At 50.3% G+C, this 140,127-nt stretch overlaps 5 protein-coding genes, 1 long non-coding RNA gene and 5 other non-coding genes across 17 annotated transcripts; 7 read left to right on the top strand and 4 right to left on the bottom strand.

Moving 5' to 3' along the window:
- The first annotated feature begins 22,344 nt into the window (after positions 1–22,344).
- FBXO47 (F-box protein 47) lies at positions 22,345–47,159 on the top strand. 3 transcript variants are annotated; one of them, XM_029075026.2, is made up of 12 exons: positions 22,345–22,484; positions 23,755–23,833; positions 25,366–25,572; positions 25,989–26,159; positions 33,285–33,361; positions 34,150–34,227; positions 35,825–35,933; positions 37,057–37,233; positions 39,715–39,861; positions 40,339–40,481; positions 43,538–43,697; positions 45,132–47,159. In XM_029075026.2, the coding sequence occupies exons 3-12, from the start codon at positions 25,392–25,394 to the stop codon at positions 45,134–45,136; spliced, it is 1,248 nt and encodes a 415-aa protein (XP_028930859.1). In that variant the 5' UTR covers positions 22,345–22,484; positions 23,755–23,833; positions 25,366–25,391; the 3' UTR covers positions 45,137–47,159. The 3 variants fall into 3 exon arrangements, with proteins under 3 accessions (XP_028930859.1, XP_028930857.1, XP_028930858.1); XM_029075024.2 differs by having other exon boundaries at positions 45,073–47,159; XM_029075025.2 differs by lacking the exon at positions 34,150–34,227 and having other exon boundaries at positions 45,073–47,159.
- On the bottom strand, positions 43,905–52,565 carry LOC120638676. Of its 4 annotated transcripts, none has more exons than XR_005660527.1 (4): positions 52,260–52,565; positions 50,905–51,236; positions 46,444–46,508; positions 43,905–43,919 (listed from the first exon to the last, which is right to left on the bottom strand). It is a non-coding gene; the product is annotated as an uncharacterized LOC120638676 (long non-coding RNA). The 4 variants fall into 4 exon arrangements; XR_005660526.1 differs by lacking the exon at positions 43,905–43,919 and adding an exon at positions 44,921–46,021; XR_005660525.1 differs by lacking the exon at positions 43,905–43,919 and having other exon boundaries at positions 46,122–46,508.
- Positions 52,488–52,542, bottom strand: MIR7408 (microRNA mir-7408). The gene has a single exon (NR_127389.1). It is a non-coding gene; the product is annotated as a microRNA mir-7408 (primary transcript).
- Positions 52,566–54,676: 2,111 nt separating the features above from the next.
- Positions 54,677–94,351, bottom strand: LASP1 (LIM and SH3 protein 1). The gene is made up of 7 exons (XM_029074807.2): positions 94,169–94,351; positions 87,402–87,496; positions 80,082–80,166; positions 67,894–68,001; positions 59,673–59,829; positions 58,250–58,350; positions 54,677–56,898 (listed from the first exon to the last, which is right to left on the bottom strand). Exons 1-7 carry the CDS (start codon positions 94,235–94,237, stop codon positions 56,725–56,727), a joined length of 789 nt encoding a protein of 262 aa, XP_028930640.1. The 5' UTR covers positions 94,238–94,351; the 3' UTR covers positions 54,677–56,724.
- Positions 94,352–102,038: 7,687 nt separating this feature from the next.
- Positions 102,039–102,110, bottom strand: TRNAC-GCA. The gene has a single exon. It is a non-coding gene; the product is annotated as a tRNA-Cys (tRNA).
- A 2,458-nt stretch (positions 102,111–104,568) lies between these two features.
- TRNAC-GCA lies at positions 104,569–104,640 on the top strand. Its single transcript has one exon. It is a non-coding gene; the product is annotated as a tRNA-Cys (tRNA).
- Positions 104,641–108,169: 3,529 nt separating this feature from the next.
- Positions 108,170–112,059, top strand: RPL23 (ribosomal protein L23). The gene is made up of 5 exons (XM_001509739.4): positions 108,170–108,265; positions 109,789–109,872; positions 110,161–110,289; positions 111,720–111,833; positions 111,924–112,059. Exons 1-5 carry the CDS (start codon positions 108,253–108,255, stop codon positions 112,004–112,006), a joined length of 423 nt encoding a protein of 140 aa, XP_001509789.2. The 5' UTR covers positions 108,170–108,252; the 3' UTR covers positions 112,007–112,059.
- On the top strand, positions 109,942–110,078 carry LOC114815365. Its single transcript, XR_003763128.1, has one exon. It is a non-coding gene; the product is annotated as a small nucleolar RNA SNORA21 (small nucleolar RNA).
- Positions 112,060–114,008: 1,949 nt separating the features above from the next.
- On the top strand, positions 114,009–119,306 carry C11H17orf98 (chromosome 11 C17orf98 homolog). The gene is made up of 3 exons (XM_029074808.2): positions 114,009–114,256; positions 117,847–117,946; positions 119,078–119,306. Exons 1-3 carry the CDS (start codon positions 114,053–114,055, stop codon positions 119,233–119,235), a joined length of 462 nt encoding a protein of 153 aa, XP_028930641.1. The 5' UTR covers positions 114,009–114,052; the 3' UTR covers positions 119,236–119,306.
- A 1,550-nt stretch (positions 119,307–120,856) lies between these two features.
- TRNAC-GCA lies at positions 120,857–120,928 on the top strand. Its single transcript has one exon. It is a non-coding gene; the product is annotated as a tRNA-Cys (tRNA).
- A 3,966-nt stretch (positions 120,929–124,894) lies between these two features.
- Positions 124,895–136,883, top strand: CWC25 (CWC25 spliceosome associated protein homolog). 2 transcript variants are annotated; one of them, XM_029074805.2, is made up of 10 exons: positions 124,895–125,009; positions 126,781–126,953; positions 128,624–128,860; positions 131,287–131,356; positions 131,569–131,696; positions 131,853–131,916; positions 132,910–133,085; positions 133,242–133,340; positions 134,256–134,417; positions 136,641–136,883. In XM_029074805.2, the coding sequence occupies exons 1-10, from the start codon at positions 124,992–124,994 to the stop codon at positions 136,753–136,755; spliced, it is 1,242 nt and encodes a 413-aa protein (XP_028930638.1). In that variant the 5' UTR covers positions 124,895–124,991; the 3' UTR covers positions 136,756–136,883. The 2 variants fall into 2 exon arrangements, with proteins under 2 accessions (XP_028930638.1, XP_028930639.1); XM_029074806.1 differs by lacking the exon at positions 124,895–125,009 and adding an exon at positions 125,389–125,410.
- Positions 136,884–140,127: the final 3,244 nt, after the last annotated feature.

The following is a 140,127-nucleotide window of genomic DNA, read 5'->3' as shown; positions in this document are numbered from 1 at the left end:
GAGTCTCCGCCCTCCACTCCCTCCCTTGCCGCTGTTGCCCAGCACAGGTGAGTTTTGACCTGTAGCAGGTTGCCTTTCACTCGCTAGTCACCGCCCAAACTAAGGATGAAATGGACAGGCCTCTGCTTGACTCTCCCTCCCATAGCCGAGACTGGTAGAGGACCGGAAACTTTCCATATGCAATCCTGAAAGGGGGCTCATAATCTAGTGATTCCCTAAATGATTCTGCCAACAATTTTAGGCAGAAAATATGTAACATATACAATTAGAACCCTCAAGGTAGTTTCAAGGAGGAAGAATGTCATAGTTGACCTTGGAATTCAATCAATCAAACACTTACTGAGCACTTACTGTGTACAGACCAACGTACAAAGCGCTTGGGAAAGTACAGTAGAGGGGAGTTGGTAGACATGTTCTGTGACCACAAGGAACTTTCAATTTGGGGGTGATATGGACATTAAAATACATTACAGATATGCACATATGTGCTGTGGGGCCGAGGGAGGGGGGAATAAGGGGAGCAAATCTAATTCCAAGGGTGACACAGAAAAGAGAGGAAGTAGGGGAAATGAGAGCCTAGCAAGGAAGGTCTTTTGGAGGAGATGTGATTTTAATAAGACTTTGAAGGTGGTCTGTGGTGGTGGTGGTCTGTCAGATATGAAAAGGGAAGGAGTTCCAGGCCAGGGGCAGGTTAAGAACAAGAAGTCAGAGATGTGATAGTTGAGATTGAAGTAAAGTTGGCATTAGAGGAGGGAAACGTGCAGGCTGGGTTGTAATAGGAGAGCAGCGAGGTTTAGGTAGGAAGGAGAAAGGTGATTGAGGGCTTGAAAGGAGATGGCAAGGAGTTTCTGTCTGATGAAACTTGCCTTAAGTCACACAGCAGACAAGTGGCAGAGCCAGGATTAGAACCCATGTCCTTTGGACTCCCAGGCCCCTGCTCTATCCACTAGGCCACACACTGCTTATCTTGAAGCTGCTTCCAGGGTTTCCTTTGCTGTCTCTTGCCCCGGGATTGAACCTCACAGGGTCAGGTGTGATTTGCTAATTGGGAAGCAGGATGGCGTAATGGATGGAGCACGGGCCTGGGAGTTGGAAGGTCACGGGTTCTAATCTCGACTCCTCCACTTGTCTGCTGTATAACCTTGGGCAAGTCACCTCATGTCTCCATGCCTCATCTGTAAAATGGGGATTGAGACTGTAAGCCCCACATGAGACAGGGACTGAGTCCAAGCCGATTTGCTTGTATCCACCCCAGCACTTAGAACAATGCCTGGCACGTAGTAAGTGCTTAACAAATACCATAATTATTCATTATTATTAATTATCATTTGACAAAATCACAAACCCAAGGGAATACAGCTGCACTAAGTGACCTGAATTCCCATCTGTTGTGAAATCTTCCACTGTTGGAAAGGGTAATTATCTCTGCGCTGGGCTGAACACTGTGTCTTAAAAAGCACCAGAAAAAGAGAGCTCATCAGTTAGGCTCTGACACTCAGTTAGGTACTTCCAAAAAAAAAAAAAAAGGAGAAGAATTTGAGATTCTAATGAATTCCTTGTGATCTGGTTCTTTCTTATCCCAGCCTATATTTCTCTATGGAGTTGGTGGGAGCTGCTTGCCAGATGAAGAATGAAATCCACCCAGTTATCACGAGTTCTAGACCAGATTGAGAAATGCCTAGATTTCCTCTGAAGGGTGGGAGGAAATACTGAGAAAAAAGAGAAAAAGAACGGGATCAAAACCGATGAATCAATCAATGACATTTTTTGAGCACTTACTGTGCGCAGAGCACTGTACTAAATGCTTGGGAGAGTACAGTGCAAAAAAAGGCCTCCTTTCTCTGACTAAGCCCTCATTTCTTCTTCTCCCAGCCCATTTTGCGTCACCTTGATTTGACTTGAGGGAATGTGTCTGTCATATTGTTTTATTGTACTCTCCCAAGTTTTTAGTACAGTGCTCTGCGCACAGTAAGTGCTCAATAAATACGATTGACTGACAGATTGGATAGATGGTCCCTGCCCACAAGGAACTTATAGTCTAAAGACAGTACTCCTAGTTCCGTTGAGATTTATCCACTCTCCTGCCCATGTCCATCACTTACAATCAATTAATCAACCGTATTTATCGAACACTTATGGTGTGCAGAGCACTGTGCTAAGAGCTTGGGAGAGTACAGTAAGCACTGGAGAAGATACAAGCTAATCAGGTATGATACAGTCCCTGTCCCAGTGGGGGCTCACAGTCTTAATCCCTATTTAACAGAGAAGGGAAGTGACTTGCCCAAGGTCATACAGCAGACAAGTGGTAGGGCCAGAATTAGAATGCACATCCTTCTGACTCCCAGGACCTTGCTCTATCCACTAGGCCACACTGCTTCTCTGTGTGCAGAGCATTCAGTCATTCGTTCAATCGTATTTATTGAGCGCTTACTGTGTGCAGAGCACTGTAATAAGCGCTTGGAAAGTACAATCCGGCAACAAACAAAGACAATCTCTACCCAACAGAGCTCTGTACTAAGCACTTGGGAGAATTCAAAATAACAGAGTTGGTAGACACATTCCCTGCTCATAAGAACCGACATCAGTATAAATAAAGGAATCACGGAGAAAATCAGCGAGAAGAGTTCATTTTTAGGAATTTATCTCCTTTGGTAGTTGCGACTTTAGCTATCAATCTCCCAATGGGAATAATTATATATGTAGAAAATTGAACATTGGTGAGATCCCATATGTTTGCTCTTTCATGTGTTCCCAAACCAGATGCCATGGGAAATCAAGCCAGTAGTTATTAGCGCAACATGATTGTAGTTGAAAATGTTCACGTCCTAAAAAATCTCACACTTCTCTTTTTATCATAGACGCTAATGAAAATGTACAGCATGAGTGTTTAGAAACATTTGGAAATTTTTATTCAAACTTCGGGAGAAAACCAGACCAGAAATTGTTCGACATCACGACTCCTGAAGTTGTCCTTGAAGCTTCCCTCCAAATGGAAGATTATTTAAATCTACATAATCTAGACATCTTCCTGACATTTGTATTAAGATAGTGCTTCTGGAGACATTCAGTTTGATTGTAAACTCCTTTTGGACATGGATTTGTTTGCTTTTCTTATTTCAAGCTACCAAGTGCTTAACACTGTGATCTACACATAGAAAGGACTCAATAGATACTAATGATTTATTAATTAATTGATTGATTAATCAGCTACTCAAGCCGGATGGGAGAGTAGCATGGCCTAGTGGAAAGAACACAGGCCTGGGTGTCAGAAGATCCAAGTTCTACTTCCAGCTCTGCCACTAACCTGTTGTCTGACCTTGGGCAAGTCCTTAGCTTCTTTGGGTCTAGGGTTCTTCTGCAAAATGAGGATTAAATCCCCCTCCCTCTGACTTAGATGTGAGACCCATGAGGGACAGTGACTATTTTTCCCCTGATTATCTTGTATCTATCTCCCCGCTTTGTAGAGTGTTGGGCATATAGTGCTTAATGAGTACCATAATTATTATCATTTTGTATTATTGTTATTACTGCTATTATTATCATCAGCAAACAGTTCAGAAGGTCACAACCACAGACAGATCAGAATCAGACTGGAAAGTTGTGACGGGCTTTGTAAGTGGCAAATTTATCAGCAGCACAAGGACATTGATTCCATGTGCCCGGTGTGGAATGGATTGTCATTCTGCTTAGGTCTTCTCAGCCAAATCCTGTTATGCATGAAAGGATTTTGCTCTCAGCAACATCATCTCTGAGTATAAATGACAGGTATAGTAACAGAGAGACGAAGAGAGAGAGAGAAAGAGAGGGAGAAAAAGTAAGAGAGTCTTAATGAAATTTATTTTAATGTCTGTCTATAAACTCTTGGTGTGCAGGGAACACGACTACCAACTCTGTTGTACTCTCCCAAGTGCTTAGTACCGTGCTCGGCACACAGTGGACGTTCATTCATTCAATGGTATTTACTGAGCGCTTATTGTGTGCAAAGAACTGTACTAAGCACTTGGGAGAGTACCGAACGACAACAGACACATTCCCTGCCCACAGTGAGCTCATGGTCTATAATGGTATTCGATACTACTGATTGATTGAATAAAGCTAATCTTAATAAATAAATGTTGGTATTTGTTAAGCGCTTACTATGTGCAGAGCACTGTTCTAAACTCTGGGATAGATACAGGTTGTCCCACATGAAGTTCACAGTCTTCATCCCCATTTTACAGATGAGGTAATTGAGGCACAGAGAAGTTAAGTGACTTGCCCAGTCACACAGCTGACAAGTGGGAGAGCCAGGATTCGAACCCATGACATCTGACTCCCAAGCCTGTGCTCTTTCTACTGAGCCACGCTGCTTCTCTTAATCTTAATCTACAGAGGAGGGTAGGGAGTGAGGAGGAAGAGAGGAAAACCAGAAGTAATCTGGTATCTCTAAAAACACGACCATTTGTAAAAATTATTCATGCCCCTGCAGCTTAGACGATGCATTGATTTAAGTTATCACAGACTCATTGGGGTGACAAGAGAACTCTAGTGGCTCATCTAATTTTTTCTCCAGGCTCATTTCAATTATATCTTAAACATCATTCATCAATCGAGTAACTGATCCTCTCCAAGAATAACTCCAGTAATGAAGGTTGCATCAACTTCCTTTGGCAACGTGTGCTCTTTTTTGAGTTGTTCTCAAAGTACATTAGGATTGATTCCTTTCCTAAACCAGACAGCACAGCAAGGGCAATCATTGTATATCGCTGTGGGCAGGGAACAGGTCTACCAATTCTATTTTCTTTTTTATGATATTTGTTAAGCGCTTATTTTATGCCACAAATTGTACTAAGAGCTGGTGTAGATAGAAGGTTGTCAGATTGGACACAGTCCCTGTCCCACGAGGCTCACAGTCTTAAACGTGTGAGCCTCTCATGGGAAAACCTGATTACCTTGTATCCACTCAGAGCTTAGAACAGTGCTTGGCACATAGGAAGCATCTAATAAATACCATCATTATTATTATTATTATTATTATTAATCTTCATTTTACAAATGAAGTCACTAAGGCCCAGAAAAGTGAAGTGATTTGCCCAGGGTCACGCAGCAGACAGACGTGGGGCCGTGATTAGAACCCAGATCCTTCTGACTCCCAGGCCTGTGTTCTATCCTTTAAGCCACGCTGCGTCTCAGCCAGTACGCTCCAAAGTGTTTAGTACGGTGCTCTGCACACAGTAAGTGCTCAATAAATATGATTGATTGATATGCCCAGTGTGATAATGTTGGTATTTGTTAAGCACTTACTATGTGCAGAACACTGTTCTAAGCTCTGGGGTAGATACAGGGTAATTAGGTTGTCCCACGTGAGACTCACAGTTAATCCCCATTTTACAGATGTGGTAACTGAGGCACAGAGAAGTTAAGTAACTTGCCCACAGTCACACAGCTGAAAAGTGGCAGAGCCGGGATTTGAACCCATGATCTTTGACTCCCAAGCCTGGGCTCTTTCCACTGACAGTGGGTCCCTCTTGGGTGTTTTCGGTGATACCCTCACCCCTAGATGAATTCCACCTAGACAAGTCGCGAAGCTGAGATGAGCCGACATTAGAACTCGGGTCCTTCTGACTCCCAGGCCCATGATCTATCCATTAAGCCTTGCTGAGCTCAGATTCTTGAAATACTGCTGAAGAACAATTGATTGAGAGTGAGAAGAAGGATTGCTCAATTTCAGTTTTGATTTTTGATGCACTGCATTTATAGGGGAGATGTTCAAGGGTCATTCAAGTGGAGACGATCCAGAGACAGAAGGAAATATGAGCTTGAAGAGAAGGTGACTGGCTAGCGCTAAACGAATCCGAATATTGGATATCGAAGGTAAACGTGGATAGATATCAGGGGATATTAAATATGTAAGGTTAATTTTCTGGGATAAAATACCCTCCCCTCTCAATTTCACTAAACCTTGAATAATCCTGTAAAGCAGGAGGTAGGACTGACCTTCTCCAAGTTAGCCTGACTTTCAGGAGTTTTTTTGGTCTTTTATAATAATAATAATAATAATAATAATGCTTGTGGTATTTTGCCTATTATGCCTATCTCCGTACTAAGGGCTGGGGTAGATACATAATAATCAAGCCCCACATGGGATTCACGGCCTAAGTCGGAGGTACAATTTGTACTGGATGCCCACTTTGCAGATGAGGAAACTGAGGCACACAGAATAATCACTGTGGCATTTGTTAAGATCTTACTACGTGCCAGGCATTGCATTAAGCAGTGGGGTAGATACAGTGTAATCAAGTTGGACACAGTCCCTGTCTCACATGGGGCTCACAGTCTTAATCGCCATTTTATAGATGAGGTAACTGAGGCACGGCAAAGTGAAGTGACTTGCTCAAGATCAGGCCGCAGACCAGCGGCAGAGCCAGAATTAGAACCCAGGTCCTCCTGCCTCCCAGGTCCATGCTCTATCCACTAGGCCATACAGAAGTCAAGTGACTTGCCCAAGGTCACCCAGGTGTTAGTGGCAGAGTCTGGATTAGAATCCCGGGCCTCTGACTCCCAAGCCCATGTTCTTTTAACTAGGCGATGCTGCTTCTCGGTGACTAGAATTTGATGTGCTCGAGGCAGCTGCCTCTGGACAAGGGGGAAGAAGTGAAGGTTACATCAGTGAATTGGATTTCTACTCCACCCTAACCGTTCAGTGCATGAGAAGGCCAACTTGTTCTCATGACTTCAAGGATTCCCCCAGCCCACTGCGAGCATGACTTTAACAGCATCAGGCTGCTTTCTAAAATGTCTGACTGCTTTCTAGAGACTGACTTCCTAACTCTCTTGGCGATTTCTGGAACCATCAGGATCAGCGGTAATCGTCCGAGACAGTCAGATCAAAAGGAAAGGAGTTATTTTTGAGGCCTAATTACGAAGTAGCCCTCTGGAACTCTCTCGCACACTTTCTCCTCTGGTATCTGTGGAGGTCCTGGTCATATTCTTGTGAAACTGCTGTTGGGATGCGAGCATATTTTAGCAGCCACAGAGGCAGAACAATAACCAGCTCGGACTGCTTTTGTTTGGATTCCCAGATCCACGCCAAAAGAAGTGAATAGCATGGACACGTAGCCAGAAACCCAAAATGGCAGGTGCTGCCTGCTAACCTCACATTCTAGTAAACAAACTAAAAATGTGTAACAGCTGTTTTTCAATCTTTTCGTACCATGTCACCTATAGCCAAGATAGGACCTCAGGATGTAATAATTTGAGGTTTGGGGAAATTGTTTTCTGGTCCGCGTTTTTCTGTTGTTTTGTACTCTCCTAAGCAGGTAGTAAAGTGCTCTGCACATAGTAAGTGATCAATAAATACCACTGATTGATTAAATCCTCTGCTGAGCTGGCATATGAGAGAAGAATCAACCCTTTTAAATTACTTGCAAGGGTGACGCAAGAAATGAGAAGAGACAAGAGAAGCAGCGTGGCCCAGTCGAAAGAGTGGAAATCAGTACAGTGTTCAAGTGCTTAGGACAATTCTCTGCACACAACACGTGCACAATAAATACCAGTGAGGCGGTAAATGCCAATGAAACGGTAAATTTGTATCTACCCCAGCACTTAGAACATTGCGTGGCACATAGGAAGCGCTTAACAAATACCATTTTTTAAAAAAGAAATTTTGGTCTTTTTTTCCTACGTATTTAAATATTACTATTAAATAGTTTGGGCCCTCTGGGGAGTTATGCTTTACTCTAATAATAATAATAACACTGATAATAATAACTGTGGTATTTGTCAAGAGAGTGGGAATAGACGCAAGGCAATCAGGTTAGACACAGTCCCATTCCCACATGGAGCTTACATTCCAAGTATGAGGGACAACTCTCCCAAGTGCTCAGTACTGTGCTCTGCACACGGTGTATGCTCGATAAATATGATTGAATCCATGTATGAATGAACAAGTAGAAGTGGTGTGCCATAATGGAAAGAGCACAGGCCTGGGAGTCAGAGGACGAGGGTTCTAATCCCAGCACGACCATTTATCTGCTGTGTGACCTTAGGCAACTCACAACTTCTCTGTGCCTTAGTTACCTCAAAGATGAAATGGGGAGACAGTGAGCCCTATGTGGGCCATGGACTGTGTCCTACCTGATTATCTTATATCTGCCCCAGTTCTTAGTGCCTGGCACATAGTAAGTGTTTAACAAATACCATTAGAAAAAAACCCAAAAACAAACAAGTGTAGAATCCCCATTTTACAAATGAGGGAACGGATTCCCGGAGAAAGCCCAGGATCACACACCTGCAAGTGGCAGAACTGGGATTAGTCAACTAAATATTTATTTTTTACCTACAACTTCCCATGATGTGATGGTTGAAATGGTACTCTGTCATGCTAGCCTTGGGAACCATTGATTAGATTCCAAAGAGGCCGGGCCTGGAAGTCAGAGGACCTGGGTTCTAATCTCAGCTCTGCAGCTTGTTTGCTGTGACCTTGGGAAGTCACTTAACTTCTCTGGGCCTCAGTTACCTCACCTGTAAAATGGAGATTAAGACTGCGAGCCCTGTGTAGGACAGGGACTGTGTCCAACCTGATCAGTTTGTATCTACCCCAACGCTTAGAACAATGCCCGGTGCATAAGAGCTGTTAAAAAAAATTATCAGAAAGCAGCGTGACCTAGTGAATAAAGCACCGACCTGGGAGCCAGAGGGCCTGGGTTCTAATCCCAGCTCTGACACTTGCCTGTTTTGTGACACTGGGCAAGTCACTTAACTTCTCTGTGACTCAATTTCCTCATCTGCAAAATGAGAATTCAAAGCCTGTTCTGCTTTCTTGATCACCATGTAGGATGGCGATTGCAACCAGCCCAACTGAAGTGCACCTACCCCAGTGCTTAGAACTGTTCCTGACATATAATAAGCACTTAGCAAATACCACAGAAAATGTATATAGGGAAGGCCTCCTGAAGGAGATGTGATTTCGGCAAGGCTGTGAAGATAGGAAAAGGAGTAATTCACTGGAGAGGAAGGGGGAAGGAGTACCAGGTAGGATGGAGGAGGTGAGTAAGAGATCAACTTACTTTGTTTGAGAAGGTTTGTTTGAGAATGATGCTGCAGAAAAATGATCTGGGCAAGCAGAGTGACATATGCACTGGAGAGGGGAGAGACTGGCAGCAGGGAGGTCTGCCAGGAGTCTAAAAATAATAATTGTAGTATTTGTTAAGCACTTACTATTTGCCAAGCACTGTACTAAGCACTGGGGAGGATACTCGTCAATAGGGTTGGACAGAGTCCCTTGCCCACATGGGACTCACAGTCTCAATCCCCATTTTACAGTTGACAACTGAGGCACGAAGGGCAGCGACTCACCCAAGGTCACACAGCAGACGAGTGGTGGAGCGGGATTAGAACCCATGACCTCCCAGGCTCAAGCTCTATCCACTACGCCGTGCTGGTTCACTAGTGCAGTGGTCAAGTTGGGTTATGAACTCTATCCTGACCAGGGGGATGGCAGTTTAAATGGAGAGGAAGGGGCAGGTTCCAGAGATGTTGCGGAAAAATAACTGACGGGATTTAGTGACATGTTGCATATAGGGACTGAAAGAGAAAAAGAAGCAAGGGAAATGTCGAGGTTACAGACTTGAGAGACAGGGAGGATGGTGGTGAAATCATCTGAGATGGGCAGGTTAGGTGGAGGAGAGGATTTGGGAGGAAAGTCAAGGGGTTCCATTTTGGACGTACTGAGTTAGAGGTGGCGGTGGGACAGACACATAGAAATATCCTGGAGGCAGAAGGAGATGAGAGACTGAAGAGGAGGAGAAAGGTCGGGACAAATGAGGGTGGTTTGCATCATCTGCATAGAGGTGGTTGTTGAAGTCGTGGGAGCATTTGAGCTTCCCAAGGAAGAGAGGGTAGCTCGAGAAGAAAAGGGGACACAGAACTGAGCCTTGAGGAACATCCACAGTTAGGAAATGGGAGATGGAGGAAAAGCCACCCAAAAAGATTGAGAAGAACTGGCCTGAGAAGCAGGAGGAAAACCACGAGCATGATGAGGCAGCAAAAAAAAAGTTAAATAGCGTTTCCAGGAAAATGATAATAATAATTGTGGTGTTTGTTAAGCACTTACTATGTGCCAGGCATTGTACTAAGTGCTGGAATGAATACAAGCAAATCAGGTTGGACACAGTCCCTGTCCCATGTGGGGTTCACAGTCTTAATCTTCATTTGACATTTGAGGTAGGAGAGGTACAGAAAAGTGAAGTGATTTTCCCAAGGCCCCACAGCAGACAAATGGCAGATGGGATTAGAACCCATGACCTTCTGACTCCCAGACTGGGCAGACAAAAGGTGGAGGAAGGTTAGGATGGAGTAAAGGCAAGAAGGAAGTCATTGGTGACCTTGCAGAGAGTGGTCTCAGAGGAATGAAGGGGGCAAAAATCAGGTGGTAAAGGTCAGGGGAGAGAGGTGGAGGGGAAGCAGTGGACAAGAGTAGAAAGAAGAAAGGAGGTGAGCCAATAGCTGGATGGAGCAGTGGGATCCAGATTATTTTTTTAGGATAGAGGAAATGTGGCCTGTTTGCAGGTAGATGCGAAGGAGCCATCAGAGAATGAGCTGTCAGAGGGTGAAGAAGAATGAGTTCAAATGTTTTTATAAGGTGACAAGGGTTGAGTTGGGAGATGCTGATGGAGAGGATAGATTTTCAAAGAAGGCAGGAAATTACCTCTCGGTAGATGGCTGAGAAGGATGAGACAGTGGGTGGTGGGGTATGAGGGAGTTGGAGGGGGATGAAGGGGACATTTAAGAGAATTCATACCTGACACTTTCGATTTTGTCAGTAAAGTAGTTGCCAAGGTTATCAGGGTGAAAAGTGGGAGGTGGAGACTCTGGGGGTTAGATGAAGGAGTTAAAAGTCCATAGTAGTTGTTAATAGAGTCAGCTGTGGAATAGTAGTGTTGCTGAGAGGAGGAGAGGGCAAAGGTATTTCAGGTGAGCTATAGAACAATGCTTAGAACAGTGCTTAGAGCATAGTAAGCACTTAATAAATACCATAATCATCATCAGGTGAGGAAAAATTGGAGAAACGGCATGGCCTAGTGGAAGGAGCCCATGCCTCAGAGTCAGAGGGCCTGCATTTGGATCCCAGCTCCACCATTTGTCTGCTGTGACCTTTGGTAAGTCACTTTTCTGGGCCTCAGTGACCCCATCTGTAAAAAGAGGATTGACTCCTATTCCCTCCTATTTAGACCGTGAGCCCCAGGTGGGACAGGGACTATGTCCAATCATATTAACTTGTATCTACCCACTGCTTAGAATAGTGCTTGGCACATAGTAAGAGCTTTGCAAGTACCATAATTATTATTATGTCCGAAGTTCACTCGTTGCTTGGATTTCTGCCAACAGTGTCACCTGCTATGAGCACAGAGCCGAAGAAGCATACTTGTGGAGGTGATTCAGAGCTGAGGGGGAGTGATACAGAATGGACGGAGTTGAGTTTGGCAGAAAGGGTGGAGTTGAGGAGTGGATTTGTGCAACAAGAGAAGCGAAGTTGAGTGGATAGTTCAAATGAGATATAATGACATGGGATAAGTAAGTCCTTAGTACTGAACTCCACACACAGTAAGCGCTCAATAAATACTATTGATTAAATGAAGGAAGGAAGGAAGGATCCTTTTGTCCTAAGTCAGTCCTCATCATCATTATCATCAGCAGCAGCAGCATCACCTTTAGAATTTATTGTGCATCTGCTGTGTCCAGAACTCCTTACCAAGCACTTGGAAGAGTAAAAAGAAGGCTGTCAAGCATAAATCTGAGCCTAACATTCCATTCTTCAAAATCCTAAATTTTCCCTGTTGACACTTGGATCAAATAAAATTCTTGACTTTGGACTTCAGATATTGTCCTTCCACCTCACCAACCTGGACTAATTCGAAAGCTTTCCAAATCAGTCCCCTTCTAGCTGTCCAACTCCTTTTTTTCCCACATGGTATTTGTTGGGCACTTACTATGTTCCAGGCACTGTACTAAGTGCTGGGGTTGATAGAAGACAGTTGGTTGGACACAGTCCATGTTGTTATTGTTGTTATTTTTGTTGTTACTGGTATTTATTAAGCACTTACCATGTGCCAGGCACTGTAGTAAGCACTGGAGTAGATACGAGTTAATCGGGTTGGAAACAGCCTGTGCCCTACAGTCTTAATTTCTATTTTACAGATGAAGTAACTGAAGCACAGAGAAGTTAAGTGAATTGCCCAAGGTCACAGAGCAGACAAGTGGTGGAGTCGGAATTAGAATCCACGTCCTTCTAACTCCTGGGTCTGTATTCTATCCACTAGGCCACACTGCTGCAGGGATGTTGTAAGTCATTGTAATGTCAAGTGTATTTATTGTCAGTTATGTTTTATCCCATATCTTTATGTTTGTCTACCTCCCCTTTTAGAAAGTAAGTTTCTTGTGGGCAAAGAGGACATTTTATTTTTGATTTGTAAATCCCTTCAGTGCCTAGTTGAGTACTTTGCCTACAGTAGCATTTAATAGATACTGGTAATGAAGACAGTTTGGAGGCGTTTCAGATGAAGCCAATATATTTAATGCGGTCAAATAATATAAGACTCAATCAATGGTATTTATTGAGCACTTACTGCGCACAGAGCACTATACTAAGCATTTGGGAGAATCCAATACAACAGAATTGGTAGACACATTGTCTATCCACAGCAAGCTTACAGCCTAGAGGACAAGTTTAGAGTTCATTCATTCAACTATTCAATCGTATTTATTAAGCATTTTCTGTGTGCAAATCCCTGTACTAAGTGCTTAAGAGCGCACAACAGAGCCATAAACAGACATATTCCCTGCTCACACGAGATCCCAATCTATATTTTATATTTTGTGGACCTTCAAGAAGGACAATAAAGTTTAAATGGGGGATATTTTTCCCCCCCGGAACATAGGAGAATTACAGGACCTATGGTAATTGCTCCATCACTGGAATTATTTTCCATATTTAAAGGCATCCCAGAGTACCTGATATCAGGGAATAATCCAGCAAATAAGAAGGCTAAGCAGTAAAATACACTTTTCCAACCAAAGTCTTAGCACTATTCCTGAAACTTAACAGAAATGGCATATATACCCATCGGCTCCTAGCCTAACTGTATCAGAAAGGTATTAAATGGGGCCCTGATAGAGTCAAAACAAAACAAAAAATGGTTCTCCTGGAAAATCCCAGAGGGTTATTGTCAGATCTCCTCAATATTTAATATAACAGTTCATGTATTACAAAGTACCTTACATTTATGGGCCATCAATTCATGTGAGATTTACATATTCCCAAGATTTGGGGAGTAGGAGTAGAAAATCCTAACATATCTATTAAAGGCCTCTGCTGCCACCCAATGGAAAATTCCACAACAAGCCTCGCGAGATTACATCAGAAATCTTAGTACACACACAATATTTTAACATTGTGACCATTATTTGTGAGATAGAAATGTCCGCAATCATCAATCAGTCAATCAATGGTATTTGCTGAGCCCTTATTATGTGGAGAGAACATTGAACTAAGAGCTTGGGAGTGTGAGGTTGTGCCTCTTGGAAGTTTATAAAGTTCATGACAACTTAATCGTATTTATTGAGTACCTATTGCATGCAGAGCACTGTGCTAAACGCTTGGGAGAGCACATCAACAATACAACAGACACATTCCCTGCCCTGAGTGAGCTTACAGTTTAGAGGGGGAGTGACCGGAAATTTAGAACAACTTTGACTCTTTAGATTTATCTTACACCAGCTGTTTTTCTTTTCAACAGCTTCCTTATGGATCCAAATTATTTTAATTATTGTCTTTAATTTATTATCACAGACAGCTGAAGACACCTATTTTGGGGAAAATAAAATGAATGTGGATTTTTTTAAAACTTACTGTTTTAGAAAGACTCCCATAAATATCAAAATTGTGTTTCATTGTTATAAAGAATCACCCGAAAGGGGGGAATAAAATTATAATTACCAATCCTAGTTAAGATAAAAAACAGTTAATATTTTTGACAAAAATAAGTCTAAAAGTCTTTGATTTATCCCTTTGAACAATTTATATTGGCAAAATGTACTTGTTAGCAGTTGGATACATTCTCAGAGCGTAAATCAAATGAAATCTCAAAGTACCTACTACCTTTCTTTAAATCTATTGCTGCTTCTTTCCTTTTCCTATTGTTTTAAATGCTACTCAGGTAAGAAGCATGTCCTCAGCTAACAGAGGGATCTAAGTCCATTTTTTACTTACCATTAAATAATAATAATGGCATTTGTTAAGCGCTTACCAAGTGCCAAGCATTGTAAATATCTTGGGGAACAGAATTTCCCATAGTTTTTTGCCTAGCTTTGATACTTTATGGTACTATTAGTCTGTAAACTACTTGTTCTATACCTTCTCTTTTGTATTCTGCTCTTCTAAGTACATAGGACAGTGCTCTACACATAGTAAGTGCTCAATAAAATTGATTGATTAATGGTATCTTTGAGTCCTCCCTGAGCATTATTCACTGTACTAAGCGCTCGGGGAGGAACGGAAGGAGCTTACACTTGAACAAAGAGCACACTGGCGTAGTCCCTTCACAACTCTGTCAATCAGCGGTATTTGTTGAGCACTTTCTGTGGGCAGAGCTCTGTACTAAGCCCTTGGGAGGGTACACTACAACAGAGTTAGCAGGCTCATTCACCACCCAAAAGGACCTGACATTCTGAAAAGTGCATGTGGAATTACTTTCTTGGCCCCTTCAACCCACTTCGCACTTGGTGCGGTTGTTTATCTGTTCGCAGCAGTTTAATTTAGGAAGCGAAAAAGAATACTATATTCAACTGAAACTACAGGAAGAACCTGAAGTAAGCAGAAAGCAATTACTCAAACTGGAGTAGAGCCAGGATACTGGGGCTTAATAAGCTTTTTCTTCTGCCAAAATGCCCTGGGATTTTTTAATAACTATCACTGGTCAGAATTTCATTACCATATCAAATCCCAAAGACCGGATTTCTAGCAGCAAGATCCCTGGGGTACATGTTACACTTAAGAACTTGATGACATTAGTTTTCATTATTTTGTTTGCCCTACTGAAAAACACCTAAAAGGGGCCATGTTGTTTTCAGTGGCTGGGAGGGAGAATGTGATGAGAAATCTAAAAAAATAAGGGAATGACAGTTGTGGTAATGACCCAATGAAGGGGTATGTTTCACCTGGACTAATTAAATAAAGAAGTAGTCCAAAATAAAAGGGAAAATCAGAAAGGCCACATATGGCTCTTCTTTATTTACTGTGAGATTTGGGTGAAAAGCGAGGTTTTATTATTTATTATTTGACTGGGGCGCTCCTCCAGTGTGCTGCTGTTTCAGCCCTTTCAATCAGTCAATCGATGGTATTTTTGAAGCACTTATTGTGTGCGGAGCATCTATCTCTTGGAAGAAGGTGATACAACAGAGGTGGTAGAAAATAATAATTGTGGTATTTGTTAAGCGCTTACTATGTTCCACTCACCATTCTAAGCGCTGGGACAGTTACGAGATCATCGGGTTGGTCACAGTCCCTGTCCCATGTAGGATTTACAGCCTTAATCCTCATTTTACAGATGAGGCATAGAGAAAGTGACTTGCCCAAGATCACACAGCAGACAAGTGGCGGAGCTGGAATTAGAAGCCAGGTCCTTCTGACTCCCAGGCCCGGGCTCTATCCACTGGGCCATGATGTTTCTCCCGTCTAGTGCCGGGAGGTGGACATTAAAATCAATTATAGATAAGGGAAGCACCTGCTCCTGGTTTCACTGTTGTAATCAATACCACCACTGAGTCAACCACATGGAACAAACTTCTTGCAGCCAAAACTGAAACCTGCTGGCCCTATCTATGCCACCCATGTAGGTCTTGCCAGGGAAGGATGCAGGCAACCTACTCCCAACTCTCTTGTTTCACTCTCCTCCCTCTGGAAATGCCATCTCTGAATCAGTCACTGATACACACTCACCCCTCATACCCTCAGAACACCAGTTTCCCACTCTGGATTTTTTTTTTTTTTTGGTCTGCAATCATATTATGTTTTTGGTCTGCAGCCCTTCAATTTATAAGGTTTTGCCACCTCTGTGATAAAATCGAGTGAAAGGCAATAATAATCATCATAGGGGTATTTCTTAAGGGCTTGACAAGCTCTAGACTAATCATATTGGACACAGTCTATGTCAACTTGGTGGGGCTTATACTTTAGAGGGGAGGTATTTAATCCTATTTTCAGATTAGGAAACTGAAGCACAGAGAAGTAAAACCACATCTCCTCCAAGAGGCCTTCCCCAACTAAGCCCTCATTTCCACTAATCCCCCTCCCCTCTACAATGCCCTTGCATTTAGATTTCTTCACTTATTCAACCTGCCCTCTGCCCCTCAGCAATCAATCAGCGATACTTGAGCACTTACTGCGTGCAGAGCCTGTGCTAAGCACTTAGGTATATCTCTTATTTATTTTAATGCATGTCTCCCTCCCTAGACTATAAAGTCCTTGTGGGCAGGAAAGCAGCATGGTGTTGTGGATAGAGCACGGGTCTGGGAGTCAGAAGGTTATGGGTTCTAATCCTGGCTCCTCCACTTGTCTGTTGTGTGACCTTGGGCAAATCACTTCACTTCTCTCTCAGTTACCTCATCTGTAAAATGGGGATAAAGACTGTGAGCACTAAGTGGGACAGGGACTGTGTCCAGCCCAATTTGCTTGTGTCCAGTCCAGCACTTAGTACAGCGCCTGACACATAGTGAGCGCTTAACAAATACCATAATTATTATTATCATTATTATGTCTACCACCTCTATTATAATGTACTCTCCCAAGGTCTGCACACAGTAGGTGCTTAGTAAATACCACTGACTGATTAGTTGACCAACTAGTTCAAAGTCACCCAGCAGGAAATGTCAGAGTAGAAATAAGAACCAAGGTCGCCTTACTCCCAGCGCTCTGCTCTATTGATTAGGCCACCTTACTTCTGAATGTGTTCAGAGCAATACAGATGCAGGATAGGAAGAAAATTGTTGTCCACAATTTAAACAGAATAAAGCTGGGAAGCAATGTGGCATAGTGAAAAGAGCCCGGGCCTGGTAGTCAGAGGACCTTAGTTCTAATCCCTGCTCCGCCATTTGTCTGCTGTGTGACCTGGGGCAGGCCACTTAACCTCTCTGTGTTTCATTTACCACCTCTTAAAATAGGGATCCGCTCTCCAACTTATTCATTCATTCATTCAATCGTATTTATTGAGCACTTACTGTGTGAAGAGCACTGTATTAGGAGCTTGGGAGAGGACAGTACAATAGAATTGGTAAACACATTCCCTGCCCACAACAAACTTACATCGTAGATGCGGGGAGACAGACATCAATACAAATAAATAAAATGACAGATATGGACAAAAGTGCTGTGGGGCCGAGAGTGGGGAAGAGCAAAGGGAGAAAGGCAGGGTGACGCAGAAAGGAGTGGGAGATGAGGAAAGGTGGGGCTTAGTCTGGGAAGGCCTCCTGGAGGAGATGGGCCTTCAATAAGGCTTTGAAGTGGGGGAGAAACTGTGATCACCATGTGAGAGAGAGACTGTATCCAACCTTGTATATTACTCCAGCACTTAGAACCGTGCTTGACACATAGTAAGCACCTAAAAAATACCATAATTATCATTAATTATGAATAAGATTTGAGCAGTAGCACAGTATGGAGAAGTAGCCATGTTTAGTGGAAAGAGTGCAGGCCTGGGCCCTCTTCCCAGAGTTACTTTCAAATTTTCAAGCTCTGCTGGTCCACTGAGTCTACGCCTGAGCCTCACTCCATTATCATCTTAAACTGGTCCTGAGTAGAGGACTTAATAACTTAATAGAGAAGCAGCAAGGCCTAGTGGAAAGAGTATGGGCCTGGGAGTCAGAGGTCATGGGTTCTAATCCTGACTCAGCCACTAGTCGGCTGTGTGACCTTAATAATGTTGGTATTTGTTAAGTGCTTACTATGTGCCGAGCACTGTTCTAAGCGCTGGGATAGACACAGGGGAATCAGGTTGTCCCACGTGGGCTCACAGTCTTAATCCCCATTTTACAGATGAGGTAACTGAGGCACCGAGAAGTGAAGTGACTTGCCCAAAGTCACACAGTGACTGACAAGTGGCCGAGCCGGGATTCGAACCCATGACCGCTGACTCCAAAACCCGTGCTCTTTCCACTGAGCCACGCTGCTTCTCTGAGCAAGTCACTTAACTTTTCAGTGTCTCACTTACCTAATCTGTAAAATGGGGATTAAAACTGTGAGCCCCATGTGGGACATGGGCTGAGTCCAACTTTGTATCTACTCCAGCACTTAGTATGGTACTTAGTACGCAGTAAGTGCTTAACAAATACCATTAAAAACCCCCCAAAAACAAGTTGGAATGGATGTGAAGAAATTATGAAGGATACAGAAAAAAAAAGAAAATGGGATCTAGAAATAAAGACCAAAGGAAGATTTGGGGAGACGATTTAAGGTTATTTCGTCTGCCAAATAGGAAGGAAATAGAGGGATTTAGTAATTGTCTTGTATAAGGAGGGTGTGGACCAGTTATTTTCCACTTCTGCAGAGGAAAGAACACAAGGAACTTGGCTTTAATTGCAGCTAGATTTAGGTTAGGCATATTAAAGAACTTTCTAACAGTTTACTAAGGAAGTGCCTATCTTGGAGACCTTTTGGAAGCAAATATGAAACCATCTGGCCTGAATAATTTAAGTATATACTTGTTTGGAGGCAGGGCCTTTCTTTTCTTGGTGACCTCTTGAAGCTTCTTCCAGGTCTAGTCTTCATATTTATTCAACGCTTATTGTGTGTAGGGCACTGTACTAAGCGCTGGGGAGAGTACAATACAACAATAAATGACACATTCCCTGCCCGCAATGAGTTTACAGTCTAGAGGATGAGATCTACCATTTATGGTAATAGGTTTAGCCCTAATAATAATGTTGGTATTTGTTAAGCGCTTACTATGTGCCGAGCACCGTTCTAAGCGCTGGGGTAGATACAGGGTAATCAGGTTGTCCCATGTGAGGCTCACAGTCTTAATCCCCATTTTACAGATGAGGTAACTGAGGCATAGAGAAGTTAAGTGATTTGCCCACAGTCACACAGCTGACAAGTGGCAGAGTCAGGATTTGAACCCATGACCTCTGACTCCCAAGCCCTTGCTCTTTCCACTGAGCCACGCTAGTGAAGGCACAGCCTAACAGATGAGAAGTGATGTTCAAAATGTTAATAGTATGTGACAATAATATATTTCCTTTTTCACTCATGCTAGCAAAGAGCACGGTCTTGAGCTGTTTCTCTCCTGTTCCTCCAGAAAAAAAATAAGAAGAAGATCAAATAGTAAAAAAAATCCCAAGAGAGAAGATTCTCTGTTGGTCCCTGCAGAAATTCTGATCCGTTTATCAGCAAGAATTTATTGACCGAGCAATACCACACTCTACTGAGCCCTGAAGAACTAGGAGCAAAGCAAGGAGAGGAAAGGGATTTTTTTATGCTAAAAAACTTGTATTTGCTAAAGGCTTACAATGTGCCATGCACTGTAAAAGCACTGGGATAGATACAAGCTAACCAGGTTGGATACAGCCATATGGGGCTCACAGTCCTCATTTTGTAGATGAGGTAACTGATTCTATAACTTGAATGATTTACACATCCACCTCTCCGGAGGCAGGGGACTGGACTACATGGTCTCCCGAAGTCCTTTCCAATCAATCAGTTGTATTTATTCAGTACTCGCTGTGGGCAGAGCTCTGTACTAAGTGAATGAGAGTCCACTAGAGTAAATAGACCCAATCCCTAAACTAATGGAATTTACACTATGGGGTGGGGGAAAGGGTAGATATTAAAATAAATTACAGGGAGACGCACGCGCAAGCAGGATGCGGGGTGAGTGCTTAAGTGCTTTGGGGGCTTCAAGTGTATAAGTACCACACTAGGAAGGGAAAATAGGCTATAGAGATGAGAGATTAGTCTCCAGCTCTGAGATTTCAGTGTTTTATAATTAGGCCCAAATCTCCATAAGGGAGAGCCAAGCCTGGAAAGTTATTTCGACTACGAATCTCTCTCTCTCATAAATGGTATTTATGGTTCATACCCATCCAACTCCTGAGAGTTTGAAAATGTGAAAATGGCTTGGTGTTTCAAGCATGACATTTTTCATCAGTAATTGAAACGATCATCAAATGAGCCCAGTTAGGTGGAAAAAGCCTCTATATGGATAAAACAAGGTGGTCCTGTGGCCAGTCCTACTTGATCGGCTGACTAATAACAGAAGAACCCCCAGCCATAAGGGCAAATTCAGGTCTCAAATAATCTATTATTATTATTATTATTATGGTATTTGTTAAGTTCTTATTACGTTCCACGCACTGTACTAATCACTGGGGTAGATACAAGGTAATTAAGTAGGACACAGTCCCTGTCCCACACTGGCTTATAGCCTTAATCCCCATTTTACAGATGACTGACACAAAGAGAAGTGAAGTGACTTGCCCAAGGTCACACAGCAGACAAGTGACAGAGCCAGAATTAGAACCCACATCCTCTGACTTCTGAGTCCATGCTCTTGTCACTAGGCTAAGCACTGTTCTCAACGATTGGGCCTCTTCAGGCTCCTCGACTCTCTACCCACCCCTCAGCCCCCTCAAACCCCCTCAGTCTCCTCCAACTCCCAAGTTCCCTCAACTCCTCCAAGTCCTCTCAGTCCCACTGGCCCCCTCCAGCCACTTTGCCTGTGTATATCTGTAATTTGTTTGTTTAATTAACTATTTCATTCAATTGTATTTATTGAGCTCTTAGTGTGTCCAGAGCACTGTAGTAAGCCCTTGGAACGTACAACTCGGCAACAGATAGAGACAATCCCTGCCCATTTATATTAATGTCTGTCTCTCCTTCTATACTGTGATCTTGTAGTGGACAGGAATGTCTATTTGTTGCTATATTGTACTCTCCCAAGCACTTAGTACAGTGTTTTGCATGCAGTGAATGCTCAATAAATATGACTAACTGACTGACTGAAAGAATGAATAAAGTCTCCTCAGTTCTCCCAGCCTGCCCAAGCCCCCCCGTGTCTATTGTTGCATGCTACTCTCCCTAGCACTTAGTACAGTGCTCTGCAACAATTAGTGCTCAGTAAATATGTTGAATGAATGGATGAATGAATAATGAATAGATAATGAATGAATGGATGATGAATGAGTGGATGGATGAATGAATTATGGCTAAGTGAATGAATTAATAATGAATGAATGATGACTGAACGAATGATGAATGAATGATTGATGCATGGATGATGAGTGATTTATAAATGAATGATGAATGAATGATTGATGAATAAATGAATAGTGAATGATGAATAAATGAATAGTGAATGATGAATGAATGGATGGAAGAACGAATGGATGAGTGGATGAATGAATGAATCATTAATGAATGAGTGATTGATGAATGACTAATAGATGAATAATGAATGAATGAAGGGATGATGAGTGAATGATGAATGAATGGTGGATGATGAATGAATGACTAATGAATGGCTAATGAATGAATAATAAATGGATGATGAATGAATGAACGAGTCATGAATGAATGATTGATAAATGAAAGATGGATGAATGATTGATGAATGAATAGTGAATGATGAATGAAAGGATGGATGAATGGATGGATGAATGAATGATTAATGTGTGCGTGATTGATGAATGAGTAATAGATGAACAATGAATGAATGATGAATGAATGGATGACAAATGAATGATTAATGAATGGCTAATGATTGAATAATGAATGGATGATGACTGAATGAACGATTCATGAATGAATGATAGATAAATGAAAGATTGATGAATGATTATGAATGAATAGTGAATGATGAATGAAAGGATGGATGGGTGGATGAATGAATGATTAATGTGTGCGTGATTGATGAATGAGTAATAGATGAACAATGAATGCATGATGAATGAATGGATGACGAATGAATGATTAACGAATGGCTAATGAATGAATAATGAATGGGATGAAGGAATGATGAAGGAATGATGAATAATGGATGGTGAAAGAACGAACGAACGTCCGAACGAACGAACGAACGAACGAACGAACGACCGAACGAACGAACGAACGAACGAATGAACGAATGAACGAATGAATTAACGAATGAATGAATGAACCCCTCGGCCCCGAGGGAGAAGGGCGTCTCGCGGGTTTCCAAGCCACCCCAGGGCGGGGCTGGGCGGGTCATTAATTATGCATGCAGGGAGGGCGGGGCGAAGGAAGCGGAGCTTTAATCGGGAGGGGCGCATGCGCGGGCTCGTGCTGAGGCTGGCGGGGGTGGGGGCCTCGCGCCCGCCGCCCTGGGCGCCTTCTGCGGGCTGGATGACGTCACGGGGCCCAGGGCGGGAAATCGCTGAGGAGCGTCGAGCCTCCTCCTCCTCAGGGCCCCGGGGGAGGCCGGAGGAGGCGCAGAGGGGTCGGAAAGCCTTCCCTCTTAAAACCCGGGGGGAAAATCCGGCACAATCGGGGGGGAAAAGGGACTCAAAGATGAGAGTCATGAGGGGGAGACCCCATCTCCCCTCAGGGGCGGGGGAAGGAGGGGGTGTTGGGAGCGTGGCCTCCTTCCCGCCCCCCCCCATCTTGGTCCCACACGGGCCGACGTCTCTGAGGATTTGGAGCTGGTCCCGCTCGCATTGCGGCCGTTGGTGTTAGGGTGGCGTGATAAACCGGCTTATAAGAGCTGTGCGGCTCTTCCAGGGCAGAGGCTCTTCCCTGTCCGAGGGGGTTTTCCAAAGCTGCGCCACAGCAGCAGCGGGAGGGAAACGGGGAGACGGAGGAAACCGGCCTTCGTGGTTCCAGAGGGTTTGATTCCCTTCAAATCAGTGGGGTGCCTGCAGAGATATCTGGAATTAGGGCCAAAGTTCCCCTCCCCCCCCCTTGCAACCCTTAATATTCTGAAAAGAAAGAGCGCATCGTATATTGGATTATTTACCTCCTTCATTCGATTGTATTTATTGAGCGCTTACTATGTGCAGAGCACCGCGCTCTCATGTTCCAGGGACCAGCAAGTCCCCGTTAATAATCCAAATGGCCGACCTTGGTCTGCCTTTTCATTTAGACGGCGAACCCGTCGTCGGGCCGGGACGGTCTCTGTTGCCGGATCGTCCATTCTGAGCGCTTAGCACAGTGCTCTGCACATAAGGAAGCGCTCACTAAAGACGACTGAATGCATGAGTGCGTTTCTGGTGGTTCAACGAACCAGAAATGAAAGGAAAGGCCTAAACCCTCACCCTCCTCAATTCACTTCTCTCATTGACATGGAGATCTCTTTTCCCACCTCTTGCCTTTCCCTTTTTCCCCTCTTTCCTCCTTCCCTCCAATAAACTTAACATAGTAATAATAGTGGTGGTATTTGTTAAGCGCTTACTATGTGCAAAGCACTGTTCCAAGCGCTTGGGGGGATACAAGGTGATCAGGTTGTCCCCCCATGGGGCTCGTAGTTTTAATCCCCATTTTACAGATGAGGTAAGTGAGGCCCAGGGAAGTGAAGTGACTTGCCCCAAGTCAGCTGGCAAGCGGCGGAACTGGGATTCAAACCCATGACCTCAGACTCCCAAGCCCGGGCTCTTGCCACGGAGCCACGCTGCTAATGATAGAGGATGGAAAAAGTAGCACTAACCTCTGGCTATTCTGATGCAAATGGCAAATTACTTAAAATGTAACCTTTCCACTTATTTTCCCATTAGTGTGAACTGAAAGCAGCTGAACGTGTGGACTGTTGTAGAAAACTCACTGGACCTCTCCAGTCACAGAAGAAATCCTCAGGTGCAGTTTGGGTCAAATTTTAGTTGGGTGTTAGTTCATTCATTCACTCAATAGTCTTTATTGGGTGCTTACTATGTGCAGAGCACTGTACTAAGCGCTTGGAATGGACAATTGGGCAACAGAGACTATCCCTGCCCCCTAACGGGCTCACAGAGACACGTGAGCTGCCATTTCGTCTTAGGAATAACGTGCAAAATTCATTATTTCTGTGAAGTAGCGAAGCATGGTTTATGTTTGTAAATCTAGTCAAAAATAATTTCAAAATGCACTCTGTCATTTGGGAGGGCTTAATGTTTTTTGTGAGTTGAAAGAAAGTATTGCATTAGAAAATGTCCAAATATATACATAAATCAAGCCGTAAGTTGATTTGACATCTTTCAACTGTCATATAACCAATTTAAAGATGATTAGAGTCTGATCGCCCTTATTTGTATAAATACATTAATTTAAACAGCATTCTGTAGACAAAGCATAAAGTGAGTTTTGTTCCATTATATTTGTATAATGCTTTAATAATATAGCATAGTGTTGTAATTCATTAAAAAACGCAGCATTTACATTGAGACTCATCGTAGTATTTACATGAAATAGAGCAGTGAAGTGGTACAAAAATCACTGATTTTCTGAGTTTCAGCTATACGTAACATGAATCATGCCTTCTAATTACTAACTGCAGGTTTTAAATTAATAGTCTAATTGCTTTAATAAAGCCTCATCAGCAAATGTTGGCCCTTCAAACATGGGGACTTAATCTCTCCATGAGGCCTAGCTATAATTGTTGATGATATGCACCGGAATTGAGTTATTCATTCCTTTTCGGTTCCTATTCAGTCTTTCACTATTCATTTAATAGGGCTCTAGTTTAATAGCCTGTTTGCGTGTTATACGTCATGTATTTAGAGTTACAATCTGCTTAATTTTACTAGAGTCAGCCAATTTAAATGTAAAATGGATAATGTCTCCTTGAAGTCTTTACTCTTTTAATTTGTTTCTCTTGCCTTGAACAAAGATACACGATTAGAACTCAATTCTAGAGAGGCTGAAAGAAAGCTGCAATTTTCTTGAAAGGACATTAATTGCTTTCTGTTTTCCATTGCAGCCTTAAAGTACTGAATGTAATACATTGTTTTTAGATGTACATTGGCTGTACTTCATGTTAGAGGGCTCATCCTTTTTTGAGGAACTTCTATCCCTTTTTCTGCCATTCTGCACAATCTTTGTTTTCTTAGAATTAATTCTCATCTGCGTATACACCCCACTCATCTTAATCTCTCTCTCCATGGAGTCTTCCACAAAAATATATGCGATTAGATTAGAAATGCTTCCATGTACTGTCTTTAAAGGAAAATTAATGCAATGTAAGAAACTAGGAAGAAGCTCCAATAATTTAATATCAGAGTAACAATTGAAACTGAAATTTTATCTGATAATAAAAGGTTCATAACCCATTATAGAGTCACACATTCAGTGTTTAAAATCTTTCCATTGCCTTTGATCTCCTTCCTTTTGTGTCTCCTGCATTTTCCCACCAGGAACATTTTATGGAATAAGGGAAAGGATGACGTCCGACGAACCTACCAACTTCACCTTGATTCCCAACCAGAAATTTAGACGAAGTAGCCGTCGGTTCAACCCTTTCTGTAATGCCCCTGACTCAGAGTCTCAGGCGATCTCAACACTTGGAAATTTTAGAGTTCTGCCATTAGAACTCTTCCAGATGATCTTGGAATATCTGACAGGTGAGACTGTAGGAACTGATGTTACTTCTAGTAAGTTAATGAAGTCATTGTATTTTTTCCTTTTGCCAATTTTGCTACGAAAAACTAAGTTTCAGTTCTGTAGATACTGCCGAATTTTCATTAATTTACTCTAGTTTTAAGATTTTCATTTCACTATTAAAAAGAAATTTCATCTTGGTTGCCTGAGAAGACCCATTAAGAAAGGAAATGCAGGATAATACTAATTCTCTCTGGGGTGTGCCCCTACTTATTTTGAGTTGGTAATTTTAATAAATGAACTCTTTATGTCTGTATTCCAGTAGTAAATAGATATCCCCATTACTGTTTCAGTGGCTTGCTTGTGTAATCCTGTTTGTAATGTCAGTAAGGGGATAGTGAAGTTCTTACATTTAATTTTGGATTTTTACATTTTTTAGTGAACGATATTAGCATGCTAAGCATGGTGTCGAAAACCATCAACCACCGGCTCATTAATTATATTCCAACCACCCTGGGAAGCAGAAGATTTTTACTGCAAGATTTTCATAACTTGGAGCTGCCTAACAGGACACAAGGTTCCTGTATAATGGACCACTACAGATCTCTAGGTGACTTGTGTAATGAAAACTGTGACTACAGTTTAATTAAAGGGTTTCTGTTCTACAACACTAATGAAAAATGGGGGGATTGTCTAAAAATCTGGAGGGGGGGGATTATCTACTTTTATGACGCTTGTATTATTTTCCCTGAGGAATTCCTTTTAAGGGTTTAAGCAACAAATCGTATGTTTGTTTTGTATTTGTGTAGCTTTAAGAAAAACAAGACTTTTTAAAAGGAACATGTTGGTTCATTTAATTTCTCAAAGCATATACATATTTTGGGTACTTATTTGAATTCCCAAAAGTCACATTTGCCGCCTTTGCCATGCATTAGAGTGTTCAGCTTCCCATAGTTCTAATCGGTTTTCTCTTTTCATCTCTTCTTTCAACTTAATTCTAGCCCTCTAGAAAATGAATCCAGATTTTAAAATTACATATTTAAGTGGATCACTTATTCTCTTATCAAAAATCACTCTCTCCCTTTTCACAATGTACAGATTTACTACAGTTAAATTGCCCGTAACCTTCCTTTTAATCAAAAGGAGTACGTCCTATAATCTTTCTTCCCTTGTGTTGCTTAGTGTGTACTCATTTATTTCTTTCTTTCAACAACCGGGCCATTGTATCCATTCTCTTTAAGAGAAACAAATGAAAGAAAATTCCAGGTTGGATCCTATTGCTGAGCACTAATTTAATCGTGCAGCCACCTGAATAATTAAACTGAGCAGTTCAATAATAAAACCGAACTACAGTGAAGTGATGTTCAGATGTAAGCCTCGAGAGCATAATGAAAGACTGCTTTTTAGTAGACCAAAGTAGAACTCCTTGCTGACCCCCCTGCCTCCCTCATCTCCCTACTTTGCTTCACTCTGCTACCCGGGTCATTATTCTAAAAATATATTCAGTCCATGACTCCCCACTCCTCAAGAATCTCCAGTAGTTACCCACCATCTCCGCGTCAAAGAGAATTATCATTAATTTTAGAGCACTCAATCAGCACTCCTCCTCTGATTTTACCTCACTGATTTCCTACTACAATCCAGCCTGCACACTCCGTTTCTCTAACGCCAACCTATTCACTGTACTTTGGTCTCATTTATCTCGCAGCTGACCCTGTGCCCACATCCTCCCTCTGATCCAGGACTCTCTCGCTGCTCATATACAACACACGACCACTCTCCCTCTCTTCAAAGCCTTATTATATCATATCTCCTCCAAGAGTCCTCTCCAGCTAAGCCCTCATTTCTCCTACTCCTTCTCCCCTCTGCATCGACTCTGAACTTAGATCTCTACCCTTTAAACACTTGATATTTACCCCACCTTCAGCACCACAGCACCTATGTACACATCCATGCGTAATGTATTTTAATGTCTGTCTCCCCACCTAGGCTGTAAGCTCCTTGTGAGCAGCTAATGTGTCTCCGAACTCTGTTTTGTTACCTTCCCGGGTGCTTAAGTACAGTGCTACGAACACAGTAAGCATTCGATAAATACCATTGATGGCTGGATACTGCAACTCCCTCCATCCTTGCATCCCACAGACAGTCGCTCTCTTCACTTTCAAAGCCTTATTGAAAGCACATGTTCTCCAAGAGGCCTTCCGTGACTAAGCCCTCATTTCCTCTTCTCCCTTCTGCGTCACCCTTGTGCTAGGATTTGCACCCTTTATTCTCCCCTCATCCCCACAGCACATATGCGCGTATCCATATTTTATTCTTTTATATTCATGTCCCCGTCCCCTTGTTGTGGGCCGGGTTGGTGTGTGCCACCTCTGTTATAGTGTATTCTCCCAAGCGCTCAATACAGCGCTCAATAAATTCAACTGATTGATCGATTGATGGGTCATGGTGGGATTGGAACAGGATGTGGAGAGCTAGCCAAATCTCTTCAAGGCCTCCACCACGGCTCCCATCCTGCCCATGTTTAACCTCATCTTTCCTCGTTTGGCTAAGGAAAAGAGGCAGGGCTACAGACTGGAGGAAGGGAAGGCGAAGGGCGTAGTAAGTGATGTTAAGTTTAAAAATTAACAATAATAGTAATAAGCCAGACTGGTTACAAGGGGAAGCAGTGTGTCCTGGGGAAGCAGCATAGCCTAGTGGAAAGAGTGTAGGCCTGGGAGTCAGAGGACATGGGTTCTAATCTCTGCTCTGCCCCTCGTCTGCCGTGTGACCTTAGGCAAGCGCTCAATAAATACGGTTGAATGAATGAATGGAAGTCACAACTTCTCTGTGACTCAGTTTCCTCATCTGTAAAATGGGAGTTCAATCCTATTCTCTCCTTCTTAGGCGGTGAGCCCCATGTGGGACAGGGACTGTGTCCAACTGGATTAGATTATATCTACCCCAAGGTTTAGTACAGTGCTTGGCACATAGTAAGTGCTTAATAATTATGTTAATTAATCAGCTAATTAATTAATTGATGAGCTGGCCTGACTGGGAGCCAGGTGAAACTCGTGTAGTGTAAGTAGATTGTAGTGGTTGCCATACTCCCATTAAAAAAAAAAAAAAAAAGGAAAAAACAACAGTGCCCAGAGGAAAGGAGAGAAGTGCAAGAAGGTCAGGGACAGGAAAGCTACTGGAAATTGGGGACAAAGGGATAAAGAGAGTAGGAGGAGAGATTACCTGTGCTAGCTCTACCTTTATTTTCGCAACTTGGGTGGATATATTCTTGGTTGAAAATATTGGTGAATAATGATTCTGTCAGCTGGCGCATTCCTCAAAAACTTCCAATGGTTTCCGATCCAACTCCAGATCAAACAGAAACTCTTTACCATTAGCTGTAAGGCACTTAACCAACTCTTCCCCTCCTACCCTACCACACTGATCTCTTACTACCACCCAACCCACACACTTTGTTCATCTAAAGCCAAACTATTCACTGCTCCTCGATCTAGTCTTTCTCACCAGGGACCCCTTGACCTCGTCTCCTTTGTGACCTGGAACTCCCTCCCACTTCATATCTGAAAGCTACCGCTCTTCTCATCTTTAGAGAACTACTAAATCATCGCCTTCAAGAGGCCTTCCTTGATTAAACCCTCCCTTCCCTCTCTAAGCCCTCCCTTGGGTCTGTAAGCACTTGATATTACCCCCTCTCCCCAGCCCCACAGCACTAATGTACATATTCATCTGAAATTTATTTTCATGTCTATCTTCCCTTCTAGTCTGTAAGCTCCTTGTGGCCAGGAATCATCTCTACCTTCTCTATTGTACTCTCCCAAGCACTAAGTACAGTGCTCTGCCCACAGTTAAACACTCAATGAATAACAATGATTGGCAAAAAATCCTAATTTATCCCTAAAAGCCGGGAAAAACCATTCACGATACAACCACATTTTCAAGAAATATAACCCCATAGAATCGTGGATTACCCTTATGTAACAGTATATACGTAGAAAAGTACAGAGTATGGAGGAAGCTGCTGGAAAAGACTAAGTGGAGGAAAGCTATCTGACAGTTAAACCGACTTGTTGATCTCCCAAACTGTCATGCAGGCCTGGCTGGCCCAGGACAAGGTATTGATGGGTGTATGTTGCCTTCCTTCTGAAAAACGATCTTTCGAAAAAATCATGCCCACCTGTTCAGACAAGGCCTTCAAGTAAGTAGGCACTGTTAAAACAAAGCAGAGGGTTATCCAGATAATTAGAGAAAACTCCACCAAAAGAATTGGCACAGTGTTCTAAGCCCTTGGCAGAGTCCACTGTACACAGAAGTCACTCAGAAAATGCTATTTATTGATCGATCAGATTCGGCCTGAATTTCCAGGTTTCTTAACTGAACTCAGCCTGAATGGTTATTTCCATCTTCTCTTTCACTTTGGCAACAGAGGTTGGCCATATGACTGATTCTTCCGGCAAATGTTTGAATGCAGATACTATTTTTTCTATTGCTGTTCCTGTCTGGTATGTTCTTGTTTTCAAGCAATAAAATAACATTTTTGAGACTACTGCTTGCTGAAGATTATGAATTTTAATTTGCTGCATTCACACAAGAACAGAGCAGATGGCCAGTGGGGGAGAGCAATGTATCTGAGTCTATTTTTATGGGAAAAAAATTTAACTTCTTTTTAAAAGAAATTACTCAGTACTTGTGTTAAATTCAGCCTGGATCAGTTTCTATGGCCAAGTTGCAACTTTGCAAAAATAGCATTTTAAACTGCAAAATGCAACTAATATGCATTTATACCTTCAAAGCCTATTGTTATGGTAAGTGACTGCCATAGTACAGTGTAAGATTTAAAAAACACTGAAAATGTCTATTATGTGCACTAGATAAGTAAAACAGTGTATAAACTTTCTTCTGACCATCCCACGGCTTTCCAGGAAGTGATATCTTGATAAAATATCCAGGATTAGGTCATTCGATTACATTGTTAAATAAAAAAATATAACCAGGAGAGGTTTTTTGCATTTCAGTTGTTAGATGAAGTCGTGTTTTCAGGTATATGTTTTTCCAACATTCAGCTAATATCAGGATGAGTAAATTACATCTGATCTGTAGGAATGTTAGCAATGCGTTTCCTTATTAGGAAAACAGTCCATTTAGAGATGCAGGAAACATATAATGCACTTCCTGGCACAGTAAGTTAACAGTTCAAGTTACATGTTTCTGTGGGAGTTTGGAGACTTTTAAAGTATCTGAAGACGATTCTTTGGTTCTTGAACATTTTTAACACACATTTCCCAAAAAGGAAGTTTTTGAAGGAAAAATATGTTTAACTGTTGCCAAATAGCTACTTTATACTTACTAAATGACTTCCAGCATCTGCTATTTTAAGTCCTTAAAATCTTAAGCCCCTATATACTGTATTTGGAAAAAGCAAAACAAAACTTTTTACCTCCCTCCTTAGAAGCTTTCACATTAACATCATTTCAGACACTTTTCTCCTTGGCTGACAATCATCAGTGGTGTTTATTGAACACTTAACTGTGTGCAGAGCACTGTACTGTGCACTTGGGAGAAAACAGTACAACAGAGTTGGTAGACAACTTCCCTACCCCCAAGGAGCTGACAGTCTAGGAGGGGAGACAGACATTAAAAAAAATTATGGGTAGGTACGTAACTGTTTGGGGGCTGAGGGTGGGGTGAATATCAAGTGCTTGAAGGGTACAAATCCAGGTGTAAGCAATCAATAGTATTGATTGCTTACTGTGTACAGGGCACTGTACTAAATGTTTGCGAGAGTACAGTATAGCAGAATCGATAGACATGTTCCCTGCCCACTCTGTGTGCAAGGGTGACTCAGAAGGGAGAGGGAGTGGGGGAAATGAGGACTTGGTCTGGGAAGGCCTCTTGGTGGTGATGTGATTTTAATGAAGCTTTGAAGAAAAGTGATTTGCCCAAGGCTACACAGCAGGGAAGTGACAGAGCTGGGATTAGAACTCTTAGACTCTTTCCACTAGGTCATGCTGGTTCTTGAGGAGTGGGGAAATATGGACTGAAATATTTTTTTTTAGAAAAAATGATCTGGGCAGCAGAGTGATGTGTGGACTGGAATGGGGTGAGACAGGAGTCAGGGAAGTCAGTGAGGAGGCTTATGCAGTAGTCAAGGCAGGATATGATAAGTGTTTGGATCAGTATAGAAACAGTTGGGATGGAGAGAAAAGGGCAGATTTTAGCAATATTTTGAAGGAAGAACTGACAGGATTTGTCGGTGAATCGAATATGTGGGTTGACAGAGATGAGTTAAGGATGATGCCGAGGTTATGGGTTTATCGAACAAGGGAGGATGGTGGTGGTATCTACAGTGATGGGAAAGTCAGAGGGAGGACAGGGTTTGGGTGAGAAGTTAAGTTTTGGACATGTTTGAGGTGTCGGTTGGACATCCAAGTGGAGATGTCCTGAAGGCAGGAAGAAATGCAAGACTGCAAAAAAATGCTAGTACTGGAGGCTGTAAGCTCGTTGTGGGCAGGGAATGTGACCATTTATTGTGGTATTGTACTCTCCCAAGTGCTTAGTACAGAGCTTGCATCCAGTAAGCACTCAATAAATACAATTGATTTATTGATTGAGATGTAGATTTGAAGATCATCCATGTAGAGATGGTAATTAGAGCCCTGGGAGCAAATGAGTTCTCTGAGGCAGGGGGTATAGATGGAAAATAGAAGAGGCCTCAAAACTGATCCTTGAGGGATTCCCACAATTAGAGAGTGGGAGGAGAGGGAGTGGAAATAGAGGAGGAGGCCATCAGATTGAAATTTCTGTTTCCATATTGTAAAGGCAAAACCAGGTTTTTCTTGTGCATCTTCAAATTTTCATCATTACTCCTTCCTTAATCCAAATCCTTTTTCATATTTGTAATTCTAGAGTCAGTATCACAATGTTTTGCAGGGTTTCATCCCCAAGACTGAGGCAGACTCTAAGAAAACTTAGTAAAACATATGTTGTAAATGCCTTGTATCCTTTCTGCTCAACTTTCTTTATAAAAACCACAGTGCACAGCAGTGTACCATTACTGACTTGTAGAGCCATTCTGCTTTGATTGTTAATCAGTAATATTTATGTGTGCAGGGAACTGTACTAAGCTTTTAGGAGAGGACAATACAACTTTTTCGTGTACAACAGGATCCTTGTCCACTAAGTGTTTACAGCCTAAATGAGAAGGGGAAGAGAGGGAGCAGATATTAAAACAAATTATAGTTGGGGGAAATGGGAGAGTATGAGAGACTGGGGGTGGAGTCCTCCAGACTGTAAACTTGTTGTGGACAGGGAATGTGTCTGTTACATTGTTGAATTGTACTCTCCCAAGCTCTAAGTACAATGCTCTGCATACGGTAAGCGCTCAGTAAATATGATGACTGACTTACTGACTGGCCGAAGCAAATACCAAATGCACGGGCAACACAGAAAGGAGGGCCAGTAGGGTTAGTGAGCACTTAGTCTGGGAAGGCTTTTTGGAGGAGAGGTGATGTTTAGTAGGCTTTAAAAGTGGGGTGAGGGAGGTCTTGGGCAAGGGGGCTGAGGCAAGACAGATGAGATCAAGGTTCAGTGAGTCAGTTGGCATTCGAAGAGTCAAGTATGTGGGTCAGGTGGTAGAAGGAGCTCAGTGAGGTATTTTGGAAGTGGGAGAGCTGATAGAGTGTCTTAAAGTGTTGCTGTCTTTGCTTCTTTTCTAATATGTTTAACTTTTCTTTTACAGGGCTGTTGTTTAAAAGGTGCACACTGCTGCTACCCACAAGAGAAAGGCTGAAGTATGTTCACAAGATACTCACAGAAGTAAGCACTTTCTTGTCATATTTCTGGATACTTAATTCAGTGTTTACTGCCATCTGCACTAACAAAACATATTCAGTATATTTTCAATCTATTTTCACCTTGTATATATTACTGTACATACATTACCATACTCTAATGGTCTTGAATGGCCATTCATTTTAAATTTGTCTCTGCTTGTTGAAATTCCACTATCAAGAACAGTGCCATGTGAGTAATAATGTTAATTGACAAAGTTTAAAATTATGAAAATCTTTTTCAGGAGCGCAGAGATTTCAAACCACTGCACTACAGAATGGATTTATGACTTAGTTTTTTAAACTTTTTGTACCAATCAATTTTATTTGAACCAGCGCTAATATTCTGTGATCCTATAATTTCCCATGGCATTTTTTTAACTTCTCAAAGAAATACTGAGAAAACTCTCAGACACTGTTAATTAATCAGTCAGTGGTATTTATTGATCCCTTATTCTATGCAGAGCACTTTCCTAAGTGTTTTGAGGAGTATGATAAAGTATGCATGATCTACTTTAATGTGGTTTCGATTAAACTGTAAGTTTTAATCAGTGGTATTGAGTGCAATATCTAAAAAGTCAATTTTAATCTTTATTTTACAAAAACAAATAGACATGTAAACCAAAGGATTCCTTTCACAACCAGTAGTCTGTAAACTCCGATTCCTTTTTCTTACTAAGTCTGATTTCCTGAACCTAAATCTCTGAAGGACAGATAATTACCAACTAAATTCAGTGGGTAAGAGGAGGTGACAATTATTCTCTTTCTTTCTAGGTTTCCTGTTTTAAACTCAGTGGTTGTTCTGTCCCATTGAAGTGTTTAGGATTACCATGTTATGGAATGTTTTTACAGGTACCCTATCTTTTTATGGAAAGGAGAATAGGAAGTGCTTCATTTATTAGTAGTAAAAATAAATGAGTTCCAATAATTAAACTTAAAAACATGCAACAGTGGTTACAAATATTGTACCATGAGAACTAAAGTATGAGAATGTACTAATCTTCTTTCCACTCTCTACTTGAAATGTGTCCTGGGGGTTTCTCATGATAGATTCTAAAATTGGAATGAACACTTCAAATTCAGGGTTTCTATTTAAATATTGAGTAGGTCTGTAGCCGATGAGAAGAGTAGTAGAACACTGTTATCATAGAAATGTGTTTAATTAATTGGAGGACATAGGTGGTGCATGGGAAGTCCATCTTAATTTTAGCAATTGGCCATGTGTTTTCTCTTGAAAATATGATTTCAAACCCAAAGATGGGGGTGAGAGCTGTTTCTCTTTAGCAGTAAACAGGAAAGTTCTGGGGAGCTCATAAAAAGGATGACATTTATAGACAGATTTATTCAAAAGTGGCTCCTTTTCAGCTGATTGCAATCCACAGTAGTAGAAAAGGTAATAGCCGGTTGAGTGGTGAAATTGCAGTTAAATTGGTTTTTGGAAGAATATTCTGAGTGCTGAAACACTTTTCAATGTACTGCATATTTTACCATTAAAATTTGTCTTTCATAATGTGTAGCAGCCCATTATTGTTTATCCTCGTTGATAATAAGAAAACTTGATTCAAAGCCTCCACCTTCGGTTAAATCCATCAGTAGTATTCACTGAGTACTTTTTGTGTGCAGAGCACTGTCCTAAGCACTTGGAGGAGTACGAAAGAGTTAGAAGACATGACCTCTCCCTTCAGTGACCTTACAGTCTAGTGGGGGAATCAGAAACAAAATAATTCGTAGATGGAAGAAGAGAAAGGAGAAATGGACAGGTAGAAAAATAAGTGCTTATGTTGTAGTAGATCTCAGTCGTATTTAGTGAGCGCTTACTGCGTGCAGAACACTGTACTGAGCGCTTGGAAGAGTACAGTATAACACACACGTTCCTTGTCCACATGGAGCTTACAGACTAGAGGGGAGGAGGAGAAGGAAGATGGAGATAAGAGGAACTATTGACCAGAGTATCAGGTTGAAAGCTGAACAGATAATTGCAGACGCAGCCGGCCTGATTATCTACCCTAGCTCCAAGAATAGTGCTTTTTATTTTATTGTTTTATGGTACTTACTAGAAAGTAAATACGTAAATAGTAAGCACTTACTGTTGGTCAAACACTGTTCCAAGAATCAGGCATGGTCCCGATTCTTAAGCCTCCAACCTAGGAATAAACCAGAGAGAAGGAACTGGAGAGAGGCAGATAAAGGGAAATGAAACAATAAAAATTCTGAAAACAGACCAAAAAAACCCTAAAATCAAGTAGGAGGGCTCTGTGGCTAGAGGCATGTGGAAAGGAGAGGGATAGGTTGGAGAAGGGAGAGCCTGGAGTTAGGAAATATAGTGAAGAGGATGCAGTAGTCAAGTTGGAATATGATGTGGCCTGAAACAGGGCGGTGGCCATTTGGATGGAGAGGAAAAAGCTGCATCTTTGAGTCTGCTGTGTGTCCTTTATCTTCCTGTCTCTAGACCCTAACGGCGGGTTGGGACGAGCTGGAGTGCCATCGAGTGTATAACTTCCTTTGTGAGCTGACCCATTTACCCCGAAGGATGCAGACCGTCGTCAGCAGTAAACCAGGTGAAAAGCAGAAACCAAACCAAATGACTGTGAACTGAGGGAAATTAGAGACAAGATGACAGATTGGTCTTAGCACTAACATTTGCCTGCCAACGTATAAAAAAAGTTCAAAAGTAGAACCTATCAGAGAATAGAGCACTAAAATAGAGATTTTTGATGATGCTGTAGTCATATAGCCTTGACTTTTCAGTATTTTAGTGGTGGGAAGGGAAAAAAATCCTGGATTTATTTTAAACCCTTGCAAATTGGGGGTGCATTTTCCTGCTCCTTCTAAGGGCTTATCCGCATGGAGCTAAACCAATGCTCACTGCCAAAAAACTTTTTTTTAAATCCCAAATCTACACGTTTCTCAACAGCCCAACCATGTCTGATTCTAGTTTTTTTCCCCAAACTAAAAGGGGATTGTCCAAGGGTAAGTTTTATTGTCATATAAGAGTTTAGCTTTCAGTCCAGTATTTTTGCCCATTTGATCGCATTCTCTTGTTTGCCATCCCAACAGGCCAGAAGCCCTCCTGATTGGCAACTATTGTCTGGATGTGGAGGGAGCTTAGTGCTGCTCCACTCAACTTTTGTCAGTTTACCTGGAGTGTGTTAGGCAGACATGCTCACAGCTGGGATCCCAGTTTGGACTCTGGGATGGGACAAATAATAGATGGCCCCCAAAATATTAACCTCTTTCCTTAGTGCTCATCCAGGAAAGATCGATTCAGCATCAAGAATCAGGTCTGTCCCAGTCGGGTTCGTTTATTCACCATAATTTTTATAAAAGAAAATTCCTTTCAGAAGCTATGCTTTACCCAGGGCAAGCCCAGTCAATATCTACAAATTTTAAAGTACCAGATTTGATAACCTAGTAGACCTTCCTAATATCAACCATCCTGGGTCCACAGAAAATTGCAGTATAGACGGAGAAAAATTTCAACGAGAGGGTCAGCAAAGTCAATAAATTGGGACAGCGTTAGAGAGGATTTATTTATGATTTTATTTCCAAGGTAGACTCGCAGATCCAAAAATGACTTTGCAACCTGAATAACTGAAACATTTCCTTGCGTTACCTACAAGTGAAGTATCTGAATAGCTATTGGATAACATTTCCCAAACTCTTGTCTGACTTTGGCCCTAGGAGGTGCCAGAAAACTGGAGTTAAGAGTTAGATTGTTTTGTCGGAATGTCCTACTAGACCACTGGCCTCATCGAAGTGAGACTGCTTTTTGGCTAACCCGTATCTTAAAACCATGGCCAATAGTGAATCAAGCACGATTGCTCTATATCATCTTTGGACCAGTCTCTCCGCGAGAGGGTAAGCAATTCTTATGAGCTTTCATTATCATATTAAGAGCTTTCATTATCATAGTATATTATTATTAATAAATCTAATTCAGCCATGTCTCTCTTCTGTTTAAATCCTTTATCTTAATTTGAAAAGCATTAACAGGTGCCTTTTCTTTTAGCTTATGCCACTTTTAAGCTTCCAAATGAAAATTGTTTCCTTCAGAAATTAATTCACATACCTTTGCAGTTTTCTCTCGCTTAACATAAAAGGAACGTCTACATATTGTGAAATGTATTATATCTTATGTAGATTATGCATTGTCTATCATACTTATTATAGTTCTTGTTACTGTGGTATTTGTTAAGCACAGGAGCAAGGAGACTTCGGGGCAGTAATTAATCAGTTAATATTTTTTATTAAGCACTTACTCTGTGCAAGGCACTGTACTAAGTACAAGAGAGTTAGTAGACATGATCCTTGCCCTTCAGTTGCTTACATTATAGCCAGGGAGACAGACATGAAAATCAATTTCATATACGAGGAATTAACAGAGTTTAAAGATATATATATATAAGTGCCCTGAGCTGAGAGGGGGTGAGTACCCAAGTGCTTAATCAATCAATCAATGGTATTTATTGAGCACTTACTGAGTGCAGAGCACTGTCCTAAGCCCTTGAGTACAGTACAGCAGAATTGATGTTTAGGTGATGCAGAAGTTCTGAAGTAGCAGAGCGGGAAATAGAGTGGAGAGATGAGGGATGAATTAGGGACGGTATCCTAGAGCAGATATGATTTAAGCACTTGGTACAGTGCTTTGCACACAGTAAGTGCTCAATAAATATGATCAATAATAATATGATTTCAGAAGGGCTTTGAAGATGGGGAGAGGTGTGGTCTGCCGGATGTGGAGGGAAAGAGAGTTCCAAGCAGTAGGGAGGATGTGAGCAAGTTGGTGGCAAGAGACAAAAGTAAAAGAGGCAAAGGGAGTAGGTTTGTTTGAGGGACCCAGTTTGTAGAAGATGAAGGATAAGTAGAGGAGAGAATTGACTGCCTTAAAACCAGTGGTCAGGAGTTTGTCCCTGATGCATAGCGGAATAGGCAACCATTGCAGGTTTTTGAGGAGAGGAGACATGCACAAATTGACGTGATAAAAATAATAATGATGATGATGATGATGCTATTATTATTCTATTACTACGTGCCAAGCCCTGCTCTAATTGTTTCGGTAGATTCAAGATATCAGATTGGTCCTAGTCCCTCTACCTCCTTGGGCTCACAGTTAAGTTGGTGGGAGAAGATGTTTTAGAAAAATTATCTGTGCAGCCAAATGCAGTATGAACAGGAGAGGGGAAAGACTAGAGGCAGATAGGTCTGCAGGGAGGCTGACACAATAATCGAGTTGAACTGTGATAGGTGTTTGGACCTGTATGGAGGCAGTTTGGAAGGAGAGGAAGGAAGAGATTCTGGAGTTATTGGAAAGAAAGAACCAACTGGGTTTTGTGACCGACTGACTGTGGAGAATGAAAGAGACAGAAGAGTCAAGGATAATGCCAAGGTTGCCGGTTTGAGAGATGGGAAGGTGATGGGAAAGTTGGGGAGAGGAGGGGAGGATTTGGGAAGGGAGATGAGGAGTTCAGCTTTGGACATGTCGAATCTGAGGTCCTGGCAGCACATCAACATAGAGATGTATTGGAGGCATGAGTAGATGCGAGATGGCGGAGAAGGAGAGAGACCTGGGCTAATGAGGTAGATTTGGGAGTCATCCTGAAAGAAGTGGTAGTTGAAGCCATGAGAGAGGATGAGCTCTTTAAAGGGAATGAGTGTAGATTCCCAAAGAGAAGGGGAATCAGAGCAAAGTCTCAAGGGACACCCACAGTTAGGGAGTGGAGGGCAGAAGAGGAACCGTTGAAAGAGACCGAGAAGGAATACTCAGAAAGCTAAGAGGTGAACCAGGAGAGGACTGTGTCAGAGAAGCTGTGGTGAGGGGGCAATGTTCAGTCTTGTAGACGGAGGGGCCCAGGCTGTCTCTGTGGGGCCAGGACTTCTTGAGGGGAGGTGGGAAAAGGAAGCAATAACTTTCCTTTTATGAGTCGCAAAGTTCATTTGCAGTCTAGGATGGGGAGAAACTCAAGGGCTAGACTCAAACTCTTCAGAACCTATTCCTTTCTTTCTACCCCAGACACTGGCCTTTTTTATAAAAGGTATTCAAAGATCTTAGGTCATCTAATCAGCGGTCACTGGTAAGGAGGAAGCATTATCCAAAAGGAAATATATTCTGTGTTATAACCCACTTCTTTCCGTCGCTTAAATATCGTTGCTGAACTTCCTCACCCAGAGACGTTGAAAGTCAAACTGCAGTTTAAACTGGCCTTCCATTATAAAATTTCAAGTAAAAAGGGTGCATATAAATAACATAATTCATTTTCTAATTCATTTTCCCAACTGCCCATGAGGTCTTCCCTGAAAAACAAACCTCAGTTTCAAGTTATTCTTGCTTCTGTTGTTCAGGGCAGTTGATCTGGCAGAAAATGACAGATGGACCAGCTGATGAAAACAATTTAAAGAGCTTGGCCAACGCCATTAAATTACTCTATGATGCCAACACTAAAGAGTGGACAGCAGATGATATCGTCACTCTTATAGATGAATTATCAGGTAAATTGTTCTTATATCGCCCCATTTAACTTCTAAAGCTCTTAATGCTATCATCTCCCCTCGGGTAACATATTAAAAACCTTTGGAAATAGTGTGTTTTGACAGAAGAAAAGCAGAGCCTCAAATTAGCTCTAGACCTTCTAAGCTGTCTTTGTTTCAGGGAGTTTAAAAAGTCTAGTTTAGAGTTTGAAAAGCCTGCATATAATCAATTCAACTTAATTCCCTCTATGTGCAAATCACATAGAACCTCAGTTAAGACCCTAATCACATTTTGTATTACTTTAGTAGAAGGTTCTGATTCTAGTTGAATTATGTAATTGAAAATTTAAAATATTTTCCCGACTTGTTCTCTAAGCATTCATTTAGCAATTTATTTTTCACTGTAATTAAGCAAGATTATATGTATTTAAGTGTTCCGTATTTAACATGGTTACGGAATAATCATTACTCACCAAGTCATTTTTTCTTCAATAAAAGTGATTCCTCGTGAATGGCTCCTGGAGAATAATGCCCGTCTTCTTATTCTAAGTGGAAACAATATCTGTTTCACTTTTATGGCTAGTAAAGCTTTGAATGGACGGGCCTTTGAACTGGCCCGGCTGATAATCTTTTTGGCTTTGGTAAGTACTGAGTAGAATATTTTCTAGTTTTATACCATGCCTCCTTCTACCTTCATTACTGCCTAAAAAACAGGGATTCTTCTTTCCTACTTAACAGAAAAGTGCCCAAAATATAAATTATTTTGACAGATATAGAAAAAATGGTAAACAAATATCTTCATAAACATCCCTCATTCCTCCTTCACCTTTGTTTGCTACTTCGTTCCCGGTTCCGTGGATGTCTTAATAGTGTTGTCTAATTAGCCTATTTACACGAAGGGGATTTGCTTCTAATCCTTTTTGTCAAAATTCAGTGTGGAAGGACTCAAAAACGTTAGGTCGATTTGGTGCAGACCAAAGATGTTTGCCATGAGATGTGTGTTTTCCTGCATCCCTCCTAATTTGTTTAGCATCTGCCCGATTAACAGCTACTAACTGGAGATACTGGTGTCCCTATGCTTCTGTCCATATCGTGCTGCCAGCCTTGCCTTGAGATTGAGGAAGGGTATGACTCCATGCACAGTCCATTTGGACAGAGAAATCCTCAGATTCCTTCAGAGGGGGAGAGTCTCCAAATGGAGAGAGTATCCTTCTCCCTGTATCTCGATCTCGTCTATCTCGCCACCGACCCCTCGCCCACTTCCCGCTTCTGGCCTGGAACGCCCTGTCTCCTCAAATCTTACAGACAATTACCCCTTCCCACTTCAAACCTTTATTGAAGCCCCATCTCCTCCAAGAGGCCTTCCCTGATTAAGCCCTCCTTTCCTCTTCTCTCTCCCTTCTGCGTCACCCTGACTTGCTCCCTTTATTCATTCCCTCCCTTCCAGCCCCACAGCACCTGTGTACATATCTGAAGCTCCTACATTCATTGGGTCATAATTATTGAGCACTAACTGTGTGCAGAGCATTGTACTAAGTGCTTGGGAAAGGACAACAATAAACAGTGACATTCCTTGCCCAAAATGAGCTCACAGTCTAGAGTTGGGAGACAGACATCATTACAGATAAAATTACAGATATACATAATCAAACTATGTGGGCAGGGAATGTGTCTGCTTATTGTTGTATCGTACTCTTCCAAGTGCTTAGTACAGTGCTGTGCACACGGTAAGTGCTCAATAAATACGATTGAATGAATGAATGGGTGAGTGAATGAATGAAAATGGGAAATGTGCTGGCAGCTGGATGGGGGAAGAAGAGTGGAGAGGAGAAACTGTGGAGCAACAACTGTTTCCAGGCAGGTGGAAGAAGCTGTTCAAGAAGAGCCCATCCTCTCATCCATGTGGATGGAGATCAGGCTGGCCTGACCCAGGGATTTGGGGGATAGAAAGCCTGAAATTCAGTCAATTAGGTGAGGTTTCTGGGCCAGGTTTAGAGGAAGGAGTTTCAATACAGCTTCAGAAGCCATCATCTTAAGTGTGCCTAGGTCTGTCCTCATTCATTTAGATTAAGGCCTGAAAATTTTGCTCAGAAGAATAGCCTTTCCTTCCTGCAAATGTGGCCTCTCTGTGATAAATTTGGAGAATGGTCATTAAATAATTAAAATGCTCCCCATTCACCCTAAAAGTAGATTATAATTATCAGCATGACTTAGTGGATAGAGCATGGGCCTGGGAGTCAGAAGGACCTGGGTTCTAATCCCAGTTTCTCCACTTGACCACCGTGTGACCTCGGGCAAGTCACTTCACTTCGTTGCCTCAGTTCCCTCATCTGTAAAATGGGGATTAAGACTATGAACCCCATGTGGGACAGGGACTGAGTCCAACCTTGATTTGCTTGTACCGCCCCCACACAAGTGTTTAATATAGTGTCTGGCACATAGTAATCACTTAACAAATACAACAATCATCATCATGAGGCAAACATTACATTTAAGAGCTACTTTAAATAAAAGAGCTAAAGTGTTCTAACTGGGTAAGGCAAAATGATCGGAGAGGGCCTACTTTTTTTAAGTAATTAAAAAACATTTTCTCCGAGTAATGACTTTCTCCTTTTATGACCAGGGAATGATAGTCTGTGACTACTTACTGTGATTCCAGCTCATCTCTCTTGCAGCCAACCCCTTGCTCACATCCTTCCTCTGCCCTGGAACTCCCTCGCCCTTCATATCCGACCCCCCTTCTCACCATCTTCAAAGCCCTACTAAAATCAAATCTCCAAAAAGCCTCCCCGACTAACCTCTCTTTTCTCCAACCTATTTGCCCTCCCTTCCTCGTCACCCATCCATTTGAGTCTGTACTTCATAAGTACTCTGATACCCCACCACCAGCTCCACAGCTTTAACATTCATATCCTTACACTTTGCTCTTTTTCCTAGCCGTAATTTATTTTAATGTCTGCCTCCACCACTAGATTAATTCCTTCAAGGCCGGGTTCACGTCTACCAACCCTATTGTATTGTGCTCTCTCCAGTGCTGCGTACGGTGCTCTGCACATAGTAAGCACTCAATAAATACCCCAGATGGATTGATTTCTTGGGCCACATCTGAATATTTCTCCGCTTTGCACCATTTGAAAAAGGATCATTTCTAGAGGATGGGACACTTCTGTTCTTGGCGAATGAACACCAAAGAGTTGAATGATAGTGTTTGTCGAAGTGTTTTATGTCACATTATGTATAAATCTATAATTCTATTTATTTTTATCAATGCCTGTTTACTTGTTTTGATGTGTCTATTTCTATAATTCTATTTATTTATACTGATGCCTGTTTACTGGTTTTGATGTCTATCTCCCCTCCCCCAGACTGTAAACCCAGTGTGGGCAGGGATTGTCTCTCTTTATTGCTGAATTGTACTTCCCAAGCACTTAGTACAGTGCTCTGCACACAATAAATGCTCAATAAATACGGTCGAATGAACGTAGTATTCTGCCGCTAATAGCAACAACAAGACCCCTCCCTGGGCATGCCATTTCCAGAAACCAAAGAGAAAGAGTGTGGAAAGTAATTTTGTTCAGTTGGGTGGAGTATTTCCTTTAACTAGCATCAAACTAACAGTAGACTATACCGCAAAGATACAATTCCGAGACCGTCTCCTGACTCTTATTTATGGTAATCATCTGGATATTCCAATCAGGTCTGCGAGAAGGATCTGTATTGCATGGACTGGGCAGTAAAAATAATGCAGAGAGTCTGCAAAGTCTTCAGCACCCAGTTGGAAAGAAGTAACTTTCTGCAAAGTGTGGAGAACGCATTTGCACGTATAATACTGGATATGCTGCAGTCAGTAATGTCTGGTAAGTATACATGCAGGCTGTCCACAAATGTACACTGACAATTCATTCCGTGGCCTCCTCGGGTTAAGATATTCTTAAGTCTCCTTAGGCTCCAGAAGTAGCGTGGCGTGGTCGATAGAGCGCGGGCTCCAGAAGGTCGTGAGTTCTAATCCTGGTTCCGCCTCTTGTCGCTGTCCGATCTTGGGCAAGTCTCTTCACATTGCTGTGCCTCCATTACCTCATCTGGAAAATGGGGATTGAGGCTGTGAGCCCCATGTGGGACAGTGGCTGGGTCCAACCCGATTTGCTTTGTACTCACCCCAGCGCTTAGTAAAGTGCCTGGCACATAGTAAGCGCTTAATGAATACCTTAATGATTATTATCACCATCTCTGAATTAAAGATAGAAGAAACTATAGGATTTTCATTTTCCAAGGAATGTATTTAGTTTACCCATTTTGGGTACCTCTGAGTAAAATCAGAAATTGGTTATAATGAAAGCTGGTTAGGTTGAAGAATCTATTTGGAGAAGCATGGCCTAGTGGAAAAGCAGAGAATTTAGTAGTCGGGGATCTGGATTCTAATCCTGACTCTGCCGTTTGCCTGCTGGGTGCCCTTAGGCCAGTAACTTAATGTCTCTGTACCTTGGTTTCCTTCTCTGTAAAATGAGGATTAATTAGCTGTTCCCTCTCCTAGACTGTGAGCCCCATGGGGAATGATAGTGTCGGACCGATTATGTTGTACTTAGCCCAGCACTTGATGCAGTGCTTGTCACCTCGTAAGCGTTTAACAAATTCCACAATTATTATTCCTTTGGGAAACCTTTCTATTCTTAAGATTAGGGTGCTTGAATTTGTTGAACTGCTAGTTATAAGGTTTTCTGATGGAAGTGTATTATGGGATGTTTCTGGAGCCATGATTAACTTCTGATCATCACAGTAAAGAATGCTAATAATGATGACAGTTTTGATTAAGTGCTTACACGTCCCGGGAATTGTACTAAGCACTGAGATAGATACAAGATAATCAGATCGTACACAGTCTCTGTCTCTCATAGGGCTCACTTTCCAAGAGGGAGGGGGAAGAGGCATTTTATCATGTTACAGATGAAGAAACTGAGGTAACTGACTATTAAGTGACTTGCCCAAGGTTACATGGAAGACGATCGGCATGACCAGGGCCAGGAGTCAGGTCTCTACACCTTTAGTCCCATGATCTCTCCAAGAAGCCACTAAGCCTCGCCTGTTCATTTGTAATTGGATGTTTATTCTTAATTTGTTAAAATACAGTGCTACCGGGAAAATCTAGAGACCTTGGGTTTCCAACAAATCTTTTCTTTTTGTCATTAATTACTACCTCCTTCCCACTTCCCACTCATTTTTTTTTCTGGTATTTAGGAGACCGGGACGATGACGATAACAGCTTTTTGAATTTGTTCCATCTTGTGAATGCACAGGCTAATTTTCATAAGGAAGTCCTGTTTTTGACTATGAACTCTTCTACTTAAATAACCTGAAGGCCAAGGTTTTAGAGACTGTCATCCTTCTACAGTTACCGAAGAGCTGCTTTCTCCCCATCGCGTCTTTCCAAACAATGTCCGTTTAACTCTCTGTTCTCCAGCGGTCCTGACATTTGAAAGTAAGTGCTTTTAGAGCTTTTAACAGCAATGGTGACCCAAGGATAAAACTAAACAATGTAATAGATGAGTCACAAAATGTATCTGGGAAACTCACCGCTTCGCCACTCTCCCTGTGGTGAACGCAAGGGCCAAAATAAAGCTTAAGGGTTGTGGTTAGGTAACTGTCCAGTAAATCTACCACCACACAATAGCGGATTCTTCTTGCCGGAATGATTCGGCTTGGGACAGCCCTCGCTCCACGGTATGGAGTATAACTTTCCACCTGGCTTTGTTTATGAAAACACGGCCCAGGATGTTTTGTTAGGGTTGGCTAGAGATCACTGGGACTGGAAATGAACAGGATGTGGATGTTTAGGGTGGAAGTTAATATTCTTAATTATGTCCCTGAGCCAGGGTAGGCAGAAACAACACATTCCCTGAAATGAATAGATTAGAGGCTAATATAAATGAAAAATTCTTAAGACAACTTGCAAAAGTTCCAAAATCTCCTGACGTGATAAAAGTGGCGAGATGAAAGATAAAAACTCATCTGTAGACTGGAATTGTCAGAGATTTTACTGAATGGAAATTCACCTGAATAGCATGAGTTCCATCTGCTTTTTGTCGAAACTGCCTCAGTTACTGACAGCAGGATGATCAAGGGAGGTTAGATAGATGTAAACATGGCTTTTGCTAGATTTTGGAACTTTTTTCATAGGTTTGTATTCCTATGGAAAAAAAAGTATTTCATTTTACACAGTCCTAATGAGAAGCCCGTCAGATGATCCCTCCAAAATGGGGGGGAGTGGGAAAAGACTATGCACTCTATTGAACTGTCTGATCTTTCAGACTAATTAAAAAATTTTAATGTTTAAGATTTTGAATATTTGAAATAAAATGCAGTTCTTTGAATCCTCCAAGTCTGATTTTTCACATGGTAGTATGGATTTGTCATTTAAAATAAACTTAGGCATCGAACTTTTAAAAATGCTTTTCCTTTTACAATTGATCTTGCTGATTAAAATTAAGGTAATTGGGGCACAGCTGACATGAAAGCTCATGGTTGAGGCTGCTAACCAATTTCCAACTATCCTCAACAACTGAAGATTTTGGCAAACACTTAAGCATTTAAAAAATGTAAGCATTTTACTGATATATGGTTGCAGGGGTTCTTCTAGCAGTGATTTTCCCAGTTTCTTGTAGTTTCCTGAAGGCCTGTTGACAAAATAACACACTTAGACTCAGATATATTTCTACTGTTACTACTATCACTACCATTAAAAATATTTTCTTTACAAGGAAATTTGCAATTGAATGTTATCTGTGAAACTGCAGGGGTTGAGAGAATATAAGGCAGTGTCCCTCTTCAAAGCTTTGGTTTAAATCAGCAGTAATCTTGAATTACCACTGATCGAACCTTGATATCAAACTCCCCAAATCTCTCTCCCTCAGTTTGTAATTTAACGGTTTCAAACTACTAGGGGGTTGTATCTGGACCTTTTATTATATTAAATGTTCCTTTAGTGTACTTTAGTACTGTTGCTTTGGAATGCAAAATATTTATTTAGAGATGTGCCTGCTTGACAGTGATTTTTAAATCTTCATCCTCAAGAATCAAAAAATTCTGAGCCCTTTGAATCAAAATTGTCACTGAAGAATTAAATAATGTGATATTGTTTGGTTGAAAGATAAAATGTGGCAATTATTATTAGAATGCGATATTTAGATTTTGTTGACATTTTGTAGAATTTTGTGCAGAATCCGCTTTTTGGATATGGTAGTTTGCTTGGTAGTCCACGTTTCACCTTGTTCTTGTTTGAAATTCCTGTATCCATTATGTACTACAATAAAACTCCTAATGGGACAGTTTTATGGTCAAAGTGTATGTTAAATAGAGTATCCGATGCAATTTTTCTCAGACGTTGTCTCGCAGGCCTCTCCCTGCTCCTCAAAATCCAAACGGTTGTCCATTCCTCTCGACATTCTTTTTTTTATGGTACGAAGTGCGTACTATGTGCTGGGCATTGTACGAAGAACAGGGGTAGGTAGAAGCTAATCAGGTTGGACACCATCCTTGTCCCACATAGGGCTCACAGTCCCCATTTTACAGATGAGGTAACTGAGGCCCTGAGAAATGAAGCGACTCACCTGAGGTCACACAGCAGACAAGCTGGGCAGAGCTGGGATTAGAACCCAGCTTCTTCTGACTCCCAGGCCCGTGCTCTATCCACTAGGCCACGCTGCTTCTCGAGCAGAAACTCCCAACCACAGGCTTTAATCTCTAAATTGAGTGGTCTGCTAAAGAGTAAATTCAAACAGGCTTCTCAAACCTGTTCTGTTCGCCTGCCACCTAATTAAGTCAGATGTCTTCACTGGTAGCTTCACCTGGGGCCAAGCCAAAAACTGTGCAGTATAAGAAATCAGGACACAAGTCCCCAGGTTGCCTCTTTAGCTGAAATATCCCTCAGAGAGGGAAGGTAAGATGAAAAAGAAGATATCAGGAAAGCTTCCCCTGTCAGACATGTGCAAAAAGGATTAGAAATATTAGGCATTTTTTTATCATCTAATGGCAGGATCTCCAGAATGCACTCCAGATACCAGAAGTAGCAACTGGATTTTTTTTTAAGTGAGCTACTTGGTCACTTCAAGTCTCTTGAGTTCAAGAAAAACATTCAGTATTGTCACTGCTTTCTTAAAAGTAAATAAAGTGAAATCTGTTTTAAAATATCATTACGGAAGGTTTTAAATGATTGCAAACTATCTTAAAAGGCATAAATATTTAAAATAAAGTAAAACATTGTAGTATGGTATTTCCTCATATTAACAGAGTGGATTTCAGAAATCTAAAATATTTCCAGCTTGGTCTGTTTGCCTTTAAAATGGGTATTTCTTTTGTTCACATGTGAGAGAAGGAACTTTTGCTGGGTTAAAAATTCAAATATTTTGTACATAAGATAACATGAAGTCGAGACTCCCATGTTCACAGTTGGATTTTAAAACTATGAAATAATGTGAAACATTTTTCTTTTAAAAGCAATAATAAACAGGAATTAAATATCACTGTATCCCATACTATTTTTCTCTCACCATTAATCTCCTAAGTGTGAACATTTCAGTACCTGAAAAACTAGAATTCCTAGAACCAATTCTGGGATTTTTCATCTTTTTTTAAAGCTAATAGGTTACTGAAAGTTATGAAGATTGAAGTACAGTCTCCCATACTCCATTCTGTTCCTCTAACCAGACCAGGCAGAATTTCTTCAAATGAGAAAATGTCTTTGAATATTCTAAATACATCTGCCTTAATGGTTGCTCCTTGGTCAGTAACTTTGTTACTCACACAGGTCACACAGGTCTTGGTTTTTGCTTCAATTAAAGGGGAGTAAAACTGATTTCTGAGTGATCACTCAGCAATTATTTTCCACAATATATGTTTTATTTGACTAAACATTTTTCTTCTTCCTTTTGTAATAATACTAATCTGGTATTTGTTAAGCCCTATGTGCCAGGCTCTGTACAAAGCACTGGGTAAATAGAAGATAATCGGGTTGTGCGCAATCCCTGTCCCCACACAGGGTTTACAGTCTTAATCCCCATTTTACAAATGAGGTAATTGAGGCACAGAGAAGTTAAGTGATTTGCTCATGGTCACCAGCAAAAAAGTGGCGGAGCTGGGATTAGGACCCAGGTCCTCTGATTCCCAAAACTGTGCTCTTTCAACTAGGCCATGCTGCTTCTCTAAGAAAATATTATCCTATTTCTGAGTAATTTGATTTGATATGGTAAAAATGAAACTTTTAAGACCCATTTGAAGACAAGCCACATCTTCAGGATTTTACAAATAAGTGATTTTTTTTTCCGTCATCAAGAACTGAGATTTGCCCAGTTCAAATATCAAAAGTTTGGGTTTGGTTCAAAACCTCTGGCACAAAATTCTTAGTTGGTTTAAACTTAGCAAACAAGCCCTCCTAGGACTATCCCTTTCTTAATATTTCTCCTCCCCTAAAATGTCCCTCATTCCTCTTGCAAGTCAATCTCCCCTTCCCCATACAAATCAGCTGTTATAATAAGAAGAGTGCAACACTTACTGTTTTCTGTGCATTTGCTGATTAGAAAAACTTCACTCCACACCACAATAAATTTTGACAGGAGACAGTAACTAGCTTGATCAAAAATGACATTTTATATTGTGGACTTTATGGCACTAACAGGGACACCACTTCAGATTTTCCCTTCTGCTGCTTTCCTCTCACGTGGCCCTCGGTCCCACAAAGCACTGAATTCAGTCCTTTCTTCCCAGTGGATGTGCAGTTAAACACTCACGAATCAATGTAAATGCGCCTCTTTAGTTGCTGGCCATATCTACTCAACTACAGGCCTCTGGATCATTCAGGCCAAAAGAAGCAGTGTGGCCTAATGGAAAGAGCAAGGGCCTGGGAGTCAGAGGTCAAGGGCTCTAATCCTGCTTGGCCACTTATCTGCATGACCATGGGCAAATTACTTAACTTCTCTATGCCTCAGTTGCCTCACCTGTAAAATGGGGATTAAGACCACGAGCCCAACGTAGGACATGGACTGTGTCCAACATGATTAGCTTCTCTTCCTTCTTAGCCGGTGAGCCCAACGTCGGACCTGATTATCTTGTATCTAGTGCTTGACATAGAAAGTGCTTAACAAATTCCCCAATTATTATAGGACTGAATTGCCCTGGAAACTTGGACAGTGATCTTCCTCAAGGATACGTATAAGAGTAATCAGGGGCCCACTTGGAAGCTGTGAATAGTAAACTAGATTTCCACTGGGCCTTTCTTTTCAGTAGGTAAATCGTTCTCAGTCTCACTGGCCAGATTTCATCCTTGAGCTGAGATGCCAACTCCAAAGGGGCGATGACTTTGTGAGTTGAGTTCCCATCTTTGCTAATCCCAGGTCTCTGAGAGATTCCCATCAGGACTCTCTGTAATTTATTTTGGGGTCTGGCTCTCCTGCTAGATTTTAAGATTTTGGGGCAGGGGTGAGGGGTAGGCGGAGGGTGATTCCAGGATGAGGAGATTGTGTTGTGTTAGGAGGGATTGTGGTTTTTCCTTCAGATCTGGGAGTCTGAACCCACAGCAAGACCAAGAACAGAAGCAGCGTCGCTCAGTGGAAAGAGCACAGACTTAGGAGTCAGAGGTCATGGGTTCTAATCCCAGCTCCGCCACCTGTCAGCTCTGTGACTTTGGGCAAGTCACTTCACTTCTCGGTGCCTCAGTTACCTCATCTGAAAATGGGGATTAAGACTGTTAGCCTCACGTGAGACCACCTAATTACCTTGTATCTACCCCAGCGCTTAGAACAGTGCTCGGCCCATAGTAAGCGCTTAACAAAAACCAACATTATTATTATTATTATCAGAAGGGGAGTTTGTGGTGTATTACAATAGTGAAAAGGAAGGATAAGAAGGAAACCTCAGATCCAACTTCTCTGTCCCAAAAGTCCCTTGGTTCCTGGCAGGAAGACACGGAAAGCTCTTTGGGGGCTACAGAGAAATCCCAGCCCAGGTGGAAAGACCAAAATAGGATTTTATTTCCAATGTGACTGCCTCCCTCCCTCCCATCACTCCCCCACTTCTTACCCCCCGATGTAAACAGACCCGTCCAGGGGCCACACTAAACTTCCTTTCCATCAGCATCCCCTGGTCCCTTCGAGGTGCCAGACAGCACCCGGGTCTCCATCCCTCCGCGACTTTTGCTGACCATCTTGCCGGGGCCCCGTGTTGGCCCCGCTGCCCACCCCGAGGACCGGCCGGGGTCTTCTCCGCTGCCCCGCTCTAGCTCACTTGCTTGCAGGGGGGCGGTTCAGTGGTCTCCAGAAGCCTCTGGAAATGAGAAGCAGCTGCTGCTGGACTTCTGCACCTGGAGTCGCCACTGGTGCTGAGGAGGCTGGACGTCCATGCTGACCTAGGGGCTGTGGGGGAAAAAAAGCCAGGCTCACAGATGATGGACAAATGGAAAACCCCCAGGCCCCAAAGAGGACCTCTTCCTCCCCCCTTCTCCTCCCATCCCCCCAAAATGGAAGGGAAATCAAACCGCCCATCCACTGACTGGTCCGGAGGCGGGAGAGGTGGCGACTGGGTGAGCTCTGCGCACAAAAATGCATCCTTTTCCCCTGCAGCCCCCCACCCTGCTCCTTTAACAGTAACAACGATGTTGCTATTTGTTTAGCACTTACTATGTGCCAAGCACTATTCTAAGCGCTGGGGTAGATACAGGGTCATCAGATTGTCCCACATAGGGCTCACAGTCTTCATCCCCATTTTCCAGATGAGGTCACTGAGGCCCAGAGAAGTCAAGCGACTTGTCCAAAGTCACACAGCTGACAAGTGGGGGAGTCGGGATTAGAACCCACAACGTCTGAGTCCCAAACCCGGGCTCTTTCCACTGAGCCACGCTGCTGTCCTTTCCACGACCCTCTCCCAGGGGACGGGAGGCTCTGCTTCCCTTCCCCTTCCCAATAAAGGCGGCTGACAAGCAGCGTGGCTCAGAGGTTTGGGAGTCAGAGGTCATGGGTTCGAATCCCGGCTCTGCCACTTGTCAGCTGTGTGACTGTGGGCAAGCCACATCTCTTCTCGGTGCCTCAGTGACCTCATCTGTAAAATGGGGGATGAAGACTGTGAGCCCCACGTGGAACAACCTGATGACCCTATATCTACCCCAGCGCTTAGAACAGTGCTCTGCACATAGTAAGCGCTTAACAAATACCAACATTATTATTAATCCCACCTCGGCCACTTATCCCCTGCGTGACCTGGGGCAAGTCACTTCACCGTGCCTCAGTGACCTCCTCCGCAAAATGGGGATGGAGGCCGTGAGCCCTACAACCTGATTAGCTTCTATCCACCCCCAGCGCTTAGAACAGTGCTTGGCACACAGTAAGGGCTGAACCAACACTACAAAACTAAAGAAAAGAGATGCTGCGGAGGGCTCTCACCCGCTGGCAAAACGCAGGTTTCCTCCGGCCCCAGAAAAGGCCTGGTGGATGGAGGGGGAAAGGTCAAAGGGTCCTGCCCAGCAGCCCGGCCGCATCCTTCCTCCTTCCTCCTGCGGCCGGGCCCTACAGCAGATAGATGATGTAGGAGAGGACCACCAGGCCGATGATGGCGAAGAACATAAGAATGAAGATGTCCAGCATGGTGGTCGGGCCCAGGCAGGACCGGCGAGGTGGCTGCAGCGATGGAGAGGAGGGCCACCCTCCCCTCCACCGGGGCAGCCTCCCGCTCGCCCCGCGCCTGCGCACTCCCCCACCCTCTCGCTCTCCCCGCGCCTGCGCACTCCCCCAACCTCCCGCTCTCCCCGCGCCTGCGCACTCCCCAACTGCCCGCTCTCCCCGCGCCTGCGCACTCCCCCACCCTCCCGCTCCCTCTGCGCCTGCGCACTCCCCCACTCTCCCCGCGCCTGCGCACTCCCCCAACCTCTCGCTCTCCCCGCGCGTGCACACGCCCCCGACCTCCTGCTCGTGTGCGCTCTCCGCAGTCTCCCGCCGCTTCCCCCCCCGCGCATGCGCACTCCTCCAACCTCCAGCTCTCCCCGCGCATGCGCACTCCCCGCAGCCTCCTGCTCTGCACCGGTGCGCGCGCTCCCCCAGCCTCCCTCCCTCCTTCCCCCCTTCCCCCCCCCAGGTAATAATAATAATAATGAGGGTATTTGTTATGTGCTTACTATGGGCCAAGCATTGTACTAAGCGCTGGGGGTAGATACAAGGTAATGTGAGTCCCACCTGGGACTCACAGCCTTAATCCCCATTTTCCAGAGGAGGAAACTGAGGCCCAGGGAAATGGTGGCTTGCCCAAGGTCCCACAGCAGTCAGGTGGCGGAGTCGGGATTTGAACCCACGTCTTCTGAATCCCAAGCCCTGGCTCTTTACACTAAACCAGGCAGAGGTTCCAGCTCCCCCCCCCAAAAATCAGTACTGGGGTGACTGGGGAATAATAACAATATTGCTGGTATTTGTTAAGCGCTTAGTATGTGCAAAGCACTGTTCTAAGCGCTGGGAGGGGTACAAGGTGATCAGGTTGTTCCATGTGGGCCTCACAGTCTTAATCCCCATTTTATAGATGAGGGAACTGAGGCACAGAGAAGTGAATGACTTGCCCAAAGTCACAGCTGACAAGTGGCAGTGCTGGGATTCGAACCCATGACCTCTGACTCCCCAGCCCGGGCTCTTTCCAGTGAGCCACACTGCTTCTCAAGCAGGCGGAAGAATGCCGCCCTCCAACCACAGGCTCCTGAAATCCTGGAAGTCCTCCTCCCCGGCACTCCAGCATTATCTCCTTCTTTTCTGCTTATTCCCTTGTGACTCTTCTTGATCTCCCAGTCTTAGCTCTGAAACGTGTCCATTCAAATCTACTTCCGATTAAAAATGACTCAAGGGCAGAATTCTGCACCTTCCCCGGGCCTTGGTACCCTGTGGTACACACAGGAAGGTCAATCCAGTGCCCAGCACACAGAAAGGGCGGGGGTCAGGGTTGTGGAGAGAGGTTGAGTCAGAGAGCCATCAGGAGGAGTGAGACAGCGCAGAGACAGGCCACAGGGCCTCACTTTTTGGCTGAGTTGGAGAGACAGGAAATCTATTTGCATCCCCCAAATGCTTAATCCCCCTGCAGAGACTTCATTCAGCATGGTGGGGGGAAGGTGTATTGGTAATGCATGTGACCGCCGGGGACGGGGCTACCAGGCTCTCCACAATAATAATCACGGTATCTGTTAAGCCCTTACTTTGTGCCAGGCACTGTACGAAGCGCTGGGGTGGACACAAGCAAATTGGGTTGTTCCCCGTCCCTCGTGGGGCTCACCGTCTCAACCCCCCTTTATCAGATGAGGTCACCGAGGCCCAGAAAAGTGAAGTGGCTTGCCCAAGGTCACGCCACAGGCAAGCGGCGGAGCCAGAAATAGAACCCATGACCTTCTGACTCCCAGGCTCGTGCTCTATCCACCACGCCATGCTGATCCTCAAAACGAGTAAGCCAATAAACCAATCCAATCATCCCCGCCTCAGCGAGCAGGGTTGGATTGTACTCTCCGCTGAGCACCTGGACAAGCGGCTGCCAGCTACAATGCTTGGCACATAGTAAATGCTTAATAAATACCATTATTATTATTATTATTATGACCGCCCTTAACCCCTGGCCGTGGGCCTCCACCCCCACTGTTTCCCAACCCGTCTCTAGAGCGGGAAAAGCAGACCTCACTTTACCCCGTCCCTCCCACCCCACCAGCCGCCCGACGAAAAGGCACCGGTGCCCATGGAAGCGGGGTGACGACGGGAGGGACGCAGAAGCTTGAGAAGTGAAACGTCCCACCTCCCCCTGCCCACCCGCCTCTCCGAGCAAGAGAACCGGACCGCACTCGGCAGGTAAAAATGATACTTTTATTTCCACTTGTGCCAGCAGGAGCGGGTCCTGGTGGCTTTGCCGACTCCGCTCTAGTAAAATAGGCCAGATCCCAGGATTCCGGGCGCCCGCGACTGAGGGGAGGCGGAGGGAGGGGATGGAAGGGGGTCACACACGGATGACAAAGCCAACAGGAAATAAAACGACCCCAAGCGAATTGAGCGACGGCTTGGTGGTGTTCAAGCCCCGGGCCGGGCCCCGAGCTGCCCTCCCCGCACCTCTCTCCCTCCCTCCCTCCCTCTCACACCTGCGGCTGTGCTGCCTGACCGGCACTTTTCTTTAAATACAAGGGGGAAGGCGGATGGAAAAGGCAAAATAAAAGTGCAAATGTGAGCGAAAAGGCAGAGATCAAGCCAGATTGGGGGTGGGAAGGGGTTCCGGGCAGGGCGAGAGGAGACCCAGCAGAGCCGGGGGGCCGGGGGGGAAGGGTCCTGAACCCCCAGGCCCACCCGGAGGGTCTTGGCACCTTGCCCACCAGCATTTTTGGTCCACCGAAGAGCTAAATTCACATTATGCTTTTAAGTTTCCTGGATGAGAACTGGCCGAGAACTTCCATCCTCCACCGCCACGGCCGCTCCCGCCACCTCCCCCTGCCCCCCGTCCACCCGGGCCTGGTCTGACCCGGGTCCCAAACTGGCGGTCCCTCGAGCCACACACGCGGGGCTCCCGGAGGTGGGGAGAAGCCCCTCCGTACCTGGAATGTGCAGACATGGCTCTTTCTCAGAAGGAACGAGATACCGAAAAATGGTTTGTTCCATATCGTCCAGCTTTGGTCCCCCACCCCCCACCCCAGCAGAGCACTCCATTCCCTGTTCAAAAATGCCCCATTCCCTGGAGTGGGGTCCATTGGTCCCAGATTCACTGTTGTGCTTTAAGACAGAGGTGGTAGGCACCCCTCTTCCCACCCCCCCAAGCCCCAGAGGCAAACTGGCTCCTCTTTCTGACACCCCCAGGGCCTCAGTGACCCTGAGGAACTCCGAGTTCCCCCTCTACGCCCCATTGCCCAACTAATCCCGTGCCCAAACCTTCCGCTCCACCGTTCCAGGGCAGGGGGGACAGCCAGCCTAGCCCTATTTCTGCTCCCAGCCCAGGAGGGTCCCCCAACTGTAGTCTCTCCACCTCCCCCGTTCACCCCCCTCAGCCACCCACAGATGGAACTCAAAAGGGGAGGGGTCCGGCTGAGAGCGGGTCCCGGGCTTGGACCAGCACATGACTGGGAGGGAGGTGTTGTCTGTGTGTGGGCTGGGGGGGTGGTGGTGAAGGAGAAATATCACGATTTATGGAGATGACTGAAGAATTAAACATGGAAAAACAGCCTGGTGTCCATTTCCCGTGGTCACGTGGGCCTGTGGAGAGGAGGGAAGCCCAGCACGACTGCCCTGCTCCACTTCCTTTCCCCTCTCTCACGGAGGGGCAGGTTTTCTACCTTGTTGGTCTTTTTCTATAAAATAGGAGATTAGACGGGGGAGAGGGGCAGAAGCAGGGAGAGGGAGGGGGGGAGAGCCAGAGGGGAAAGTTTCCGCTTCCATCCCTTCCCCTCTTACTCCCTCCATCCCTCCCCCTACCCCAGGGAGATTGGTCCAGGTCGGGGCGTCAAACCCGGGGAAGAGGAGGGATGGGGAGGGGGGGGTCAAAGGACACGTTCTGCAGAGACAAGCGAACAGCACCTGCGGAAGCCCAGAGTGAAGGCAGCAGACGGCCCCCCTACCGCCAGGAGGGTCCCGGCCCTGCCCTTTCTGGGGCAGCCCTCTCCCTCCCTCTTCCTATGGGGACAACACCTTGGGAGGCTCCGGGAAGGAGAAGGGAGGAGGGGATGGTTGAACTGGCAAAGAAATCAGAGAAGACCCGTCGCGGATTCTAAAAAAAGACAAGATATCAAAGGAGAAAGCCGCGGCGCGATGCGCTGAAGGTGGGGTTGGAGGGGGGGGAGGTGGAGCGGGGGCCTGGAGCCCCTGGTCCTTTGGTCGGGGGGGGGAAGGCGGAGGGGGAAGGGGCGGGGAGGGTCGCTCAGATGGCCTCCACATAGTTGGCGGGGAGCATGCCCGTGTCGCCGGTGCGCTCCACCGTGCCGTACATCCAGCCGTCGTCTATCTGCTGCACGTTGACAATGGTGTCCCCGTCCTGGAAGGACACCTCATCCTCATCGGCCGCGTTGTAGTCGTACACGGCGCGGAAACGCTTCTGATAATAATAATTGTGGAATATGTTAAACGCTTGCCGGGTGCCGGGCACCTTAGTAAGCGCTGGGGTGGCTACCGGCAAATCGGGTCGGACACAGCTCCCCGCCCGGCCCACGTGGAGCCCGAAGTCTCAATCCCCATTTTCCAGAGGAGGGAACTGAGGTCCAGGAAAGTGCCGTGCCTTGCCCGCGGTCACACAGCGGACAAGTGGCAGAGCCAGGGTTAGAACTCAGGACCTTCTGACTTCCAGGTCCATGCTCTAGCCACTGCACCATGCTGATAGAGCACAAGATGGGAAGGCAGGAAACCGGGGTTCTAAAACTAGCTAGGCCACCAACCTGCCGGGTGCCCCAGCGATAAGCCTTTCTGGGACTCCGCTTCCTCCTCTGCAAAATGGAAATGAGACACCTGCCCTCTCCACCTCTGTGAGCCCCAGGGACCGCATCCAATCTCACTAGCTCGTGTCTACTTCGGTGCTCGGCCCCTAGTCCTGGTATTCAGCAAGCATTCACTACGGTGACTATTTTTATAATAATCAGAATAATAATTATGGTATTTGTTCAGCGCTTACTATGTACCAAGCACCGTTCTAAGTGCTGGGGTTGATGCAAAGTATTCAGGTTGTCCCACATGAGGCTCACAGCCTTCGGCCCCCTTTTACAAATGAGGTCACTGAGACACAGAGAAGTGAGGTGACTTGCCCAAAGTCACACAGCCGTTAAGCGGCGGAGCCGGGACTGGAACCCATGACCTCTGACTCCTAAGCCCAGGCTCTTTCCACTGAGCCACGCTGCTTCTATTTATATTTATGTAAATATAAAATATATTGAATATTAATGAAATATTAAATATACGCTATCTATGATCAAATATATAAATTTACATTTATAGTATCGGTTAAGCACTCATTATGTACCAGGCACTGTACTAAGCGCTGTGATAGATACAAGATAATCGGGTTGGACACCATCCATGTCCCACATGGGGCTCCCAGTCTTAATCCCCCTTTTACAGATGAGGTGAGACGAGCGACTTGCCCGAGATCACGCGGCAGACGAGGGGCGGAGGCAGAATTAGAACTCACGTCCTTCTGACTCCCAGGCCCGTGTTCCGTCCATTAGGCCACGCTGCTTCTCTATCTTCCTGGCCGGTGTATTGCTCTCCTCCCACGGGGAAGAGGAGGAGGTGACTGTTTATTGTCACACTGTACTCTCCCAAGTGCTTAAGTACAGTGCTCTGCACACAGTAAGCGCTCAATAAATACCACCGGCTGACGGCGGCGGGCCTGGGAAGATGCCATGGGGTCTCCCGCCCGCTCCTCCCACGAGGGGGGTTCCAAGCAGAATACTTACCCCACCTCCCCCAGGGCCGCCCCTCTGTATAGAGACGGGAACAGCCGACTCCTTGTAGCTGTAGGACTGTGACTGGGGTTGTTGCTGGGGCTGTTGGTAGGCTGGAAGAAACAAGTGATTTAGGACCCCCCACTCCCACCCCTCCACCCTCCCCACCTGCCCCCCGACCCCTTTCTTTTGGGCCCAGCCTAATTTCTTTGGCAATCATCAACCAACTCCAATCACCCCCTCCCCAGCGCTACTCCTGTCCATCTCCTTCTGCTTGGTCGCTCCCCCACCTGTAATTTATTTCCCTTTCTGTCTCCCCCTCTAGGCCGTGAGCTCCTTGAGGGTAGGGCTCAGGTCTACCAACTCTATTATTCATAATAATAATAATTATGGTATTGGTTAAGCGCTTAACTATGTGCCAGGCACCGTACTAAGCACTGGGGTGGATGCGAACAGATCGGGGTGGATACAGTCCCTGTCCCACGTGGGGCTCACAGTCTCCATCCCCATTTTCCAGATGAGGGTACTGAGGCGCAGAGAAGTGAAGTGACTTGCCCGAGGTCACCCAGCAGACAAGTGGCAGCGCCAGGATTAGAACCCATGACCTTCTGACACCCAGACCCGTGCTCTACCCACTATGCCATGCTGACTCTATTGTGTTGTTATAGGGTATTCTCCCGTTCGCTTATTACAGTGTTCCACAGCGATAAGCGCTCGATGCGACTGATGTGCTCTGTGCACAGTAAGCGCTCGATAAGCGTCGTCTAGTGGATACAGCACGGGCTTGGAAGTCAGAAGGACCTGGGTTCTAATCCCGGCTCTGCCACTTCTCTGCTGGGTGACCTTGGGTGAGTCGCTTCGCTTCTCTGGACCTCAGTCACCTCATCTGTAAAATGGGGATAAGAGCACGAGCCCCATATGAGACAGGGACTGCGTCCAACCCGATTAACTTGTATCTGCCCCAGTGCTCGGCACAAAGTAAGCGCTTAACAAGTCTCCCAGTTATTACTGCAATACAACTGATTGATTGTAGTCAGTCAGTGGTATTTATTGAGTGCTTACAGAGTGCAGGGCACTGTACTGAGCGCTGGGGTAGATACAAGCGAAGTGGATTGGACATAGTCCCTGTCCCACACAGTCAATCCCTCTTTGACAGAAGAGGAAACTGAGGCTCAAAGAAGTGAAGTGACTTGCCCACTATATAATATACTATACACTATAACAATACAACAGACACATTCACCTCCCATCGCAAGCTTACGGTCTAGAGGGGGAGGCAGCTATTACATGAACAAAATTACAGAGTGTGGCTTTCCGGGCCCTCGGTACAGAGCCCCGCAGGGGGCCAGCACTCACGAGACACCCCTCGTGCCCGAAGGGAGGGCAGGGCTCACGTCCACCCGGCCTCCCGGAGGTTCGTCCAGCCCAGACTCACCGGGGCCTCCGGCCTGGAGGTGATGGGGCAGCTGCTGGGGCTCGGCGACCCGCCTGTAGGGACTGCCGCCGTCCTGGGAGTTGCGCTGGTCCAGGTCGCCACCCTCGCCCACGCTAGGGCCCATCCGGCTCTTCTCGAACTCTTCGTGGTACTTGATCTGAGGCCAGAGAAAGAGACGGACGGTCAGAGGGGTGGACGCGGGGAGGAGCCCGGGCCCCACCTCCGAAACGGGCAGGGGAAGCGGAGGTCCCCGCCCCGGGGTCGCGGGAACGGGAGGGGAGAGGCATTCGTCCCGGTCAGTCGTATTGACTGAGTGCTGACTCTGTGCAGGGCACTGTACTAAGAGGACGGTACAACAATGGATAGACACATTCCCCGCCCACGACGAGCTGACAGTCTAGAGGGGGAGAGACAGACGTTAATAGAATAAATCAATGTCCACTGATGTGGACGTCAGTGCTGTGGGGCTAGGAAGGGGGATGGCCAAGGGAGAGAGTCAGGGAGAATTGCTGTAGTCCATCCTGCAGTCCCCTGTGCGTGCCTTCCAAAAATCCCAGTGAGGAGTCTCCATCCGACAGAGGAAGCGTTAAGGGGCCGGCCCAAGGTCAGCCAGAAGGATGGAGAAGCAGCACGGCCTAGTGGATAGAGCACGGGCCTGGGAGTCAGAAAGACCTGGGTTCTAATTCCGGTTCTGCCACTTGTCTTGTCTGCCACTAACCTTGGGCCAGTCACTTCTCTTCCTCTGAGCCTCACTTACCTCATCTGTCAAATAGGGATTAAGACTGTGAGCCCCATGTGGGACATGGATTGGGTCTGATCTGTTAAGTTTGTATCTACCCCAGTGCTTAGTACAGTGCCTGGCACATAGCAAACGCTTAAATGCCATGCTACTATTATTATTATTGTTAACCAGGCCCAGAAGCCGGGTCACCTCAGACAGCAAATAGAGGAAAGCGGAACTTGCATTATTCCGGGAACAGGAGAGCTGAAGCAGGGTGGCCTAGTGGATAGAGCTTGGGCTCGGGAGTCAGAGAAACCGAGTTCTTACGCTGGCACCACCCTTCTCTGTTGTATCATCTTGGGCAGGTCACTTCTCCAGGCCTCAGTTCCCTCTTATGTAAAATAGGGATTAAATCCTACGCCCTCCTAGGCTGTGAGCCCCATGTGGGACAGGGACTGTTGTCCAACCAGATTAACTTGTATCTACCCTAGAATTTAGTATGGTGCTTGGCACAGTGTAAGCACTTAAGTCTTGTCTTATGCTGTCGAGTCGCCTCCGACCCATAGCGACGCCGCAGACGCCACTTAGCAGCTGTGCGACATTGGGCAAGTCACTTAACTTCTCTGTGCCTCAGTTATCGCCTTACCTTACCTAAGACTGATTAAGTCTGTGTAACTGGGATGAAGGCTGTGAGCCCCACGTGGGACAACCTGATTACCTTGTATCTACCCCAGTGCTTAAAACAATGCTTGGCACCCAGTAAGTGCTTAAGAAATAGCATTGTTATTATAATCTCTCCCACAATGCCCCTCCATCTGCAGTTGTTCTGGTAGTGTATCCATAGATTTTACCATTTAAAAAAAAAGTTATTCAAAAGTGCCAAGTTTTGTGTTGTCAGGGTTGTGCTGAGCGCAACATGAATCCCAGAGCGGGGTGGGGGGGAGGAGGGGGACTATGGGGGCTGCACCACACCCCCAGTGAGTCTCATGTGATGATGACTCTTCCCCCTCTTCAAAGCCTTATTGAAGGCATGACTCCTCCAAGAGGCCTTCCCTAAGCCCCCCTTCCCTCTTCTCTCCTTCCCTTCCACACCACCCTGACTCGCTCCCTTTATTCATTCCCCAGCCCCACAGTGCTTATATCCCTATCTGCCATTGATTTCTTTATATGAATGTCCCTCTAGACTGTAAGTTCGTTGTGGGCAGGGAATGCGTCTGTTTATTGTTAAATTGTATACTCTCCCAAGGACTTAGTACAGTGCCTTGCACACAGTAAGCACTCAATAAATGCGAGCGATTGAATGAATGGCGCCCCTGAGGAGACCTGCAGGGACAGCGCATTGGGGGAGCTGGGGGTTGTCGGCCTAGAAACCCTTCTCTCCCACCTGGGCCAGCCCCTTAGCCCACCACTCAGGCCGTTCCCAGGGCAAAGGAAGTGGTCTGCTCCATCCTGTTGGGCCAACGTTGCTGTGGTGAACCAGCATGGCTTAGTAAGAAGAGGAAGGGTGGTCCAGTGGAAAGAGCCCAGGCCTGGAAGCCAAGAGATTTGGGTTCTCACCCCCCTTTTACCCAACCTCGCTGACTTCCAACTATAACTCAGCCCTCACCTTTCACTCATCTAATGCCAACCTACTCACTGTAGACCTCAATCTTGTTAATCTCATCGCTCCGTCCTTGTCCGCGTTCTCCCTCCAGCCTGGAACTCCTCCCTTCATACCCGACAGAGGATCATTCTCCTCACCTCAAAACTCTCCTAAAAAATCCTCCCTCCTCCAAGAGGCCTTTCCCGACTAAGCCCTCATCTCTCCTCCGGGTTGCCAACGAACTTGGATCTGTATCCTTTAAGCACACGATAGATCCTTATCCTCTCCAATTTCCCCTAGCTGTAATTTATTTTAATGTCTGTCTTCCCCCTCTAAGCTGTAAGCTCCATTTGGGCAGGGTGTGTGTCTCCGACTCTGTTGCACTGTACTCTCCCAAGCACTGAGTACAACCCTCCACAAACAGTCATTGCTCAGTAAATACCACTGATTGATTCTAATCCCAGCTCTGCCAGCTGCTTCCTGTGTGATCTTGGGAAAATCACTTCACTTCTCTGGGCCTCAGTTCCCTCGTATATAAAATGGGAGTTCACTACCTGTTCTCCCTCTTATCGTGACATAGTTCATTCATTCAATCACATTTAACAACTTAATAAGCGCAAAGGACTGTATCCCGCCTCTGCCGCTTGTCAGCTGTGTGACTGTGGGCAAGTCACTTAACTTCTCAGTGCCTCAGTTCCCTCATCTGTAAAATGGGGATTAAGACTTTGAGCCTCACGTGGGACAACCTGATTACCCTGTATCTCCCCCAGCGCTTAGAACAAGTGCTCTGCACATAGTAAGCGCTTAATACCAACGTTATTATTATTATTACTAAGCACCAGGATAGGGGCATGTACCTGACTTGATTGCCTTTTCATCTAGCCCAGTGCTTTGGTACAGTGCTTGGCACACTGTCAGCACTTAAAAATCGCCATTATTATTACTGGGGTGATGAGGGAAGGGGCCAGAGGGGTTTTTCCAGGGAGAAGGCAATTGATTGTATTCAATCATACTTATTGAGCGCTTACTGTGTGTAGAGCACTGTACTGAGCTCTTGGAAAGTTCAATAAAGAGAGACAATCCCTGCCCACAACGGGCTCACAGTCTAGAAGGCTTCCAGTGGAGGAGAGATAAAAGGGGACGAGGAAAAGCAGGCCCGAGAACTGCCAGGATGCACTCTGCCCTCCCCTGCCTTGGTTTCCCCAGATAGAGACCTCGGGATCGGGTGCCCCCTTCCCCTCACCACCCCCTCCTCTGAATTGGGCGGGCTGTGAGTGTTGTCCAGGGTGTGCAGGTTTGGGCTGACCGTCCACCCCCGCCAGGGTGACGGCTGCCTCCAAATCGGGCCCCAGTGGAGCACAGGTTCCGGGCAGGGCCTGCGTTTCAGGGGACGGGAGGCTGAGGGCACAACGCTCCCCAATGGCTTTTCCCCAAGGGCCACCTCTGCCCCAGCCAACAGGTGGCACAATGCCAAGCGGGGGGGAGGGGAAAAACAGAGGAGGGAAGTGAGGGGCAGGAAGGGGAGGTCACAGGCTGGACCTCCACAGGGCTGAAGGGCCTTGAGCAATCAATCTTATTCCTCTCCGGGCCTCCCGGCAAACACCTCCCCCTCCTCTCCACCCCCAACCATTCCCCCCTCCCCACGGCCCTGGAGCTGGACCTAATCAGCAATGAGAGCTGAGCTCCCCTCCCTGCTCTGGGAGCCTGGGGGGGCCTGAACTGCCTGGAGTGAACACTGTGGCACTTTTAAAGAGATCGTCACAGCCCCCAGTTTACTGGCAAAGAAGCAGAGATGACCACCAGATCCCCATGGCTAACATGCTGGAAAGGTGGGGAGAAGAAGGAGGAAGGGGAAAAGGATTTGGGGGGGTGGTGGAGAAGGGGAGAAGAAATGGTTGGAGCACTATCCTCGTACCAGCACTTTTTCCATTCCCCTGCCTCCAGGCAGAGCAGCTGCTCCCCCATGCAGGAGACTCTCTTGGGTAAGAAAGCTTCAGAACAAGCTGAGCGTCACCACTTCTACCCTATTTCATTAATGCAATTCTATGTGCAGAGCACTGTACTAAGCGCTTGGAATGGACAATTGGGCAACAGATAAAGACCATCCCTACCCCCTAACAGAGCAGTTCACCCTGAGACCTGACCCTCTTCCCTCATGCCGCAGCACAAGCCAATATTCCGGTGCCCTTCCGAACCTCCAAGATGCCACCAGACCCTATAGAGTCCTGGCCTTGCCAGTGGGCGGGGGTGGGGAGGGACTGTGTTGGGGGGGTTCCTCATGAATTGGCACCCATCCCCCACATCCTGAGGCTCAGGAGGTGTGTCAAGGTAACACCTGCACAGAGAAGGACAAAATCCGGCCATCCACCCAGCCCACAGCAGCTCACATCGACACTCCTTTCTTTCACTCAATCGCATTTATTGAGCGCTTACCATGTGCAGAGCACTGTACTAAGCACTTGGGAGAGTGCAAAACAACAATAAACTGACACATTCCCGGCCCACAACGAGGACCAACCCTCACCCCCCACCCCAGCTGCCCAAGTGCCCTCTGTAGGGAGGAGCCACAGTCCCACCCCAGCTGGGCAGCGGGCAAACAGATAGCTTGGCCAAAGGCAAGACTCTGGTGCTGGACAACTGCTAGGCCAGCCTCCAGCCTCTGGAGAAACCGGAGAAACCCTCTAGACTGTACGCTTGTTGTGGGCGGGAAATACGTCTCTTATAGTGTCCTCTCCAGAGCGTTTAGCACAGTAAATGCTCAATAAAGACGACTGACAGAGAGGATCTCGAAACACCAGCCCCTTCCCCACCCCACCCCACGAGTCATAGAAACAGGGGCGGAGGAGGAGAAGAAAGACAGACTGACGGAACCGTCTCCAATGATTTATTGGAGCCACTCGGTGACCGCAGCCAAGGAAACCCTTACTCACAACAACAGCTGGGATATTTTTATAGTTGGAATTATTGGGGGTGGGGGCGGGGGGAGGTAGCATCTAACTCAGCTAAGGGATCTGGGGGTCTTCACATCCCCAGATGGTCACAACAGAACATCCTCATTGTACCTCGATCTCATTTATCTGGTCCACATCCTCCCTCTGACCCGCAATGTCCTCCCTCCTCAAATCCAACGGACAATTGTTTTCTCCCAATTCAAAGCCTAAATTGAAGGCTCATCTCCTCCGAGAGGCCTTCCCTGATTAAGCCCCCTTTCCTCTTCTCCCTCTCCCTTCTGCGTCGCCCTGACTTGCTCGCTTCATTCATCCCCCTCTCCCAGCCCTACAGCACTCATGGACTTATCTGAAATTGATTTATTTCTGTTACTGTCTCCCCCCCATACTGTAAACTTGTTGGGGGCAGGGAAATGTGTCTGTTGTCACTTTGTACTCTGCCAAGCGCTTAGTACAGGGCTTTGCACACAGCAAGCGCTCAGTAAACACGCCTGAATGAATAAATGAATCCTCGCTCCCTCCCCGCCAAGAGGGAGATTGAAGGGTTTGAGCTGCTGCAGGAGAGAGGAAGGAAGGGCAGAGCGTGGGTTAAAATCCACAGCTCCGAGCCCAGTTAGAGATCAGACTGACACTGGCTAATTCCACTTAGTTCTTGGCAGACACTGGCCAGGCTGGACCGTGACTGGATCAGCTAGAAGGGTGGGGGAAGATGAGGCTCCCTTCCTGTCCATCTCTGTGTTCAGCTGTCACCCTGAGCCCAGAACCCCACTCTGAGTGCCACTTTGGCTGTGTGACCCGGGGCAAACACCTTGCCCCCTCTGGGCCTTGGGGTAATGAGGAGAATCAGATTCCCAGGACCGAGTGACATGGAGAGGAAAAAAACTCTGGGGAATAAGTGGTGGACATTTAATCACTCCTCGTGGCCAAGAGTCTTCAGCCCGCTTAGTGGCTGGTTGACCACTTTTCCCCTGACCGGGACACCCCACCCCTAACCCATCTTGAGGTCACCACCTCTGGGAAGGTTTCCTGGATTTCCCATATCTCCCTCCTCTCCTTGCTGGGCCCATCCCTAAATCTGAAATTTATCTGCCTGTCCTGTCTCCCCTCTCCGCCTGGGAGCAGTCTGAGGGGGCTGGGTTCTTAACCCGGTTTTGCCACCTGTCTGCCGCGTGACCTTGGGCAAGTCTCTGGGCCTCAGTTACCTCATCTGTAAAATGGGGATTGAGACTGGGAGCCCCATGTGGGGCAGGAACTGTTTCCAATCTGATTTGTTTGTATCCACCCCAGCGCTGAGTAAGTGCTTGGCACACAGTCAGCACTTAAATACCACCATTATTATTATTAGTTTTCTCGTCTGTAAAATGGGGATTAAGACTGTGAGTTCTATGTAGCACAAAGGACTGTGTCCAACCAGATTAACTTTTATCTACCCGAGTGCTTCATTTAGTCCCTGGCTAAACAAATACCATAAAAAACAAATACAACCGCACAAAAAAGCCACAGTGGGAGGAAAGGGGAGGCAAGCAGAGGAGCAGCTTGGCTTAGTGGATAGAGCACGGGCCTGGGAGTCAGAAGGTCCTGGGTTCTAATCCCAGCTCCTCCACATAGCTGCAGTGGCTTGAAACAGCAAGCCACTTCACTCCTCTGTGCCTCGGTTACCTCATCTGTTAACTGGGGATTGAGACTTTAAGCCCCATGTGGGACAGGACCGTGTCCAACCCAATTTGCTTGTACCCACCCCAGAGCTTAGTTCAGTGCCTGGCACATTGTAAGCGCTTAACAAATACCATAATGATAAAGTAAGGAAGCCCAGCCCTACTGCTGGAGTGGGAGGCAGGGGGATGGAAGAATTGGGCCAGGCACAGCCCACCCCTCCCCAGTCTGACGGTGGGACGGGAGGGGTCTCTGAGTCGGGGAGGGGAGCGCAGTCCTCCCAGCCCGGCAGAGGATTCCGGATTCCCTGAGCTGGGCCAGGTTTTCCAGGCCACCGGGAAGCTGCCTGGCAATCCCTCCCCCCACCTTGCAGGCTCCGGGCAGGACAAAGGGACATTCACCTGCCAGTCCCCAGCCTTAACCCTTCCTGGTTCCAGCCTGTGGACTGCGGACCCCACCTCGCCCCAGTCCTGGCATCTGGACCTAGGAAAAGGAAGCCGGGGCGAAGGGCACACCCACCACTCAGGACCCCTCCCTCACAGGGGTCCCGGTCCCCCCTCCAGGCACCGCAGCCAGGACAGGGCTGGCATCCAGCTGCTTGGGAAGGCGCCTGGGGGAGGAGGATGTTGGCTGGGGCTACAGCACGGGAAGGAAATAAGGAAATGAGACCAATGAGGGAGAAGAGGAAATGGCGGCTCGGCTCCCTCTGAGGAGGACCCACGGGAATGTGTCTGTTAGAGCGTACTCTCCCAGACGCTTAGTATAGTGCTCTGCTGACAGTAAGAGCTCAATAAATACAACTGACACCTCGCCCCCAGCCCTCCAAGAGCCCCCCAACCCTCTCCAGTGGCAGGGATGGAGGGGGCCAGCTTGGGGGGGACCCAGTCGGCAGGGCCCACTAGGGGTGTGGGGGTCAAAGCCCCTTCAGTGCCCCTGCCACTGCAGCCACCTGGAGACGCACGTGGCCCACTCGTCCACCGCAGGCCGGACACCTGAGAGCCCACGCCACACCTGTCCACCACAGGCAGGAAAGCTCAGAGCCCAAGGACCACCCGTCCACCATGGGTCGACAGCGCAGAGACCATGCCCCACCTGAGGGAGGGGAGGGGAGGGGAGGCAGGCGGGCAAGGAGGACCACAGCAGGAATGGGGGAGGAGTGGCTGTTGTCACTTGGCCACCCCCATCCCTGGGGGAACCAGGAATGAGACCCCAAGGAATCGGGGGGTGGGGAGGGGATATCTCCGATCAACGCCACCCTCCAAAGACCTCCCTTCCTGCCTCCCAGGGCCCCCCCACGACTCCAGAGTGGATCCTTACGTTACTGATCTGGTCCTGGGTCTTTTTGATTCTCTGCAGTTCAGGGGTATCAGCCACCACGCTGAAACCCTTACCCTTGTTCTTCTCAAACTCCTCCTTGTAGCGGACCTGGAGGAGAGAGGGAGAGAGAGGCCGTCAGACCCAACCAAGAGCCCACCCCTCCTCCAACCCCTCCCCTCCCACCCCCAGCCCCTCACACACTTGTCCACCCAGGGCAGGACCCATGGCAAAGACACTCCCACATCCTGTGCTCTTTCCACTAGGCCACGCTGCTTCAGAGCGCTGAGTCCTGCCTTTGAGGAGTTTACACTTTAGCGGGAAGACAGATACGCTCTAGTACAGGAGGACCAGCACATAAAAGCTAAAATAAAGATTTAAATATACAGATGAATGCAGGGGTGGCTGAGGAGGGAACTAACCAGGAATGCAGGGATTATTAATCATATGTAGGGTTAATAGTGTGTGTGAGTGTATATAGACACCTATACACACACACATGTAAAACTCCCTTCTGAGTCACCCTGACTTGTTCCCTCTACTCATTCCCCCCTCCAGCCCCATAGCACTTATGTCTATATCTGTCATTTATCTATATTAATGTCTGTCTCCCCCTCTACACCGTAAGCTTCTTGTGGGCAGGGAATGTGTCTTATATTGTTATCCTGCACTCCCCCAAGGGCTCAGTACACTGCTCTGGACACGAAAAGCGCTCAATAAGTACGATTGTCTGACTACACACACACACACCATACACACACATGCATTTGTTAAGCACTTACTAGGTGATAACCAGTTTAGAGCCAGATTCAGTCCCACCCAGGACACCCAGTGCAGGGAGGGAGAACAGGTGTTGAGTCTCCGTTCTACAGATGAGAAAACTGGAGGAAGTGGCTGTTCAAAGAGGGGAGAGCTAGGTAAGGCCTGGAGGATTTGAGGGGCTGAGTGTTTCAGAGGCATTTGGGCAGGGTCCAAAAAAGAAAAAGGAGTAGAAGAAAGGAGAGTTCTGACAGAATGAGCTGGAGAAGAGGAAATGGCAGCCCTCTTCACTGCCTCAAACTCCCTTTTCCTTTTTTTTAACGGTCTTTGTTAAGCACTTACTATGTGCCAGGCAGTGTATTAAATGCTGAAATAGATCTAAGCAAATCAGATTGGACAAAGTCCACATCCCACATGGGGCTCACAGTCAATCCCCATTTTATAGACGAGGTAAGACACAAAGTGAAGAGACTTGACCATGGTCACACAGCAGGCAAGTAGCTAGAGCCGGTATTAGAACTCAGGTCCTTTGACTCCCAGGCCAGGGATCTCTCCACTAGGCCATGCTGCTTCACTTCCAGCAGACCACTGCTCTCATTCATTCAACAGTATTTATTGAGGGCTTACTATGTGCAGAGCACTGTGCTAAGCACTTGGAATGTACAATTTGGCAACAGATAGAGACAATCCCTGCCCATCGACGAGCTTACAGTCTAACTGGGGGAGACAGACGGACAAAAACAAGACAACTTAATCACAATAAATAGAATCAAGGGGATGCAAACCTCATTAACAAAATAAATAGGGTAATAAAATAAATAGGGTAATAAATATATATACAAATGAGCACAGTGCTGAGGGGAGGGGAAGGGAGAGGGGGAGGAGCAAAGGGAAATGGGGGAAAGGGTGCTTAGCTGAGGGGAGGTGAAGGGGGGCAGAGAGGGAGCAGAGGGAAAAGAGGAAGATCTTGAAAGTCACATCTCCAGGAAGCCTTCCTTGACTCTCACCTCCCCATCCTATTTCTCTCTTTACTGCATCATCTATAAACACCACCCACTCGCTTGGGGAACTCGTTCGCTCTCGGCTTCAACTGCGACTTTTCCGTGGACGATTCCCAAATCTACATTTCCAGCCCTGGTCTCTCTCTCTGCAGTCTTGCATTTCCTCCTGCCTTCAAGACATCTACTTAGCTGTCCTCCCGTCACCTCAAATTGAACATGTCTAAAACAGGACTTCTTGTCTTCCCACCCAAACCCTGTCCTTCCCTTGACTTTCCCATCACTGTAGATGGCACCCCAGCCTTCCTGTTTCACAAATCCGTAACCTTGGTGTTATCTTTGACTCCCCTCTCTCTCTCTCTCTCTCTCTCTCACACACACACACACACACACAGGCAGTCAGAGAAAAAGGCAGAGAGAGGAGCAGACAGAGAGAGATGGGCAGAGACAGAGAGAAATGGATAGACAGAGAGAAAGATGGACAGAGAGAGATGGACAGAGAAACACACACAGAGATGGGGGGGAAGGGAGAGAGAGAGAGCCTCCTCACACCGTGAACAATTTTGTCCTGGAGGCAGGGGCTGGAACCAGAATTCCTGGGGAATTCTGAGCCTCCCAGCTGAGCCTGGCCAGAGGCCACGGTCAGTCAGTGGTGGGGTGGGTCGTCCCCCCCAGGCCTCCCCAGACCGTGGGAAGGGTGTGAGCCGTTGAGTCACCAGCTGGCGGGGAGCCAGAGGGCCCTGCCTGTCACCCGGCTGGCAGCGGGAACAGAGTTAGAGCCCACTGACCTCAGCCAGTCAGTCAGTGACGGGGCTGGCAAGACCCTGGCGCCTGCTGCCGCCAGCCAGCCTGCACGCCTCAGGTCGGGGAGCCAGGACTCGGCAGGAAAGGAGTCTGCCCAAGGTGTTCCCCACATCCCCTGGGGATATTAAACGACACCACAGCAAGAGTCACTTAGGTTGGACTGGGCAACTTTCCTGGGGGTGCGGGGAGGGGCTCAGGCTTCCAAGACTCCTTCCCCAGGGTCTTTGGCAGGGGGAGGAGGGGAGCAAAGACTGCCCAGCGACAAGAGGTGGGCATGACGCCTTCTCCAGACCCTGCCCCCTACCCCCAGCCTCTCTCCGTCTTTCTCCCAAGGTGGGAGAACAGAGACATCACAGGGATGGTGCGTGGAATCAAGGCAGCCTCCTCCTCTTCCTCCTCCTCCTCCCAGCCCCGGGTCCTCGGATGGGCTATCAGCCTGTTCCGCTCACCCTCCGCACTGCCAGGCGTGAGAATCAGATCTCGCCACCGGCCCCAGACTGGACACGAGTCCACGGTGTTCCCGGGGCAGGCTCGGAATGTGCCAGGCCGGAGGGGGTGGAGGTGCCGGGAGACGTCCCAGGATGGCCACCCCCACCCCGCCCCGACACCCACCGGGAGACTCACCACCCTCAGGCCAGTTGGGATCAGCTGAACTCTCTCCTGCTCCCCCAAAAGAGGCACTTAGGACCCTCGCCAGCCCCAAGACAGTGTAGCGGGGGAGACAGTATGATTAAATAAATAAATAAATTACATCCTCCCCTAGCTCTCTCCTGCTGCGGCCTACAGCAGCCTCAGCCGTTGGCCTGCCTGAGAGATAGCCCCCGGCCCGGTCCCCCTCTTCACTCCCACCAGCCTTGCAGACTGATTACGTGGAGTTTGCGGGTGGATACAGGGGAAAGACTGGGCTGGTCAGTTAATCGTATTTAGTGAGCATTTACTGTGTGCAGAGCACTGTAATAAACGCTTGGGAGTATAACAAACTGACACACTCCCTGCCCTCAACGAGCTCACAGTCTAAAGTAGCAACCCATGGGGAGACAGACAGGCACACCCACAGACACAGGAAGTGGCAAGGAGGGCTGAGACTCTATGCCACCCACCTCATATGAAGACGTCAATTTAGCGGTGCCAGCCAACGCCCGCTCCCCCAGCCCCTCCGCGTGACGTTCCTAGTGCCAGGCTTGGGGTGGAGGGGGTGCCAGTTCCCAGGGAGGCTCCGGTTCCCGCTCCTGCCCCGGGGTGCTCCAGGGAAGCCACACAAAAGGTAGAGGTCACAAAGGCGGCCCCTGGCACCTTCTACTCCGCGCTTACTTCCTGGTCCCGAGCTAGGCCCCGAGGAGGCCACCTTTACAAGGGCAGGAAGCCCATTTCTGGGTCAATCAATCAGTCAATCAATGGTATTTATTGAGCACCTCCTGTGTACACAGCACAGGACGAAGCACCTGGGAGACTACAATATAACAGAATCGGTAGACATGTTCCCTGCCCACGAGGAGCTTAGCATCTGGAGCGGGAGACAAGACGCTGTAAATTCGTTGTGGGCAGGGAATGTGTCTATTTGTTGTTGGACTGAGCTCTCTAATAATGTTGGTATTTGTTAAGCGCTTACTATGTTCATTCATTCAATAGTATTTATTGAGCGCTTACTATGTGCAGAGCACTGTACTAAGCGCTTGGGATGAACAAGTCGGCAACAGATAGAGACAGTCCCTGCCGTTTGACGGGCTTACAGTCTAATCGGGGGAGACGGACAGACAAGAACAATGGCACTAAACAGCGTCAAGGGGAAGAACATCTCATAAAAACCGATGGCAACTAAATAGAATCAAGGCGATGTACAATTCATTAACAAAATAAATAGGGTAACGAAAATATATACAGTTGAGCGGACAGGTACAGTGCTGTGGGGATGGGAAGGGAGAGGTGGAGGAGCAGAGGGAAAAGGGGAAAATGAGGCTTTAGCTGTGGAGAGGTAAAGGGGGGATGGCAGAGGGAGTAGAGGGGGAAGAGGAGCTCAGTCTGGGAAGGCCTCTTGGAGGAGGTGATTTTTAAGTAAGGTTTTGAAGAGGGAAAGAGAATCAGTTTGGCGGAGGTGAGGAGGGAGGGCGTTCCAGGACCGCGGGAGGACGTGACCCAGGGGTCGACGGCGGGATAGGCGAGACCGAGGGACGGCGAGGAGGTGGGCGGCGGAGGAGCGGAGCGTGCGGGGTGGGCGGTAGAAAGAGAGAAGGGAGGAGAGGTAGGAAGGGGCAAGGTGATGGAGAGCCTTGAAGCCTAGAGTGAGGAGTTTTTGTTTGGAGCGGAGGTCGATAGGCAACCACTGGAGTTGTTTACTATGTGCAGAGCACTGTTCTAAGCGCTGGGGTAAACACAGGGGAATCAGGTTGTCCCACGTGGGGCTCACAGTCTTAATCCCCATTTTACAGATGAGGGAACTGAGGCACAGAGAAGTTAAGTGACTTGCCCACAGTCACACAGCTGACAAGTGGCAGACAAGCACTCTCTCAAGTGCTTAGTGCAGTGCTTTGCACGCAGTAAGTGCTCAGTCAGTACGACTGACTATAAATATAAATAGACATTATTATAAACCACTGAAGCCACCCCACTGCTCTGAGGGGAGGGGGAAGCAAAGGCAGTGGAAGATCACACACTCAACAGGTCAGCTGCTGATGCTGTACCTGACGGGCTAGTGGGATGACTGGTGAGCGAGCCCCCCGATCTGTGGCCATGCCCCAAGTCCCCAAACCTCCTGCCTGGGAGGGGCCTAAATTCAGTCAATCCACCACCTCCAGGCCCTTAACCACTTGCCCTACTTGAGAAGCAAAGGTCCCACCTCAGAGAGCTCACTCTCCCCCTCACTCCTAGCAGCAGCACGGCCTAGCGAATAGAGCACGGGCCTGGGAGTCAGAAGGTTGTGGGTTCTAGTTCCAGCTCTGCCGCTTGTCTGCTGGGTGACCTTGGGCAAGTCACTTCATTTCTGTGGGCCTCAGTTTCCCTCATCTGTAAAACGGGGATTGAGACTGTGAGCCCACGTGGGAAGGGGATTGGGTCCAACCTGGTTTACTTGTATCCACCCCAGCGCTTAGTACAGTGTCTGGGGCATAGTAAGTGCTTAAAAAATGCCACAATTTATTATTATGATTCTTAATTACGCCTTCCCAAGATCCACCCTCCTGCTCCCCCAACCCTGAGAAGGAGGGGGGACACCTCCTAGCCTGCAGGGCCGAGACTTGGGCAGGGGAGGAGATATTCCGGTTCACTGGTGGGGGGTCGGGGGAGGTCTCCCCTGGAAAAGGGGCCAGCATCCCCGGGGCTCCACCCTTCCTGGACCCAGGATAAGTTGGTGGGCAATGGCTGAGCCCACACCACTCCTAGGGCTGAGCAGGTGGGCAAGACAGTGGGAAGGTGGCCAGTGGGAGGCCGGATCTGGGGTCATTTTTGGCTTAAACACGGGCCCCAAATCTGCCATTTCCGGCCATGTATGGGCCGCCCACACTGCCCTTCCACCGCTCGGGGGAGAGAGGTGAGGCTGGAAATGAGCTGTGCAGAAAAAAGAGGCCCTGGCAGCCGAGAGAGTGGCCAAGGCACCAGTCCGCCCAGCCTGGCCCCATGTCCCAAGCAAGCCTGCCTCAGTCACCCAGAAAGCGGGCTCACACCTCCCGACCACAGCAATCTAGCTCTCTCTCCCACTCCCTCCTCAGGCTACTGGAGGCTTCCCGGCCTCCCCCATCCCACCCTCCTCAATCCACCTGAGGAACAAAGCCACCCTGGAGCTAGATGAGTCGCCCCATGCAGCCATCTCTAGGGAGGAGCATCAGGGCAGTAACCAAGGGTGCAGAACCTACCCTCAACAACGGAAATGCTAACTTAAGCCCCGAGAGGCTCTTCCACCCAGCGGGCCTCTGTTGTGGCTCTCTCCTCCCGCCCAAGAGACGCCGACCTTCCACACCCAGCCACCCCGCAAGCTCTACGAGGGCAGGGCCGGCTCCGTCTCCCCCTGCTCTGTATGGTGCTCCTTGGGGAGCAGGAACAGTTCCCCACATTCCCTGTCCCTCCCCATCCTCACCACCTTGCCAAAACCCACTGCCCCTCCTACCCTGCCCAAATAGTGCCAGCTGCCACCAGCTGCTGGTCCAGAGTCTGGGGGGGGGGGCAGACTGACCTCATCCCGTGTCACCCTACCTCCGAAGCCTCCCCCATTCCCACCTGGCACCCAAGAGATGCCAGGGGGGTGGGGGAATCTCCCAAGTCCCCTCCCCCACTGTAAACAGCCCTGCAGTACCACACTGCATTCTAGCCCTCTAGCTAGCTAGCAGGACTTAGAGGGACCTTGTGGGACCTTGGGCAAGTCACTTCACTTCTCAAGGCCTCAGTTACCTCATCTGTAAAATGGGGATTAAGAGCATGAGCCCCATGTGGGACAGGGACTGTGTCCAACCCAATTACCTTGCATCTGCCCCAGAGATCTCAGAACAGTGCTTGGTACATTAGTAAGCACTTAAATATCACAATTATTATTATTACCGCTGCACTCTAGCCCGTGAGGTAGCGTGGCTTAGTGGATAGAGCCCAGGGCCTGGGATTCAGAAGGAGCTGGGTTCTAAATCCCGGCTCTGCCACATCTCCTTTGGGACCTTGGGCAAATCAATTCACTTCTCTGGGCCTCAGTTACCTTATTTGTAGAATGGCGATTAAGAGTGTGAGCCCCAGGTGGGACAGGGAAGGTGTCCAACCACAGGGATTGTGACTGTTCACTGTTGCATTGTACTTTCCCAAGCACTTCGCAGAGTGCTCTGCACAGAGTAAGCGCTCAATAACCACGACTGAATGCTTACCTTGTATCTACCCCAGGGCTCAGAACACTGCTTGGCACATACTAAGCACTTAGCAAATATCCTCATTATTGATTACTATTATTATCCCACTTATCTCCTCCCCGGCCTCCCAAGACTGGTTCCAGTTTCTTGTCTGAGCTCCTGGGCAGGGCCCTGATGTACCACAGTTTGGGGAGCGGTGGTGGGGAGGGGATTCCTTTGCCATTTCCCACTTGGTTTCTCCTTCCCACTCCAGCCCTGGCACAAAGCAGGCAGTGGCCGAGGGGGTGGGAAGGGAATCGGACGCCGGCTGCTGCTGTTGTTGCGTGCAGCCGCTTCACCCCAGACCGTGGGAATCTCTCAGCCTCTTTCACACTTTAGACCCGCTGGGACTGGGCACCCGCCCCCCTCCCTGGCCCTGGGTCCCCTTCCAGGGCTCTCCTCCACGCCGTGACAGGGAAGGCAAGGCTCGGAGGAATTAAGCCACTTGCCCAAGGTCACAGAGCACAACGTATCCTGTTTCCTGGCCCCTAGCTAGGACAGGTCGGCTCCCTGGCTACGTTTCACACACCCTGATACGGTAAATCAACCGATCAATTGTATATAGTGAGCGCTCACTGTGTGTAAGTGCTTGGGAGACTATAGTATTACAGAGCTGGTAGGCACAATGAATTTACCATCTGGAGAGGGATTCAGACATTAATATAAATTCCAGATTATAATTAATAATAATAACAATTTTTTTAATGGCATTTAAGCACTTAGTATGTGCCAGGCACCGTTCTAAGCGCTGGGGTAGATACAAGATAATAGGGTCAGACCCAGTCCCCGCCCCAAACGGGGCTCACAGTCCCAATCCCCATTTTTCCAGATGAGGGAACTGAGACCCAGAGAAGTTAAGTGACTTGCCCAAGGTCATGGAGCAGACAGGTGGTAGAGCCGACACTGGAACCCATAACCTTCTGACTCCCCGGCTGGAGCCCTAAGATTATGTATATAAGTGATATGGGGCTGAGGGAGGGGTAAAGAAAGGGTGCAAACCCAGCACTTAAAACAGTGACTGACACGTAGTAAGCACTTAACAAATACCATTATTATTAAGTGTAACCCTTTTCTCTCCCATCTTTCTAATCCGCCCTTCAGACTCCACTCCCCGTTGAGCTCAGCGGTTGGGAACAGAGACTGAAAAGGCTATGATTTCTAAAACAACCCTCCCAATCCCGCCCCCACCCCCAAACACACACACACACACACACACACACAATGCATTTCGTGAGTCCAAGCCAACTGATTCATCCCCACCTTGTTAGAGGAAGACAGGTAACCCCTCCTCAGGCGCCATTCAGACCCATGACTGGACCCTCCACTTGAGGACCTGCCCGCAGAGGGCTTCTGAACCAGAGATGCCTTTAGCCCCCCTCCTCAGCCGTGGCACCTGCCTTAGCCAACTGTAGCCCTCCGCTATCCCGGGCCTGCCCCCTCCCCACCTCAACCAGCCCAAGGAGCCCCAGACTATTTCCCCCGCCACTCCCAGAAAACTGGGAGTGAGTCCTCAACAAACATTTTATTTTTTTATAGTATTTGCTAAGTGCTTACTATGTGCCAGGCACTGATTAGGTGCCTGGGCAGATACAAGCTAATCAGGTTGGACACAGTCCATCTCTCACTGGGGCTCACACTCTCAATCTCCATTTTTACAAATGAGGTAACAGACATAAAGAAGTTAAGTGACTAGCCCAAGGTCACACACCACAGATCGGATTAGAACCCGGGTCCTCTGACTCCCAGGCCCGGGCTCTATCCACTCGGTCATGCTGCTTCTCAAGCTGGTCCTGCTAGGTAAAAAGCTTCTCTCTCTGGGGGAGGGAGGAGGAAGAGGAGGGCTCCCTGGAGGAGTGGGGTGGACTCTGTGGTCCCTGCCCAGCAGAGGGAGGGAGGTGTGATTGAACACGATCACGTGAGCTACAAAGAGCAAAAGAAAGAAGCCAAGAGCTGTGGATTTCCGGCCGCAAGGTGAGATGTGTGGTCGGCGTGGGTTGGGTAGCAGAAAAGGAAACAGTAGAACTATTCCTTCTCCTCCTCCTCCTCCCTCCGGGCTGTGAATGCCAGGGTCAGGGTAAGGCTCGGTGCCCTGGGAATCTGCTCAGATTTAGTCTCTGTCCCACCCGGACCTCACAATTTAAAAGAATGGAGGGCAGCTTCCTTCACCTCAAAGGTACCTCATCTGTGTAACGGGGTTCAGGAGGCTAAGGGACTCGTGCACGGTGACACCGCAGGTGTGAGCCCGTCCCTGGGCAGGGATTGTCTCTATCTGTTGCCGAACTGTACCTTCCGAGCGCTCAGTACAGTGCTCTGTGCATAGTAAGCGCTCAATTAATACGATTGAATGAATGGAGAGGTTGGAACTAGAAGCCGGGCATCCTGACTGTGCAGCTTCCAGTCCCATGTTCTTTCCACTAGCTCACACTGCCATCTCCTCCTCCTAAACAATAGGACTCTCAAAGTTTTGGTTTTTCGGGGATCTGTTAAGTGCTTACTATGTGATAAGCACCGGGGTAGATATAAGGTTATCAGGTTGGACACAGTCCCTGTCCCACGTGGGGCTGACACTCTTAATCTCCACTTTACAGATGAGGGAACTGAGGCACAGAAGCATGAAGTGACTTGCCCAAGGTCACACAGCAGACAGGTGGCAGAGCCGGGATTAGAACCCAGGTCCTTCTGACTTCCGGGTCCATGCTCCATCCACGAGGCCACACTGCTTCTCAGTCCCGTGGACCCCACCAATCACCTGGCTTCCCACCCCCATGGCTCCAGGAAGCAAGAACTTAGTAGGTAGTTTAGGCCCAGGGGAGGGGGAGGGGTGACCGGGTGGGCCCATGACTTTTTTTTTTTGAAGCTCCAGGAAGGATTGAACAACCAGGAAGGAAAGGCCTCTTACCCAAGCGGTGTTTCAAAACCCACCGCGGCTCAGGCAGAACTCCGGGCCCTCAGGAGGGCAGGAAGTGGGCAGAGATGGTGCTGGACTGGATCCAGGAGTCCCAGCGCCGTGGGTGGCCTTGAGTTCGTTACTCAACCTCTCTTGGCCCCACCAGCACAGAATACGGCCCCGGGCAGTGCGGCCCACAACGCGCCCCACTGCCTGCTGCCAGTCTGTGATATGAGGGGTACTGGAGGGTGGGAAGCGGGAACCCCTGCCCGGCATCCGAATGCCGCCCGTCAGCTCCTCCAACTCACGACATTCCCAAGAGAACTCCCCTCTCATGGCCTCTACTTCCAGCCTCCACCCCTGTCCTTTCCCTCCTCTGTACCTGGAAGTAGCCGGGCCTAGTGGAAAGAGCACAGACCTGGGTTCTAGCCCCAGCTCTGCCACCTACCTGCTGTGCGACCTTGGGCCAAGTCACTTAAGTTCTCTGTGACTCAGTTACCTCATCTGTAAAACGGGGACTCAGTCCCCCCTCCTTCTGACAGGCCGTTAGCCTCAGGGACTGGGGCCAACCTGATTCATTCAGTTTTATTTATTAAGCTCTTACTGTGGGCGGAGCGACTTCATATCTACCCCACCACTTAGAACAGTGTTTGTTAACCACTATTACCATCGCCCACATTCAGTCAGAATCCGGCTGGATGTACTTCTAGAACACGACCCAGATCCACCCACTCCTTTCCATTAACTTCTCTGGACCTCAGTTCCCTCATCTGTAAAACGGGGATTAAGACTGTGAGCCCCATGTGAGACACGGACTGTGTCTGACCAGATTACTTTGTATCTACCCCAGCACTTAATATAGTGCCTGGCACAATGTAAGCGAAAGGCCACCATCCGGGCCACCTCCCACTGGGATCACAGTAACAACCTCCTCACTGGCCTCCAGCCTGGTCATCATCTCAACACACCGGTCAGCAGCCAATCCTTCCCTCCTCGGAAACCTCCAACAGCTTTCCTGGCCCACAAGAAGCTCTGGATGTCCAGTTTCCAGGCTCTCCCGCAGTTCTCTCCCTCCAGCCTTTCCCCTCTCCTCTCCCGCTCCACCCCAGCTCACATTCTCCGCTCCTCCCGAGTAAGCCTCCTTAGCATCCCTCACTCTCAACTCTCCCATCTCCCACCCCTTACCCTCTGCACACCTGCCTCTCTCTGCCTTTAATCAATCAAAATCCAATGAACTGGTTAACCCCCGACTCCTCTCTCTTGTCACTCTATTGGACACCTCGTCACCCAGGAGACTATCATGATGGCATTTATTAAGCGCTTGCCAAGTGCCAGGGCGCATGCCAGGCTTTAGTGTATTTTGAGTAGGAAACAACTGTTCATTCATAATTTTTTTAAAAAATGCTTTTAAGTGCTTATTATGTGCCGGGCACTGTAGTAAAACACAAGATAGTCAGGTTGGACACAGTCCCTGTCCCACATGGGGCTCCTAGACTTAATCCCCATTTTACAGAGGAGGTAACTGAAGCACAGAGAAGTTAAGATACTTGCCCCTGGTCACATAACGGACGAGCGGAGCCGGGACTAGAACCCACATCCTCTGACTCCCTAATTTGGATTCTCACTTTTACTTTCTGTACATTTGGCAAATAGATGGTCAACTCCTCTAGGGCAGGGATCATGTCTTCTTACTTCTGTTGTACATTCCCAAGCCCCCAGAGGACACCCGGCTTTCGGTGGGGGGTGGTTGTGGAGTTTGAAACCCTTGGAAGTCTAAACCAGCTCCCTCTTGCTGCAAAGCCAGCCCCTCCTTCCGTTGAGACCTGGGGGGACGTCCACCTCCTCCCGCCTCCCCTCCTGAGCCCCGCTTCCCCCACCAAGCCTTACCTGGCTCTGGAGCTCGCTCTGCTGTTTGAGGCGCAGGTTTTCGGGGGTGTCCGCCACCATGGTGAAGGACTGCTTGGGGTAGTGTCTGCAACGAAGGAGATGTGGAAGGGTCACACTTGGAGGGGGAGGGACCCAGCCCACCCCTTCCTAAGGGGGAGGAGGGGACCCAGAGCGGGCGGGGACAGGGTGGGGAGGGGGGTCTGATGAGCAGGCACAATTTTTTAGGGTCATGAGGGGAGGAGACCCCAGAAAACTGAAATCCCCAGCTAACCCACTGGGCAAGGAAGACGGGCCCGGGATCAGCCCGAGTGAGGAGTCGGGGGGCAGCCTGAGCCTCTGGGGGTACACTTTCCTCTCCCACGCCGCTGGGGAGGGAGTGTAACACTGACAATCTACTCCCTGCACAGCTGAAGGGGTTGGTTAAGAGGTGAGAAAAATCCAGGGGGCTTCCTGGAGGCGGTAGCTTAGCTGCCTCACCCCCTCCCCGGTTCCGTTGGCCGCCCCAATTTCTGGCGGAGATGGAGGTGGATGGAAGTTGGAGCTCCTTCTCTGCTAGGGAGAAACTGGGGGAAAGTGGAGGAAGGAGACCTTCCCACATCAAACTGGAACCTCCCCCAACCCCAGGCTCGACACCCCAAAACTCCACTCCTTCCCTCTCCCCGACCTCATGTCTCTCCCGAGGGTCCAATGGGCCTTGGTCACTCTTCCCCTCAACAACCCATCAGTGATTGCTCATATCGGCCCACATGTGCACATAGAGCGAGCACAGCAGACACTCCAGACACACGCACATATGTGTAGACACGTGCCCACACACATGTAGAACTAGGTTTATGGGTGGAGGGTATAGAGGGGGATTGTTAACTCCAGACGGCACTGAACCTCTGCCCCAACTCCTAACTTCCCCTAACCCTTATGCGGCCCAAGGAGGGGACCGGCTCTAGACTGTAAGCTCCTTGTGGGCAGGGAATATGTCTTATTACATTGTTATTCTGTACACTCCCAAGCACTGAGTACAGTGCTCGGCACACAGCGCTCAATAAATACCACTGAGGAAACCCCGACTTCTTGGGGTTAACACCTAACCTACGGTGCAGTGGGAGGGAACGAGGTTAGATGCTGGGCGGTTCTGTGAAGAGGCAGATGGAGAGAAGGGGTCAGCAGGATTGGCCGGCAGCTCAGAGCTGGCACCTGGTGGCTTCGGCATGGGTAGTGGATAGAGCGCAGGCCTGGGACTCAGAAGGTCATGGGTTCTAATCCCAGCTCCGCCACTTGTCTACTGGGTGACCTTGAACAAGTCACTTCACCTCTCTGGGCCTCAGTTATCTCATCTGTAAAACGAGGATTGAGACTGTGTCCAACCCAATTTGCTTGTATCCACTCCAGTGCTTAGTACAGTGCCCAGCATATAGTAAGCACTTAACCAATACCACAATTATTATCTCCTGGGGCTGGAAGTGGCCCCGCGGGGGTGGGGGGGGGTTAGGTAGAGAGGGGCTCGAGGAAGCCCACCTCCTTGACCCTGAGCCCCAGCCCCACCCCCTGCCCAATTTGGCACATCCAGAGGGAGAGGGATGAGGTGACCAGTCCTCCCCAACTCAACCCCCCAAACTCTGGGAAGCCACCCTGCCTGGCTCAACCTCCTCTCCATTCACTGGGGTCTTCAAGAGAGCAGCGGGAGGGATGGAGGTCAGACACCTGGGAGGATTTCCTGGCAGGGCAGTGCCCCGACCCCAGACCTTAGGCCTCCTGCTACTTCCCCCATCGGGGCCCAGGATCCCGGGTGTAGGGTGGGGGCTCTGGCTCCCTAGGACCTACCTATCCCCTCCACCCCAACACACACACCTGAAAACACCCCCCTGCCGACTCTCTCGACTATCCTGCAGCATAAACCTCCTCCTTCTCTCCCCTGACCCAGTTTGGGAGGGGAGAAGGCAAGGACACTTTCCAGTCCCTGAAAACACCTGGAGAAGCAAGGGGGTGGGGGATGTGAAGAAAGAGAAGGAGGAGGAGGAGTCATTGTCATCGTCTCTGGCAGGCAGACTCTGCCTCCTCCCCAGCCCCGCCACCCACCCACCCACCACCGCTCTTTGCCCCCTAAACTCCCAGAGAAACAGACAGTGCCCCCAGACTAACTAAGCAAGCTAGCAGGAGGGGGCTGGGCAAGACGATAGACCCAGAGATGGGACAGTCTTGGGCCGGGACCCCCCCGCCCCACCCCACCCTCCGACATCCCAACCCTGGGGAGACGAGTGGCTTCTTTTGCTGGCTCTCACTGATCATTCGGTTCCCATGGCAACCGCATCCAGGCTCCGGCATCGGAGACCAGGAGGTGGGAGAGAGAGAAGGAGTGAGACAAGGCGACGGAGAGTGTCCAGAAGGGGGGGGGGGGGGGCAGGCAGGGCCGGCTGTGGGTCCTTCCCAACCTCCAGAGAAGGACAGCCCCGGCCGGGTGCCAGAAGACCGAAGCCCGGTTTGATCCCACGCATGCTGTGTGACCCTGGGCAAGTCGCTCAATCTCCCTGAGCCTCAAGCAGCACGGCCTAGTGGAAACAGCACAGGCCTGGGAGGCAGAGGATCTGGGTTCTAAGTCCGGCCCCGTCACCTGCCCGCTGCGTGAACTTGGGCAAGTCGGTTAATTTCCCTGTGCCTCAGTTTCCTCAACTGCAAATTGAGGATTCAGTACCTCTCTACCTTCTACTTGACCATGTGAGACAGGGACTATGTCCGGCCTGATTGCCTTGTACTCACCCCAGCGCATAGAACAGTTCATGACCCAAAGAAAGCGCTTAAATAGCATTAAGAACCACCCCCCGCCCATGTGTCCAATAGGGAGAATTCCCTTCATCTTTCCCCGCTTCACAGCCAGCCTCCCTGCCCCCACACTGGAAGTCCCCATCCCGGGCAGGCGTCCAGGGACCCAACGCAGGCCGCTCTCTCGGGTCACCGTGGGTTCACCCCCGGTGCCCAGCACCAGACGACTCTCCTAGCGAACCTTCCCCGGGCCAGCGGCGATTCGCCAGTGGCGGAAGAGCGGGTGCCCACAAACTCCTCGCTGGAGTCAGCGCCGGGGTGGGCTCGTCATCCCGAGGCGGGGGCAGTCTGGCGCAGAATCACTTCCTGTCCACGGGGCACCCACACGCGACACGTTTCCCCAGCTGATTCGCTTCCTGTCTGAGGGAACCACCACCCGCTGCAGGGGAAGGACACCTCCAGCCCCCACAGAGAAACTGAGGCCTCTGAGAGAAGGAGGGGGGAGAGATGGGGACTCAAAGCGGAGGTTCTGGCCCTCCAGCCCCAACCTTCAGAGATGCTATCCTGCAGAGGCAGGGGGTAGGCAGTCTGGGATAGGTTTGGATGGAAAGGGGAAAGGACGAGGGCAGCTGATGACCAAGGCCTCAAGAGGAGATGACTTCAAACTAAAAGCGAGGGAGAGCTAGATGAGACAAGAGAAAGCACTTCCTGAAAGCCCGGAACATCGGCCCCCGGAGCAGGGGACAGAGAAAGCGTGAGTCGCTGACTAACTGTCTGAAAGAAAGGCAGATGCCCACGGTCCTGAGTGGTCAGAGGTGGGGCCGGATGACCTCTGACCTCTGGAAACTCCAAGGCAAATCCTGAGAAGGTTTCCAGGAAGCTAAGAGGCAAAGGTGCCGGGGTGGGGAGGGAGTGGATCCCCGCTAATCACTCCAGGAAGCCTTCTGAGATCCATCCCTCCTCTTCCCAGCATCCCATCCTGCCCAATCCTTACCAGCCTCCTGGTCTGACCATGCCAGCCACCCGCATGGACCGAGACCCGTCCTGGGGTCTGCCCACCCCTTCCCCTACCCGGGATGCGGCTGTGTCTGCTTCGAATGACTCCAGTGGTCTCCACAGAGACACGATGGCTGACAGGCCAGGCTAGAGGAGGTCAAGTGAGCAGCGTCTGCAGACCTCCAGGGCTAGTGTCACTCCCTGCACAGCCCCCCTTCCCCCACCTCAGGAGCGGGGAATGACCTGTGGGGCATGAGTCCCTACCTCCTGCTACACTCACACGCTATGCTCACACGCTATCTGACTGATCAACCCCTTCCCACATCCCTTAACGAGGTGACCTCCACCCCTTCAAGCTACAGGTGAGGTTTCAGGGCTCCTGAGCCCACAGGTCAAGAAGCTCAGGGAGGAAAGCCCCACAGGTCAGGAGGATTTAGGTGAGACTCTAGAAAGAACTTTCCTGACTGTCTAAGGGGCTGAGGGGTACCCTCCTCTGTGTTTGGGGCAGGAGAGAGATGGAGCACACGCCCTCGTAGGGAGGGAGTCTCCCTTCCCGCTCAGGGATCGGGGAGGTTTTTTTTTTTTTGCAAGCAAGGGTCAGAGTCCATAGGGTAGGGTCTCTGGGCCGGCTACTCCAGAAAATACCATCACGTCCCTCCCCCCTGGGGCCACAGATGCCTCCCCTCCCCACCCCCAAATCCATGCAGAGCCAGCTGCTCACCCCCCTTCGAGGGGCAGTGCTCTTCTAGCCCCACATGTCCTGGCTCCCAAGCACAGAAGACGGTTTCCTGGAAACAAGGAGCTGACTGAGAAGAAGCACCCGGTCCCCCCACTCCCTGCCAGCCTTGGGAGAGGTGGGCTCCTCTAATGGACATAGCTGTAATTTATTTATATTAATGTCTCTCTTCCCCTCTAGACTATAAGCTCAATGTGGGCAGTGCATCTGTCTGTTCACTGCTATACTGTACCCTCCCAAGGGCTCAGTACAGGGCTCTACACAGAGTTAACACTCAAATACGACTGAATGAAAGAATCCCTACTGAAGCCGCTTCCCGCCCGAGCTCCCCAAGATCTCCAGGGTCCTAGCGGATGGAGGTGAGGGGAAGAAGGGGGGCAACTCCCACCCAAGCTCCTTCCCCTGCCAAGTCCAGCCCCAGAGGAAGCAGAATTGGGGGTCGGGCCTGGGACCAGGGGCTGAGAGTTCTTGGAGAATTTTTCCTTCTGGAAGTAGAGCGACCCGGCCTCTCTCTCTAGCACAAGCTCCTTCTGTCCCTTGGCCGCAACAGTTTCAGCTAGTCTGGGGGACCCCCCTCCCCAAACACTGGAGCCTCAGGCCCAGCCAGAGGGGAGGGGTGCAGCAGGCAGACCCGAGAAACGTTAATTACTATCTCTGTTGTATTCTCCCAAGCGCTTAGTGCACTGCTGTGCACACAGGGAGCTCTCAGTAAATATAACTGATATGATTGCAAAGGATGAAGGATGTCAGCCCGTCTCTCGGCTTCTCCTTCTCGAACACTGGGCGAGGAGGGCCCGGGGTCTCTGTTCCATCTTGCCCTGGGCCTGAAGTGCCCCATCCAACTACTCACCTAGTGGGGGATCTGCTCTCCCCCAAGGACCCCAAACCCCACCCCTCACCACCGCCACCTTGGTGGTGGCCAGCACCCCGTCTGGAGGAAGGGTGGCCGAATCGAGGCAGGACCCGTCAGCCCAAGCTGACGTTTCCCAAGGGTTTGGCCTGGGCTCCCTGGTGACCTACTTGGGCCACTCCAGCTGCAGCAAGACCAAGATGAGGGCTGGTCTGCCCCAGCCTGCGGTCGAGAAAGTCCCCCGGGCCTCCCTCCATCCATGGGGGGCTCACAACTGTCCTGTGGGGCCTAGCTTCTCCCCCCCGCCCCCCAGCTCGCGGTTTGGCCCAACTGAGCACTTCCCCCGGCGAGGGGAGCGGGGACAGAGGATCCGCTGTCCGGGCCGGCAGGCCGGCCAACGGACGGAGGCGGGGGGCGGCCAGGAGTCCAAGCTGTGGAAAGTTTCGAGGCAGCTTTGCTCCTGCCCGTGGAGAGCAGGTTGGCCGGAGCTGAGAGTCACAGTGCTCCAGGGAGAGGGGGAATGTGGGAGGAAGGACTCCAAGCTCCAGAGTCAGAGAGATATTGGGGAGAAGGAAAGAACAAGTCATCCAAACCGTCTCTAGACTGGAAGCTTGCTGTGGGCAGGGAACATACCACCACTTCTGCTGTACTGTATTCTTCCAAGCGCTTCATACAGTGCTCCGCACAGAAAGCGCTCAATAAATACCACTGATTGAGCTAGGGCACAAAAAGAGACCCTGAGTGACCACTGTAGCACCCAGGCCTGGCTGGCCAGCACCCACCTCCCCCAAGACCCCGCCGCAGGAACCCAGGAAGGCAAGACTCGGGGGGAGGTTGGCAGGGGGCCAGGATCAGGATGTGCCAGGGAAGATGCTTCTTCCCCATCCACGAAGACCCCAGAGTCATCCCGGACTCCCGGCTCCCTTGGGCCGGGGCGGATGGAGTCCCGCTGTCCTCCCCGTCCCCCCCAGCCCCAGTGAGACCCCCAAAACGGGGCTCTCAAGAGAGGAAGCCTCCCCGCCCTCCCCCCAGAGTTCAGGGCACGGGTTGGGGGCAAGAGCACGGTAGCCCATCAGGGAAACAGATCCAAGAGGAGGATGGTTGCGGGGCGCTGAGCCTGGAAGTGATGGGGTGAGGGTCCCCACTTGTGGTCCCCAGGGACGGTGGCACATTTCCCCGCCTTTCCAGAGGGTTAAACTCTGCACCCCCACCCCGCTTTGAAGTCCCCAGGGCTTGGAAGCTAAGCTAGGACCAGGGCTGTGTGAGCTGCGGAATGTGAGGAATGTACCACTTCCCCTAGGGGGGAGGGGGTGCGGTGGGAAGGAAGAGCAGATTAGACCTTGGGGGTGGGGGGCGGGAGAGGGGACAGTTCTCAGGCATCCTGAGACAAACCCAGGGTTCAGGGCTTGTTATTTTGGGCGGAGGGAGAGGGGAGTCCAATCCTGACAGGTTCCACTGCTGCCCCGTCCTCTTTCCCACCCCCACAACATCCCCTCGGCCCCCACCCCAAGCAACCCAAGGACCAGGCTGCATCCAGCCTGGTGAGAGCTCACGGGGTCTCAACCTAGAGCCCCTCCCTAAATCTTGCTTCCCAACCCCTGGCAGGCTGGGGACCCATCGGACCCCACCCGGGCCAAACCAGACTAAAAGAGGCACCCCTTCTTCCCCGCTGCCACGCCTTCGGGGAGCTTTCGCAGGCCGCTCCATTCCGGCACACGTGGGATACACGCACGCACACGCACGGTTCAGGCCCGGGGCATGGCACGGAGAAGAACCCGCCTCACGGGCCGGGCAGCAGCTCCCACGGGCAGGAAGCCGGGGAGCCGCTCGCAGGGAGGGATTTTCCGAGGTGGAGGCTGGCGTGGCTGGGAGCCAAACTCGGTTCCAGGTCATGGGGTGGGGGCGGGGGGAGGAGGAGGAGGATGAGGAAGGAGGAGGTGGGTCGGGGGAGGGGAGCCCACCCACAGTACGTGGAGACACTCACGCGTTGCAGTACGGCTTCTTCTCGTAGCCCTTGTAGTTCTTCATGTTCAGAGTCATTTTACAGGACTCGCAGTGGAAACATGCCTTGTGCCAGAACTGGGGAGGGAAAAGAAAAGACGGTCAAGGCACTGGCAAGGGGCGAGGGGGTGAGGAAGCACCTGTCCACACCTTGATGGGAGAGAGGGCATGGAGACTGTCTTGGGCAGCTCACACACCCCCCTCCCTGCCTCTGAATGGGTATGTCAACATAATCATCATCAATCGTATTTATTGAGCGCTGACTTATGCAAAGCACTGTACTAAGCGCTTGGGAGAGCAATGTAACACCAAACACACATTCCTACCCAAAACGAGCTCTCCGGTGGCATCAGCCGTCGACTCCAAAACACCGGGTTGGGGAGAGACAGGGAAGCTCAGTAGTTCAGCCCCAGCCCAGCCCTTCATTTAATCAAATTTATTGAGAGTTTACTGTGTGCAGAGCACCGTACTAACCATTCGGGAGCATGCAGCATAACAAAAAGGGAAGTAGCATGGCCTAGAGGCCAGGCCTGGGAGTCAGAGAGTAGTGGGTTCTAATCCCAGCTCTCCCACTTGTCTGCTGTGTGACCTTGGCCAAATCACTTCACTTCTCCGGGCCTTAGTTACCTCATCCATAAAATGGGGATTGAGACTGTGAGCGCCACGTGGGACGGGGACCGTGTCCAACCCGATTTGCTTGTATCTACCCCAATGTTTAGTACAGTGCCTGGCACATAGTAAGCGCTTAAATACCACAATTATTTTTTATTGTTATTATTAATAGACTCATTTGCTGCCCCAAACGAGCTGCTTCCCCACCCCTCTCTTTATGGTATTTGTTAAGGGCTTTCAGTGAGCCAAGCACAGTCCTGATCAACTTGGACAAAGTCCACGTCCCACATGGGGCTCATAATCCTAATTCCCATTTTACAGATGAGGAAACAGAGGCACTGAAGTGACTTGCCCAAGGTCACACAGCAGACAAGCAGCAGAGCCGACATTAGAACCCAGGTCCTTCTGACTCCCAGCCCCGGGGTCTATCCCCTAGGCCACACTGCTTCTCCCTTGCCCAGAGGGGAGATCTGGAGCAGGGAGCCGGGCCAGAAAAGGCTCCGTGGTCGATGCCCGTGTTCAATCGTATTTATTGAGCGCTTACTGTGCGCAGAGCGCTGGGCTAAGCGCTTCGGAGAGTGCAGTATAACTAGCAACGGACACATTCCCGGCCTGCAACGAGCTTACAGTCTAGGGCCTCCATGGGCCGCACAGGGAGCCGGAGCCACAGTCCCGCTTGCTCTGGGCCCATGCCGGGTGGATCCATGCGAAGGCTCTGGTGGACTCTGACCTCTCCTGGCGGGAAGGCTCCCCTTCCCCCTCCCTCCCCACCTGGGGCCATCGAACCAGACGCTCCTCCCCTACCCGGATGCCAGCCAGCCCGTCCACAGCTGCCGGCCGCCGGGAGGCCCCCCGCGGACCCCGGGAATGCCCGTCGCGGGCGGACAGAGTCCTGCCTTGTGCCCGCGCGGCCCGGCTCGCCGCGACGACAGAGGCATCAAGAGGCCCCCGGGAGACGGGGCCACCCCAGACTGAGCGCCCTTTGTGTCCACCCAACAGCCCGGCCTCTGTCCCGGCGGTCGGCAGGAAGGAGACGGACAGTGTGTGGGGTTAGTTGAAGGGGGAGGGTTCGGAGAGCCCTGTCTGGCTTTGGGGGTGGAGGGGGGTGTTCTGATTGTCCTCAGGGAGGGCAGAACTGGACATCTCCCCACATCTCTTCAAAGTCTGGGGGGAATGGGGGCAAAAGATGGGCCCTCCTGGAGAACCCATGGACGTCCTGTCTCAAGTCTAACGAGCCGCCCCCCCTTGCTGTAATACTGCCCATTTCCTTGTGATTGGAAACATCCAAAGCACATCACCTCACACCACAGCCGCCCCACTCCCTCCCGGCCGGCCGAAACCCGGGGGAGGGTGGAGATGGGGACAGACACAGCCGGACCCAGCTGGCTGACGGGAGCGAGAAGCCCCCCCCAGCCTCAGGGAACGAAGCGACTCTGTGGAAACCCCCTTTAACTCCTGCAGAACTAGGAGTTCCAGCACCGAGTTCTTGGTGGGGAGGCAGGACAGAGCCCCCGGGGGAGTTTGGGTGGAGGGAGGCAGGCCCAGCCTCCCTACGCCCACGCCCAGGCCCCGGGAGCTGTGACTCAAGGCCAGGGCACGAGGGCAAGGCCTCGCCAGCTCGCTCTGCTTGGGTGCCCGGGAGGGCGGGAGGAGATGGGAGGAGGCGACAGGAAAGGCCTCTCTCTCTCTCTTCCCCCGCCCGCCTCCCCGGGGCACGTCTTCCCACAAAAGCAGCCAGACCCGTGTGGCCTCCCTGGCCTCACCCTCCCCGCGCCATCGTTGTTCCTGGGAATTAGAATCCCTCCAGCACCTTCCAGACCCCACTTCTCAGGGGGATTCCCAACACCCGTGGGAGCCTTTCCTCCCTGCCAGGGAATCCAGGGTCCCCTGAGGGTCCTTGCCTCACCCCCCCCCCCGACACACACACCCCCCAAAAAACCAAACCTTGACCCTGAGGGCCTGCGGAAGGAGAAACAGGCTTCCCAGCTTCCCTTAACCCACCTGGGTGATGGCATCCCTCAGCCAGATGTTAGATTCTTCTCAGAGCTTTGGGTAGGTCCCAGGATGGTGGGATAGACCCCCATCAAGTAACTCACCTCCCCCTACCATCCCAGGCCTCCTCAGACCCCCAGGTGACCCTGGGCAGGGGTAGAAGGCAACATACAGAGCCCCTGCAAGCACGGTAGGGTGGAAATCCCTACAAGTCCCAGCAGCCCCTGCACAGATGGACACATGTGCCCATCTCTGCCTCCCACCCCTAAAACCAGGTCAGGGACCCCCCACCCACTCAGGGATTTTCTGGTAATCTCCTCTGTTACAATGTGAGCACCTTGTAGACGGGGAAGAGGTCACTGCACTCTGTGGTGCTCTCAGTACAGTGGACACTCAATAAATCACTGGTGTTTAATGAGCGCTTAAGGTGTGCAGAGCAATAAACACCATTATCATCACTGCTCTTCTAGCATAACTCCCTCCTGATAGTCCCCTGCTCCCATACTCTGCATGAGGCCTAAGGGGGCCACTCCTCATCCAGATAGGAGTCAGGCTGGGCCATCCTGGAGCCGTCCGGGCCACCCCCCCACCTCCAAGATGGACTACCTCTGCCCTGAGTTTCAGAGCTCTCCCCCAGGGAAGTAGATGACCATCCATTCATTCAATCATATTTATTGAGCACTCTCTGTGTGCAGAGCACATCCGTTTGTCTGAATGACTCCCCTCCTTCCTCCGCTCTCCCTGGCTTCCCCAGCTCACAGTCAGTCAGTGTTGTCCAAGGATTAAAAGAGAGCAAAGAAGTCTGGAAAGGGGTTTCAGTCAAAGGACACGGCCCGGCGCGCCCCTTCCTGTTTGAATTGTTTCAAAACAGATTCCTTTTTTTTCTTGGGGGGTGGGGGTAAGGTAAGGAAAAGAGTTTTGGAGCTGACCTGCTTGGACTGGGAACCCTGAGCAGCAGTGTGGCCTAGTAAATAGAGCATGGGCCTGAGAGTCATTTCTCTGCTGTGTGACGTTGGGCAAGTCATTTCACTTCTCTGGGCCTCAGTTACCTCATCTGTAAAATGGGGATTGAGACTGAGCCCCTCGTGGGACAGGGACTGTGTCCAACCCAATTTGCTTGTATCCACCCCAGCATTTAGTATACTGCCTAGCACATAGTGAGTGCTTAACAAATGCCACAATTATTATTACCACCACCACAGTGGCTGGGCAGTTCAATGTGCAGGGAAATGGATTTGGCCAGAACGCAGCGTCAGCCCCAGTCCAAGGTTGCAGCCTGGGGCTCATGGGCAGGGGGGTAAAGTGGCCAGCCAAAAGGCCTCCAGCAGCACGGCTGGGTCCCCGGGCAAGCAGGCAGGGCTCCAGGCGGGGCACACATGGAGCATTTCAAGGTGGAGTCCAGGAGAAAGCCGTTCCCACCCTTAGGCCAGCAAACCTGGCCTCTGGCTTGGCCCAAGGACCACTGATGTGTCTCCTTTAAATCCTTTGAGCAACCCCCCTTTGCAGAGTTGATTGCTCCCCCCCCCAACCCCCTTACTTAAATCTCATCCCACTCTCTCTACCTGCAGAGATGGCCCCTTTTCCTCTCCCTCCACAACAAGCAAGGAGGTTGGATCACCCCCAGTTCCATTCGTTCATTCAATCGTATTTGAGTGCTTACTACATGCAGAGCACTGTACTAAGCACTTGGAAAATACAATTCGGCAACAGATAGAGACCATCCCTGCCCAACAACGGGCCACCCAGTCCCAGTGGGGAAGGTAGAAGTGTCCAGTTTTTCCCCAGGCCCTGTGGCCCTCTGCTCCAGTCACACTCTACCTAGGACAAGACTTCTCTGGAGAGATGAAAATAATAATAATAATAATAGTAGCTGTAAAGCACTTACAATGCGTCAAGCACTGATCTAAGCACTGGGGTAGATTCAAACTAATCAGGTTGCACAGAGTCCATGTCCCACATGGGGCTCACCGTCTTAATCCCCATTTTACAGAAGAGGTCATTGAGGCTCAGAGAAGTTGGGTGACTTGCCCAGGTTCACAGAGCAGACTAGTGCCAGAGCCGGGATTTGAACTCAGATCTTTCTGACTCCCAAGCCCACGCTCTATTCACTAGGCACTGCTGCTTCTACAGGGTGGCACTGGGTTGGGAGGGAAAGCCCAGCCCAAAGCACAAATCAGCTGCCTGGGAAAGACCCAAGGGACACTAGACTGTGGTGGGGGGAACCCCTATGGCAGCTTCATTTCACATCATCATAACAATAAAAATTATAGTGGCATGCTAAACTCTTACTACACGGCAGGCACCAAACTAAGCGCTGGAGTAGATAAAAGCAAATCGGCTTGGACACAGTCCCTGTCCCACATGGAGCTCCCAGTCCCAATCCCCATTTTATGGATGAGTGAACTAAGGCCCAGAGAAATGAAGTAACTTGCCCAAGGTCACACAGCAGACAAGTGGCAGAGATGGGAGGAGAGACATTCCCTTCTCCTCCCTCGTTTGACCCAAGGGGACCTAGTGTCAGGGGACAGGATCCCGAGCCTTTAGTACAGCCCTCTGCAAACAGCAAGTGCTCAATACATAGGATTGACTGCGCAGGGCAGAGCTGGGAGGAGTCAAGACCCAGGAAACCCCCACGAGGTCCACCCTTGACCCCTTTGCACACCAACATTAGATTGTAATCACTCTGTGGGCAGGAAACACTTCTGATCCACTTCAAAATGCTTAGTACGAAGCATCATAGTCAGTAGGTGTTCAGTAAATACCACCGCTACCAGGACGGGCACAGGGGATTACTGCTCCGTGACACCCACGGGGCATCGGGCCGGAGGTCTCATGGGTGGAGGAAATCCCCCCAACCCTACACCCCACACTGGCTCAGAAACTAAAGAGCAATCTGCCAATCTGCCCCAGGAATGGGAATATCATCAGGCCGGGTCTACCTTGGTCCATCAAACTTTGGCCAGTCCATGAGAGTGGGGCCTCCTGAGGAAGAAACCCACCCCCCTGCTATTCCCTGAGGTGTGGCCTGGTGACTAGAGCCCGGACCTGGAAGTCAGAGGTCATGGATTCCAATCCCTGTCCTGCCACTTGACTGCTGCGTGACCTTGGCCAAGTCACTTCCCTTCTCCGGGCCCGAGTTCCCTCATCTGTAAAATGGGGATTAAGACCGTGAGCCCCGTGTGGGACAGGGATTGCGTCCAGCCCGATTAGCTGGAATCCGTCCCGGCGCTTGACACACAGTAAGGGCTCAACAAATACCATCATCATCCCCCAAATCCGAGCGACTTCACCAAGCAAGGTGGGTGGGTGGGGGGCATTCGTTCCAAGCAGGGTTGGGGGGAGTGGGACAGACAGACCCTGCGACCCCAGACTCTCACCTCCAGATGGGGGGGGTCCTTTGGGGTTAAATTGGGGGGAAAAGGAGTCCAAGTTCAAGACCCCACTGGGGCAGAGAAGAAGAAATTCAAACCGGAGGCCTGGATCCACACTGCGCCCCGTCTCCCCCTCCCCACAAAAAAATAGTAGCTAATGAGATCCAGATGGTGCCAGGGTGGGCCGCTTTTGGGGGTGGGGGGTGGAAGGGCAGGGTCCCCCTCCTCCTCCTCTTCCTCCTCCTCTTCCAAACCGCCCCCCCGGGAGAGGCCGCTTCTTGGAAGTTTGGCTCTTTGTTCTGTCCAACTCCTTCCCCGGCCCTGGGAGCCCCCGATGCCCCTTCCCCCCCGGAGCCCCCAGACCCTCAGCTCAGAGACCCTCACTCTCCCTTCCCACCCACCCGGAAAAAAAAGGGGGGAAATCCCCAGGGGAGGGGCTCAATCCCGCCCGTGGGAGAAGGAAACTCCCCAGGATAAAATGGGGATGGGGGAAGCAAGGGGCCGTAATTGGGGAGGGGGTCTTCGTCTTTATTCGGCGGGGACCGGCCCTGCAATCCTCCTTGGAGGGGGCGTTTCCGGGGTGGGTGGGGGGAGGTGGGGGAGACGCCCCCTCCCCACTTTCTCCCCTCCCCCATCCCCCGGCGCTTCCGCTTAGTTGGCGGCCGGTCCTGGGGGGAGGGGCGGAGGGGCCGAGCCCCGGGGGTCCTGCGGGGGGGATCGGGGGGGACCCAGCTGGCCCCCGCAGCCGTCTGGGTGGGGGGCGAGGGGCTCTCACCTTGTCCAGACAGTTGACCTTCTCGGTGGGGTAGACGATCTTCCCGCAGCGGGCACAGTTGGGGTTCATGGCTGCTGCCCCCGGGGGAAGGAGCGGAGCCGGGGACTGTACTGGACGGACGGACCGCCCGCCCTCCCTGCCTCCCTTACCTCCCTCCTTCTCCGCCTCCGCCCTGCCTTCCCCTAATAAACAGGGCCGCGGGAGGAGGGGCCGCACCGGGGAGGGGGAGGGGAGGAAGAGGAGGGGAGGGGGAAGGGAGCGCGCCGCCGCCGCCGCGGGAGCGCGCTCTCGGGGGGCGGGTCCCCCCTGCAAGACCCGGGGCGTGGGGGAGCCTAGGGGCAAAGCTGCAATCCAGGGTTGGGGGAGCATAAGGGTGCAGCTGGAATCTGGGGGGACCTAAGGGTGCAGCTGGAATCTGGAGGGAGCTCAGGGTGCAGCTGGAATCTGGGGGGAGCTCAGGGTGCAGCTGGAATCTGGGGGGACCTAAAGGTGTAGCTGGAATCTAGGGGGAGCTCAGGGTGCAGCTGGAATTTGGGGGGAGCTCAGGGTGCAGCTGGAATCTGGGGGGAGCTAAGGATGCCACTGAAATCCCCAGGAGAGCCTAAGGGCAAAAGCTGGAATTCCAGGGGGAGCTAAGGATGCAGCTGGAATTCGGGGGGGGGGGGCGCTAAGAGTGCAGTTGAAATCCTGGGGAGCCTAAGGGTACAGCGGGAATTCTGGGGGGAGCTAAGGGTGCAGTGGGAGTCCCGGGGGGAACTAAGGGTGAAGCTGAAATCCTGGGGGGTCTAAGGGCACAGCTGGAATCCTGGGGCGGTGGGGGATCCTAAGGGTGCAGCTGAGATCCCAGGGGGAGCTAAGTGTGCAGCTGGAATCCTGGAGGGGCCTAAGGGTGTGGCTGAAATTCAAGGGGGGAGTTAAAGGTGCTGCTGGAATCCAAGTGGGGCAAAAGGGTGAAGCTGGATTCTTGGGGAAGCCTAAGGGCACAGCTGAAAACCTGGGGGGGAGTCTGAGGATGCAGCTGAAATCCCAGTGGGAGCCTAAAGGTGCAGCTGGAACCCCGCAGGGGAGGTTGGGGTCACCTAAGGGCACAGCTGGAATATGGTGGGGGGAGCCTAAGGGCACCCCTGAAATCCCTGTGAGGACAGCGGGAACCTCCGGGGAACCTTGACGCACAGCTGGCAAGGCGGAGGTGGGGATGGAACACCCCGGTACAGTGCCTGGCACATCATAAGCGCTTGACAAATACCATAATTATTCATTATTATCTGGTGGAACAAGGCGACCGGCTACTATTTCCCTAATCTCTTTTAATGACTGTCTCCCCATTTCTACTGGGAACTTCAGGGCAGGGATTGCGACTACCAACTCTGTGGTATCATACTTTCCCAAGCGCTTAGTACAGTGGTCTACACACCGCGTCCAATAAACGTGATTGATTGATTTGATTCAATTGGATTAGAAGCAGCGTGATGTAGTGAAGAGAGCACAGGCCCGGGCATCAGAAGGACCTGAGTTCTAATACCGCTCCGCCACTTGTCTGCTGTGTGGCCTTGGGCAAGTTACCTCACTTCTCTGTGCCTCAGTTCCCTCATCTGTAAAATGGGGATTAAGACTGTGAGCCTAATAATAATAATAATGTAGGAAGGTGTCTAATCTGATTATCTTGTATCTACCCCAGCTCTTAGAACAGTGCCTGGAATATAGCAGGCGCTTAACAAATATTATTATTATTATTCCATCTATCCCCAGGCCTTCCAGTACCTAGGGCCGGGTAGCAAGACTCGATAGGAAGTGATCCAGAAGCACCAAATTGTAGTTGGAAGGTGGTTCACGGATAAAAATTTTAACTGCAGATTTAGGATGTTACCAGTTCGAGTCCCCACTTCCCTTTTGAAGTCATATTATTTTCCTCTTTCGGCTTTGCCCAGGGCTTTTGGCTTTCACTTTCGAATCGGCAGGGTCCCAGGCTAAGCGAGGCGGGAAGGGCCGCAGAGATGGGGTCCTTGATTCCCAGGGCGAGAAAAGGCCCGAAGATCTGGCATTTGGATTTAAAATGGGACAGGAAGAAGCGGGCTTGGAGTTTGCATCTAGGGGCTGGGACTCTGGAGCCGTGGCTTTGAAAATCCCTATGGGAGGGAAGAGGAGAGGTTTTTGCAACAAGAAATTCCCAGCCCAGGCTCTCCCTGGGAGCATTCTCCTTCCCTCGCCCCTTACCCCTTCCAGGCCCCAGACAAGATCGATCATCTGAGATCCCGAGAGACCAGATGGAGAAACTCACAGATAATTAAAATTTCCCTATATCCTATCCCCTCTGAAGCCGCTCACTGAGGGGTGCTGGGTTTCCTGTCTTTTTCAATCAATCAATCAATCAGTGGTATTTATCGAGCACTTACTCTGTACTAAGCACTTGGGAGAGCACGATACAGTCAAGCTAAAAAACACGGTAGCTATCCACAAGGAGCTTATGGCGAAAAGGAAGAGACGGGCACTGAAATACATTAGAGAAGCAGCGTGGCTCAGTGGAAAGAGCCCGGGCTTGGGAGTCAGAGGTCATGGGTTCCAATCGCGACTCTGCCCCTTGTCACCTGTGTGACTGTGGGCAAGTCACTTCACTTCTCTGTACCTCAGTTCCCTCATCTGTAAAATGGGGATGAAGAGTGTGAGCCTCATGTGGGACAACCTCATTCCCCTGTATCTACCCCAGCGCTTAGAACAGTGCTCTCTCTGCACGCAGTAAGCGCTTAACAAATACCAACATTATTATTATTATTATCATTACATTACAGACAGGGGAAATTGGTATGTGTACGAATATGTACGTTAGTGCTGTGGGACTGAGGGTGGGGTGAATATCACGTCAATCATATTTATTGAGCCCTTACTATGTGCAGAGCACTGTACTCAACACTTGGGAGAGGACATAATAGTAGACACATTCCCTGCCCGCCGTGAGCTTACAGTCTAGAGAAGCAGTGTTGCCTAGTGGGTAGAGTACAGGCCTAAAAGTCTGAAGAACCCGGGTTCTGATCCCGACTCTGCCACTTGTCTGCTGTGTGACCTTGGACAAGTCACTTCACTTTTTTACGAGATGTTCTTCCCCTTGACTCTATTTATTGCCATTGTTCTTGTCTGTCCGTCTCCCCCGATTAGACTGTAAGCCCGTCAAACGGCAGGGACTGTCTCTATCTGTTGCCCACTTGTTCACTCCAAGCGCTTAGTACAGTGCTCTGCACATAGTAAGCGCTCAATAAATACTATTGAATGAATTCTCTATGCCTCATTACCTCATCTGTAAAGTGGGGATAAAGACTGTGAGCCTGTCTGGGACAGGGACTGTGTCCAACCCGATTTGCTTGTAACCACGCTAGCGCTTAGTACAGGGTCTGCCACGTAGTAAGCACCTCACAAATACCCCAAGTGTTTTTAGAGGGGGAGACAGGCATTAATATAAATTAATTAAGGATTTGTACATAAGTGTTGTGGGGCTGAGGTGAATAAGGGGAGCTAATCAGGGTGACACAGAAGGGAGTGGGAGAAAAGGAAAGAGGCCTCTTGGAGGAGACGTCTCCCCCTCTAGACTCTAAGCTCACTATGGAGAGGGGATGTATCTGTTAGATTGTTACAGTGTACTCTTCCGAGTGCTTAGCACAGTGCTGTGCACACAGTAAGCGCTCAAAATGAAAGCTTAGTCAAGGTCGGGCTCTTGGAGGAGAGGTGATTTTAGAATGACTTGGAAGATAAGGAGAGTGGTGGTCTGTTAGATATGAAAAGCTCCGGGCCAGAAGGAGGATGTAGAAAAGGGGTTGACGGTGAGGTGGAAGAGGTCGAGGTACACTGGGTAGGTTGGGATTCGAGGGGCAAAGTGTGTGGGCTGGGTTGTAGTAGATCAGAGAGGGGAGATAGAAGGGGGTGAGCTGACTGCACGCTTTAAAGCCGACGGGAAGGAGTTTCTGTTTGATGTGGAGGTGGATGGACAACCGCTGGGAGCTTCTGGGAGAGTGGTGAGACAGGCGCTGAACTCTTTTTTTTTTAGGAAAATGATCCAAGCAGCAGATACAGAATGGACTGGTGTAAGGAGAGGCAGGGTGGTCAAGGAGGAGCGCATCTCCTCCAAGAGGCCTTCCCTGATTAAGCCTTCCTTTCCCCTTCTCCCCCTCCCTTCTGCGTCACCCTGACTCGCTCCCTTCATTCATCCCCCGTCCCAGTCCCGCGCCACTTATGTCCGGGGCTGGAGTTTATTTATATTAACGTCTTTTCCCCCTTCCAGACTATAAACTTGTTGTGGGGAGGGAACGGGCCTGTTTATTGTTATATTGCACTCTCCCAAGCACCTAGTAGGACGCTTTGCACACAGGAAGCGCTCCATAAATACGGCAGAGCGAATGAATGAAAGGATATAAGAGCTTGGATCAGTGTGCTAGCAGTTTGGAGAGAAAAGGATGGATGGATGCGAGAGATGTGGCGAAAGGAAAACCGACAGGATTCGGTGACAGATTGAGCGTGTAGATGAATCCCTACTCCGAGCTGCTCCTTGGCTGGGAAATGAGTGCTACGGCATTCCACGGACGGGTAGGATCTGGATTATCGACAGGTGGTCCACAAGGGGATTATCGATAATCGGCCCACAAGGGGAGCAGGAATACAAGAGCCACCCACCCAAAGCCCCCTCCCCTCGCAGCAGGGCCCCTAAGAAATAATAATGATTATGACGGTATTTATTAAGCGCCTACCACGTGCCAAGCACTGTTCTAAGCGCTGGGGTAGATGCAAAGTAATCGAGTTGTCCCATGTGGGGCTCACAGTCTTCATCCCCATTTTCCAGATGAGGGAACCGAGGCCTAGAGAAGTGAAATGACTTGCCCCACGTCACACAGCAGACAAGTGGCGGAGTCAGTGTGACTTAATGGATAGAGCACAGGCCTGGCAGTCAGGAGGATCTGGGGTCTAATCCTGGCTCCGCCACTTATCTGCAGTGGACGTTGGACAAATCACTTCACTTCTCTGTGCCTCAGTTCCCTCATCTGTAGAATGGGGACTGGGACAGTGAGCCCCGTGTGGGACAGGGGCTGTGTCCGACTCTATTCGCTCGCATCCACCCCAGAGCTTAGTACAGTGACTGACACATAATAAGCCCTTAACAAATATCCCAGTTACCATTAGTAATGTTATTCTTAATAATAACCCAACACCTCTGACTCCAAGGCCCACAGTCTTTCCGCTAGGCCACGCGAAGGACAGCATGACTGAGAATGGAAACTCCAAGTCGGACCTGTCCTCGCTGCTCAGGCCCTGGGAAGGGACAAAGACGGGGGAAGGGGAGAGCGATAACGCTATGTCTTAGTCACTTATCAGAATTTCTGCCCATTCTTTTGCAGCTTTTTGTCCAAAAAAAGGGAATACTTTTGCTCTGAGTCAGCGGGAATGCGCCAGGAGTTTTAAATTCTTTCCTCTGTGCCCCAAGCCCTATCTCATCCCCTTGAGACAATTTAGAGAACAGTCGAAAAACGTATCCGAAAGGAGATTGTGCAGGGAGGGGAGGAAAAGGGGGAGAGAGAAGTAACCACTGGTCTGAGAAAATAGACCTAAAACGGAACTCCGAAGGTCTCAGTTCTACCCATTTGCTCACTCCTCGACCCCACGTCCCTCCAGCCGAGACTTGAACTGGTGACCTTGACTGTGCTAAGTGAAGCACGCGTCCCCTGAGCCGCAGGAATAGAAGGCCCAATTCCCGCTAATTCTTCGCCTACCTACGTCCCGAGCAGCGACCCTTATGGGGAAATGGCCAATGACAATATAACAATAATAATAATAATAATTGTGGCATTTGTTAAGCCCTTACTATGTGTCAGGCACTGTCCTAAGTGCTGGAGGGAATACAAGCCACTTGGGCTGGACATAGTCCCTGTCCCACACGGGACTCACAGTCTTAATCCCCATTTTACTGATGAGGTAACTGAGGCGAAGGGAGGTGAAGCAACTTGCCTAAGGTCACACAGCAGACAAGCGGCGGAGCAGGAATTAGAACCCATTACCTTCTGATTCCCAGGCTCGTGCTCTATCCATTAGGCCATGCTGCTTCAATATGCAAATTTATTTTCCCCTCCCTTCAGCCTGTTGTCTGAAACCTTTACCCTTGCTGGGAATAATATAATATAATCATAATAATAATGGTATTTGTTAAGGGCTTACTATGTGTCAAACACTGTTCTAAGTGTTGGGGGTTGATACAAGTTAATCAGGTCGGATACAGTCGCTGTCCCACGTGGGGCTCACGCTACTAATCCCCATCTTACAGATGGGGGAACTGAGGCACAGAGAAGTTAAGTGTCACCCAGGTCACCCAGGAGACATGTGGCAGAGCCGAGATTAGAACCCATGACCTTCTCACTCCCAGACCTTTGCTCTATCCACTAAACCACACAGTTTTTTAAGCATCATTCATTCATTCAATCGTATTTATTGAGCGCTGTGTGCAGAGCACTGTACTAAGCGCTTGGGAGAGTATGATAGAACAATGAACAGCCACATTCCCTGACCTCAACGAGTTGATAATCTAGAGGGGGAGACAGATAGTAATATAAATAATTATAAATTCTCGCCCTCCCAGTCCCATAGCACTTTTTTCCATATCTGTAATTTATTTATATTAATGTCTGTCTCCCCCACCGCCAAACTGTTAGCTCGTTCATTCGCTCATTTATTAATTCAATCGTATTTATTAAGTGCTTACTGTGTGCAGAGCACTGTACTAAGCGCTTGGGAAAGTACAATACAGCAATAAAGAGTGACAATCCCTACCCACAACGAGCTGTTGGGCAGGGAAAGTGTTTGTGTATTGTTGTATTGTCTTCTCCCAAGCGCTTAGCACAGTGCTCTGCACACAGTAAGCGCTCAATCAATAAGAGCGCACCTGTGTATATATCTGTAATTTTATTTATTTTTATCGACGTCCGTTTATTTGAATTGATGTCTGCCTCCCTCTTTCTAGACTGTGAACTCATCGTGGGCGCTTAGCACAGTGCTCTGCACACAGTAAGCACTCAAACAATAAGAGCGAACTTGTGTATTTATCTATTTTATTTATTTTTATTGATGTCGGTTTACTTATAGTGATGTCTACCACCCCACTCTAGATTGTGAGCTCATCGTGAGCAGGGATGTCACTCTTTATTGCTGTATAGTACTTTCCCAAGCGCTTAGCACAGGGCTCTGCACATAGTAAGCACTCAAACAATAAGAGCATACCTATGTAAATATCTGCTTTTATTTATTTTTATTGATGTCCGTTTATTTGAATTGATGTCTGCCTCCCCCCTCTAGATTGTGAGCTCATCATGGTGAGCAGGGATGTCGCTCTTTATTTCTGTATAGGACTTTCCCAAGCGCTTAGCACAGTGCTCTGCACTCAGTAAGCACTCAAACAATAAGAGCGCACCTATGTATATATCTGCTTTTATTTATTTTTATTGATGTCCGTTTATTTATAGTGTTGTCTGCCTGCCCCCCTCTAGACTGTGAGCTCATCGTGGGCGGGGTTGTCACTCTTTATTGCTGTATAGTACTTCCCCAAGCGCTTTGCACAGTGCTTCGCACAAGGTAAGGGCTTAATCAATACGACTGGATGAAGGAATATGATTGAATGAATTTCCTTGCGGCCTCCTCCCCTTCCCTCGACGCCCAGGCCCGAGTAATCCTCACCAGGAAGAAAGGAAAAAGCGGCCTGGATTTGGGCTGGTTTTTTTCCGTGCTCTTCCTCAGGGGAGGCTTTGAACTCCTTTTTCCTCTTTATTGGAAACTCGTTTTCGGTTCCCGGAAAAAATGTGGTGCAAGGAGGGAAAAAAATAAAAGAGAATAGAGAAAAGGAGAGACGAGGGGGCACCCGGATTTGAACCGGGGACCTCTTGATCTGCAGTCAAATGCTCTACCACTGAGCTATACCCCCGCGGCTGACGACACTGCCCAAAACGGACCTTTAAGAGCTTTCCCACATGTGCTTTCTCTTTTTTTCGGTAATTTTTCTGGAAATTGCAATTTTTCCTCCGTTTTTTCGGCTCCCAAGCAGTCGACTCGAGTCAGGAAAACCCAAAGTAGGACCAAGACCGCTCTCTTTCTGACTTTTTCCTCTTATAATTTCTACCTCAGCTCACTACTCTCCTACTACAAGCCTGTCCCCCCTCTTGGATCCTCTAATGCTAACCTTCTCCCTGAAACTTAATAATAATAATGATAATAATAATAATACTAAAAATTCGAGTATTAGTTAAGTGCTTCCGGTGTGCCAGGCACCATCTGCTGTGTGGCCTTGGCAAGTCACTTTCACTTCCCCGGGCCTCAGTTACCTCCTGGGCAAAATGGGGATTGATTGATTGATTCATTCAATCCTATTTATTAGCCCCTTACTACTTATTGGGTGCAGAGCACTGTACTAAGCGCCTGGTAAAGTACAAGTCAGCACTAAAGAGTGACATTCCCTCCCCAAAAGGAGTCTAGAGGGGAATTGAGACTGGGAGCCTCATGTGGGACAGGGATTGTGTCCATCCTGATTTGCTTGTATTCAGCCCATCGTTTAGTACAGTGCCTGGCATATAGCAAGCGCTTAGCAAAAGCACAATTATTATTATCATTACTACTAAGCGATCTCTTCATTCATTCAATCATATCTATTGAGCACTTACTATGTGCAGTGCACCGTCCTAAGCGCTTGGTCGTGGGTTCTAATCCACCACTTGTCAGCTGGGTGATTTTGGGCAAGTCACTTCATTTCTCTGGGCCCCATCTGGAAACTGGGGATAAAGACTGGGAGCCCCACGTGGGACAAACTGATCACCTTGTATCCGCCCCCAGTGCTTTGCACATAGTAAGTGCTTAAATACCATTATTATTATTATTATTATTATTGGGAGAGGACAATTCCACAATAAACAGACACATTCCCTACCCAACCAATCGCCCACGTCCTGCTTCTGGCCTGGAAGGCCTTTCTTCCTCATATCCCACAGACAATTACTGTCCCCCGGCCCCCCAACAGAGCTTTTTCGAAGGCCCACCTCCTCCAAGAGGCCTTCCCTGATTAAGCCCCATTTTTCCTCTTCTCCCCCTCCCTTCTGCAACGCCCTGACTTGTTCCCTTTATTCATCCCCTCATCCCAGTCCCACCGCACTTATGTCCACATTTATCATTTATTTATTTATAGGAATGTCCGTCTCCCCCTCTAGACTGTAACCTCGTCGTGGGCAGAGAATGTGTCTGTTTATTGTTCAGCGCTTAGTACAGTAAGCATCAATAAAAACGATTAAATGAATGCATGAATACATCTGTCTGCCACTCCCACCTCCCACCACCCAAATAATAATAATCATGATGGTATTTGTTAAGCGTTTACTATGTACCAAGCACGGTTCGAATTCACTCAGTAGTATTTCTCAAGTGCTTACTATGCATCAAGCACTGTTCAGATTCACTCAATGGTATTTACTGAGCGCTTACTGTGTGCAGAACACTGTACTAAGCGCTGGGGGGAATAATTGACAACAATAAACATTACTTGGCCACAACGACCTTACAGTCTAGAGATGTTCAAACTCTGACCCTCCACTTTGGGAGCCACCCGATTTTGTTTGGGTTTCAGTTTTTTCGCCAGAGAGGAAGGTGGCTTTGTCCTTGTTTCACATGTTCCGAGAAGAAATGCAGCATGAGGAACTGAGGCCAGACCGCAGGGAGAACTTCCTACTGGGAGCCAGAGAGCCAGAAGGCCGTGTTCTCTCTTTCCCTGGGGGGAGAGGGGCTTAGCACAGTGCTTTGCACACAGTAAGCATTCAATAAATAAGACTGAATGAATGAATAGGTGCAGAGCAATCAATCCACAGTATTTATTGAGCGTTTGCTGTGTGCAGAGCAGTCAATCCACTGTGTTTATTGGGCGCTTACTCTGTGCAATCTGCGGTATTTATTGATTGCCTACTATTTGCAGAGCAATCAATCCGTAGTATGTACTAAGCGCTTACTATGTTCACAGCAATCAATCCGTAGTATTCACTGAGTGCTGATTATGTACGTTCCAAGCGCTTAGTACAGTGCTCCGCACATAGTAAGCGCTCAATAAATACTATTGAATGAATGAATGTGCAGAGGAATCAATCCATAGCATTTATCGAGTGCTTAGTATTTATTGAGGGCTTAAATATTATTATTACTGCTATTATTACCTTTCCAACCCAGTTTGCTTGTATCCACTCCACCGCTTAGTACAGTGCCTGGCACACAGTATGCACTTAACAAATACATTATTATTTATTATTATTTTATTATTATTATTTTATTTTTGTTGTTATTATTATAATCAGATCCAGACTACCCCGTGGCCCGTCTGTTAAGCAGTAGATCGAAGAGCTTGGAGAAAGGGGGGTATAGCTCAGTGGTAGAGCATTTGACTGCAGATCAAGAGGTCCCCGGTTCAAATCCGGGTGCCCCCTGGCATGTTGTGCTTTTCTGAGCAGGGTTGGTAAATACATTTTGCTCCCTTCCAGGCGGTCCCCTGCCGCAGAACCCGAAGGAGATGGTCGCAGCTCTGTTAGGAGGGTTACAGTCAGCAACCCCCTTGGGGTTTACTGATGCAGCGAGGCATAGTGGAAAGAACACAGGCTAGCAAGCCAGAGGACCTGCATTCTAATTCTGCCTCTGCCACTTGTCAGCTGTATGACCTTAGGCAAGTCACTTAACTTCTCTGTGCCTCAGTTACCTCATCTGTAAATTGGGAGTTAAGAATGTGAGCCCCACGTGGCACAACCTGATTACCTTGTATCTCCCCCAGCGTTTAGAACAGTGCTTGGCACATAGTAAGTGTGGCCATCATCATTATTATTATTATTATAAAGTGGGGATTAAATCCTACTCCCTCCGATTTAGACTGTGAGCCCATGTGGGAAGGGAACTGTGTACAACTTGGTGACTTTATTTCACTGTACCACTTAGAATGGCTTTATGGCCTGGTGGGTAGAGCACAGGCCTGGGAGGCTGATGGGCACAGGTTCTAATCCTGACTCTACCACTTGTCTGCTGTGTGACCTCAAGCAAATCACTTACTTCTCTGGGCCTCTGTTACCTCATCTGTAAATGGGGACTGAGTACCTGGCAGTAAGCACTTAACAATATTGTCACTAACGGTGCTTGGCACATAGTAAGCCTTTAACTGCACCAGAATTATTATCGGTATTATTGAACACTTCTCATGTGCAGAATAATCAATCAATGAATGTCATTTATTGAGCGCTTACTGTACTCTGCTCCCTCTCCTCCCCCTCTGTCCTCTGCTCCCTCTCCCTTCCCTCCTTCACTTCCCCTCAGCTAAGCGCCCTTTCCCTCTGCTCCTCCCCCCTCCCTTCCCCTCAGCACTGTGCTCATTTGTATATATTTGTATATATTTTTATTACCCTATTTATTTTGCTTATGAGGTGTACATCCCCTTGATCCTATTTATTGTGATTATGTTGTCTTGTTTTTGTCCATCAGTCTCCCCCGATTAATAATAATAATAATAATGTTTGTATTTGTTAAGCACTTACTAGGTGCAGAGCCCTGTTCTAAGCACTGGGGTAGATACAGGGTAATCAGGTTGTCCCATGTGAGGCTCACAGTTAATCCCCATTTGACAGATGAGGGAACTGAGGCCCAGAGAAGTTAAGTCACTTGCCCACAGTCACACAGCTGTCAAGTGGCAGAGTGTTGGTATTTGTCAGATTAGACTGTGAGCCCATCATTGGGTGGGGATGGTCTCTATCTGTTGTTGTCCATTCCAAGCGCTTAGTACAGTGCTCTGCACCTACTAAGCGCTCAATAAATACTATTGAATGAATGTACTAAGCGCTTGGGAGAGTACAATGCAACAGATCTGATGGAAATGCGCTCTGTGGAGGCAGTGGAGGAGAGAGGGGTCAAAGATCAGGTTTTAATTGCTGGTTCGAAGACCGAAAGCTCACTGAGGGCAGGGAACATTTCTACCAACTCAATTGTATTGTACCCTCGTTCGGTCAGTCATATTTATTGAGTGCTTACTGCGTGCAGAGCACTGTATTAAGTGCTTGGGAAAGTACAATAGTACAATAAACAGTGACATTCCCTTTGCCAGGTTGTCTGCAAGGACTTTAGAGCTGCCTGGAATAATGGGAGGGGCCCAGACAAGAGTTGATCCCATCATCTCTGAAGTGACAATCGGGGGATAAAAGGTTGGGAAAATAGAGACTAATCAATGAAGGCCTCCTGGAGGAGATGTGATTTCAGAAGGGCTTGAAGGTGGGGCGAGCAGTGGTCTTTTAGATTAGAGAAGTAGCGTGATTTAGTGAGGAACAGCATGGCCTAGTGGATAGAGCACGGGCCTGGGAGTCAGAAGGACCCGAGTTCTAATCCTAGCTCCATCACATGTCTGCTCTGCGACCTTGGGCAAGTCACTTCATTTCTCTGAGCCTCAGTTAACTTGTCTATAAATGGGGGTAAGAATGTAAGACCCATATGGGACGGGGACTGGGTCTAACCTAACTGGTTTAGATCTACCCCAAAGCTTAGAACAGAGTCTGACACATAGTAAGCGCTTAACAAGTACCTTAATTATTCATTATTATTCAACCTTGACCTAGTTTTGAGCTACAACCCCTTCCTGGTCCCCCTCTCCTCTCCCCACGGCACTTAACTATAATTCTATTTATTTATATTGATGCCTATTTACTTGTACTGATGTCTGTGTCCTCCCCTTCTAGACTGTGAGCCCGTTGTGGGCAGGGACTGTCTCTCTTTCTTGCTGCATTGTACTTTCCAAGCGCTTGGTACAGTGCTCTGCACACAGCAAGTGCACAATAAATACAACTGAATAAATGAATGGTCCCCACCTTGCTCCAGTTCATTTAGATTTTAGTGCCTCAGCACGATTCTGAGTGAAGCTGTGGGGAGGAGATGGGGTTAAAGGGAGCCTCTGCTGTGAAGCTGCAGAGAAGGTTGCTCCTCCAGCTCCTTTTTGTGTGGCTTAGTGGCAGGAGCCCGGGCTTGGGAGTCAGAGGCTGTGGGTTCTAATCCTGAGTCCGCCACTTATGAGCTGTGTGATTTGGGCAAGTCACGTCACTGCTCTGTGCCTCAGTGACCTCATCTGTGAAATGGGGATAAAAACTGTGAGCCCCACGTGGGACAACCTGATTACCTTATATCTACCCCAGGGTTTAGATCATAATAATACTATGAATGAATGAACAGTGCTGGGCACATAATAAGCGCTTAACAAATACCATTATTATTATTATTACCCCAGGGATTGGAACAGTGCTTGGCACAAAGTAAGCGCCTAACAAATACCATCATTGTTATTATTACATCTACCCCGGAGCTTAGATCAGTGCTTGGCACGTAGTAAGCGCTTAAGAAATACCATTGTTGTTATTATTCTATCTACCCCAGCGCTTAGAACAGTGCTTGGCACCTAGTAGGCGCTTAAAAAATACCATCATTATTATTATTATTACCCCAAGGATTGGAACAGTGCTTGGCACCTAGTAAGCGCTTAACAAATACCATCATTGTTATTATTCTATCCACCCCGGAGCTTAGAACAGTGCTTGGCACGTAGTAAGCGCTTAAGAAATACCATTGTTGTTATTATTCCATCTACCCCAGCGCTTAGAACAGTGCTTGGCACCTAGTAAGCGTTTAACAAATCCCAACATTATTATTAACTGAATTGAGGAGGGTGAGGGTTTAGGCCTTCCTTTCATTGCAGGTTTGTCGAACAACCTGCAATACACTCATTCATTCAATCGTCTTTATGGAGCGCCCACGATGTGCAGAGCACTGCGCTAAGCGCTTGGAATGGACGATGGGGCAACAGACAGAGATTCGCAACTTCAGGCTTGACGCTCCACGGCCTTGGCTTCCCCGCGTCGCCTGTAGGGGGCGCTGCCGCCCGCCCGCCCGCCCGACCCCCGTCACGTGACAGGGGCCGGCCCGTCCTTCCGGTGGGCGGTGCGTCACGTGGAGAGTGAGCGGGTGGAGGCCATATCCCGGCAGCCTTTGCGGCCCCCCCTCCTTCTCTCTTTGGCGCTGCCAAGATGTCGAAGCGAGGTGAGGCTGTGGTGGGAAGGGCGGGCCGGAGAATCCGCTGCCATCCGGCGCGCTGGGGGTCGGGGCGGCCCCGGGGGAGGTGGGATGGGGCAGCCAGGACGCCCGCCAACGTGGAGGGTTGGTCCGCCGATGGATCAGTGGAGCCACCCTGGAGATAACCGGGGCCGACGGCGGGATGGCCGTGCAACCCGGGCCCTTGCGCCAAAGGTGCGGGGGGACTGGGGCTGGGGAGAGGAAGGGAGGCCCACCTCACCCCCGCCGCGCACTTCCCTCCAGCCTCACACCTCCTGACTCATTAATAATGATTGCTAGGCGCTGACTCTGTGCCAAGCGCTGGGCTAATAATAATGTTGGTATTTGTTAAGCGCTTACTATGTGCAGAGCACTGTCCTAAGCGCTGGGGGAGATACAGGATCATCAGGTTGTCCCCCGTGGGCTCCCAATCTTCACCCCCATTTTACAGGTGAGGGGACTGAGGCCCAGTGAAGTGACTTGCCCAAAGGCACCCAGACAGACAGGTGGTGGAGGCGGGATTAGAACCCACGACCTCTGACTCCCAACCCTGACCTCTTGGCATTGGGCCATGCTGTTTTGTGGGCAGGAGTATGGCAGTTTGTTGTACTGGGCCCTCCCAAGCGCTTAATACAGTGCTTTGCACACAGTAAGCGCTCAATAGATGCGATTGGGTGGCAGTTGTCCTACTTTACTTTCCCAAGCGCTTAATACAGCGCTTTGCATGCAGTAAGCGCTCAGTAGATGCGATTGAGTGAATGGAGGCAGTTTGCTGTCATACTGTACTCTTCCAGGCGCCTAATACAGTGCTTTGCACGCAGTAAGCGCTCAATAGATGCGATTGGCTGGCAGTTTGTTGTCCTACTTTACCTTCCCAAGCGCTTAATACAGCGCTTTGCACGCAGTAGGCGCTCAGTAGTTGCGATTGAGTGAATGGAGGCAGTTTGCTGTCATACTGTACTCTTCCAGGCGCTTAATACAGTGCTTTGCACACAGTAAGCCCTCAATAGATGCGATTGAGTGAATGGGGGCAGTTTGCTGTCATATTCTCCCCTCCCAAGTGCGTAATATGGCGCTTTGCATGCAGTATGTGCTCAGTAGATGCGATTGAGTGAAAGGTGTTGGAGGAAGGGAGCCCTCCTTGATGGGACGGAGGAGCGAGACTCTGAGCTCGTTGTGGGCAGGAACGTGTCTGTTATAGTGTCCTCTCCCAAGTGCGTAGTACAGTGCTTTGCACACTGCAAGCGCTCAATAAGTACGACCGAATGAATGAAGGAGCCAGCGAGGTTGTTGGGAGGGAACGGCCCCCGGGTTTAGGCAAGCAGTGCTTAGCAGCGGAGGGTTTCCCGAATTAGTGGCCTGCAGGACGAGGCGGCCTGTTCGTTCAATAGTATTTCATTCAGTAGTATTTATTGAGCGCGTATTATGTGCAGAGCACTGTACTAAGCGCTTGAAATGTACAAATCGGCAACAGATTTGTGACTCCTTGAGGTCTCTTTTGCACCCCCTAGGACGTGGAGGGTCGTCCGGAGCCAAATTTCGCATCTCCCTGGGTCTCCCGGTTGGGGCCGTGATCAACTGTGCAGATAATACAGGTGAGTCTGGGCCGAAGAGGGGTGGGAGCGGTGCTCTGTCGGGTGCAGGGGGACTCTTGGGGTCTCTAAACCCTTCCAAAAGCACTCATCTGGCCTCAACCCCGTGACCCGATGAGCCGTCGTGAAAGGGCAGAGCAAGAAACATCGCTTTTGGGTGAAGGAGCAGCAACTTGTGCTGCTTTACTTCAATCGGCGATGAGACAGGCTAGTGGTGGCCCCGGGCCTAATGGCCCAGTGGAAACTGGCGGAGTGGGGAAATGACAACAACTCTGGGGTCCTCTTTTACAGGCGCCAAGAACCTGTACATCATCTCTGTGAAAGGGATCAAGGGGCGACTGAACAGGCTTCCTGCAGCCGGTGTGGGTGACATGGTGATGGCCACCGTCAAGAAAGGAAAACCAGAGCTCCGGAAAAAGGGTGAGGATGGGGGTTCGGCCGGGGCCCCCCAAAGACTGAGCTAGGTGGCTCTCGGATGTGTGCCGAGGGGAGTCAGGCTTGCTGGATGACAGCCTTGGGCCGGAATAGATTGTATAAGCAGTTTGGACACACTTCTTGCCCCACTTGGGCCTTGTTGTCTAAGCATGGGGGTGGGGAGGGGAGAACAAGCATCTTAACTCCATTTTTGCAGTCAACTGAGAGACAAACTAAGTGACTTGCCCATGGAAGTCCAACTGAGACTAGAATCGAGGTCTCCTCACTCCAGTACCTGTGCTCTTTTTATGGTATTTGTCATGCACTGTACTAAACGATGGGGTAGATACAAGATGATCTGGTTGGATAGAGTCCCCCACCCCGCTCTGTGCTCACAGTCTTACTCCCCATTTTACAGATATGGTCACTGAGGTACAGAGAAGTGACTGGCCCAAAGTCACATGCAGACAAGCGGCAGCGCGGGAATTAGAACCCAGAGCTTTCTGATTTCTAGACCCAGGCTCTATCCACTAGGCCTCACCGCTTTCCACTGGATTTATGCCGCCTCCCTGCTTCAGACCGGAGGGTTGCCAGTCTGAGTTCAGGGTTGGCCTGTAGCCTAGAGGGAAGGATCAAAGGGGGTCTGAGAAATGTCCACTCAAATTAGCTTTGCCCTTGATGCAAAAAGCAAGATTCTCCTGAGTTAGTGATATGAGGGCCGGGAGGTTATAGGTCTGCTTGGTATCAGAATTGCCTCCTGTAGTTGATTCTTGACTTTGGGGGGTGGCTAGAGAGATCTTGATTTAGAGTTGCCCATCGGTTGGGGTTCTGGAGTTGATTTTTCCCTTGGGGCCTGGATCCCCAAATACATTAATGGGGTTGGGTTGGGGCTTCCAGGGCAGGTTGGCCCTTTGCAAAGCACTTGCCTGGCCTTATCTGTGGCTTGGGGAGCTGTCGTGGAAGGGCAGAGCAGAAGCAGATCCATCGCTAGTGGGTGAGGTGGCAGCAGGCTGTGCTGCTGGCCTCAGTCAGTGGTGTGACATGGGGCCTTTAATTTGGTGGCCCTCTCCAGGGCTGTAGCAGTAAGGAGGGCAAATTCTAAGTCTTGGGCACCCCGCCTTCCCCAGGGTGGCCTTCTGGTAATAGTCGTAGTGTTTATTATATGCCAGGCACCTCACTAAGCGTTGGGGTGGATACAGGCAAGTAGGGTTGGACACAGTCCCTGTCCCACATGGGGCTCACGATCTCAACCCTCATTTTACAGGTGAAGTAACTGAGGCCCGCACAGACAAGTGGTGGAGGCGGGACTAGAACCCATGACTTTCTGACTGCCAGGCCCGTGCTCTAACCAGTAGGCCACGCTGCCTCTTCTGTGTTTGGAGTGGGTTTGCCAGGGGCCGATTCTTGCTGACTGACTTGACTCTGCCCCTCTGCAGTGCACCCGGCAGTGGTGATACGGCAGCGGAAGTCATACCGGAGAAAAGACGGGGTGTTCCTCTATTTCGAAGACAACGCGGGAGTTATAGTGAACAACAAAGGCGAGATGAAAGGTGAGGGGCTGGGACAGGAGGGGAGGAGAGGGGCTGTCGCGGGGGACGGGACCTTCAAAGCTGAACCCTCTCCCCAATCTCTCCTGCCAGGTTCTGCCATCACAGGCCCCGTGGCGAAGGAATGTGCCGACCTGTGGCCCAGGATCGCCTCTAATGCTGGCAGCATCGCCTAACCCTCCATCCCTGTTTATAAAGGAGTCAACTATTAAAATGTCCGTCTGCCCCACTTCCTTCTCCTTGGCCGCCCATCTTGGCTCTCTAGCACCAATCCGGCCTGGAGCTCACAGAAGCAAGCTGTTTTATCCCCACCGAAGCAGCTGTTCAGGGTGTCCGGAAAGAAAGTTACCCCAGGCAACTGCAGTCTTGCACAGGATGGCGGGGATTGTGGGGAAATAAGGAGTTTGATGAAAGCAAATTGCAGTTTTTGCCACCTCCCATTCCTCTGAGGGAATTATTATTACTACCAGAAAGCCACCACAAGCAGCCCCAAACCCAGCCCTGTTTTCTGCCTCTGCACCATCTTCGGGCATCGTACATTCATACATTCAGTGGTATTTATTGAGCGCTTACTGTGTGCAGAGCACTGCACTAAGCTTTTGGAAAGTACAGTTCAGGAATAAACGTGGGGGGGTCAACTAAGTGCTGGGGCCTTGATCAGCACTATCAATTTATGGAGCACTAGTGGGGAGTGGGAAGGACCTGGGTTCTAATGCTGGCTCAGCTACTTGTTTGCTGTGACCTTGGGCAAAGTGGATGCATGGGGCTCACAGAACCCCAAGTAGGAGGGGAAAAACAGGTATCAAATCTGCACTTTACATATGTGGAAAGTGAGGACCAGGGAAGTTAAGTGACTTGCCTATGGTCACAGAGGTCACAAATGGCAAAGCCAGGATAAGAACCCAATTCCACTGGCTTCTAGGCCTGTACTCTTTGTTAGGCCGCCATGCTGCTTCTGCCTTCACGGTTGCCCCAGTCCCTGTCCAATATAGCCCAGCCTTACGATATCCCTTCCCTACCACCCCTGATCAGGGCTGGAGGTTGTAGACCGGTTTCATGCTCTAGAAACCAAACTTTGGTTTAATAGTGGGGGGAGTGTAGTTCTCAGGTGGGCTGTGAGAGGAAAGGTAAGTGAGAAACTTTTGGTTTCCCTTACGTGACTTGTCTCTACAGAGCCACAGCCTTTCCTCTTCCTCGCCCCCTCAAACCCCACAAAAACCCAAACAACCAACAAACATCTGGCTGTGAGCTATTTTACAAAGAGGTCTGACTTCACACAGTGTTGGTGGGGGGCAGCTGCACCCCTGGGCTACAAGATTTGGTTCAAATGCTTGGACCAGTGAGGTTTGTAGAAATCTGAACAATGGTGTTGGGCACTTAAAGGTGACTGTACTGAGCACTTGGGAGAGTACAGCATTGGTAGGCAGCCCTGCTGATAAGGAGCCTACAGGGCCCCAAAGACGTGGAGTGAATATCAAAGGGTTTAGTCTAGTGCGTATTCTATGCAAACTGCTGGTTTCTGGGTCGCTGAGCCTTCAGTTGTTAACTTGGCGGGCGGGGTGGGTTTGAATGACTTCCCAGCAGGAGGCATTGGCAGGTAGGATTAGGGCAAAATTTAGGAGTCGATATCAATTAGATCATAAACTGGTATTTATCATTGGATTTAAGTACCTTTATTGCACTTCTCGGGAAAGATGCATCCAGCTGGAGTCGAGTAGGATATTTTTGATGGGGTAGGCAATTGCATTTATTGAGTAGTTAGTATTCATTCAGTCGTATTCATTGAGCATTTAATGTGTGCAGAGCGCTGTCCTAAACCCTTGGAAAGTACAATACAGCAATAAAGAGGCGCTCCCTGACCACAGTGGGGGGGGGGGGGGCAGACATCAAAGCGAGTAAACGGGCAATCAATATAAATGGAATTCTAGCTAAATGCTGGGGTCAGGGGGCTCAGTTTGGGTGCGAAGCACTTAAAGTGGTTGGGAGGGATTAATGCAGGAGAAGAGGTGGTGAAAACGGTCCCTGACCACAGTCTGGAAGGGGAAAAGGTATTAAAGATAAATTAAGGGGTCACCCGCCCTGTGGTTAGGGGAGCCGGGAGGTTTGAGGCCTGGGGTGGGGGATGTTGGTGTCACGTAACAATGGGGGGTCGCGGAGGGATGGGGGGCGTCCGGGGGCCCGGGCCGGGCGGCAGACGGGTCCCCGGGGGCGGTAGGGCCGGGATGCGGCCGTGGGAGCGGTCGCTGCGACAGGAGAAGGGCTTCATCCTGGACGGCGTGGCGGTGAGCAGCATGGAGCAGACCTACGCCCAGGCCCTGCCCAAGCTGTGGGCCGCCATCCCGCCTTACAACGCGCAGCTCGACGCCCACGCCCGCTCCTATTTCCGAAACCCCACCGTCAAGGCCGTGCTGAGGAAGACCGAGCAGGTGGGACGGCCCCCGCTCCCCCAAATGCACACCCTGCCGCCCACCTCGTCCCCTGCAGGGCCAGGGGAGGGGGGGGTCCCCCAGCCCAGCTCCGGCTGCAACCCTAAATCCCCCTCCTGCAGACACACCTCATCCCCTGCACGTCCAGAGGAGGGGGGGGTCCCCCATCCCACCTCTGGGTAACACCTGGGGACGGGGTGCAACCCTAAAGCCCCCTCCTGCAGACACACCTCATCCCCTGCGGGTCCAGGAGAGGGGTTCCCCCCATCCCAGCCCCGGGTGCAACCCTAAACCTCCTTCCTGCAAACACACCTCATTCCCTGCACGTCCAGGGGAGGGGGGTCCCCCATCCCAGCCCCGGCCCACGCATGGGAGGGGGCGCATCTCATTCCTTCAATCAAATCGAATTTCTCGAGCACTTTACTGTGTGCAGAGCGCTGCACTAAGCTCTTGGGATAGACACATTCCCTAACCACAACGATTTTACAATCTAGAGGGGAGGAGACAGACATGAATAGAAATCAAGAAATGACAAATAGGGGCATAAATGCCATGGGGCTGGAAAGGGCGGGGGGGGGGGTGAATAAAGGGAGCAAGTCAGGACGCCGCAGAAGGGAGGGGGAGAAGAAGAAAGGAGGGCTTAGGGAAGGCTTCTTGGAGGTGAGCCTTCAATAAGGCTTTGAAAGCCAGGGTAGAGTCAGTGTCTGCTAGATTTGAGGAGGGGGTGAGGGGATTGAGGGCTTTAAACGCAACCCTGACCCCCTTCCTCACGCTCAGGCACATACACTGACACCTCGCCCACCCACCGAAGAGAAGGGAAGGGGCTCCCGATTGCAGCCCCAGGCCACACTTAGGGGCCAACGTTGTAAGTGCGTTTAAGGGACTAGAAGGTGGGAGACTGGGGGTGGGGGGCCAAGGCCCCGACTCCTTTATCCAGTTCTCGTCCGGGGGTAAGCGATTTAGACTGGAGTGAGTCCAGGGCCCAAAAGGATTAAGAAGCGCTCAGTACACATCTCTGCTGTATGACCTTGGATAAGTTACTTGACTTCCCTGGCCTCAGTTATCGCATCTGTAAAATGGGGCTTAAGATTGTGAACCCCATGGGACTGTGTCCAACCTGATTACTTACAACAGTGCTTGACATATGGTAAGTGTTTAATAAATTTTATCCATCCTCCCCCCCGTCCCCAATGGACACACTCCCCTCGGGGTCAGCAATTTAAGCTGGAGTGAGTTCAGGGCCCAAAAGGATTAAGAAGTACTTAATGCAGTGCCTGGCACATAGTAAGTGCTTAAATTTTATCCATCTCCCCCCACCCACCCGCCGGGGTCAGCAATTTAGCCTGGAGTGAGTCCGGGGCCCGAACGGATTAAGAAGCGTGTAGTACAGTGCCGGGCACATAGTAAGCGCGTAACAGACCCAACAGATTTTATCTATCTTCTCCCCTCAGGAGGTCAGCAATTTAGGCTGGAGTGAGTCCAGGGCCCGAAAGGATTAAGGGGCGTTTAGTACAGTGCCTGGCACATAATAAATGCTTAACAGATTTTATCCATCTTTCCCCCCCGGGAGGTCAGCAATTTAGGCTGGAGTGAGTCTAGGGCCTAAAAAGATTGAGGGGCGTTTAGTACAGTCCTTGGCACATAGTAAGCGCTTAATGAATACCATTAAAAAAGAGGGGGTTTGTTATGGCTCCCCCCCAACCCAGCTTGCTTCTGATGTCATAGAGCCATCTCCTAGGGAGACTTTGGTGAGACCTAGTAAAGGCAGGTGGGCAGAGCAAAGACCCCGGGGGCTTCACCCACTTAGCCAACTGCCCAGCTCCCTGTTGTGACATCATCAGTGTCGTGAGGGGCCGGGTGGAGTCTTCCATTCATTCAATCGTATTTATTGAGCCCTTACTGTGTGCGAAGCCCTGTGGTAAGCGATTGGGAGAGTATGACAGAACAATAGGCACATGCCCTGCCCACAAGGAGCTTTCAGTTTAATGATAATGCTGGTATTCGTTAACTGCTAACTATGTGCCAAGCACTCTTCAAAGCGCTGGGGTAGATAGAAGGTCATCAGGTTGTCCCACATGGGGCTGTCAGTCTTCACCCCCATTTTATGGATGAGGGAACTGAGGCCCAGAGGTGGGGAGTGGGGAGGCTTTGATGGTAGTGATGCCTGTCTACTTGTTTTGTTGTCCGTCTCCCCCTTCTAGACCGTGAGCCCGTTGTTGGGTAGGTATTGCCTCTATCTATTACCGAATTGTACTTTCCAAGAGCTTAATACAGTGCTCTGCACACAGTAAGCGCTCAATAAATACGATTGATTGAATGAATGAGACAGACATTAATAGAAATCAAGAAATGACAGATATGTACTTAAGTGCGGTGGGGCTGGTGGGAAGGAAAGAATAAAGGGAGCGAGTCAGAGCGACGCAGAAGGGAGTGGGAGAAGAGGAAAGGACGGCTTAGTAGAGAGTGTGGGTTCTCCCCCCACATCATCATCATCATCATTATCGTTGTGGTATTTGTTAATGGGGCTTACATTGCAAGGAAGAGGGAGACTAGGTATTGAATCCCCATTTTACAGACAAGGGAACTGAGGCCCAGGGAAGTTAAGTAACAGCCTAAGGTCACACAACAGCAGGCAAGTGGCAGAGGCGGAGTTAGAACCCAGCTCATTCATTCATTCATTCAACTGTATTTATTTAGCGCTTACTGTGTGCAGAGCACTATGCTAAGCTCTTGGAAAGTACAATTCAGCAATAAAGAGGGACAATCCCTGCCCACAACGGGCTCAGAGTCTAGAAGGGAGACAGACATTGAAACAACTAAACAGGCATTAAGAGCATCAATATAAATAAATAGAATTATAGATATTACACATCAAAACAAGTAAACAGGCATTCATATAAACAAAAAGAATTATAGGTATGAACATATATGCACAAGTACTGTTGGGGGGCGGAGGTCTTCTAATTCCTAGGCCTCTGGGCTTTCCACTAGGCCGAGTGATTTTTTAACACGTGGCTCTGTTGAGCCCTTACTCGGGTCCTCTGACTCCGAGGTTGGTGTTTTTTCCACTTGGCCACCTGGCTCCTTTCCGATCACGCAGCTTTATCGAGCGCTGATTGCGTGCAGAGCACTGTACTGGGGGCTTCTGGTGTTTCCGTCCGCAAATCCCGCCCTCGTTCCAAACTAATCATTGAACCTGTCCAGGCCACCTTTTCCAAGATGCCCCAGCATTCCTGGGGGGCACGGGAGGGGATGGGTGTCACAGCGGCCTTCCTCGTTCCGAGTGGGGAAGTGGGGGTCGTGGCTGTCACCCGTGCGCCTGAAGACGTGCGGTTGTGTGAACTGCACAAGTGTGGGAGCCGTGCCCTGGATGTTTCTCTGTGTTTGGGGGTGTGTGTGTCTCTGTGACTGTGTTGGGGAGGACAGGTGCAGTCTGTCCAGGCTACTGAGGCTTTAAGAAATGACCCGCTCTGCAAGCCCTCAGGCCACTGAGGCCTCTCCTGTGGCCCGGGCACCTGGGCACCTGGTCCTGAGCCAGTGGAAAGTCTCGGCGGGGGCGACTGATCCTGCCCCATTTTCTCTCTCGCCAGCTCCACGGTGGCACCTGCCGGGATGGCTGGTTGGTGGATTATTTTCACATCTATGGACCCGGGCAGAGGTACCTGAACAGGAGAAACTGGGCAGGAGCGGGTAAGGACCGGTTGCCGCCTCCCCTTCACCCAGACTGGGCCCACCGGTCGGGGGGCCCCCCCTCCCCATGGGGCAGAGGGAGGAAGAGGGGGGCACAGACAAGGGCAGAAGAACAGTGCTCGGCACATGGTCAGCGCTTAACAAATACCGTAATTATAATTATAGAAGAAGCACAGGAAGGCCGGGACATATGCAGACAGCCTGGGCAGAACCAGGGGTCCGAGCCTTCCGGCTTTCCCCCTCTCTGCTTATCCAGGAGGGGAAAGGGACCCCCTTGTAGCGGAGGTACCCCCAACCTAAAGGGGCCCCAGCTGGGAGCCAAACTACCATTTCCCTCTTAAGCTTCCCTCGAGACTAAGCTCGTTGTGGGCAGGAATGCCCCAAGCGCTTAGCACAGTGTTTTGCACTCAGTCAGCGCTCAATAAATACACTCGAATGAATAAATGAAGCTGGGTGAACTGGGGCAGAGACGAGAAGTCAGGGGCTCATCCTGGGGGGTTCTGAACTCGCCTCAGGGGAAGGGGCCGAGCGGGGAGGGGATGAGCTCCCTAGCGGCACAGCTGAGTGGATAGAGCCCGGGCCTGGCGGTCGCAAGGTCATGGGTTCTAATGCCGCCCCCGCCACTTGTCTGCTGCACGACCTGGGGCAAGTCACTTCACTTCCTCCATGCCTCGGTTCCCTCCTCTGGAAAATGGGGATTGAGCCCGTGAGCCCCACGTGGGACAGGGACTGCGCCCAACCCGATTTGCTCGGATCCGTCTCGGCGCTTAGTTCAGGCCCATAGTAAGCAGCGCGGCTCAGTGGAAGGAGCCCGGTCTGGGGAGTCAGACATCATGGGTTCAAATCCCGGCTCCGCCGCTTGTCAGCTGTGTGACTTTGGGCAAGTCACTTCACTTCTCTGTGCCTCAGTTCCCTCATCTGTCAAATGGGCGTTAAGACTGGGAGCCCCACGTGGGACAACCTGATCACCTTGTATCCTCCCCAGTGCTTAGAACAGTGCTTGGCACATAGTAGGCGCTTACCAAATGCCATCATTATTATTATTATTAATAAATGCCACAGTTATTATTGCTAGATACCACAGTGATGATGATGATGATGATGATTCCTCTCCCGGCCGGCTCCCTGCAGGCCACTCCCTCCAGCAGGTGGTGGGGCATGACCTGTTCCAGACAGATCTCAAGCCCTGCCCCAGCTACAACGGGCGCTTCGGTTACCGGCGCAACACCCCTGCCCTCCGCCAGCGCACCTCCGACTTCGGGGAGGTGACCGTATTCCCCCTCTTCTAACCAGCCCCTTCCTCTCCTCGCGTGGGTAGGCAGAAGATAAAATAAACTTTTTCTTCCAGCTCTGTTAAGTAGCCCGGAGCTTCGAGTGTCTCGGTGCCCTCGTCTGTAAAATGTCACGCGTGAGCCCCGTGTGGGGCAGGGACTGTGTCCAACCCCCTTTGCTGGTAATAAAAATAATAATAATGTTGGTATTTAGAGCACTGTTCTAAGCACTGGGGTAGATACAGGGTCATCAGGTTGTCCCACGTGAGGCTCACAGTCTTAATCCCCATTTTACAGATGAGGGAACTGAGGCACAGGAAGTTAAGTGACTTGCCCACAGTCACAGAGCTGACAAGTGGCAGAGCCGGGATCCATCCCAGCACTTAGTAGAGCGTCCAGCATGTAGTAAGCACTTAAATGCCACAGTTATAGTTATTATTAACAACTTGTACCTACTCCAGCGCTTAGCGCTTGGCACGTAGTAAGCGCTTAACAAATGCCATCATCCTTCACTCTCTTCACCCCTCTCTTCTTAAGAGATTACTCTACCAAAGGTACAGGCTTGTGAAAGAGGGAGAATGGCGATGTCGTCAACAGTGATGGGAAAGATGAGAAGCAGTGTGGCCTAGTGGATAGAGCCCGGGCCCGGGAGTCAGAAGGACCTGGGTTCCGATTCCGGCTCTATCACTTGTCTGCTGTGTAGCCTTGGCCAAGTCACTTCACTCCTCTATGCCTCAGTTCCCTCATCTGTAAAGTGGGGATTAAGACTGCGAGCCTCATGTGGGACAGGGACTGTGTTCAACCTGATCAGCTTGTAACTCCCCCAGCGCTTACTAAGGTGCCTGGAATATAATAAGCACGTAACAAATACCATTTAAAAAAATTAAAATACCCAGAGGAGGAGCACCATGGCCTCCTGGAAAGAACCCAGGACTGGAGATTCATTCATTCAGTGGTATTTATTGAGCATTTACTGTGTGCAGAGCACTGTACTAAATGCTTGGAAAGTACAGTTCGACGACAAAAAGACCAGGGTTCAAATCCCAGGTCCATCACTTTCCTGCTGTGGGACCTTGGGCAAATCACTTGACTTCATTATGCCTCTTTCCTCATCTGTAAAATCGGGATTCAGTACCTGTTCTCGCTCCCTTTTAGACTGTGAACCCCACGGGGGACAGGGACCGTGTCCAATCCGGCCCGGCTGCATCCTCTTCTGGCCAAAGACTTAAAGACTGAGCAAGAGAGGCCCTCCGGGCTGGACAGAGGCTAGCGTCCGTTGGTCGTTATGGTGTACTCCCCCCAAGCGCTCGGTACAGCGCTTGGCCCACAGTAAGAGCTTGATAAATTACAATCGAATGAACGCCCCCGAGGCAGAAGCTGGGAGGGGATGACCTGTGGAAAGGAGCAGGGTGGTCCGGGCCCCGTCTGCCCGGGGGAGCTGGTTCTCTGCGGTTTCAGGGTGTGCCTGGTCATGCCGGTGCCATCAGCCCTTTCCTCAAATCCGGGCCTTGGGTCCAGCCCAGTTTTACTGCTTGGCGTGTCGATCGTCTTCACCCGGAGAGCGTGGCGGCAGGTGGAACAGGTGGGACGGGTTGGAAGAGTCACCGTAAATGGACTAGACGGCGGCATTAGCAAGCATGGGGGTATAGCTCAGGGGTAGAGCATTTGACTGCAGATCAAGAGGTCCCCGGTTCAAATCCGGGTGCCCCCTTCCTCCTTTTTATTTTTTTTTTCCATCGGATGCCTGCTGTCTGCGAGCCCCTTCCCGTCCGTCCCCGCTCCCTCGACTTTCTGCAAGGAAAACCGCCACCCAGATTGTAAGCTCGTCGCGGGCAGGGAACGTGTCTGTTTAGTGTTGTGTCGTCCTCTCCCGAGCGCTTAGTACAGTGCTCTGCCTGCAGGAAGTGCTCAGTAAAGACGATTGAAGGAGTGAATGAATGAAGCAGATGGCAAGGAATCATTCTTTGGAGTCCGGGGCCGGGCCCGGAGCGCCGAAGGTGTCTGGCTCCCTGAAATGGCTTTTCCGAGCCGATGCCCCTGCGGCTCATTCCCCGGGACCGAGAAGCCGGGGTGGTCGCGGGCCGGGAGGAGCGTGGGGCCTTCAGCTCCGGAAGACCCCTCCCTGCTTTCCAGACGTAGCGTGGCGTAGTGGTTAGAGCACGGGCCTGGGAATCGAAAGGACCTGGGTTCTAATCGTGGCTCCGCCACTTGGCTGCCGTGTGACCGTGGGCAAGCCACTTCACTTCTCTGTGCTTTAGTCACCCCACCTGTAAAAAGGGGATTAAGACTGGGAGCCCCATGTGGGACGGGGACTGTCCAACCCAATTTGCCTCTCTCCACCTAAGCGCTTAGTACAGCATCTGGCATATAGTGCTTAACAACTATTATTGTTATAAATCTGGGAGCCAGCCTCTAAACTGTGAGCCTGTTGCGGGCGGGCAGCGATTCATTCATTCATTCAATAGTATTTATTGAGCACTTACTATGTGCAGAGCACTGTACTAAGCGCTTGGAATGGACCGTTTGGCAACAGATAGAGACCATCCCTGCCCCATGACGGGCTCACAGTCTAATCGGGGGAGAGAGACGGCAGAGCAAAACAGAATGAAGCAAAACGACATTATCACGATAAATAGAATCAAGGGGATGTACACCTCTATTGCTATGTTGTAAGTGCTTAGCACACTGCTTTGCACGCAGCAAGCGCTCAATATATATGAATGAATGAATGAATCTGTTACCACCCCAGCAGCCCAGACCTCTCTAGACTGTAAACTTGTCTGTGGGCAGGGAACCCGGTCTGCCAATTCTGTTGTCCTGTACTCTCCCCAGCGCTTAGTACAGGACTCTGCACTTGGAAAGCGCTCAGTAAATACCACTGATGACGATGGGAGAGTTGGATGAGAATCTGTACCCGCTCCCACGTCGGGTTTTCAGTTCTAAACTTCTGGGGTCCCTGATGTCGGGAGGGAAGTCTTCCACAGTGGGGCTGACTAGTTAAGCGTGTCCTAGTGGAAAGATCGTAAGCCCAAGGATCAGGAGACCCGGGTTCTAGTCCCAACTCTGCCCCTCGCCTGCTGGGTGACCTTGGGCAAGACCTGAAACGTCTCTGGGCCTCAGTTTTCTCATCTGTAAAATGAGGATTCAATACCTGATTTCCTGCCCCACTCTAGACTTCCCTTCCCTTTTGCCCCACGGCAAAGGGAGACTGTGTCAGATCTAATCAACTCGTACCTACCCCAGTATCGACACATAGTAGACGCACATAATCAAGTCCTCTGACTCCCAGGCCGATGTTCTTTCCGCTAGGCCACACTGCTTCTCAGCACCACTACTCTGGCGCCCCACTGGGCTGTTTTCATGGAGAGTCATCCCAAAGTCCTGATCGATCAATCGATGGCATTTACTGAATGATTACTGTGTGCAGAGCGCTGTACTAAGCAAAGCAACGTGGCTCAGTGGAAAGAGCCTGGGCTTCGGAGTCAGAGGTCATGGGTTCGACTCCCAGCTCTGCCATTTGTCAGCTGTGTGTCTGTGGGCAAGTCTCTTAACTTCTCTGTGCCTCAGTTACCTCATCTGTAAAATAGGGATTAACTGTGAGCCTCACGTGGGACAACCTGATTCCCCTGTATCTCTCCCAGCGCTTAGAACAGTGCTCTGCACAGAGTAAGCGCTTAACAAATACCAACATTATTATTATTATTATTACAACAATCAATCAGTAATATTTATTGAGTGCTTACTATGTGCGGAGCACTGTACTAAGCTCTTGGGAGAATACAATAATCAGTGATATTTATTGAGCACTTATGTACAGAACACTCTACTAAGCACTTGGAAAAGTGCAACCATCAGTCAACCAATGATATTTACTGAGCATTTACTATGTGCAGAGCACTGTACCAGGCACTTGGGAGAGTACAACGGTCAATATTTGAGTGCTTACTATGTGCAGAGAACTTTATTAAGCTCTTGGGAGAATACAGTACAACAATTAACACTATTTTTTGAGCACTTATGTGCAGAACACTGTACTAAGTGCTTGGAAGAGTGCAACAATCCATCAACCATAGGGCTTACTATGTGCTGAGTACTGTACTAAGCGCTTGGGAGAGTACAATACAACAGAGTTTATGATGCCATGTACATGATGTAGAGAAGCAGCGTGGCTTAGTGGAAAGAGCCCGGGCTTGGGAGGCAGAGGTCATGGGTTCTAATCCCGGTTTTGCTGCTTGTCAGCTGTGTGACCCTGCGTAAGTCTCTTCACTTCTCTGTGCCTCAGTTCCCTCATCTGTAAAATGGGGATGAAGAACGTGAGCCCTACGTGGGACAATCTGATGACCTTATATCTACCCCAGCGCTTTGGCACGTGGTAAGAGCTTAACAAATACCAACATTATTTGGTATTTAATACCAGGACTGTGACAGAGTAGGGTGATGAAATGACAATGTCCTCCTGAGCGGGTTCTGTGGTACAAAATAAGCCTCGTCTCCAGGATGAAGGCGACCCCCAAATGGAGCTGAGCAGAGAACGGGAAGCTGCATGGCCTAGTGACTAGAGCCCGGGCCTGGGAGTCAGAAGGTCTTGGGTTCTAATCCCTGCTCCGCCACCGGTCTGCTGCATGGCCATGGGCAAGCCGCTTCGCTTCTCTGGGCCTCAGTTCCCTCATCTGTAAAACGGGGATTAAGATTGCCAGCCTCATGCGGGACAGGGACTGTGTCCAACCCCATTTGCTTGTATCCACCTCAGCGCTTAGGACAGTGCTAGGACCGTAGTAGGGGCTTAACAAAACGCCACAATTATTCCCTCTAGATTGTGGTGCCTGATGTTGTAGTGTGCTCAGTGGAAAGAGCCCCGGCTTGGGAGTCAGAGTTCGAATCCCGGCTCTGCCACTTGTCAGCTGGGTGACTGTGGGCCAGTCACTTCGCTTCTCTGGGCCTCAGTTCCCTCATCTGTCAAATGGGGATGAAGACTGTGAACCCCAGGTGAGACAACCTGATTACCCTGTATTTACCCCAGTGCTTAGAACAGTGGTTGGCACACTAGCTTGGGAGTCAGAGGTCGTGGGTTCTAATTCCACTCCGCCACTTTCATTCAATAGTATTTATTGAGCGTTTACCATGTGCAGAGCACTGTACTAAGCGCTTGGAATGGACAAATCGGTAACAGTTAGGGACCGTCCCTGCCCTTTGACGGGCTTACAGTCTAATCAGTCACCTCATCTGTAAAAATGGGGATTAAAAAATGTGAGCCCCGCGTGGGACAATCTGATGACCCTGTCTCTCCCCCAGCGCTTAGAACAGTCCTCTGCACAGAGTAAGCGCTTAATAAATAAATAAATAATTATTCTTAGGTTGGCAGTGTTCTCTCCCAAGCGCTTAGTACAGTGCTTTGCACACAGCAAGCGCTCACTAAAAACGATTCTAATTAATAATAACGCAGGTCATAGTAACAATACTGCTAATAAAGACCACCGTCGTTATCACTAGGGGGCGCTGAGGAGAGGCGGCCACGTGACGACGCGGCCGCGCGCCCTCTGGCGGGGGTGGTGACGTCACCCCCCCCGCGCCGCGGCGAGCGTCATCGCCGCGCGCCGCCGCCAGAAGGGGTCGCCGCGGGCGACGTCATCTCCCCGCGCCGCCGCCAGAAGGGGTCGCCGCGGGATGACCTCACGCGCGGCCTCCCGGAAGTGGCGCTTTGGGCGGCCGGGCCTGCTGCTGCCGCCGCCGCCGCCGCCGCCGCCGCCCCCGGGGCCTGAGGGGTCGTCGCCATCATGGGGGGGGGAGACCTGGTGAGGAGTTGGGGGCCCCCGGGGGCCCCCGGGGTCAGCGGCACCGGAAGCCCCAACGGGAGGTGGGGGAGGGGCGGGGCTCCCCAAAGCCCTGGTGGAGAGATCGACATATTTATTCTATTTATTTTATTATGACATTTATTAGTATTTATGTTTATTCTTCTTCTATTTATTCTGTTTATTGGACGTGTCTGTATAATTCCATCGACGTTGAGGCTGTTGGTGCCCGTTTACTCGTTTAGGTGTCAGTTTCCCCCGTTCTAGACCGCGAGCCCGTTGTTGGGTTAAGGTCTGTGCCTCCCTTTGTGGCTGAATTGGCCTTTCCAAGCGCTTAGTCCAGCGCTCTGCACATAGTAAGCGCTCAAGACAGACGACTGAGTGAATAGGAGGAGAGAAGCGAGGTGAGGAAGGAAGGGGCAAGGTGGCGGAGGGCTTTAAAGACAAAGGTGAGGGGCTTGTGCTCTCCCCAGCGCTTAGTCCAGTGCTCTGCACACAGTAAGTGCTCAAGAAATAAGACTGAATGTATAGGAGGAGAGAAACGAGGTGAGGAAGGAAGGGGCAAGGTGGTGGAGGGCGTTAAAGACAAAGGTGAGGGGCTTATGCTCTCCCCAGCGCTTAGTACAGTGCTCTGCACATAGTAATAATAATAATAATAGTAATGTTGGTATTTGTTAAGCGCTTACTATGTGCAGAGCACTGTTCTAAGCGCTGGGGTAGACACAGGGGAATCAGGTTGTCCCACGTGGGGCTCACAGTCTTAATCCCCATTTTACAGATGAGGGAACTGAGGCACAGAGAAGTTAAGTGACTTGCCCACAGTCACACAGCTGACAAGTGGCAGAGCTGGGATTCGAACCCATGACCTCTGACTCCAAAGCCCATGCTCTTTCCACTGAGCCACGCTGCTTAAGAAATACGACTGAGTGAATAGGAGGAGAGAAACAAGGTGAGGAAGGAAGGGGCAAGGTGGCGGAGGGCTTTAAAGACAAAGGTGAGGGGCTTGTGCTCTCCCCAGCGCTTAGTCCAGTGCTCTGCACATAGTAAGTGCTCAAGAAATAAGACTGAATGTATAGGAGGAGAGAAGCGAGGTGAGGAAGGAAGGGGCAAGGTGGTGGAGGGCTTTAAAGACAAAGGTGAGGGGTTTGTGCTCTCCCCAGCGCTTAGTCCAGTGCTCTGCACATAGTAAGTGTTCAAGAAATACAACTGAGTGAATAGGAGGAGAGAAACGAGGTGAGGAAGGAAGGGGCAAGGTGATGGAGGGCTTTAAAGACAAAGGTTGGTATTTGTTAAGCGCTTACTATGTGCAGAGCACTGTTCTAAGCGCTGGGGTAGATACAGAGTAATCAGGTTATCCCACTTGAGGCTCCCAGTTAATCCCCATTTTCCAGATGAGGTCACTGAGGCACAGAGAAGTGAAGTGACTTGCCCACAGTCACGCAGCTGACAAGTGGCAGAGCCGGGAGTCGAACTCATGACCTCTGACTCCGAAGCCCAGGCTCTTTTCCACCGAGCCACGAGGGGCTCGTGCTCTCCCCAGCGCTTAGACCAGTGCTCTGCACACGGTAAGCGCTCAAGAAAGACGGCTGAATAGGAGGAGAGAAGCGAGGTGAGGAAGGAAGGGGCAAGGTGATGGAGGGCTTTAAAAGACAAAGGTGAGGGGCCCGTGCTCTCCCCAGCGCTTAGTCCAGTGCTCTGCACCCAGTAAGCGCCCAATGAATACGATGGGACGAATGAGCGCCTGCAAGGATCTGACCATCCCCGTCCCTTCCAGAATCTGAAGAAGAGCTGGCACCCCCAGACGCTCCGCAATGTGGAGAAGGTGTGGAAGGCGGAGCAGAAGCATGAGGCGGAGCGCAAGAAGATCGAGGAGCTGCAGCGGGAGCTGCGAGAGGAGCGGGCCCGGGAGGAGATGCAGCGCTACGCCGAGGACGTGGGGGCCGTCAAGTGAGTGGGGAGCTGCCCGGCGGCCGCCTCGCCCGCGATCAGTGTTACCCTCGTGCCATCAGGCACTGTGCTGTGTCAGGCACTGAGGGAGCGCCAGCATCGATGATCAGGTCGCACACAGTCCCCGCGACGCAGTCTTAAGGGGGAGGGAGAAGAGGTGTCGGGCTACGGCCCGGGCCTGGGAGTCGTGGATTTTAATTCCAGCTCTGCCACTTGTCCGTCGGGTCGGTCACTTCTCTGGGCCTCAGTGACCTCATCTGGAAAATGGGGATCGAGTCGGTGAGCCCCACGTGGGACGGGGACCGCGGCCGGCCCCATTTGCTTGTACCTACCTAGCACTCGGTTCGGTGCCTGGCACGTAGTAAGCGCTTAGCGAACGTCACGGTGAGTTATTGTTGTGATTGAATCCCCATCTGACAGTTGGAAAGAACTGAAGCCCGGAGAAGTGATGAGCCTTGCGTGAGGTCCCACAGCTAGCAAGTGACAGAGTCAGGTTTAGAACCCAGCTCCTCCGAGTCCAGACGCGGGGCCAAGATGCTAGGTCACGGAGACGGGCGAGGCCCGGCTCCGCCGAATAGAATCCTTTACCGTCCCGGACCTGACCCGTGGGCCTGAAGCTGGCCCGGGCGCCGGGGAACGTCCGGCAGATTCCTGGTGTTCCTTCGGCCCTCCTGGTTTTCCGATTCTCCAGAAAGGGAGGCCCACTGCTCGGTAGAGAATCGTAGGAAGGAGGTTCCCGAGGGAGAGCCGGATCTCTCCGGGCCTCCCGAGGAGGTGCACGGGATCAACCCGAGCGAGGTCCACCTGTGGAAACCGGCTCTGTGGATGAGCTGAGGCGGATTTTCTCGAGCGACCCTCCTCAGTCCCTCCGATCTGCAGGCTCAGGTCCCCTTGCCTCGGTGGGCTAAGATCCTCGTTTCCATCCCCCAAGTCTTCAGGGTGAGAAAGCTCCATCTCTCCTGGTCTTCTATTCCAGTGTTTAACCCTCCCCCCCATTAGTCAACTGTGGTATTTGTTCAGCGCTTACTGTGTGCCAAGCACTGTAGCAAGCGCTGGGGTGGATACAAGGTATTCAGGTTGTCCCCCGAGGGGCTCACAGTCTCCATCCCCATTTTACAGATGAGGTAACCGAGGTGCAGAGAAGTGAAGTGGCTCGCCCAAGGTCACACAGCAGACTAGTGGCGGAGCCGTCCTCTGACTCCCCAGCCCGGGCTCTTGCCTCTAAGCCCTGCTCCTTCTCAATTCGGGTCAGAATCTGGCAGGTCGTATGAGTCATCTCGCTATTAAATGGTCACTACGTGCCCAGCGTCGTGCTGGGCACCGGGATGGATTCGAGACGATCGATCCGACCCCCGGTTCCACCCGGGGTTCACAATCCAAGCGGTAGGGCGAGGGGCCGGGAGGGGCGGGGTCTTCTCCCCATTTTTCAAGAGAAGAAAGGGAGGTCCAGAGAGGTTCGGTGAGTCACCCGAGGTCACCCAGCAGGCCGGTGGAAGAGCTGGGACCGGACCTGGGTTTCCCGACTCCCAGTCGTGCTCTCTTTCCGCTAGACCCCCCCAAGCAGGAGTCTGGGCTTTGTATGGGCCAGTGAAAGGTCCGGCGTGGGGGGCTGGGGGCCTGGGGGGACGCGCAGAGCGCAGACGTGAGCGGCACCTCCCTCCCCGAACCAGGAAGAGAGAAGAGAAGCTGGACTGGATGTACCAGGGCCCCGGCGGCCTGGTGAACCGGGACGAGTACCTGATGGGCCGGCCCGTCGACAAGTACGTCCTGGAGAAGAGCGAGGACAAGGAGGCCGGCTGCTCCTCGGAGACGGGCCTGCTGCCCGGCTCCATCTTCGCCCCGTCGGGAGCCAACTCCGTCCTCGACATGGCCAGCAAAATCCGGGAAGACCCGCTCTTCATCATCCGGTACCGCCGGGCGGGGGGCCGTGGGGGCTTTACTGCCCGGGAGGAAGAGGAGCGTGGTACGACCCCCCACTACTTAGCAGAAAGACGCGGTCTGTCTGAGGGTCTGTCCGTCTGGGTCCCTCGGAATCTGTCTCTCTCCGTCTGGGGCTCTCAGACTCTATGTGTGTGTCTCTTTTTTTTTTATGGTATCGGTTAAGCACTTACTATGTGCCGGGCTCTGTTTTAAGCGCTGGAATAGAGAGAAGCTCATTAGGTTGGACACAGTCCCTGAACCACGTGGGGCTCACGGTCTTCATCCCCACTTTACAGAGGAGATAACTGAGGCCCGGAGAAGTGAAGCGAGTTGCCCGAGGCCGTGCAGCAGGCACGCGGCGGAGCCGGGATCGGAACCAGATCCTTCTGACTCCCAGGCCCGTTGCTCTATCCACTGGGCCACGCTGCTCGGCGTGGCTGGTGCCTTGGAGATGAGAAGCAGCGTGGCTTAGTGGAAAGAGCCTGGGCTTGGGAGTCCGAGGACATGGGTTCTAATCCCGCCTCCGCCACTTGTCTGCTGTGTGACCTTGGGGAAGTCACTTAATTTCTCTGGGCCTCGATGACCTCATCCGGAAAATGGGGATTAAGATCGTGAGTCGCTCGTGGGACAACCTGATCACCTTGTATCTATCCCAGCACTCAGAACAGTGCTCCCTTTCCCCTCCCCGTCCCTTCAGGCTCGCATCTCCTCCCGCCTCCGGGACGTCTCCACCTGGATGTCGGCCCGCCACCTAAAACTCAACATGAGCGAGACTGAGCTCCTCATCTTCCCTCCCAAACCCGGTCCTCTCCCAGACTTCCCTATCACCGTGGATGGCACGACCGTCCTTCCCGTCTCTCGGGCCCGCGATCTCGGTGTCGTCCTTGACTCGTCTCTCTCGTTCACCCCACGCATCCTATCCGTTACCGAGACCTGCCGGTTTCACCTTTCGCCCAGATCCGCCCTTTCCTCTCCACCCAAATGGCTACCTTACTGCTACGGGCTCTCGTTATATCCCGGCTAGACTACCGTGTCAGCCTTCTCTCTGACCTCCCTTCCTCCTCTCTCGCCCCGCTCCGGTCTATTCTTCACTCCGCTGCCCGGCTCATCTTCCCGCAGAAACGATCTGGGCGTGTCACTCCCCTTCTTAAACAACTCCAGTGGTTGTCCATCGACCTCCGCTCCAAACAAAAACTCCTCACTCTAGGCTTCGAGGCTCTACGTCACCTCGCCCCTTCCTACCTCTCCTCCCTTCTCTCTTTCTACCGCCCACCCCGCACGCTCCGCTCCTCCGCCGCCCACCTCCTCGCCGTCCCTCGGTCTCGCCTATCCCCGCCGTCGACCCCCGGCCACGTCCTCCCGCGGTCCCGGAACGCCCTCCCTCCTCACCTCCGCCAGACTGATTCTCTTCCCCTCTTCAAAACCCTACTTAAAACTCACCTCCTCCAAGAGGTCTTCCCAGACTGAGCTCCTCTTCTCCCTCTACTTCCTCTACCATCCCCCCTTCACCTCTCCGCAGCTAAACCCTCTTTTCCCCCCTTTCCCTCCGCTCCTCCCCCTCTCCCTTCCCATCCCCTCGGCACTGTACTCGTCCGCTCGGCTGTATATATTTTCATTACCCTATTTATTTTGTTAATGAAATGTACATCGCCTCGATTCTATTTAGTCGCCATCGGTTTTTACGAGATGTTCCTCCCCTCGACTCTATTTATCGCCATCGTTCTCGTCCGTCCGTCTCCCCCGATTAGACCGTAAGCCCGTCAGACGGCAGGGACCGTCTCTATCTGTTGCCGACTTGTTCATCCCAAGCGCTTAGTACCAGTGCTCTGCACATAGTAAGCGCTCAATAAATACTGTTGAATGAATGAACAGTGCTTGGCACATAGTAAGCGCTTAACAAGTACCATTATCATTATGGTCTGCAGTTTCTAGGAGGGTGTCAGAATCCTGGATGCCCAGCACACGATAAATGCCGTCAGTAGAATTACGATCGATGGGGTATTTGTTGAGATCTTGCTCGGGGCCAACCTCAGAGAGAATATAAAATCAGCAATTTCCGTGGGTAATAAAAGCTGCGGTGTGGACTGAGGGTTTAGAGGAAACCTGTGCGCTGGGCCAGGCACAGGGTGTTTGCTTATCAAGGTGCAGGGCATTGGATCGGGCGCCTACGAGGTGGGGCTACCCCACCGGAGTGGGCAGAGCCCCGAGACTGGGCCGCTATATCCATTCATTCGTTGTCGTTTTGAGAGCTTACTGTGGGCACAGCACTGTACTAAGCACTCGGGAGAGTCCAACAGAACAATAACCAGACACATTCCTGCCCACAGTGAGTTTACAGCAGTCTGGGTGCTCGGAGTACCGAGTTGAGAGTTGGATTTTTTTTTTTTTAATTCCCTTCTTACTACTACTTTAGGAAGAGAGAGGAGGAGAAAAAGAGAGAAGTTTTAAATAACCCCGTGAAAATGAAGAAAATCAAAGCATTGGTGAGCGCTCCCTAAAATAGCCGGCCCAGGGAGATCAGGAAACGGGGGGCCGTCAGAGGAGGAGGTCTCGGGGAGAGGGGCGAGGGGGTGTGGCGTGACGAAACGTGCTTCTTCCTCTCTGGCGTCGAGCCCAAATTGGCGAGCTCGGAGCAGGTGGGGGAAGGCGGGGGCCAGGGGTGGGGTAGACCGGTCGGGTGCTGTGCCCATCCCAGCTGCAGCTGAGCCTGGAAAAGAAGGAGAAGAAGAGGAAGAAGGAGAAGAAAAAGAAACACAAGAAGCACAAGCACCGCAGCTCCAGCAGCGAGGCCTCGGCCAGCGAGGGCGAGAGGAGCCGGAGACGGTGAGCAGCAGGGGACGGCCCGGCAGGCCGTCCCGCCCGGCTGACGGGGCTGGGGTCGTTCCTCCTCCTCACCCCCCGCGGGAAAGGGACAAGGCCCTCGGGCTCCCTGATTCTGCCTCCTTCCCCCGACGACTCGGGGTCTCTGTCCCCCTCCAGGGTGTCGAGGAAGGTCGCCGGCTCTCCCCCAGCCCTGTCCAGGGTCCCGGGCTACGGCCTGCAGGTAAGGACCCTCGGGGCGGGGTCCGGGCCCGCGGGAGAGGAGCCAAAGCGGCCCTGCCCTTGTCTGCCAGGGGCTGAACCCGGGGAGTCGGATCCTGGTTGCAGCCGGAGGCCAGGGTGGGATGGAAGGAGAGAGGCCCCGGGGGTGGGTCGCATGCCACCTGCCTCACTCGGCCCCGAGCTCAGCCCCACGGCGCTTAGGTACCTATCAGCCTGTCGGTCGTATTTACTGAGCGCTTACCGTGTGCAGGGCACTGTACTAAGCGGTCGGGAGAGTACAACATAACAATAAATAGACACGTTTCCCGCCCACAACGAGGTTACAGTCTAGTGGAAGAGCTTACAGTCTAGAGGCTGTACGGGTCCGTAATTTATTTGTATTAATGTCTGCCCCTCCTCTTTAGACTCTAAGGTCACGGGCAGGGACCGTGTACTCTCCCAAGCGTTTAGCCCGGCGTCCGCTCACGGTTAAGCGCTCAATAAATGCCGTTAATTAATTGGAGATGGGTACGTCCTGGGTGGCGTCAGGGGTGGGGTGATGGAGGGCTGGCCCAGAGGACCTCTTGAGCTTCACCCAGCTCCATCGGTGGTATTTATTGAATACCTACTTTGTGCAGAGCACTGTACTAAGCACTTGGGAGAGTACGGTATAGCATAACAGGGTTGGTAGACCCCGTTCCCTGCCCACAATGAGCTCACGGTCCAGACGTGGAGGCAGACATTAGTAGAAATCACGGGGATCTTGGATTCTAGGGTTCTGGGTGCCCCAACCGCAGACGCAGAGCTCCGGGGCCGAGTTCCCCGCCGCCTCCTCCAGGCCGGCCTCTGCTGCGGCCGCTCCCCGGCGGGGGAGAACGGACGGACGGGCCGATGGCCTGGGTCGTGGCGGTGGACCCCCGCGGACCCTCCTCACCCCCCCACCCCCAGGCATTCTGCTATCTCCCGGGCTTGGTCCTCAGCGGCCCGCCCCCCTTCGTCTGGCCCCGCCGTCTAGGTCAGGGATCCCGAGCAGCGCGGCCGGAGGCCGGAGGGCTCCCCGACGGCGGAGCGGAAGAGCGGCGCCCCCAGGCCCGGGGACAGGTCCCGGAGCGTATCCCGGTCCCCCCGGAAGGGGACGGGGGAAGGCGAGTCCCGGAGCCGGCAGCCCCGCTCCCCCGGGCCCAGCAGGCCGTGAGTGAGCCGGCCGGGGGAGGTCCGCGGAGGGACGGCGGGAGGAGGGCGGGGAGCGAGGGGGCGGCGGCCGGGCCCGGGGCCGGGGCCGGGGCCGGGGCCGGGGCCGGGGCCGGGGCCGGGGCCCCACCCAAGAGGCCTCCTCCCGGCTCTCAGGCACGGCTCCAAGGGAGACAGGAAGGACAAGGACCGGGGGAAGAGCCCCCCGCCGAAGAAGGAAGGGTACACCCGGCGGCACGCCTCGGGCTACACCAGGTGGGTCCCCGCAGTCGGGAAGGCCGGGCCCAGGAGAGGGCCGCCGCCCCCTCGTCTCTGGGTATGATGGGAGCGAGGGGCGAGAGCCCAGCCCGCCACCCCACCGAGGGTCGAGGGGTCCCGAGGCCGGGCCGGGAGAGTCGGGAAAGCGCTGTGGGGAGAAAGGCACTGTAGCCACTATTGTTTTGGGGGAGCTTTTCCCCGTGAGACGCGGGCGGCGGCGATCCTGGGTTCCCTCGGCCACCGGGGAACTGGGACGGGGCCGGGCCGGTCGAGACGCTCCAGGCCCTTGGCTTCCGGTTCGACTGCGAGGCGCTTTCACGGCAGTCGTCTCCTCCCCCTCCCCATTTTACAGAGATCGGAGCTGGGGCCCGGAGAGGTAGAGAAGCAGCGCGGCCTAGTGGGTAGAGCACGGGCCCGGGAGTCAGCAGGACCTGGGTTCTAGTCCCGGTTCCGCCACTTGCCTGCCGGGTCACCTTGGGCTTGTCACTTCCCCGGGCCTCAGTTCCCCCCCCTCTGTCAAATGGGGATTAAGACTGTGAGTCACACGTGGGCTAGGGACTGTGTCCAACCTGATTACCTCGGATCTCCCCCAGCGCCGAGAGCAGTGCTTGCCACATAGTAAGTGTTGAACAAGCACTGTTATTATCAGTGTCATTAGTATTAATTAAGGGGCCTGAGGTCTCTCTGCAGGCCGGCGGCCTCAAACCAGGTTGGGTCTCCCGGCTCTCTGTTCGCTCCGCCGCTCAAATAATCATCCTGGTGTTCGTTAAGCGCTTACTACGTGCCAAGCGCCATTCTAGGCCCCGGCTCGGGCCGGGAGGCCGGCGGGAAGGGCGAGGGGGTCCGGCTCGGGGCGGTCCCTTTCCCCGGCGGGGCCTGACGGAGCCCGCGGGGCCGCCTCTCCGCCCCCAGAAAGCTCTCGGCCGAGGAGCTGGAGCGGAAGCGGCAGGAGATGATGGACGACGCCAAGCGGAGGGAAGAAGAGCGTCTCAGCAGCCTCAAGAAGCACGAGAAGGAGGACGAGCGGGAGCGGAAGCTGGAGAAGCTGGACTCGCGGGACGGGAAGTTCATCCAGTGAGTGGCCGGCCGGCGGCGGGGGGCCCGGGGTCCGCTCGGGGACCCTCTCCCCCGGAGGGGTCGGGGGGACGCGGGCCAGCCGGGGTGGAGCGGGCAGAGGAGGAGGGAACCTCAGTCCCGGGGGTAGAAGAGGTGGGAGGGAAAACCGCTTGAGCTCCCCGGGGGCCAGCGCGGACAACCCGGCGGTCTTCGCAGCCGTGCTGGACGTGGCCCTCTGAGGGAGGGTGAGCGGCTGTAACTGGGGAGGTGTGGACTCCGCCGCAAGCGGTGACGGTAATAGTACTCGAGGCCGTAAAGTCGGCGGCGGCGGGGAGCGCGTCCGTGCCGTTGTCGTGTCGCCCTCTCCCAAGCACTTAGAACAGTGCTCTGCGCCCAGTAAGCGCTCAATAAACACAACTGGTAAATAGTAGCAGAAGTCGAGAAGGAGCAGGGCGTAGTGGAGAGAGCCCGGGCCTGGGAGTCTAACTGGTCATGGGTTCTAATCTCGGCTCCGCCGCGTGTCTGCGGGGTGACCTCGGCCGCGTCACTTCACTTCTCTGTGCCTCAGTTCCCTCATCTGGAAAATGGGGACTGAGACGGTGAGCCCCACCTGGGACAGGGACTGGGTCCAGCCCGATTTGCTTGTATCCACTTTGGCGCTCAGTACGGTGCCTGGCCCCGAGTAAACGCTTACCAAATACCAACATGATCGTTCATAAAGGAATGAGGCGCAGTGGCCTCTCTGATCCCGGCCGTGACCCTCCGGGCTGTTACGGGGACCGTTTCCGAGAGGCCACTTGGATTTGGGGAGCCACGCTGGTGGGGGGAGGGGGTGTGTGTGTGTGTCTGCCCACCCCAGTGGGTTGCCACAGAGATGGCACTGGGTTCATCTGGAAGAAGATGATAACTGGAAGATTCATTCATTCTAGTATTTATTGAGCGCTTACTGTGTGCAGAGCACTGTGTGTGTCCGTCCGTGCACGTCCCAGTGAGTTGGAAGATTGGGGGGGGGGATGTATATGTCCTGGTGGATTGCACTGTGGAAGATTGCGGGGGTGTCCTGGCAGGCGGGAGGATAGCGTGTGTGCATATATATGTTTGTGGCCTGGCGGGTTGGCAAGGGGAAGATTATATGTGCGTGTACGTGCATCCCGGCAGGCCGACGTCGCGTGGAAGCTGGAGGGGCCGGCCACTCGCTGTCCGGCTCCGGGCCGAGCCTGGCGTCCGTCCAGGCCCCTGCAGTGGCGGCGGGGCGGGGTGGGGCGGGAATCCATAGAGCCTCTGTCGGCCCCCAGCACGGCCTTCCCCCCGGGGAGGTTGACTCTGCCTTCGGGATGGCATCAGGCCGCCCCGGCGCCCAAGCCGCTCTTTCTTTAATGGGATTTGCGAAGCGCTTACTACGGGTCAAGCGCCGTTCTAAGCGCTGGGATAGAGACCGCCTAATCGGGTCGGACACAGTCCAGGTCCCCCACGGGACTCACCGTCTTCACCTCCGTTTTCCACATGAGGGAACTGAGGCAGAGGGAAGCGAGGCGACTTAGTGACCCGGTCGGAGAGGCGGCGTGGCCTAGTGGATAGAGCACGGGCCCGGGAGCCGGGAGGACCTGTGTTCTAATCCCGGCTCCGCCACTTGTCTGCCCTGTGACCTCGGGCGAGTCGCCTCGCTTCTCTGGGCCTCAGTTCCCTCGGCCGTTAAATGGGGATGAAGACTTAGTCCAACCCAGTTATCTCGTATCTACCTCAGCGCTTAGAACGGCACTTGAAACAGTGCTGTACTGAGCACTTGGGAGAATATAATAGAGTTGATAGACGCGTTCCCGTACCGCAGCGAGCCGACAGTCTAGAGGGGGAGGCGGACATTACTCTGAGTTGCGGCCGCGCACCTGAGCGCGAGAGGGCGGGAGGGGTGACTAAAGGGTGCAAATTCAAGTGCAAGGGGGACACAGAAGGGAGTGGGAGAAGGGGAAACGAGGGTGTAGTCGGGGAAGGCCTCCCGGAGGAGATGGGCCTTCAATAAGACTTGGAGGAGGGGGGGAGAGCGATCGTCCGTCGGAGGTGAAGGAGGGAGGGCGGGCTGGACGAGGTGGAGGCCCGGGGAGAAGGTTGGCACTGGAGGAGCGAAGCGAGAGGGCCGGTTGTAGTGGGAGAGCAGAGAGGTGAGGTAGGAGGGGCCGAGGGGATCGATCGAGTGCCCTGAATACAGCCGAGGGTAAGGGGTTTCCCCGTCCTCCCCCCCGCCAGGCGCCTGAAGCTGGAGAGCACTGCCACGTCTTCGTTGGAGGACCGCCTCAAGCGCAACGTCCACTCCATCCAGAGAACCCCGGCCGCCCTCGAGAAGAACTTTATGAAGAGATGATGTAGTCCGCCCGACCCCCGGGGCGGGGCCGCGTCCGTTCCCTTCCCGAACCCACCCCCCCGCCCCCCGCAAGAGCCGCTGGCTCGTCCGCATTCCTCTTTATAAGAGCTGAGATGACTTCTTCTGAAGACACGTCCACCGCCGCTGTTGGAAATGAACCTTCTCGCCCCGGCCGGAGAGGGGCCGCGAAGGTCCGGGCGGGGAGAGCCGCCGGCCGGGCTCGCCGGGCGTCCCGGGGGGGGGGGGACCGGGGCCGCGGTCGGGGGGCGAGGACGCCCCGCCGGGCCGCCCGGCCTCCTCCCGCCGCGGGGCCCCCGGGGTTTTCCAGACGGGCCGACGGGGAGTCCTCCCTCCTCCCCCGCCCGGCTTCGCTCACGGGAGGAAAGAGGTGGGCGAGGCCCCGGGGGACGACGGAGGGAGGGGGAAGGCGTTTCCCCAAGCCCCCCCAGGCTAGGTGAGCAAAGCCACCTTTTTTACGTACGGCAGGGCAGACGTACCGAGGTACGTCGGAATAAATTTTTCTAAAGCCTTAGGATTTTTTTACAGCACCGGCCCCCGTTCTTCGAGGGACTCTGATACGTTCCAACCCTGCGCCGGGAGCCACTCGCCTTCCTCCTCCCCCTCCTCTTCCCTCTAGATCGCGGGAGTCGCGTCCGCGACGAAGCCCGCGTTCAAAAGTGGCCCCGCGGTCCCCGGTGCTCGGCCGGCACCGCGGGCGGGCGGGCAGCCCGCCTCGGCCCCGCCGCAACCCTTCAGGATAGACGTGCGCAGCCCCGAGGGCGGGCCCCGACCGGCTGGCAGCCACCCGTCCGAGACACCGCGAACGAACGAGATCCGCGGCTCCCCAGGCCGGGAAGCCGGGACTTGGGACGGCCGCGCCTCGGCCCTTCCCTCGCCTCGGGGGCCGTCCCCCGGTCCGGCCGCCCCGGGCCTCGGAGAGTCTCCGGATGTCGTCGAGGGGAAGCCCCGCGGCGGTCCTCGTGGTGAATCACGGCCCGTCGGGTCGGAGCCGTTGGTCTCGGGGGAGCCCGGAGAGTCAGAACGGCGGGTCCCGGGCTCCCGAAGGTCGGGCGCCGCCGGGTCTGCTCTCCCGGGCCGCTTTGAGCTCACCGTCCTGTCCGATCCCCGCCCCGGGATGCCAGCGGGGACGGTCCGGCCCTTTCCGTGTCGGGGAAGGACGACGACCCACGGGCCGGCGATCTGAACCACGGGAAGTCGAGGCCCGCCGGACCCGAGACCGTCCCGTCTGAGCCGGGCTCGGGGCCGGTTCACCGGGGAGAGCCGGCTTTCCGCGGCGCCGGCCTCCTCTCCCGTCCGCCGGCTGCGGACGGCCCCTTTTAGGGGATTGGCGGCAGTGGGAAGCGGAGCCAGGCCCAAAGCCTCTCCGGGTGGTCCCAGCTACTGGGTTGGGAGTGTCTAGACCCTCGTCCCGCGAACGACGGGCGTGTCCGCCGGCACGTCTACCCCGGGCAGGGTACTGTATTAAGATCGCGGGAGAGTACGGTAATTCGAAGACACGCTCCCTACTGAGGAGGAGGTGACAGAGCAGGCGTGGAGAGGGAAGATCTGGAAAAGCGAGTGCTTAGATTGTATCAATCGGTGGTATTTATTGAACACTTTCTGTGCAGAGCATCGGACAGAGCGCTGGGGAAAGTACAGGGTTTGACCAAGGGCCAACGGTGGTTTTGAGCACCTAGGTGTGAAGAGGGGTATGTGGTGGGTATGGTCTGGGCGTAGGGGCTTATGATTTGCTTGGGTCTCCCCCAGCGCTTAGCACAGTGCCTGGCACTTAGTAAGCGCTTGACAAATACCGCAGCTGCTATTATTAATGTTATTCATGTTATCATTATTATTAAATGCCTGTGCCGGTCTCATGGGGGTCCCAGCCCTCCAGGAGCTTAGGGTCTGAAGGGAAGACAGGGTTTACGGTCCGGGGTGAAGAAAAATGAGGCAGGGAAAGCGTGGAAAGGGCAGAGTTTCAGAAGGGGCTCCGAGAACTGGGAAATGTTTGAAGCAGGAGGTTGTTCCTGGCAGGAGGGAGACCGTGAACGGGGAGTCAGGTGGAAAACACCGCAAGAGTATGCTCCGGGGCAGAGTGGGAGGAGAGTCGAGGGAGAGAGGTGATCGAATGCTTTGATGCCCAGGCCCAGGGTCGGGAGATTTTGTTTGATGCAGGCAGGAATGGGTGACCGTTGGAAGTTTGCAAGGAGTAGAATGACACCGTAGAAAGGCCGCAGAATAGATAGCCACGGGGTGGCGAGTTCCCCGAGGGCAGGGATTCCGTCTGCCGATTCCGTTGTGCTCTCCCAAGCGCCTACTACAGAGCTCTGCGCAAGTGGGCGTGCGTTACATGCTATTGATTTTTTCGGGAGGGGATGGACTGGAGAAAGGCAGTGACAGTCCAGGGGAAAGAACGCTGCTCAGAGAAGCGGGAGCCCCACGCCAAGGTCCGCGGCGGGCCCGCCTCCCAGCTCGTTCCACCGTAGACGAGCGCAGCGGGGAGCCCGACAAGCAGCTGATGGCGGACAGCGAAACCACAGCGCGGCCTGGGCCCTCCGGGTCAGGGCAGCCCGGCTCCGGCCCTACGTTGTGGTCACTTTGGCTCTCGGTGGGTCCGGAGGGAAAAAGCAAACCACACAGCCCAGCCTTCGGGGGAACTTTGTAACGGATCGCAGCCCTGCCCCTCTTTCTCCTCGTTGCCCTCTGTGGCCTAGCCAGATCTCGACTAGGTGGCCCCCGGGTAATACGATCGATGGCCTTCTGCAGTTTTCTCTGGCCCTCAGTCTTGATGAGACTCTGGGTAGGGGACTTTTTCATTCATTCAATGGTATTGATTGAGCGCTTACTGTGTGCGGAGCACTGTCCTAAGCGCTGGGGAAGTACAGTTTAGCAACACAGAGAGACAATCCCTGCCCCAACGACGGGACTTTTTTAAGGCGGTCCTCGAATACCGAACTCTAGGTCACTTGTCTGCTGTGTGACCTGGGATTCTATTTATCTGTTTTGACGGTATTGACGCCTGGCCACGTTTTTGTTTCGCTGTCCGTCTCCCCCATTTAGGCCGTGAGCCCGTTGTTGGGCAGAGATCGTCTCTGTCTGTTGCCGAACTGTACATTCCAAGCGCTTAGTCCAGTGCTCTGCACACAGTAAACGCTTCATAAGTACGATTGAATGAATGAATGACCTTGGGCGAGTCACTTCTCTGTGCCTCAGTTACCTCATCGGTGAAATGGGGGTTGACTGTGAGCCCCAAGTGGGACAACCTGATTACCTCGTATCTCCCCCAGCGCTTAGAACGGTGCTTGACGCACAGTAAGCACTTGACAAATACCATCATTATTATTACTATTATCTGTTGCGGACTTGTCTTTA

This window comes from Ornithorhynchus anatinus, chromosome 11 (assembly GCF_004115215.2).
Source record: "Ornithorhynchus anatinus isolate Pmale09 chromosome 11, mOrnAna1.pri.v4, whole genome shotgun sequence".
NCBI lineage: Eukaryota > Metazoa > Chordata > Mammalia > Monotremata > Ornithorhynchidae > Ornithorhynchus > Ornithorhynchus anatinus.
Note: the sequence above shows the minus strand (reverse complement) of the source record. Positions and strands in the feature narration are given on the sequence as shown.

Bases quoted from the DNA above. Each gene is read 5' to 3' on its own strand.
- FBXO47 (XM_029075024.2), top strand. From the start codon at position 25,392: ATGACGTCCGACGAACCTACCAACTTCACCTTGATTCCCAACCAGAAA. The intron at 34,228-35,824 runs GTACCCTATCTT...TCCTGTCTCTAG, and splicing joins GTTATGGAATGTTTTTACAG to ACCCTAACGGCGGGTTGGGA. The intron at 37,234-39,714 runs GTAAGCAATTCT...TCTGTTGTTCAG, and splicing joins ACCAGTCTCTCCGCGAGAGG to GGCAGTTGATCTGGCAGAAA.
- LASP1 (XM_029074807.2), bottom strand. From the start codon at position 94,237: ATGAACCCCAACTGTGCCCGCTGCGGGAAGATCGTCTACCCCACCGAG. The intron at 87,497-94,168 runs GTGAGAGCCCCT...TTCCCTCCCCAG, and splicing joins AGGTCAACTGTCTGGACAAG to TTCTGGCACAAGGCATGTTT. The intron at 80,167-87,401 runs GTGAGTGTCTCC...CCTTCGTTGCAG, and splicing joins AAGAAGCCGTACTGCAACGC to ACACTACCCCAAGCAGTCCT.
- RPL23 (XM_001509739.4), top strand. The intron at 110,290-111,719 runs GTGAGGATGGGG...GCCCCTCTGCAG, and splicing joins ACCAGAGCTCCGGAAAAAGG to TGCACCCGGCAGTGGTGATA. The intron at 111,834-111,923 runs GTGAGGGGCTGG...CTCTCCTGCCAG, and splicing joins CAACAAAGGCGAGATGAAAG to GTTCTGCCATCACAGGCCCC.
- C11H17orf98 (XM_029074808.2), top strand. From the start codon at position 114,053: ATGCGGCCGTGGGAGCGGTCGCTGCGACAGGAGAAGGGCTTCATCCTG. The intron at 114,257-117,846 runs GTGGGACGGCCC...CTCTCTCGCCAG, and splicing joins TGCTGAGGAAGACCGAGCAG to CTCCACGGTGGCACCTGCCG. The intron at 117,947-119,077 runs GTAAGGACCGGT...GGCTCCCTGCAG, and splicing joins GAGAAACTGGGCAGGAGCGG to GCCACTCCCTCCAGCAGGTG.
- CWC25 (XM_029074805.2), top strand. The intron at 133,086-133,241 runs GTGAGTGAGCCG...CCCGGCTCTCAG, and splicing joins TCCCCCGGGCCCAGCAGGCC to GCACGGCTCCAAGGGAGACA. The intron at 133,341-134,255 runs GTGGGTCCCCGC...CTCCGCCCCCAG, and splicing joins CACGCCTCGGGCTACACCAG to AAAGCTCTCGGCCGAGGAGC.